Raw genomic sequence first — 130,568 nt, 5'->3', positions numbered from 1 at the left:
TGCATTGGGAGGGGGCACGCTAAACATCATCCTAATGCTCTACAATAGTTACATTTTGAGGAGGCCTAAGAGATTTACGAAGGAATGCATGGCTTGGCATGGAGCCCTTTTCCCTTTTGACTGTACTTGTTGTGGCCACAGAGGGGGCTTGGTTTCTGCACTTGTTCTTTCTTTCATTGATCCAATTTAGATTTATGCCCTTCTTCGTGGACTAGCTCTAGTGGCTCTTGTTCAGGCGGCTACATTTGTTGTTTTGGCCCCCCAAACCCCTAGCAAAGAGAGTTCCTCTAAGATTCAACTAGTTGAGATTAGGGGAGCACATTGCTCCTCCACTCCTAAGCTAGTATTAGGCTTAGGTGTCATGGCACGGAGTCCATGTTGCAACAATGTGCTAGCTTGTAGGCTAAATCTTTGATTCCATCTTCATTAGAGTAATCTTCTCCTCCCTTTTTCCTTAGTCGTTCTTCCTCCTCTTCTAGAGTTTGCTTGCGCTCTTTTTCTAATCTCTTCGATTCCTTCTCCACCCTTTGCAGCTCTCTATTTTCTTTCGAGGTGGATCGAGTTCTTCTTATGGGGATTTTGAGAGTGTGATGTTTCCTTTCTGCTTGACTTGACAATTTTTTAGCCTTATTGCTCACGGATTGTCCCCTCGCTCTCTTGTTGTTGCGATGGTTATTCATTCTCCTTTTTATTAGTAACTCTCTCCATGTTGTCCTAATGTTCCTTATGGACTTTGTCTCCCTCTTGTTTCCAGATTGGTGACAACTCACCCCTAGCATGTTATGCACATCCCTCCTTGGGCGTTTCTCAGTCCTGCTCTCTATTGGCTAAACCCATGGCCTTCTCCCCCATTGCAGGGCTCAACTCCAACTCTACTTGGACATTGAACGCTTTTGTACAGAGACCTATGTCGTCTTGCATTCACTTGGTAACTCGTGAGAGTACATGCAAGTCATATGCTTCTACCATAATGAACAAGTGCATATCAAAGAGACATCACTTATCCGAATCCCATGGTGTTGACTTCGATGCATATCACCTGTGCTTGATTATCATTGCTTGTGTGTGTGCTGTCTTTGTTGTTTTTTTTTTTGTATTATCTATACACAGTCACAAAACACATTGTTTATTTATATACACATTTATAAATCCATGTCACATCGTGAGGATAAAAAACAATCGTAGAACTTAGGATTGTACTGGAGTGTGGCACACACATCTAGTACTCGTGGCAACCTACTCAATAACAATAGATATTTTGCAACATCAAGTAGCATGGTACCTTATTCGAGTCTACTGGCAACATGTAGCTCCTCCTCATTGAGAATTTTATAAATCAAAGAGTTCTCTTGGCTAGCTCCGGCTTATTCCATACCCCGAATGGCAGTTAGAACTCGAAAGGAAGTTGGTGCCATATAGGTTGGGTCTCTCTGAGGCCACCATTTGGCCAATCGCTCATCTAAGACTATCATAATCTAGGCTCCAAGTTTGACCATTGTAGTGCAGTTTTCAAACCGACGTTTTTCAAATTGACTTCGACCCTCTGATTGTTGCTTTAGTTGCTCTACCTCTAAGAAATTTGGTTGGCAAAGCGCTTTATTGAATGTCACACTTAAGCCTAGTTTGTCGGCCTCCTCGTCAGAGATGAGTTGCATGCATTCATGTAGGAGCTTGTCATAGTGCTCATTAAGATATTCTTGCTCTTCCCAGGATAGCAGATATGGCAAGTATTCCTCAAGCTGCTCCCTAGGGAATGTGCCCATGTCTGCAAGGACGTAAACACATGCGAATAATTTGAGTTTAGCCTCCAACTCGGTCAAGCACTCTATGACACTTCTATGTTCTATGAAGGCTTGCTCGGTTGCTATCTCATGCATGGTTCTAGGAGTTTCCCTAGGCTTTAGCATAGCTAGGGACTCAGGCCTAGATGAGCAAGATTGGTCAATGCTAGGAGTGCTTATGTCCTCGGGGTTTTCATGTTTCTCCTAAGGCATTGTTATTATTGTGTCATGGTTCTCCTTGGATGTGACTGATATAGTTTTGTCAATGTGTTGTGACAGTGTCGTATCCACTCTTGATTGGTCAATGCAAGTTGTGTTGTTGGTGGATTGAGTGTTGCAAGAAACCATTGATGGTAATGGTTGCTTTGACTTATTAGAACACACGGATGTGTCTGAGGTTTCACTACTGTTAGAAGAGATGGCAATGGGTTTATTCGTGGGTGGACTCGATGATTTATTCCTCAGCTCTTTAACACCCTTGGTCTCAATCTTCTTGGCGTCTACAGCCACTTGCAACTGCCATTGTTTTCGTTGTTTTCTCCTCTTTTTCTTGGGCAATTGAGGTGTATCCTTTAAAGATTCAGGACCCTGAACTATGTCAGCTATGCTGCTGCTTTCTGCTGATGTGCTTGGTTGGGCCTCAACATTCTCTTTTTCTAGCATGTCCTTATGGGACATAGCTGTAGCCTGTTGAATAGCCTCACTAGATTGTGAGGGTAAAATTGCCTCTCTTTGTGGAGAGTCTAGCTCTTTAGCCACTTCTCTTTTGTATAGCCCCTCATCTGATTGCATTGGCAGTTGCTCCGGGTTAGGGGGCATTTGCTCTAGGCTCTTATCCTTACCCATTAGAACATGCCTCCATTGCTTCTTATCAGTGTGGGTGTTGTGTTTAGACCTATTTTTCTCTTGCTCAGGAGGTTTGGGTGACTCTAGTGTAGAACTAAGAGATAGTTTAGGATTCATGTCATGTAAGCTTGGACAAAACCAACTGAAGAAGTCTGGGTTATATTGATGGGAAGCATAGAGATCTAGGATTGCAAGATCTTGAGTGAGGCAAAAGACATATGTGCTAACATCAAGTACCATGTTCCCTAATCCTAGCCTGCTAGCCACATGTAGATTTTCTTCTAGAAGCAGTTTATCGTACAAGGGATGTTTTTCGACAATGGTAGAAAGGTGGACCTCATGGACCATTGCCAACACTCTTAATGAGATCGGGGCAACATATGTGGGATCATGTATTGATATCCAAAGGGCTTTCCTTTGCTCAGCGAGTGTCATTAGTCGGTGGCCAATTTTGGCTGCCAAACTCTGGTTGGAGTACCATTTCTGCATAAAGTTGCCTTTTACTTTCCCTCATGGCAGCACTTTGGGCCTATAGGATAGCCTATAAGATCACAGTTGGGCAAACACCCTTCAAGCTTACAACGCAACCGAAGCGATTCTACCAGTAGAGCTTTTCATTCCAAGTTTGAGAGTAGCAGTACAAGAGCGATGGGATGGGAACAAAGCATGGACCTAGAGCTGGAACGTATCTCTAAGATATGACTCCTAGCTACTCATGTGCTAATATGAGAGAAGGCAATACACAAAAGTTTGTTTGACAAACATGTCAAACAACATGACTTCGAGCAAGGGGACATAATTATTGCTATACTCAGTAAAGGGCCATAAGCAGAAGATGAAATTCAAAGAATTATGGCCTTTCAGAGTCTGCAATATTAGTTGAATAGGTAATGTAGAGCTCCAAACCTTAGAAGAAGAGAGCATAGGCTTCTTTAATGGCAATCGTCTCAAGAAGGACTACCCTCCAACTCACCCATTGCATGAACCGGCATGCTGCAAGTGCTTATCAATGTGAGAGTAGCCACCATCATGAAAATCAACAATATGGATCAGGAGGCAATAGAACTTGCTTATCTACAAATCACAATCTCACTGCTCAAAAGACGTGCACTTTTGATGTGCTCATTGATGAGGGAGTTGACTTCAACATCCTTACTCACAAGCATCAGACTCTCATTGGTAAGCCCTAGCTGCAGCAACCAATGCTAAGCTCAACCTGTTTGGGGGACAGTCCTACGCTCTACTAGGGAAATGGAAAGTAGCAGTCTCTATCGAGACAAAAATCCTACCCATGATTTTCTATGTGCTACCTAATACCGAACCGTAGATAAGGAATCACTGTTAAGTTATGCTTTCAAGAAGCAACCACATTGCAACGTCGACTATAACTTGCAGTGCATTCACCTTGCCATTGGCACTATGATGATAGTAACGGCTTTTAGGCAAGGGCAGTGTGGATCCACCCCACCGATAGTAGTATCTAACACAATGTCCAAGGAGTTGGATGATGCGCACCCTACTAAGTGTTAAGAAGACTGCTAGGGTTTGCATTGAGGACACACAGAGTGTACTACCACGACAGAAACACAAAGACACAGACACAGACACAGAGGGCAAAACTCAAACCTTAAATGCAAAACTCAAAACTCAAACACAAACAGAAGAAGGGAGAGAGAGAACACAACTCTGAAGTGAATGAATGTTGTAAATAAATGTAAAAGTGTACAGTGTGCTCAAGGGCAGAGCAATGTCAAAGTGTGACGTACACCGATGACGAATCCCAAGTCTGTGACCACCAATTCGAGTGTAGGAGTGCTGAATAGTGAATGGCAGTAGGTTGGTCACCAAAACGCAATAGTTTGGAGGCTGGAAACTGGTAAATGCAGCAGTGTACCACCAATCGAGGGCTGGAAATTATGCACAATCTGCTGTAAACAGTAGGCTAAAACAATTTCTGAGAGTGTTAGGGCCTGCAATGCTGAAAATTCAGGCTCGCTCACCCTGGAGATGATGGACAGTAGGCTAAACAGCAGTTTGAGACAGTCTGGAGTAGTCGCCAGCAACTGAGAGCTGTCGCCTATAGCAATGGACAGGCTGAAGATGATGTGACTACAGTCGATGATGGCTCGACAACAAATGGAGGCGGGCTGCAGTTGGAAACTGAGCGCCAACAGCAGCAAAGGGTGTGTGGACTGGTGTAACCTGCAAACAAGGATGATGGCTGAATGGGGGCAGCCTGTCTATTTATAGATGTAAAAGGGCGCCCCAAAAATTAGGGTTTCCACTAAACTTTCTCAAACTGCTCCCCGTTTTAGGGTTTCCACTGAACTCTCTCAAACTACTCCCTGTTTTAGGGTTTTACTCTAAAAGAGTATTTTTAGTGTGTTTTGGGGCTATTTAAGAGGCTAATCAATAAGTAATGCATATTTTAGCTCAACACCCCCTCTCAGGCCTAAAACTGAGCTGAAAGGTTAGGCCAGCCATGGTGATGTTTATGTACCCCAAGGTGTCCCACCCCAAAGCAACCAAGGCATGGGACAAAGGGTGCACATCGGCTACCCAATGGCCTACCAAGACTACTGAGGCGATGGTTATCTTACCAAGGGAATCCAAGTAGTCACTCCAAAGAGGACACGACATCAGACAAAGGGTGCACGTCGGCTGCCTAGAGGCCTACGAAGTCCTAAAAAGGCGAATGAAACCACATCGAACTTTGTGTGTTGTTTTTTTTTTTGAATAAGTGTGGTAAATTTTATGGGATGCGACCGATTGAGTAATAATGACCCAAAAGACGGGAGTAGGAGGGTACACCCAACACATCACAAAACAGTACAAGCTAATCCATCCACTCAAGGTGTTGATGACGAGGAAAAATAGGTGATGAGGTATCCATGTGATGAAGAAGGATGGTGGTGTGGCAACAACAGCCGCTAGTGGAAACAACTTAGGATCTGCTCAAGTGGTGCTCTGCACAATGAGATGCAAAGTATGCTACATGTTGAAGAATGCTCATGCAGCAGTTGCCACTTGGACAATGTCCCTCATGGGGAAATTGTTTACTTGCCCAAGCGCCCTAGTACAAAGATGCTGAAATCATGCAATGCAAAGGGTAAGGTACAATAGGAGGGAGAAGTCGATGTCGAAGACAAAGTGCTGAAGCCTATAGAATACCAAGAATGGTAGGAACCCCCTCTCAACCTCGATGTAGATGCCGAAGAAGGAAGAGAAGCTTGATATCGATCTTCGTGTGGTGCCGAGAACCATAAGGAATGAAGAGGAGGAGGAAGCATCCTAGTTGAAAGAGCTAGGTAGAAGTCACCGTCATGATAGCATCAAGGGAGATGCTGCACGATCCGCCTCGGGAGGGGAAGCCTCCATGCTGGTAGAAGCGCAAAACTCCAAGGATGATGAAACCATGAAGGAATGGCACGCATCCCAAGTCTCCAGCCCAAGTAGGACTGGGCAAACCTGCATGTTAACCCTACACTGAAAACAAAACCTACAAAGGAGATCAAAGTCTGCAATCACAGAGGTCAGTAGTGAGATGCTCCAAAAACTAAACTAAACTAAACTAAAATGAAAAGCTAACTAAAGGAACAAGTGCAAAGATACAAATGTGTATGTGTGTGGGAGTAAGTGCAGCGGAAGACTTAAAATGCAGAGACAAAAATCCTATACGCCTGCCCGACTCTAAGAGTGCGAAAAATGAATACTAGATTGACCTAGGGTATTCGAAAGGGCCTAGAGACATGCTAGTCTAAGAAGGTGGCCACCATCGTGTATGTCCAGTAGCAGGGCTCTACCAAGGGAATGCCTAACGAGGTGGGGAGGAAGGTGAGATACATGCATGAAGTGTAAGGAAATCAGAACTTGTAGACCGATCAACCAGTCCCTCAGGGGTAGTGAAAGAGATGGGCTGCTGAGGCTGTACTCGAGCCACATGTCTAGTATAGCAACAACGGGTGCCGAAGGGGCAGATGAAGCAGGAGCAGAAGGCGTAGCCCCACTGGACTGTGGAGTTGCAGCGGTTTGTTGAGGCTTTTTAGGGGGAAGACCTTGGGCCTTGGAGCGACACTCCTCGTCCACATGGCCTGCTATCTAGGAGTGTGTGCTAAAATGGTTTTTCTTAGGGAGTTGCTGCCTGAGAGGTCTTGATTCTTTGGTTCCATCTGAGGAAGAGGAGTCACCCTTTGATTGGCTTGCCATCACATCTAGCGAGTTCTTGCCCACTGGTGGTTTTCCATCCCGAAGAAGAGGCAACCAACCCCCTCTGCTCTGAATAAGGCAGTGATGAGGATTTCTTGTGGACTTGATCATCCAGCCTTGCGTAACGCAAGAACTGGTACTCAAACTCATAGAAGGTTGGCAATCGAGGTTGGGAGATGATGTGTTGAATGAAATCGAAGTACGGTAAGTAAACGCCTATAGTTAGCCAGCTTGACTTTCAGATCATCCCCTTCCTTAAGAGAGAACTCTTAAAGCTCAAAGTCGAGATTGATGCACCGAGTACGATCAGAGCCACATAGCGATGGAGAGGGTGACTCCAAACGCTCTGCCGCGACCGGGAAATGTTGCAACTAAGAGTGAAACTCAGAAAGCAATCCCTACATCAACTCAACATTGGCTATAGCATTGCGGACTCTCCATTGACGGATGTAGTCAGGGTGAGCAAGTCGAGGGTTCGGCATAAGCTCTAGACCAATGACGAGGTCCCAAAGACCCTGAGAATCAAGCACTCGTTGCATGAAATTCAACCAAGTAGTGAAATTTGACCCGTTAAAATGTGTCTTATCCGTGAAGGCATTCTTGGTGGCCATTGCAACAGGAGTGGTAGTGCTCGGATATGGATACTGTGAAAAAGTGTAGTGGGGGTAGGATGGGGGAGTGGATTACACTTGGGAATGGGCCCCAAAGTGCCCACCACGCTTGCGGGTAGTGTGCAAGGTGGATCCATAGGTAGGGATGGGTTGACTAGGCATGGACATGGTAGCCACATGAGGAACCCAAGGAGGTGGGATGGGAACACTGGGAGCAGAAGATGGGAATCCCTGCGTAGGTGTAAGAGTGTGAAGACGCACCATAAGCTGAGGATGGAAACCCCTACGTATGAGTGGTCATGCGAGATGTGAAGTTGGGGAGAGTGAGGGGGATGCCCATCACAGTCGACCTAGGAGTTAAAGGGTGGCATTCCCCCTAACGAAATACCATGGTGCAAAGAGGTAGAGAATGGGCTGGAGAAGTAAAAGGTGCTAGGAGCAGAGATGGAAGATCCAACCCCTAGGGTGTGTGAAGCAGATGTGGAGTGTAATCAAAGATTTTGGAAAGATGATGAGAGATTATCAAGGTGTGATATAGAAGAGGGTGGGATGGGAGGGAAGTGACAAATGTGTGTGATATGCTCAACTGAAACAGAAGCTGTAGATGTACCTGAATTCCGTCTACTTTGTGAGCCCCCTCTATTGAAGTTCACATACACAAAGCCATCCGGATCCTGTACCTCAAAAGAAGAAACAGGCGAGGGTTTTGATTCATGCAACACGAAAGAATTGTACAAACGTGACATTGGGTCTGGCTAAGATGATGAAGATGGATTGCCAAATGTTCGGAATGCCATATGTCCTCCATAATCGGAGAGGTGGCCAGCCTCACCAACCGGTCCAGATGTGGTAGAAAAACTAGTAGGAGGGGTGTAAACATCATCGTACTTGTTGCAATAGTACTCCTCAAAGTCCTCCTTTGTCATGTTAGTGAGATCTAGTGAAGGTGGAGTGTCATCCTCCTCACCGAGTCCATAATGTCGTCTCACGGCCTCCAATGATGGAGAAGCCTGATAAGACATCATAGGAACTGGAGAAGAAGGTGTCTGGGACATTGTGATTCGGTTACGAGTCGTACTCTGTGCCTTGCACAAAGACTAGCTCTCAACAATATCCACATGATACTCTTTACAAGAGCACTAGCTTTGATACAATGTTAAGAAGACTACTAGGGTTTGCATTGAGGATACACAGAGTGTACGACCTTGACAGAAACACAAAGACACAGACACAAACATAGAGGGCAAAACTCAAATCCTAAACGCAAAACTCAAAACTCAAACACAAACAGAAGAAGGGAGAGAGAGAACACAACTCTGAAGTGAATGAATATTGTAAATGAATGTAAGAGTGTTGAGTGTGCTCAAGGGCAGAGCAGTGTCGGAGTGTGACATCCACCAAAGATGGATCCCAAGTTTGTGACCACCAATCGGAGTGTAGGAGTGCTGAATAGTGAATGGCAGCAGGCTGATCACCAAAATGTTGCAGTCTGGAGGTTGGAAACCGATAAACACAGTAGTGTACCACCGATCAGGGGCTGGAAACTGTGCACAGTTTGTTGTAAACAGTAGACTGAAATAGTGTTTGAGAGTGTCAAGGCCTGCAATGCTGAAAACGCAGACTCACTGACCCTAGAGATGATGGACAGCAATCTGAACAGTAGTCTAGGACGGTCTGGAGCAGTCGCCAGCAACTGAGAGATGTCGCCTATAGCAATGGACAGGCTGAAGATGATGTGGCTACAGCCGATGATGGCTGGACAGCAGAAGGAGGCGGGCTGCAGGTTGGAAACTGGGTGCCAACAGTAGTAGAGGGTATGTGGGCTAGTGTAACCTGCAAACAAGGATGATGGCTGAATGGGGGCAGCCTGTCTATTTATAGATGTGAAAGGGCGCCCCAAAAATTAGGGTTTCCACTAAACTTTCTCAAACCGCTCCCCGTTTTAGGGTTTCCATTGAACTCTCTTGAACCACTCCCCGTTTTAGGGTTTTACTCTAAAAGAGCATTTTTAGTGTGTTTTGAGGTTGTTTAAGAGGCTAATCAGCAAGTAATGCATATTTTAGCTCAACACTAAGACTGACCAATCACAACCCAAGGGGGATGCAACCAAGACTGCTAAGCAAAAAATAAAATGGGTATGTGAACACCAATCACTACCATCTAAGAGCAACTTGCAGTGACTTATAACTCCTGAATAGCACATCCTAAGAGTAGGAGACACAGTTGGTGCTCTAGAACACCCAACGAACAATCAAGCCGTGATGGGTATCTATGGTCCTATTGCGCACACAAGGCTACTATGAGGGCAACAACTGGATTTGGGTGCCTAGGATCAAGAGTAGCACATGTGCTCCTTAGTCAACTGCTACTAGCCCATCTCCAAAGACTAATGAGCCACCTAAACCTGCTAAACCACTTAAGTTAAAAACCAAACCCATCAAACCTCAACAGGTCTACTAATCAAAACTGCAACCAACTGCCCCTCAACCAACTCAACCTAATGTTGCTAGTGCCCCAACGGCTTCACAACCAGTAAGCAACATAACATCTGCACCCCAAACCATGCCCCTCACACAAGTGTCTAGCCCACTCGCTAAGGATTGGTTGAAGCGGTAGACACCAGTGGCTAAGCTATCAGACCTAGTCCAACCCCCTACATGCCTTAAACCTTCTTATGAGTGGAGATCTATTCTTACATTGGCCTATGATCTAGCTGCAAAAACGGGGGATGACTTGGTCGCATGCATTAGATGCTTGAATCCTACCTTCACAGTGCTCGCTAAAAGCTACGAGTGGTTGGGCCTAGGCCTCCTAGATGAGCCCTTAGTAACTGATATACGCACGATGCCATATACTTGGGAAGTATCCGAGTTCATGTTCATTAAATTTCCCATGGTAGCCAAGGAATTGATCGCCACTCAGATTTGTCACCACAAGCAAGCTTGTAAGCAAAGGCTAATCACCTCCTATAGCAAGAGCAAAGTCTCTACCACCGGCCAAGAGCTAGAAGAACTTAAAAATTTGGTTGTTGATGCATGATACAATGAGGTAGGCACACCCCCAAGTAGTGCACTCTCTTTTCTTTTTTTAGGTGAATCTGATAGCCCGTGTCTAACCATCGACTATCACCCACTCAATATACCCTTGGTCTCCACAACCTCAACCATTTCAACATGCTTCTCTCTCACATCCAATCCCCACAAAGGCCCCATCATCAACTGACATAACCACCCTTCAATTATCACAGTCCTCATCAACAAAGTCTCGCAAGTGCCATGGGATTGGCACTTGACTAGGAGGGTAGTAATGTTAGCCCCAGTGCAAGATAGAGAAAGAGAAAGCGAAGCAAATTCAAGAAAATTCAAAATGCGGAGCAAAGCAAAAAAATGCAGCCCAACAAAAGGATAAGAGGAGAAAATGCCAAAAGAGCAAGAGCAACCTTAAAAGTTGAGACAAAGACAAGGCACATTTTAAAATGTAAAGGTGTCCCCAAATTTTTTTAAAAGAGCACTAAGCTCCCTCCTGTGCAAGTTGTAAAGAGTAGATGGGCATAGGTGAAGGCATAATGTAAATAAGGGGCATGGGAAAAGAGGACCTTGGCAAGATGGCTGGTCATGTAAAATATGGGATGGGCACCCAAAGGGATGAGGGCATGTATAAAATCCAAAAAGTGAATAGAGAAGCTCATTCTTGGTGTGTGGAAAAAGTGGCTCTCTTATTGTTCTTCTTCTTCTTGCTTGCTTGCTTGCTTGCTTGCTTTCTTGCTTGTGCTTGTGCTTGAAAGAGTGAGTGTGTGACGGTGAGGGACCATGGTGGAGAAGCTCTCCATCTTCTCCTCTCTTCTTCTATTCTCTTCTTTTCTCTTGTCTCGCATGCGGCTATGGAGCACGAAGCTTGAAGGTGGAGGATTGAGGTTGCTTGAGCTTGCATCTTGGATCATGGAGCTAATGGTGTGCTTAAAAGAGAAGGGTACTCTATCGGTCATTGAGGTAAGCTCACTATGCTTGTAGGCTTAAGAGCGCATAGTACGACTACGTGAGAGGTAGCCATTAGCATTCAACTTGAAACGCTTGAGCAATAAGCAATCCGTGTGGGTCTTCATGGTCAAGTGAAAGCTCCCATATCCATGATGTCTTTCACATGAGCCAACTATAAAACCATTCGTCGTTGAGATCTCAAAAGACTATGTGGAGGAGTTGGCCCCCATGAATGAAGAGAGTCATCCAACACATTCTTGAAGCAGTCTTATTCAATACATTCTTCAAGCAATCGTTGGGCAAAGAGAAAAGCAGCTTTGCACCCAAGCAATCAAAGAGTACTTGATCAAATGGCAAGGCCTATCTCTAGAGAAAGCTTCTTAGAGACTAGTATCCATTTTGGAGGAACTTTCCCACCTCAAGGATGCTATCTTAGTCTTACAGTTGGCCCTATTTGGACTAGAGATTGCTGTTAGATGGGAAAAAATTTTGCACTAATTTTGATCTTGAACAATTTGCAGCCCAAACCTACTTACATGAGTTGAAACTACACTTTAAGAGCTCCACATTGACATCTCAATCACCCTATTCAGAGCTCACCACCCAAAGTTATGACCATTTTTCTATAGCAGCCTTGTTCTGAACAGCATGCTATCTACTTCATCTAGGGCATTGATTTTCATAAAATGGTGGATCGTCTTGTATGTGGGCCCACTCATATGATGCCCCATACTCCCTATTCCTCTCTAGGCCCTATTTTACATGGTCTTCAACCCCTCCTCTACTCATTTCCCTTGTATTCCTACATAGAGTAGTACTCTATTGCCTCTTTCCCCCCATTCTCCTTTTTCTTTTGGAACAAAAACCTTTTGAGTTGGAATGGCTTGTAACGAGTGGAACATATGAGAACTATAGGAAAAACACCGGTCACACTGATGGTATTTAGGGTGTCAGAGGGTTAGGCCAGTCATTATGCATTAATCAAGAAACTCTCTCTTCACCTTCACAGCTTTCATGGCTTCCTTTCTCTTCTCTCTTTTTGTATTTCTCTCTCTTCTTCTAGTATTTTTCCCTCCTTTTTGCTCTCTTTCTCTCTCTTCTACACTCTTTCCTCTCTCTCTCTTGGGACTTGTTAGGTTCCCTTTATTAGAGAAGGTTGGGGAGAGGTAGAGGGAAGAGAAATCTTGAGAGAATATGAAACACAAGTCTCTAGGAAGTAGAGGGGAGAGAGAGAGAGGATTGAAGAGAGAGAGAGAGAGAGAGAGAGAGAGAGAGAGAGAGAGAGAGAGAGAGAGGATCAAATTCTTGGGGGAAGGAGAGAGAGGTCTTGAGAAAAGAAGAAGAGAGATTAGTAGAGAGAGAGAGAGAGAGAGAGAGAGAGAGAGAGAGAGAGAGAGAGAGAGAGAGAGAGAGAGAGAGAGAGAGAGAGAGAGAGAGAGAGAGAGAGAAGAGGGAGATGGCTAGAGAAGTCTTAAGAAAAAAAGAGGATAGGAGGTTGGGGAAGAATAGAGGGGGAGAGAAGTTGAGACATTAGGGCCAAAATGCTTTAAAAAAGGAACTTGTAAGAAAATGATTAAGTTGCTAATTAGTTGATATTTTGAACAAATGAAACCTCTAATTTTGGTTGCTCATATGTGATTAATGAGAGAATATTTGGTTCATTGAAGAGGTGTTGCCCTCATCTTTTAATTTATGTCAGTGTCACCTTTTCGGCTGTTTTTATCTTGGAACTTGAGAGATTTTGTATTTCAAGATATTTGGACCAAAATCGCATTCATTTGCTCATACGTCTTCCTTTTACACACCATTCTCTTTCGCCGTTCTCTTCTTTATGCTTACTTTCTATCTCACTATAAGATTCATTTATGGTTGATTTACTAAAATATTTAGCAATATCTCTTTAGGTAACACATGCACACGCACATGTAAGTAGAAACTTACCATTTAGCTAGATCCAATTTATACATCTTGGAGAAGTATACACCACCAGTGCATAAGTTTCAATCCGAGATGGAGATTTGGTGGGCTGGCGTGGCTCAAGTACCAATTGAGAATCATCAAACATTGTAATGGTTGTTCACTCATACATGCATTTTAAACATTATAAAGTCTCAAAGTCAAGAAGAAATATTGATATTTTAATGCATAATAAAGTCGAATACGCAAGTTCACAAAGTTTTTATTGTGATGGTCAATAATAAGTGAATGGGCATCTTGTATATTCCCATTCATTAGGTGAATGCTATGTGGCAAGATTAAGTGCTCTTTAATAGCCTTATGTGGTCATAACAAGCATGCACCTAGATCAATGCATAATAGTTTCCAACATGCAACCTCACACATTTGTTCTTTATTCTGTACTCTAATGGTCATTAGGTGATTGGGCATTTTGCATATTCCCAATCATTATTTGAATACTACATGGCAATATGATTGGGTATATACAATCCAATGGTGTCTCAAGGTCATTATCCTTGGGTGACCATCATCCACCTCATTGCTACTTTCTTTTTTGTCTAAAGATATGGCACTATTTGATTAGAATAACCTCGTGGACAATAGCATGTGATGGTTTTCTTTGAGAAACTATATTTGTTGACTTCTTTAATAAACTTGCTCACACTTGACTCACTCCACACATTTTTCTTGCCAATGGTACACTATACCCTTGCATACCCTAGTGCACAAACACCCACAAACTCCTTGCATACCACTATGCATATAACCCCACACCTAGGTACACACATCTCAAGGTGAGAAACCTCACGTTGATTAAAATCCCCCTTTTTTCTCTCACCCTTGACAACTACCCTATTTGCAACGTATAGTCAAGAGATAAAGGAGGGGGGAAGGTGGCACCTTGTTGTGCACTCACCTCACATAAGCACACTTCACTGTGCCCTTGCATTACACTAATGCACTGCACTATAGTACACCCACATGCACCATGCACTATAGTAGTGCACTAGGGCACCTTAGTGCACACACATTGTGCACTAGCTCCACCATAGTTTACTTATTTTAGAGCATTGCACCTAGGGCATCCATTGCATAACACCTAGTCACTCATCCTAGTGCACTACACTATTGCACTAGCAAATTGCACATACACAATGCACACACATTAGTGCATTGTGCCCTAATGCATCCACTCGTACTCCAACTTTACTGCACAATGTGCTAGAATCACCCATTGTACCACACTTGGTGCATCAAAATGTAGTGCACTACATTGCACTGTAAAACCACATGCATTACACTAGTGTACTTGCCTAGCACCACCCTAGTGCACTAGGACACATATGCACTATGTACCCCCTCACACTTAGTGTACACACAGTGCGTTAGTCTTCTACACACGTGCCACACACCTAGTACACTAGAACCAACTCTTGCAATACCCCAACTAGTACACTCACCTTACATCTTTCTTAATACACATTACCCCTAGGAGGTATGCACGTGCATAATACTAGTGTACTACTCTAGTGCACTAGTGCATATGCACTACACATACACTACACCTAGTGCACACGTGCACTAGTGCACAACATCCTAAATCCTCTTAGTGTTCCCACCTTTGCATATGCCATGCACACACATCACAGCAAAGAGGGCACATCATTTCACCCTAGCACACACTACCCACCCCTAGTGCACACAAGTGCCCTAGTACATCCACTAGTATACACGTGTACTCACCTAACATCACCCAAGTGCCACATGCACTAACCCCCTAGACCTAACACTCACTTCATTATACCCTAGTGCATTACACTAGTGTGCTAGCACATTGAACTCATGCACATTATACATGCACAGTGCACATGCATAATGCACTAGCCCCATACATGTGTACTAGTGCACCATCTCGAACCATTTTAGTACACTTATCCTTACATACCCTGCACATAGATCACTACACATAGTCATTTCAATAATAGTGCACACTACTCACCCATTGCACACAAGTGCACTAGTACACATGCACAATGCATGTGAACAATGCACTAGTCTCCTACATAATCATGCACAATCATCCTTACATTGCCTACTCCAATGTGTACTTGTGCACTAACCACCACATATTATCCACATCACCACACCCTAGCACATATGCACTACACTAGCATACTATTGTACTAGTGCACGACCCTAGCACACTATCCTAGTGCACTACAACCCTTACACACATGATCCACTGACCCTCATACACCAACCCTTCACCCAAATATAGGCTCACTAATCTCTCACATCCACTACACCTAGGCTAGTGCCCATATACTAGTCCATATATACACATATGCATGTGCACTAGTGCACCCTTTGTAAAAGAGTGATTCGGGCATCAAAACTCTTGTATGCAAACTTCCTAGCATGGTCTGACACACAATTAGCACACTACACATAGCACATAATACTTGTGTCCATGCATCTAGTACACTATAGACCCCGCACACTCGTGCGCAATCTAGTGCACATGTACTAGCACAACTTTCTAGAATACTCACTAGACGCACAACCCACAACACAAGGGGAAATAAGACAACATATCATCACACACATGCAAATGCACACCCCTGTGCACACAACCAAGGAATACAAACCACAAGCATCAACTAACACAAGGACACACATTAGAACATATAGGGTAAAACGTTGAGTATTGAATAAAAACTCAAAAGATTGAAACATAACAATCAAAAGAATCCAACCAACAACCCACTACTCAAATCATTGAAACCAAAACTTAAAAGGGTATTAAGTATTCTTGCATTTATATTATTCTGCCTCTTCCTTTCTGAGTGCCAATGCCCATCCATTTCTACCTTGGTCCATGGATTTCTTGCATATTTGTTCAATCAATAAGCTTCCCACAAAATCATTAAACTTTAGCTCACCATCTAGAGCTAAATATTGATTCGGTAGTATTAAGCCTCGTGAACTGGGTTCGTGCCTTATCTCCTAGGCACAGTTTGAATGTTTGCACATGTTTAGCATCATTTGTAAGATTGTTTGCTTCACAGACTTGCTCAAATTGTTCAACGAAGGTATAAGGGGTATCGCCAACATTATATTTAACTACTTGGCCACTAGTGGGATTTTTTATTGATTCATTTTCCCATATATATTCCCCCTTCCTATTAAGAGGCTTTGAGCAATGTGAGTGCCTACTTGCAACATGTCTATGTGGTCAAACATGTGTCACTACACAAGATCCAATAATGCATCTTATAAGGATCCTATGACTCCAACATGTGTTGCTACACAAGATCCAATAATGCATCTTATGAGGATCCTATGACTCCAACATCCCACACCATCCTTCAAATCCAATCCATTTTTGCTTGCATGGTTGCAAGCTATTATCTAGTATCATGTTGATGTCAACCAATTGATTAATACTATTTACTCCCCAGCCCTACAACTCTATGAGCTTTTGTTCCATGGCTTTATGTGTCATGCTTAAGATGTCAAAAGTCTTGCATGTTGGAAAGTAGCAATGGTTGCCTAGAGTTCATCCGAGGTTTCTCCCAAATTTTTAGTTCTTTCCATCGTGCTAGGTACGATATTTGTGGTCTCGAGATTGATTGGCTAAATAACCTGATTAATAAGGTCATGGATAGGGGTGTTTTCAATATCGATGGATCTACTAGGACTAGATCTCTACTTTCCTTCTTATGGGAGTTGGGAGCTCATGTCCACTTCGCAAGCGCATGCATCGACATTTGTGATTTTAAGTTCTAGCTTTTCTATGGCTAGTTTAGATGCTAGATTTTTTGAGATTATTGTTTTTGTTCTTGTTGTCTACTGCTCTATTCCATTTCTTAATGTTTCAACTTATGATTTTTAGTTGTCTTTTTCAAGCAAAGATTTCTCGTACTTAATTTCAATTTATGTTCAGGTGCATTCAAGTACACTATGCAAAAATATGATTTATCTTTTTTCCAATCAATATATGTAATCACAACACCACATTAACTTACAACACCTTCTAGACAATTAGTCCCTAGGACCATGGGTGGTCACGTAACAAATCCACGTCCAAGAAAGACATGAATGCTTCCATTGAAGTAAAAGAGATCATATAAAAAATGATGGTTATAAATGGAAGTGAGATCAAAAGGATAAGAATAAGGATGATAAGGATAATAATAGAAAAGAATGCAAAGAAAATGTGAAAACTGAAGAAATAAATGTAATGATTACGCATAATGAAAATGGGGTAAAGAGCTCTTTACTTGTGCTTTCACTATACATATGGTAGTTTCAACATATCGACAATTGATTGGATACTTGACTTTAGCATAATTTTTCATGGGACTCCTCATAAGGAGTGGTTCTATTCGCATGACAACAATAGGCATGGATTGGTCCATCTTAATAATGACTATGTATGTGACATAGTTTGTGCATATAATGTGCAATTCGCTTTTCATAATGGATCTATCTTTACTCTTTTGAACGTATGCCATTTATCCAAGTGTACTAAGATATGATTTGGATGACTTGGGATACTCTACTAGTTTTGGAAATCAGTCACATAAAAAGTCCACAAGAGATCATTTGTTATTGCTAAAAAAGCCAAACGTAGCACTTCATATCCCCTTCATGCATCATGTGTTGAAAATTATATAATTGCAGTTATCAAGTAACAAATGTATATTTGTGGCATCATCGATTGGGACACATGTCTAAAAAATGAATGAAAATGCTATATCATTTGGATTACTTGCTTTCTCTTGATTCTCCTAATCTTTTTGTTTGTGAGCATTTTATATATGGAACTATGTACATTCACCCCTTGAGGAAAACTTAAATATAAAAAGAAGTTAGCAGCTTGACTTAGTGCATAGCTATATATGTGGGCATATGCCTAAAACTCTATAGGGAGGCCATCCTATTTTATTACGTTCTTTGACTATGCAACTCGAAATGTATGGGCATTCACTATAGGTAGAAAATATGAAGCTTTGTCTTAACTTTTGGTACTTGTAGAAATTTTGTCTAGGAAGAAACTTAAGCGTCTCAAAATTCTCTCTCATGAATTCAAAAATTTTTATGAAGCACATGTGATAAAAAGACAACTCGCTGCACCTAGTAATCCTACCCAAGATGGTATTGCACAATGTATGAATAGGAGGATACATGAAAGGATGTTGAATTCGCTATCTATTGCTAGTCTTACTTAAGGATTTTGGGCTAAGACTATGTTTTGATAAACAGATTGTCTAATACTACTTTGGATGGCTGCATTCCTAAAGGGGGATGGTGGGGGCAATAAGTCCCCCTTATGATCACTTAAGAGTATTTGGTCGTACACCCTATATGCATATATCAAAGGAAAGGCATGACACATTGATGTATCTTTTAGGAATATGAACAGAGTGGCGAGATGGGTTATTGGCTTTGGGATCCAAAAGGTAGGAAGATTATCTATAGTAATGATAATAGTGATGCCCTATATATATAGTAGTGAACAGCATACATTAGATCCAAAAGAACTCCAAGACTTTCTCCTTTATCTCTTGCTTCAAGTTTGCACTATCTCCCTTGTTTCTTCTACACCATAGCAAACATCCCACAAAGTTATCTTTGTTGTTTGTTGTTCCTTCAATTGAAGCTTGAAAATAGCACAAAAAGTGTAGCATGTTGCCCCTTATTCCATGACTATATGCTCCACAAAAAGATATCCCAACTGTTGTATAAAGTGGTCCATAACTCCCTGAACTAGAACACGCAAATCTTTAAGGAAGCCCTAAGGTTAGCACTTAACTATGAATCAACAAGTGAAAAGGCCTAATTAAATTCCACATCTTTTTATTGCTTAACCATCAATTTATAGATCCACTTAGATAGCAAAGCATTTTTTCCCTTTGGCATAAAAACCAACTCCAAAGTCTGATCCATTTCAACTTGCATAGCTATCTCTCACTTAGGTTTATTGTCACGAGTCATGGCCTCTTGATAACATGGCTCCCAACAATTTGTTAACATTGCATAGTCAACCCAAGGCTGTAATCTCTCAAGGAAATGAGAGATACTAGTAGATCTACATAGCACAACGAGTTCACTTGGAGTGGGAATTTCAGCACCTACTCTATCTTCCGGAGGCACCAAAGGGCTATCAACCTATTGCTCAATAGATCTCCCTATTGCCTCCTACTATAAAATTGGCAAGTCTTTGCATTGTGCTTGCCTTGGTGGCTAAGACCTTGTACTATTGGATGTTAATATAGCATTTCCGAATGATGACCTTCATGATGAGATCTACATATAGTAGCCAAAGGATTTTGCAGAACATGGTAAAGAAAATTTTATATGCAAGCTTAAAAGGAGTCTTGATGAATTAAAGTGAGCCCCACATGAACAATATAATAACTTTGATGCCTTTAAGTAGTCTCATTGCTTAAAGAAAAGTGAGATAGACCATTGCTTGTACACTAGAAAGGATAAAGATGGCAACTCATTACTATTGATTCTTTATGTGGATGATATATTGATAACTAGGAAAAACAAGTATCAGATTAATGCTCTAAAGAAAAGGTTAATGAAAACCCTCGAAATGAAGGATTTGGGATATTAAAATCGCATTCTTGGTATGTGCATAATCAAGGATAGAACAAAGTGATTGCTCTATTTGCCCCAAAAGGATTATGTCAACAAAGTATTGCTTGTCCCAAATTTCATTTTCATCATGGTTAGGCAGTCTCGTGTATGCTATGATTGCCACTCGCTTTGCTTGTAACTTTTGCAATGGAACTAGTGAGCAAGCACAAGTCAAATCCTAGCAAGAAGCATTGGGAACTAGTTGTAGGCATCTTGAGGTACTTGAGTGGTACAAGAGATATGTGTATATACATTGGGAGGAGTAGTGGTGTACTTGGGTACATAGATGCAAACTATGCAAGGAATGTTAATAACAAAACACCAACCACATGATATGTTTTTAACGTGTATTAGTACAATCTCATGCATGTCTCATCGTGGCATTATTTACCACTAAAGATGAGTATGTTATAGCCACAAAGGCATGCAAAGAAGGCATATGGCTTACTCATATAGCTCTGCATGGACCTTGGTGAAGATGCCATTATTTGACAATGATAGTCAGAATACCATCATGTTGGCAAAGAATCCTAATGTTTCATGCAAAAATCAAGCACATAGAAGTGAGATATCACTCCATTAAGTTTGTGCTTTAGGACAAGCAAGTTGGGCTCGTCAATGTTCATACAGATGATAACCTTATAGACTTCTCACCAAGAGTCTACCCTCTAAAAATTTCTGCACATTGCAATCATGTATTCTCTTATTCTTATGTCTTCCTTAAAGCCACAATGCCTTTAAATGAGAGGTTGTTGGTGTAAAGCCCAATGTAGTCGACTACCCATCCTATTCGTAAACCCCAACTATGCATGTACATACTCATTATATATTCTTTTAGTGATGAGACAATAAGGTATTGCTCGCAATATAGCCATTGGAAGCACCACAAATATAGCCTGTGTGTGTGTGTGTGTGTGTGTTGCTCACAATATCTCCATTTTTCTTACAACTCCATCAAGTTCTAGAAAAGTACAAACTTTCACACTTAGTTTTCTAGTTTGGCAACATCTAAAATACTATATGATTTTTAAATTAAAACTATGGATATCAAAGGTTAGATTAGATTTTAGGGGGGGGGGGGGGGGGGGGGGGGGGGGGGGGGGTGGGATTTGTTTGGCAACTCTCGTAGATCCCACTCCATCTCATCATCTCTAGAGGTCGAGCGACTCTCCTAAATCTAGAGTTGGCACTCTTGGATCTTGAACCAACTCAGATGTACAAGTCTAGTAGCCAAGTCTTCCCTTGGAGGTTGATGACATGGATCCTCCTTCAAGGAATGGCACATAGAGCCACATCCTACTCCCCTCTGTCGATGGCTAGTCAACCACCCTCTTGGACTATGAAAAAGGTGCTTCATGGGGCACCACTAAGTCTACATACCACCTACAAGGAGATGCCCATTGACGAGAACTACCTCTCTTAGTTGCACTAGCTCTTGGTAAGAGAATCTAGCCACTGTTACAGAATTGTAGTATCAATCTCCCTTCTCCTAGACTCCATCCCTGTCGTGTACCTTGAAGCTTGTTGTATAGCCTCTGAATCCACCATCATGTAAGCATCCCTCTAGACCTTGATAGAGCATATAGAACCAACCTCCTAACCAATCCACTAGGTGCGAGAGCATTCTACTAGTTGTAACCTATCACAATTTTAAAATTGTGGATTCCAAATGACAAGTTGTTGGTCAATCTCCTCCTAGCATGCTAGGGCCTTTGCCCTAGGGCCTTACATGGCAACTACCAAACATGTAGCAAGTTATGAAGGAAGGATGATCTAAGTAGTCTGGTAGGTGTTGTAGTCATGAAGATCCACCTCAAGGACCATCTCCACTTCCCACCTAGCCAAGGCCTACAGTCTTGAAAAGCCTTCCTAGAGGGGGCTTTCCACATCTATCCACTAAGAATAATCCATCAAACCACTAGTTTGCCAATAGAACTTGACTACAATATTTTGGATCAATGATCCCTATGCTCTTTCTTTAAGCGATAATAGATGATAGTCTCCAAAGACACCTTAGCATGTGAATCCATGAACCCATTCGATCATGCCACACCACGTGGAATAGCCACACCACACAAGATGAAGAGAAACACCAATAGCAATCGATGTACCATGTTGTCCCTAAAAGAAACCGGTGGACTACGAGGGCACTACCTATCAAGAAGAGTCAGACCATGCTCTAGCAAGTCACCCTCCATCGAATGGAATCTAACACTGGGACAAACTACTGGGTTGTTGTGATGTCAAGTCCCACTTGGAAACCAAGATGCTTGACTATCTTACCCTTAGTCATCTCAAACCCAAGTGGATGCTCCACGAAGAAACCGGTGGACTACGAGGGCACTACCTATCAAGAAGAGTCAGACCATGCTCTAGCAAGTCACCCTCCATCGAATGGAATCTAACACTGGGACAAACTACTGGGTTGTTGTGATGTCAAGTCCCACTTGGAAACCAAGATGCTTGACTATCTTACCCTTAGTCATCTCAAACCCAAGTGGATGCTCCACTTCGTGCTGCACTTTCTTTGTAAGAAAATACTGTCAGTTGATGCTTGTACCTGCTACAATGTAGAACACCTCTAATGCCAATCTCACTCTCCCTCATCACCTCATCTTTCCCGACATGAGAAGACCATGTCATATACATATCTCAAGTCCATGAGAGTTGTCTAAGCCCTCACTGGAGCCTCATCACCTCATCATCCCTGACATAGAGGACCATGTCATATACATATCTCAAGTCCATGAGAGTTGTCTAAGCCCTCAGTGGTAGCTTGAGGCTCTATCGGCCACTCATTCTCAAACAAAGAATAGGACATCGCCGCTACGAAGAGTAACAAGAGGTAAGGGGCTAGGGGCTAGAGCGCAACCCTACCACCAAATTGGCTAGTCAAATCAAAACTCTACCCCTCTCCATTCTCAAATGTTCATTCCACTAGTGGCTGATCTATGCCATGCAAACACAACACTAATCCATTGCTAAGGGAAGCCTAGTCGTGCCATGATGCCCTCCAAGAAGTCCCAAACAACCCTATCATAGGCCACCTTGAAATCCAACGAGAGCACCACCCGCCACTTGTCATGTTTATCCCACTTCATAGCCTCGAAGAAGGTGAACACATTGTCCAAGATGCCCCTTCCTGAATGAAGCATGTCTGTCGTGAATGATATTTGAGACAATAGAACATTGTCAATTTCCAAGCACCTTGAATGGTGGCTTATAGGCTACTGACACCAAGGTGATCGGTTTCCACTCAAGCAACTCCAAGCACTCTCCCCCTCCCTACCACAATCTTCTGGTGATGTCACACACAAGTCGAAGGCTCCAACTAATCAAAGTACATACATATCCCACCACTCCTACCATGCACACCAATAGAGTACTCCCAATAGGTGTAAGCCACTTCCCCACTCTAATGGCTTGGGAGAGGGTGATATGCTATGTTCTTGTAGAAGCAAAATGCCAACATGTCCAAAAATGACTAGTTAGAGCTCCTACTAGAAAATCAACTTCATAGGACTTCTTCCCTAGTGGAGATGGTTCGCATTCCAATATGTCAAGTGTATGCTCATGAGGAAACTCTAGGTTTTGCCAAACGAGCTCTTACTCGACATGGTCGAAGTCGAAGAAGGGGAGCTATGTGAGATGCACCAATGATTGGCAATAGACTTAAAACAACAAGCTCCACTCCCCCATGGTGGTTCAAGGAAGAAGGGCGATGTTCACTCCCTACACCACTACAAGTGCCTCCAAGAGCCAAGCTGTAAGATAGTTCAGCCCATTGTGAGGGGAGAATAGATGTGACCTACCACACCAAGACTTGCATATCATGAAGATTCCCACCTCCAAAGCAATGTGAACTTCCCTTGACCCACCAACTACCCACCTTCAATTGCAACTGTGGGGGCTACTTGGCCTGTTGAGGCCCCAATTGCCTCCTACATCGATGTTGATGTACTCTAGTGAAACCATTATCCTCCACCTAAGCAAGTCGCTTACTGCGTGGCCTTAGCCCCAAAGCACGTGCACTCAAAGGTGTGGTGCCCAAGCCATGGCAACGAAGGCACTGTCTTGGTAGTTCTGTCACACTAACTTGCTATCTAAACTCGTGCCTTCCCACCTCGATTTCCAAGAACTCAGGGATTTCTTGGTGTCTACCACCGCTACCTGTACCTTCGATACCCTTGCGCACGTCATTGCCTCAGCAAATGATAAAGGGAGAACCGTGGCAAAAGGGCACCCAAAGTCCACTAACTGGCGGTGCTCGACCGCCGAGGCGACGAAGAGGAGGGTTACGGAGTATTGGAAAATCTATCAGGAAGCGCAAAACCCACAACTATGAAGCCATTGTACCATAGAACCAACTACATGACTCCATGAAAATGGAGTGTTCTCAATTAACACCTGAAGATGAGTTGCACCGTGAAGATGCCTTTCCCCAGCGGCACCGCCTCCACTTTTTGGGAGTTGCGAATGTGCAAGGTCGAGCAAATCCAATCACGAAGTTGTGCTTTGGAAGAAAAGTGCCTATCAAAAGATCGCGCTATCCTCCAGTTTCTTCTCAGTGGCACTTTCTGGCAAAAAGAACGAAAAGGGCAAGCCACAACAAAATTTAACATACCATTCACTGGATCTTCTAGTGAATAATACATGTAGATTGGTAGTTCCTGCATGGAAAAAAATCAATAAACACTTTGAGGTTCTTGTACACTGGTCTGCTCAGGTTGTTGAAGGCTAACTTTTTATGCACCCAAAGCCTTGGACCGTTTCGTATTTTGACTGTTAACCGTGTCCAAAACCTGAAACAGTAAAACACAACTTGATAAGCCACCTAAAGGGCTTGATTTTTCTGCAGACAAGACCAGATTTTGTATAAACTGCTTTTATCCTGGTTTCAAACCTCCAAGAATCAAGACGATTAGCATTCTAACAAAACTTCACGGCTTGCAGTTGACATCTTAGACAAGCGGGCCAAAAAAAAAAGGAGTAAAATACAAGGTTGCTTTGTCAAGAGATTAAAAACTGTAAGTTGCAGTTGGGAAATTGCATTGTATGCAGATCCCAAGCAACCAAAATTGAAAACACTCTAATTTATAGTATGAGCTCAATAGATGATACTTTCGCCTTCAGAAATGAGTTACTCATTTCGCCATTCCCATGGCATAAGGCATAAGGCAAATTGGTTTTCCAATTAGAGAGCAAATCAAGTTGTGCCAACTGGGTTCAGGCTACCCTGCTGTGCAAGTCCATGGCCATAGATGGCATAAACAGAGGTGAAGAAAAATACAAATTCAGTTCCAGGCAGATGCAACACCACTTTGATTGTATTCTTCCATTCCTAGCTTTGGTTGCTTGATACATTTTAGTCATCATATGCCCCGATGGAGAACAAATCAGCCAAAAATTGCATTCATAGCAGATGCTTGAGGATAAATAAGCAATAGTCAGCTGTATACCAGCAATCTTACATATAGCATCATTCTTGTTTGTGCATTTATCGTACATCTTTTTTGCCTTCACATACACACTGGCTTTGCAGCACTTCTTAAAGCTTGGGTCTGTTGTTTGCCTCGACATATGCATACACGCTCCAGAGGTTTCTGCTTGTGAATGGATGAATGACGTTTTTTGATCAAGCCATACAAGACAAAATGAAACATGCCACCACCTGATAGTACATTATATACAGTGGATAACCCAGACTGAGCCTTTTTCTAGGTCATCCTTAACCCCAAAAAAGTATATAACAAGATTCCACAGAAGCAACCAAACTTCTGAAGACGAGATAATAACCATCGTCTTCTTTGGCTGCAAAGAAGCACTGCCTGGCATCTCAATGTGTGTCAGCACTCTGCACTTATAAATAGGGCAAGCCTGTGTTCCCATTTTACATCATATAGTAGCCTTGCAATAATGTGCCTCTAACAGACAGATAGCCTTCTACCTGCCATAACATTAGCGGCTAGCCAATATATTCGTACAGTTCAACCCTGACCAACCAAAAGCAGATTCTTGTGATGACCTTGGAATACAATGCAATCCCATATAACATTTTTCAGATTTTCTCATGTGGGAACTCTCATCCAGCAATGGTCATAATGCCATTGATGGCATCTTAATTTGGAGTAGAAGGGCACTCAACAGCAAGACACTGAGTTGGAATCAGTGCAATCATTTGGGTCTTCAGAAGGCTGGCATAATGCTGAATCTCGGCATATATGGGGTAATTCTGAGAACTGCAAGGTTGCAAACTTGCCAAAACTGAATCAAAAGCCATTGCTATTTCAGCAGGAGGAAACTGTGTTTGTGTAAAAGCCTGTAAAACCATGAGAAATGAAATTAAGATTATCGATTGCTACAGGCAACCCTCATAATATGAAGCCTTTGAAGTCAGTACATAAAGCCTTTTTGTAATATAACAATATCAAATAGGTACAGGCTATGCAAGAACACATGTGGAGGTTTTGCTGCAGTAAGACACTACCATTAAAAACTAGGGTAACTTTACCTGCACCATGAGCAATGTCGCAACACAGGTAGACATAAGTTCAGTTGGGAATATCATGTCCTTTCCATTGTTACATGCTGCGCTTGTAACATTCTCTCTTGAGACATGATCTGCATTTGCAGAATCTCCAAAAGCTTGGGTGACTGGGCAAAGTGCTCCTCCTACTGACCCATCTACCCTGGCTTCATCTGCTTGAGGGACTGCTATGTTCATTTTAGGTAACATACTCAAAGCATTTCCAATTTTCAACAGGGCATCTTCTCCCTCTTTTAGGCAGAAGATCGCTTCCACAGCAGTGCTAACCATCAGTTTGGCCTGCTGTTTGGCATGCAAAGCCACCTCCCTGACAAGTGGAAATTGCTCCAATGCATATGAATTGCTATCCGGCCCATTTGAATTCATGTAGCCAGGCTGAGCTGATGGCCGATGCCAAGATCGTACTGCTTGATACTTGTTGCGTTGTTGTAACTGCATAAGTGCTCCACACACCTGAAAAGGCTAGTTAATACTCCCAATTTACTTTCTCCTATTGTGAAATAGGTCAATTAAATGTTTGTAAATACCTGCTCATTTATATCTTTCAGCTGCAGAAGCAATGTGGCATAATGCTTTTGAAACATATCTGACCTGCGCACAGATTCACCATCCTTCTTACTAGAATCAACATCATCATTCATATTGCGTATTTCCAGAAGAACAGCCTCCTGCAAGCAACTTGACTGTTACAAGACATTCAAGGAAGTGTTCTGCCTTTAAAGACTGCTCCGATGCTTCCTCTATATACCAAAAAGTGTCTTAAAACAGAATAGAAAACTTGCTTCAGAAAACAACTGCACACATCAAGAAATCCAATCAAACAAAATATAAACAAAACCAGCTAAGGACAGCTTCAATGCTCGACAGATAAATTTTATCTAGAACAAGAGAACCTTTTTTTTGAGAGAGAAGAAAGAAGAATCTATTAATAAATAACCCTCACCACAATCTACCCCAAGGCAAAATACAAAGTATAAAACAGCCCTGTAAGCGACATCCATACCAAAAAAATACAAGGGAAGTCTATTGCAAGGCCTGAATGAATAACTAGTCAGAGGTGTATAGTGCCAAAATATATGGGGCTGACAATTGAAGAAAGTGCCAGAGTCCCAGGTCCTGAGAAAAGCCCCTCTCCTCCTCATAAAACAAGAGAACCTACGCTAGCTGAGGATCAGGATGATGGCTCACAATGCTTGATCAGACAAAGTTTATCTAGAGCAAGAGACAGCTACAGTGCTTGATTAGATAAAGTGTGTCTAGAACAATGGAACCTAGGCGAGCTGAGGATCAGAGTACTGGAACACAATAACAGGAGATTGTAAATGGATCCAGACCCGATTACTTCCACAATGGATGGAGATATTGGGAACATCAGAGGTTGCCTCTACACAGTGAGACCTATGGTATTGGATAACGAATGATCCTTTCCCCAACAAACCTTGTGATGTCTTTTTCTTTGGATATACCACTTCGTTGGGGAGGAGGATCCAAATGAGTAGAATCAGAGTGGTGCCAGCTACTACCCAAGGCATTGGAATAGACAGGCCATTTGCACCCTCCCTAGCTCACTTTTGGAGGAGATTGGACAGCATCTTCAAACCCAGGTAGCAGGAACTTCTCACTCTGCCTTTGGTTACTAGCACAGAGGAGCCTAGCACCTGGGACATGGCACACTAAGACATTCCCAATAGCTTCTGCCACATACAGAGAGCCAAAACAGACATAGAGGCACTACTTATGGGATTGCCCCAAGGCTCAAAGATGTAGAGGGGAGCCCTCAGGATGGTCTATGATAGTGACTTGAAGACCAGTAGCTTCACTCACGGACACAGGCCCTATATGTGGATATGAAGAACTTCAAGGGAAAAGCTCCTTCCTTATCTCTGGAGAGCACCTAAGCATGATTCCTATTCCAGACTTTTAGCAAATCGAGTGGACTGAGGAACACTGCCTCATGAAAGTTGATTTCTAGTGTCATTATTGGTTCATTTGGACAATAAGATGTAGTGATGCCTGCAATTACATCCTCACAATTTGGACAGAGATCATCCAAATGCTGCATAGGAGATGGGATTCTAGAGAGATGGCAAGGTGGCTCTGAGCACATGAGATGCTTTTCTTCTTAGCCGGGATTCTGGCACCTTCCTCCATTTAGAGTCGCATATGGTTCAGGATTACAAACAAACTGATTGGCTGTTCATTCAGCCCTTGTATTATAAACTTTTATATTGTTTCTTGATGTGTCATTAAAACCACGAACATGCCTTAATTTTATACATTTACCTCAGGAAGGTTTTCTAAAGTTCTAATTAATAGATTTCTCTTTTCATGATGTGAAAAAATATAAACTGCAAAAGTAATATTGGGGCAACCATTATTTACCTTCTTATCCAGAGCTCGAGTCAGATCTGCTAGGACCCTAACATCTGCTTCCCTAGCTTGTACATGAGCCATTGTGCTTTGCTGGTTCTGCATAGCTGCTTGTGCTGCAGCAACAGCTTCATTTGCTGCTGCCTTGACTTGAATAACAGAATCAACGGTATCAGCTGCCTGCCAAAAGATGATAAAAGACTTGAGAGTAATCATGAAGAACAGATGCTATGATAATTGTAGGAACTCTGTTCAAAAGCTCACCTGTGCTTGCTTACAAAGTGCATTCAAAAAATAATTTGAGGAAGAGCCTAAACCAGATAAAGCTGAAACACTTTCAGTCCTTTCAATTGAAGAAGCCCTTGCTGCATTGCTAGCGTTTGCTGTAACCAAGGTTTTAACACCGTCCTTGGAATCATCATTCGTTTGACCAATACCCTCTTGAAGGTTTTTCCGCAATGACATATCTGACAAATTCTCCAGGGTATTCGCAGGCATGCAGTCAATATCCTATTCCCAAGCCACAACCAGAAGGCTTAAAAGAATAAGACCAATACCCACAATATTTTTCATGTTCATTACACGAAACTCAAAATATTTAAAGATATGAACCTCCCATGCAAGACTCAATTTTTACTAATAGAGACCTTTCTCTAAAGAAATAATACCTCTAAGTTACATGATACCACTCTACATACTTCCCTGTGCTTGAAGCTTCTGTTAGTGAATCATTTATTCACCTTACTGCACAGTTGTGAGCACACCCACATGTGTGCATGCACGCGCACATGTGCATGTGCACGCGCGCCCATGCGTGTGTGTGAGACAGAACCCTTCCCCTTTCACAATGGCAATACTACAAATCTCTTCCAAGGCTACTATAATAGTTTGAAAACCCACTGTGACTTACTTGATATGTTGAGCTCTTTCATTCAAACCAGCAATTTCATCGAAAGAGCTCAACATCCCAGTAATTTCATCTCTTTCAATCTTCAGGTAGCACAAAAAGGTTATATTACTACTTGATTCATTAGGATGGTACACTGTCTTCATATTTCAGATGTAATGAGCAAAGGAAAAACATGAGTTACAACATAAGCTAAAGCTAGGACAATTATAAAGAACCTAAAAATCCCCAACATGCTGCAGCTTCCACTTATAAATGGACAAAGAATTTAAAACTTACAGCAACCAATTCCACACCCATTTCGGGCCTGTCAAATTGAACCCTGCATTTGTTCCAATCAACTGTAAGTATACTCCCATCATATATTTCTTTTGTCCTAGGATGCCGTGCAATCACGCGCTGGCCCACTGTAAGTGGTCTAGGAAGATCAGTAGGCAGACCATCACGATGCCCGGTTCGAACCTCTTGATAATGCTTGCGAACTGAATCCCTGTATCTTTCAAGCTTCTCTCTTTCTTCTTGTAGAAACCTCTTTGACAATCGACGAGGTTTTCCAAGAGATCTACACGATAAAAAAGTATCTTATTTTCTTCCTTTCTGGGTTCACAAAAACAAGTAAACAGATTGAAAATTCGAGCAGGGTAGTACCCACGAATAACACCCCATTCAGCTCGTGTAAGCCTTGGCACATGCCCTAAACCAGCATGGTTCAGATATTCAACAAATTCATTCCTTGAAAACCATGGAACATCAATGGCACTGTAAAACCATTCATATACACACCATCGCCGAACCTTCTCTGAAGAGAGGCAATGAACAAGCCTAACCTGTTCAACAAAAAAGAAAGAGTCAATGAAAAATATTCCAAAATACCTTACATTAAGTGGATTCTTAGGCTACAAATTGTGAAGAGCTAAACAAGTACACCAAACCTGTTCTGTTCAAAACAAAACTGCTTCCAGGTATGGCTGCGTGTGCATGTATGTGCATGCACGCATGTGTGTGTACAAAAGCCAAATCAGCCTATGAGACAAAAATAGATACATTTGGAATCAAGGGAACTATCATATTTCCCATGAGATAAAGAAGCCATAATCAAAGAGAAAACATCCAGCTAGGAAAGAAGAAATACGTAGAGGACTAAAAATAATAGGGATCTGATACAATGTGGGACTGATATGACATGCTCTAGGGAAAAAACGGAACATCAATCTTCTCAACAGAAGGGGAAGCACAACAACAACAGCAAGGACGAGAGGACCAAGCAAGACAAAGCCAAGGAGTCTACTTGTCACATTTGTGGCAAGACAAGTGATTAGAAGGACTGCCATGACGAGGACAAGCGGGACACCAAGAAGGACAAATCTACGAAGGATTAAGGTGCAGTGGCTGCTCCTTCATCAATTGCCTTTCTCTATTTGGAGGTGATTGAGGATTCGCAACCAACAACTACTGATGTAGCAATGGTAGCTTCACATTCTTGTGAGTGGATGGTGGACAATGGTGCTTCCTGCCACGCGACTTCTACAGATGTTGCCCATATGCATCCGATGCATGGGGAAATTCCCATTGGTGACAGCTCTTGGATCCCTCTCAAAGGTGGCATGCAACTAATTCCATGTGGGCATGGTGGTGCTCACACATCAGAAGTTCTCTATGTGCCAAGTCTAGATTACCACCTTCTTTCCATGAGCAAGATTCGTGCCCTTGGCCTTGTGGTCAAGTTCGATAAGGACTTTGGAGTCCTTGGTTGATGCAGATTCAAGACATGTTCTTTAAGCAAGTCATGAGGAGAATGGAGACTACAAGGTGCAGACTTCTTCAGCCTTTACTTCTCCTTCTCTTTCTTCCCTGACACAGATCAAGCTTTCGCATGCTCGATCCAACCACCTCAATTACGAGAACCTTTGGAAGGCGGCTCATGGATAACTTGTACGTGGATTGCCAAAGATTGGGGTGAGCCACCCACAATGCGTCTTACATTTGTGGCAAGCAAAATAGAGATGCGATTCTCAACAAAGCTTCATATAGGGCAAAGGAGGCCTTGAAGCTTGTTTCAATAGACTTACATGGACCAATAAGGACGGAGTCCCTTAAGGGGAATTTATACTTTATGCTCATTGTTGATGATTTAGCAAGATGACGTTGGCATATTTCTTGGATCTGAAGCATAGAGACAGGGAACGCCCGTTCCAGCAAATAGGAACGGATTAACGCGTTCCGAGGGGTTCGGGCCAAGGAAACGCAAGCGAAACGTTCCAGCCCATTTCCTGGCCCGTTCCCTCCCGTTCCAGTCTGTTCCCTGGCCGTTCCAGGTCCATTCCCTGTCTGGAACGGCCGTTCCAGCTCAAGAGCTTTTTAATTTTTTTAATTTTTAACTTTTAAGTTTCTTTTTGTTGTCGTTGCCCGCGCTGTCTCGAACTGCCCGCGTGTCGCCCGTTTCGCGCCCTCTGACTGTCGCCCATTTCGCCTGCGCCCGTCTGTCCGTCGCCCGCGATGTCGCTCATTTCACCTACGTCGCCCGTTTCGCCTACGTCGCTGCACTCCCGCCCAGTCTACCTGCCGACTGTCCCCGCCCACTCTGCCTGCTCCGCCTGCCCTGCCGACTGTCCCCGCCCACTTCGCCTGCTCCACCTGCCCTTCCGACTGTCCCGCCGACTATCTCGCTTGCCCCGCCTGCCCCCACTGCCTAGGCCCTACTCCCACCTGCTCTTGGGACTCGTCTACCTCTCCTGCCTGCCTGGCCCGCCTCTCTTGCCTGGCGTGACTTCTCCCCGGGATCAGGTGAAGTCTCAAGGTCCGAGGATCATTATCTCGATTCTCAAATTTGTCATTGTCCCAAATTTGGGAGCTGAAAATGCGCTAAATTTTGGGGCATTTTCAGCAAGGAATTGCAGGCTGGAATGCCCCAAAATTGGGGCATTTTGAGTCTGTCATTGCCCCAAGTTTGGGAGCTGAAAATACTCCAAATTTTGGGGCATTTTCAGCAAGGGAATGTTCAATGCAAGCTAGAATGCCCCAAATTTGTGGCATTTTCAGTAAAAGGAATGCAGGCTGAAATAGCACCAAAGTTCTGGCATTTTTAGCATTGCTAAAAATTTAACACACACATGTTGAAATTTTGGCTGCAAATTTCTGCAATTTTATTGAGCTTTACTGATTATTTGTCACTTTTATATAGATGGCAGCATTGACATCTATGGGATCTTCATCATCCTCAGCAGGTACTTCGTCAACAACTGGACGAAGTCGAAGCACTACTTGGTCATGGTGGGATGAGGTAGATGCAGGGGTGCCATTGAGAGGTGGAGGGGCTTGCCCTTAGAAATGCAAACTTTGCCCTTATGCTCGCACTAGTGGGGCTGATAAAGTGAGAGCCCATCTTCTACATGAGGAGGGGAAAGAGGTGTGTTTTTGCACCAATGTATCAATTGAGAAAAGGCAGGAGCTACTTGACTGCATAGCCACATCTATGGGGAATTCACATGCCAAGAGGACGCCAAATATAGCAGCGGATCCAACAACATGGACTCCAAGACCAGCAGGGCATGGTGCTTCATGCAGAAGACCACCAGGATTAGTGGCTACGCAGCCTTCTCATGGGCCATCAATGGCAACAGGTCGTGGTGCTAAACAGAGTTCATTGCACACTTCATGGGAACCAAAGAAAAAAGAGGAAACAGATGCAGTAGTGGCACGCTTTTTTTACCATGACCATATTGCATTCAAATCAGCCAAGTCACCTTATTTTTTAAATATGGTGACAAAGATTGCAGAGTATGGACCCACATATAAGCCCCCTTCATCAAAAACTATCAGGACTACATTGCTTCAAAAGGAGAAAGTAGCCATAGAGATTGCAACACCAAATATTCGCAATCAATGGGCAAGAAATGGAGTGACATTGATAGCAGATGGATGAAGTGACACACGCCATAGGTCCATACATGGTGTTAATGCATATTCTCGTGGAGATGTATACTTCATTGGTAGTCATGATGCTTCAGAGACTGGAAAGAGTGCAGATGTATTGGCATCCGAGTGGTGCGAGGCAGTGCAGGCTGTTGGGGCAAAAAATGTAGTGCAGTTCGTGGCAGATGGTGAACCTACAAACAGGGCAGCAGGAAACATTTTAATGGCAATGTATCCACATATCACCTTTAGTCCATGCATGGCGCATTGCTTGAATAACTTGTTGAATGATATTGGGGACTTGCCATGGATTGCATCTCTTGTTGCGAAAGGCAACAAGATTATCACATTTATATGTAATCATCAGTACTTGAATGCTGAGTTTCGCAAGAGAAGTGACAAAGAACTTCTTAAATACTCGGATACACGATTTGCATATAACTTTCTTATGCTTGGTCGATTGCACTATTGCAAAGGTGCAATTAGGGAGCTATTTGCTAGTGATGAGTATGAAAATTGGACTGGGGCTGCCACTGCTACTGCTGTGTTATGTAATGCATATGTTTCTGATAGAGATTTTTGGGATGAGGTTAATCGCACCAACCAAATGGTTGATCCTATTATGCACATGTTGAGGCTTGCAGATGGCATGGATCCATGCATTGGGAAGATCTATGAAGGTATGGATCGCATGATTGAGAGGTTGGAGAGTTTGGAACCAAATGCAGATAGGTATGAGCAAATCAAGGAGTTATGCATCAGCAGATGGAATGAGTATGACTCTCCTATGCATGCTGCAGCATATGTGCTTGATCCTGAGTTTCAAGGAAAAATGCAAGAAAGAGACCTTGAGGTGGTCAAGGCTTGGAACACATTGCTTGCAAGGCTTTATCCTAGCCGTGGAATGCAACGCAAAATTAAAAATCAGCTCTCTGTATATCGACAAACATTAGGAATGTTTGGTACAGAGGATGCACTAGAGAACAGGACAAATATTGGGGCTGCTTTATGGTGGGAGAACTACGGGGCAGAAGCTCCAGAGTTGCAGAGTTTGGCTATTCGTATTCTTAGCCAAACAATTAGCTCTTCTTGTTTAGAGCAACTATGGAGCTCCTTCAATCACATTCACTCAAAGAAGAGAAATCGTCTTGGTACAATGAAGACGAATGACCTAGTTTATGTGAGCTCCAATCTTCGCTTGCTAGCTCGTACATCAGTTGCAAAGGTTGATTCTTTTATATGTTGGGAAAAAGATGATGATGATGATGATGATGGTGATGATGATGGGCAGGATGTTGTTCAGCAAGATGAGCATTCAGGCACAGTGGAGCCATCTTCCATGAATCAAAGCACTTAGTAGCTAGCCTTTTGGAACTTTAGAGTATTGACTTGGAAATTGGAGCTCTTGTAACTTGGATCTTTACTATTTAGGCTTTAAAGTTTACTGTTTAGTGCATATTTTGTGTTTTTGCAATGCACACTTGTTGCCAGTTGGACTTATGCAACATTGTTGATTACAGTGTTGAATTATGAATGCGACAATCCATTGCTGGTTACAATGTTTTGAATCTTTATTATTGTTGAAAGTTGAAACTTGATTATTATGTCTCTAGAGTCTAATTTCATGAATTATAATTCATGGTTGATAATAGATATGATCTGTCTCTCTAGATTCTAAGACTAGTGTTGACTCTCTCTCTCTCTCTCTCTCTCTCTCTCTCTCTCTCTCTCTCTCTCTCTCTCTCTCTCTCTCTCTCTCTCTCTCTCTCTCTCTCTCTCTCTCTCTCTCTCTCTCTCTCTCTCTCTCTCTCTCTCTCTCTCTCTCTCTCTCTCTCTCTCTCTCTCTCTCTCTCTCTCTCTCTCTCTCTCTCTCTCTCTCTCTCTCTCTCTCTCTCTCTCTCTCTCTCTCTCTCTCTCTCTCTCTCTCTCTCTCTCTCTCTCTCTCTCTCTCTCTCTCTCTCTCTCTCTCTCTCTCTCTCTCTCTCTCTCTAGAGGATATATATATATACACCGTTCCCTCCGTTCCCGTTCCCTCGCTTTGGGCGTTCCCCTCGTTCCCGTTCCTGTTCCCGTTCCCCGTTCCTGGTAACTATAATCTGAATCCTGAAGCATTCTCACACTTTAAGGGTTGGTTGACCTTTGAACAGAACCGGTCTAGTAGCCAACTCAAGACCATGTGATCCGACAAAGGAGGGGAGTTTGTCTCCAACAAAGTAGCCAAGTTTTGTGCAAATCTTGGCATTTACAAGGTGTTTGCCAATACAAACACATCTCAGGAGAATGGATTACTGGAGTGGAACAATCGCATTGTGATTGAGATGGCACAAACTATGATGAAGCATCCGCAAACACCCCAATGTCTATGGGTTGAGGCAATGGCCACCACTATCCACATCCTTAATTGATCATCTGCATTGATCATGGTTGGTATGACACCTTTGAGGCTTTGCTTTCATCCACGGACACGGGCTACATGCCCATGGATACCTGATGCTAAATCAAAAATAAAGGCATTCCAAGTACGCCATATATGCCACATGGCTGTCCATCTAAGGAAATGGAAAAGGCAAGAACAATTTGAATGCAAAGAAGACATACAGAACATATTTTCCATAATCCACAAACGAGCTGATATGCAATGTTGAGTCATCGAGGACAACACTCGGGAAATAAAACTCCAGATTTGTCACGCAACAGGGCAAGAGACAAAGAGGTGAAGCAATGTCTCATCACATGTAGTGCAGAAAATACAACAACCTGCAAAGATCTTGCGGGCACAGAGCACATCTCCCGTTGGAAGACCCCCGATGAGCAACCTCCACATGAACACTTTACCTTGATACGAAACCTTAGACTTCCAAAGCTAGATAAATCTTTCCCATCACTTCTTTTTGCTATCCCAAATATGTCATAATTTATTAACTTTCCCAGTGGCCCATCTCTTGGCTTCCACCATCTAATGATATATCTAATTAGCTGACATCACGAAGCACAAACATCGAGTCACGCGATGGATACAATGGTTATAACGCAAGCAAAGGAGAGAACCTCTGAAGACTATCCTGTATGGACAACCAAATGTCACTATATCCACGAGGCACCCTAAAGTACTGACGAATACACCTGAAAGAATAAAGACAGGGCTGCCCAGGAATAACACTGTCAAAGACTGTCTTCAACCACAACCAAGCCATCCAATTAAACTTGTCTCATTGCAAATCTTTTTGTGGCCAATCCAACAACCTTGAGGAAACCAATATTTCTCCTTGCAGAGAATTTTTATCCTTACAAATATTAGAAGGGTGCCAAACTGCAAAAGTAGCATCTCCTGCAAGGATGCAATCAAATGAGAAAGAAGAAAAAACTGGGAAACCTTAATAGGCCTCGTGGAATTAAGCACATGCCACCATGAAGCATGAATAACCGTGCTACCATGAGAGATGACTGTCTTTTCAATGAAGAATTTAGTAATATCTAACCAAGGATAACTCTGAATACATAGACTCTGCTGCAAAAGGGATAGCCTCAAAGCGGCCATATGCAAATTAACATCCAACAAAGCTGCACCCCCCATCCTTTTCAAAGTAGTCACATGTTGCTACGAAATCCTTACCTGACCCAAACGATTGCCTTTCTTTTTCCACAATATGAATCTAATAGGCTGAACCAAATCCAAAAGGGACTTCTTAGTCCAAGCAAGCAACGGCAAAAAGAACAAAATCATACTAATCATAATGCATTGAGCCACTTTTAGTCTAACATGTAGAGGCCAGCTCTGAGATTTCCAGTACATGAGTCTGTCATGTATCCCAGAGGCCATCCAATCTAGCAAGGCACGAGGAGCTACCTCCACACCAATAGGATATCCCAAGAATCTAGTTATATTGCCCCTTGGGATCACAATTCCATTCCAGCCCAAGGCCTGCAAATCATTCTACGTACACGAGAGAAGGGTAGATTTCTAAGTATTAATATGAGGATCTGATGCCAAAGCAAAAAGATTCCACACCACCATTGCCCGATTAACATTAGTGCGATCAGCCTTGAGGAATATAAAAGAATCATCCACCAAAGATTGACCCACAAGCTGATCACCGCAAAGAAGAGATAAGCCAACTATCTCACCTTTAGTTGCGGACTTATCCAATAATGAGAGCATCGGGTGAGTTACCAAAGCAAACAGCAAAGGGCTAAGAGGACAGCGTTGCCGAAGAGACTGAGATAAGGCAATTTCCTCTGTAATCCCTTCATTAAGAGCAATACAAGCCACAACACCCTGACTAATGGTATCAACTAGAGAAATCATACGCGGACCGAAACCCGTTGTAGACATTAATTGCCACAAAAATGACCAGCTAACATGATCAAATGCCTTCTCAATATCCAACTAAAGCATAACAACCTGCTAGCTAGAAGCTTTGGCATAATCAATGTAGGGAAAGGTTAGGCACGAAGATTGAGGCAAAGAGTCGTTACGCGCAGTAAGAGAGACAGAGAGAGTGCGAGAGAGCAGAGTAGAGAGTGAACACGTTTTTCGGTACAATGACTAGTGTACCACTTTAGGTTTTTAGATAGATATATGTATGAAAGTACAATGTGCTAAGGGTGTGTTCACACCCGTGCACATATAAAAGGCACAATGGCCCTTTATTCCCAACAATCTATTCCCAATTGAGCATTCAAAATGTTGTGCATTATATTCCAACCTTTAATGAAACCGTATTGACGTGGATGAACAAGGTGCGGAAATACTTTCTGCAATCTCTTGGCAATAATTTTGGAAAAGAGTTTATATAACAACCCCATAACAGAAATGGATCTCCATTGTTTCAAAGAGGTTGGAGAGGGAATCTTGGGCAACAACCTAATGACAGTAATCTTCCAATCTAAAGATATCATACTAGAATTCCACACTCTCTAACACAGGCGAATTAATGGGTCCTTAAGGAGTTCCACATGGGCTGAAAACAGCTCATTAAGAAGTCCATCCCAATCACAACTTTTCCTTTGAGGCAAGTAGGACAGCACTTCTTCCACTTCATCTTCTGAAATATCAGCCTCCATTAAGTTCACCCATTCTGGTTTGACCTAATTACTAACCATGTCACAAATATATGTTCGAGTAGAGAGAAAAGCATCAGAAAGAATCTATTGCGGACCCAAAAAGGACCTATAAAAGTCAACAATCATCTGAATGATGGAAGCAGGATCAATCACCATATCATCTTGCCCATCCTTTAAGCGCAGAATATTTTCCCAGGCATATTTCTGATGCAAACAAGTAAAAATTTGATGAGTTTGATAGTTATTATCATGTAAGGCTTCGGCTTTGGCCAACAGTTTGTATTTTGCATATTCCTCTTCTTGTAGAGATTGAACCTTGCAGTTCAATCATTCAATGCATGTGAGCAAGTCATCATTGGGATCCCCAGTCTGACACAGAGACAAGGAATGAGCCAATAAAGATTGGGCATGCTGCAATTCAGCTCGAAAAGAGGACACATGTTGAATCCCATATTGTCGGGATAACGCTCACGCATTATCACTAAAAACCGCCCATGCTTCCATCCCTCTAGATAGGACCCTCCAACTAAAAGAAGCTATCAGTTGCTGAACACCTTCCAAAAATTGGTTTTGCTGCAAAAAAGATTGATTAAACCGAAGAGGTAAACGAGCAAGGAGAGCCTTAAATGCATGAACAGGTTTGTGGCTCATTTCCAAGACCAAAGGGTAATGATCTAACAAAACATGTTGCCTTTCCACCCACATATCAATGGCTGCAAGAAGAAAAGAATCACTCTGGAAAATGTAGATCCTATCCAATCTAGCCCAGGTATTCGGATGCTAAAAAGAACAATAAGTATATCCGTGGATACATCCAAGACCACATGTCCTATTTCAAAGATATCGCTACAAGAGCATCCCAAGCCTGTCGCTCAAGACCATCAATAATGGAATGCGGAGAAGCGGCCTAATCCCCAAAAACACACATTAAAATCATCCATAACAAAGCCTTGATGAGCCACCGCAAGGCAGTGCAGGTCATCCCAAAGCTAACGGCGTTCCCTTGCAATAAAAGGAGCATACACACGTACAAACCACAAAACCTCTCCCTCATAAATGATTTCCAAAATCACAAATCAGCCACAAGGGTCTTGAGAAACCAATGATGGTTGCAAGGAGCATTTGACAACCAACATAACTCCCGATCTATGTAAAGCTCGACCACTTTAAAAAACCGCATAATCCTTGTATGCATAAGAAGATCCAACCAATGTGTGTTGTTTATGCTCCACAACACAGAAAACATCCCAATTTCCAGCTAACACAACTTTCCACAACCGATACTGCTTGCTGCTTGAAGAAATATCTTTCACATTCCACAAAGCAATTTTCATGATCAATCACAAATGAGAAAAACTATTAGACCACCGCTTTCCCTTTTCCTTTTACATCAATAGCCTTGGCAGTCTCGAATCTCTCCATTTCACTTCGGATAACATCTACAAGATCTACGCTCTGTAAACCTGCAATCTAGGCACGGGAAGGAAACTGCAATTACTAGCAACAAAAAACATCCTGACGAGGCACAAGCCTCCCATGCGCATCGAAGCGCAAAGCAGAATCAAGAGTCCTTTTATCTTCCACTGCCGGAGCACGCGAAGATTGAGGTTTCATATAAAATCCCCTACCTCTGCATTGAAAGATCTGAGTGATTGGGAGCAGCAGAGGATGGGTCTAGCGAGAATCCTATCTAGTATTACGACGAAACACAATGACCCAAGAATCCTCCTGAGCAGACAAATTCTGCCCACCCACAAACGAAGCATGCTCCCCACCAACATGGGAAACATCCTTCTTGCCTTCATCACGACCATGTTGGGAGAGCTGCTCTAGATCAACTACTGGCTTCTAAATCGTCTGTTGAGGGAGGTGGTCTTGCATTTCCATGTCTAGATCCATAGGGCATTGCACTACCTCCATATTTTTGTCACATTCTGAAATAAAATGGCCCAACTGGCCACATCTGCAACAATGTCATGCACAAGTATCCCGTTTCAACTCATACACCAACATTTGTAACCCTAGAACCTCAAAACAAATTTTTGTTGAGCGAGGTTTCCTTGTATCCCAAAGCATGGATGCCCTATTTCGACTACGGGAAGCTAGCCGAGGTTCCACCAAAACCTCCCCAAGGGTTCTCAAAACTAGAGGGAGGAGTCTCCAGAGATGTGCAGGGAAATCAACCACCTCTACCCAAATTGGCATACCTATCTCAGCACCTCCTGAAACTCAGCCATGGGCCTCCAAGGGACCACATGAACTAGCTGCAAATCCATAAACAAAGGAATGTGTTGCGTAATAAGGGCCCGTACTTCCACGGAACAAAAAAGAACCTCAAAGAACCCCTTCGGGCCATCCTAAATCTCTTCAACCAAGGCTGGCACCCTAAAGCATCATCTAAGCATTGTCCAAAACTGACAAGCATGGACTGCAGCCAAGCATGAATTCTAGTGATCAAAGGAGTCCTTCCAGTAAAATAAAAGATGGCTGCCCTCTCATGGAAAGCAGCAATCTGCTGTAAGACCAGGTTGGTTCCCATGACTGCAACTACTTGATCCCCAACCCTCATTACAATGGACATAATCCGACATAAGATGATTGACAGTGTCCAACATGAACTGAAGAGACCCATCAAGTTGTGAGCACGAAACATGAACCTCTAGTTGAGGCAAATTCGGGCCTACGACCAGTTCTTCAACCAACATCCTACGACGTTTGCCCATCTCATCACCGTCTAGCAAGGGCCGGAGTTCTTCAGCCAACGAAACACCATCTCAATCTGCCAAGTCTTTGTCATTCCCTTGCCCAATCTACTGTTCGCGAGAAAGGCCATATCGATACTATTAGATTCTTGCAGATTTGCCATAGCAGAACCAAATGCTGATCACAAATGTCTTTCTGAACCCTGACTGAGAAGTCAGAACTGAGCTGGGACTGCCTCTGTCAGGCACTACGTGGAAACTATCTACGTAGATGCAGAAACAGTGGATAGCCTATTGATGTCTTTCAATCGGGCGCTGCAGAGAGGTAGAAGGAACTGGCGTGAGGTGGAAAGGCACGTCGACAATTAATACTGCAGTCGCAGGGGGAAGACAAGGTGTGCAGGAAGGTCAAGCATGACTTGCCCTAAACTAAAAACGAAAATGAAAAAACGAAAGCAACACACGAACCTTCTCCATGATAGAGACGGACAATCAAAGACTGCCACCTCTTGCTTCTGCTCGTCCAAAGCTTGCCTTCGCCCTGCTGCACGCAACTGGAACAGGCCAGGGTTCGATACGTCGATGCAGAAGGCTCTGTGTGTGTGTGTGTGTGTGTGTGTGTGTGTGTTATTCTTGAGCAGGGACTCTATAGAGGCTTGGAGGCTTTTCAGAAAGCATTGCCCAACCACACCTATTATGTCCACCGCTTTATGGGAAGAGTATGCAGCTAGTCTTTATACTGTGGAGGGTCAGCCACCTCTTCCTTCTAACCCACTTGAGTCTTGTCCAAAGAACACCACTTTCTTTACAGAAAGTAAGGTCCGAGAGGCCATTGACAGACTTAGCAGAGAAAAGGCACAAGATCATGATGGACTAGTAGCCGAGCACTTGATCCATACTAGAGATTTCCTAGCTTACATGTTTAACAGAGCCATGTGTGAAGGCCTACCAGAAAGCTGGAGCACAAACACTATTGTGTCTATCCTCAAGTCAAGGGACCCTACTCTACCCAATAACTATCGAACTATCATGTTTGGGCATACATTGGCTAAGTTATATACTTCCATTCTTGAGCATGAGTTAAGCAGGTGGGCAGAGATGTGGGGTCTTAGAGCAAAGGGACATGCTGGCTTTAGGAGAGGCTTCTCCACAATGGATCACATCCTCACACTCAGAGCTATCATTGAGGAGGGAAGGGCCCATGGCCGACGGACCTACTACTACTTTGTGGACTTCCCCAAAGCCTTTGACACGGTACCGAGAGACAAGTTGATACATAGATTGCATGCCATGGGAGTACCGAAAGAGCTTAGCGAGGTATTTTGGCATTGTATGAGAGAGTTGTGGGCAGAGTCCGGACACCTGAGGACCTTTCAACACCTATTTACTCCACCATTAGGGTGAAGCAAGGATGCCTCCTCTCTCTGACATTATTTGGCTTGTACATTGATGGGATTGTTGATTACATTTTACATCAAGGAGATAGAGCTCCACTAGCTGGCACTTGGATGCCTCTCCTATTGTATGCAGATGACATTGTATTGATAGCTGACTCTCCAGAGGGTCTACAGAGACACTTGGATGCATTAAACTCCTATACTTTGGACAGTGGGCTTTCAGTGAACCTTGATAAAACCAAGGTGATGGTATTTAATACTACACCATAGTGTGTCAGGCGATTAGCACCTAGATTCACATATGGATCTGAGGAGCTGGAGTATGTGGATTCTTATACATACCTGGGAGTCTTATTCACAGGGCCCACCTTTTCTATGCGAGGGGCAACTGACTCACGAATATACAGCACTAGGTGGTTTGGAGAGGATGTTCTCACAGGTGCAATTCCAAGAACCCCGCACCAAGCTATGGCTCTTCAATACACTGGTCACATCCACACTACCTTATGGAGTACAGATATGGGGGCCCAGTCTTGACCCCCGTAGCAGATCAGGGTGCACTTATGACAGATGAAGGTCGATGGAGAAACCCCTAGTGTCCATGATATCCAAGATTATCAGATGTAAGGCCTCGGTGCCACATGAGATCATTAGAGCTGAGCTAGCAGCTACACCGATTGTGGTAGAGGCCCTCACCTGATCAGTCACATACATACATAGCCTATGGAACTTACCCAGACACAAGTGTGCACAATTGACCCTTGAGTCCTCCAAGCAGCTTGCGAGAGAGGGTAATACTCCATGTTGGTATGCACAAATGTCGACCTAGTTTGAGCTACATGGCTTTAGCATGGACAAGTTACCCCCCTTCCAATACTACCTTGATGCACCATCTCTTGATCTGAGCAGGTTATAGATTCACAAGATCATCAGAATGGATCTTACCGAGTTGGATATCAAGCGCACATGGTTGATGCCAGGGCAGGAGCTAGGGACAAAGATGGCTTTCTACCATGAGCCTTTCCTTCATACTATAGATGATGGATTTATTGCTCGCCCAAGATACATGGACACCCACCTTTCCCATGGGATCAGATGTACTATTAGCCAATTGCGTATCTCTTCACATCAGCTAGAGATTAAGACTGGCACATATAGATCCATCCCATCAAAGGAGCGCATATGCCAGATATGCCAATTAAAGCCAGAGACGGAGGAGTATTATATCTTCTGCTACCCACCGTATTATGAGGTCCGTGGTTGTTTCTATTTTCTCTTTAGAGACGGATTGGGACTACTATCTAGAATCATGAATTTTACCGATCAACGATGCCTTGCCCTCTTTCTTCTTGAGATAAGACAGCTTCATGGCATGCGCCTCAGGAGTACAGCTGCTCTAAGACACCAAGACCCTCCACAGAGACGGCTCACAAACTTCTTTGCAAAGGAGACTCAAAAGACTTCAATACAATTACAGTCACAGTCTACACGAGAGCCTCTCTCATAGCCACAGTCCACACACAAACAAGAAGTATTGATTAATCGAGCCGTTCAACATTCCCCATCCAGACGTCCTAGGCCTTGACACAGACATCGACAACACCTTCATAGGCAAATACAGGGGATTATTGCTCGGGCCAGAGCTAGGGCCTCCGTATCCACATGAGATTGTACCATTTGGAGCTCATTGTTACTAGATAGAGCTCTATGTTTTACACATAGCCATAGTTAGTTTCCTTTCTTATTTTGCTTTGTGCTACATATTTTGCCCAGACAATTGTACCATCATACACATAATTGTAACTCATGGTCTCATAGGCCATTTTGGCCTTTTGTAGACGTTAATATATCATATCATTTCATCATCTCTCTCTCTCTCTCCCTCCCTCCCTCTCTCTGGTCACACCTACATTACTATATGGAGCAGAGATATGGAGCTGCAACTTGTACCACAAGTGTCTTAGCCCACTCACTAATCAGATTGGAGTAGAGAGGGATTATTATGATGGTTGGATTAGCATGGAAAGGCCATTGATCATGATCATAGCACGCATGATTAGGAGTAAGCCCTCCACCCCACATCCCATTGTCAGAGCAGAGCTAGGGGCAACACCTATAGTTACGGAGGCACTCTTCAGGGCAGTGACCTTTTGGCACAGACTACGGGAACTTCCACGCCATAGATACTCTAGATTGCCACTAACCTCATCTAGACAACTAGCAGCAAGAGGTGAGAATGACTGTTGGTTTTCACATATGGCAATTGGGATGAACCTACATGGTTTCGATATTGATCGTCTTCCACCTTTGGATTATAGCCTTGATTGCCCTACACTTTCTCTCAGCCGATCAGAGTTGAACCAGGTGATCAAAGCTGATATCTTGAGGATTGAGACAAGGACATGGATCCATCCACCACTCCCTCTAGGATCGAGGATGGAGTTCTACAGGAATTATTTCTTCTGTCTCTCTGATTATGGTTTCACTATTCAGCCAGCATATATGGACACCCATCTCCCCATAGCATACGCGTTGCTATCGGACAGATTTGCACCTCCTCACATAAGCTTCAGATGGAGACAAGCAGATGGACAAATACCCTAGCAGAGGATAGGACTTGTCAGCTTTGTGGTCGAGAGCCTGAGACGAAGGAGCACTGCATATGCAGATGCACAGTATACTATGATATACAAGGACGGTACCACTACCTCTTCCGTGATGGATTTGGACCCCTTCGTCGCGTTATGGAGTACGAGGACCAGAGATGCCTAGGTCTTTTCCTCTTAGAGCTCAAGAGGAGCCGAACTGCACTATTGCGAGACAAGAGGTCAGCTCACCCAGAGGGACACAAACAAAGAGCATTGACAGACTTCTTCTACAAAGCCGACCCTACTTACACTAGCAACCTAGTAGAGACAAAGCCACCCTGCTAGACACCTTACAAGCCACACCATGGAGTCACATTGGATAGAGCCATTTCCCTTCGTCGAGCACGACGACCCCGTCTACTAGAACCACGTTCGAGAAGGCCACACCCCAATCGGATTAAAGCCATTATCACGAGACACCGAGGACTCATCACCACGCATATCAACGAAGCAACTAGAAACCACATCATAGCTGAGATCATGTGCAGAACATGAGATCAGCTACAGCCCATACTCTCCACCACACTTTTATACATGGTTTCATTAGATCTAGTTCTCCTTTCCTTTCCTCTTCTTTTCTATCGATGAAACAACACTACACATGGTTCAACCCTAGTATAGTCCCATCGTATAGTTATTTTCAATATTGTTTCATAGGCCACATATGAAGGAAACTACTAGGGTTTGCACTAAGGACACACAGAGTGTACGACCACGACAGAAACACAAAGAGACAGAAATAGACACGGAGGGCAAAACTCAAACCCTAAACGCAAAACTCAAAACTCAAATAGAAAAACTCAAACACAAACAAAAGAAGGAAAAGAGAGAGCACAACTCTGAAGTAAATGAATGATGTAAATGAATGTAAGAGTATACAGTGTGCTCAAGGGCAGAGCAATGTCGGAGTGTGACATCCACCAAAGACAGATCCCAAGTCTATGACCACTAGTCGGAGTGTAGGAGTACTGAATAGAGAATGGTAGCAGGCTGGTTACCAAAACGCAATAGCCTAGAAGCTAGAAACTGGTAAACGCAATAGTGTACCACCGATTGGAGGCTGAAAATTGTGCATAGTCTGATGGAAACAGCAAGTTGAAACAGTGTCGGAGAGTGTCAGGGCCTGCAATGCTGAAAACGCAGACCGGCTAACCCTGGAGATGATGGACAGCAAGCTAAACAGCAGTCTGGGACACTCTAGAGCAGTCGCCAACACCCCCTCTCAGGCCCAAAACTGAGCTGAAAGGTTAGGCCAGTCATTGTGATGTTTATGTACCCCAAGGCGTCCCACCCCAAAGCAGCCAAGGAATCGGACAAAGGGTGCACGTCGACTGCCCAGTGGCCTGCCAAGACTACAAAGGCGATGGTTATCTTACCAAGGAAATCCAAGTAGTCACCCCAGAAAGGACAAGGCATCGGACAAAGGATGCACGTCGGCTGCACAGTGGCCTACCAAGTCCTACAAAGGTAGGTGGAACTACATGGATTTTATTTTATTTTTGAATAAATGAAGTAAATTTGATGGGATGCGACCGATTGAGTAAAAGTGACCCAGAAGACGGGAATAGCAAAGGTACACCCAACACATCACAAAACAGTACAAGCTAACCCATCCACTTAGAGTGTCGATAACGAGGAAAAATAGGTGATGAGATATCCATATGATAAAGAAGGATGGTGGTGTGGTAGCAACAGCTCTGCCGATGGAAATAGCTTAGGATTCGCACAAGTGGTGCTCTGCACAATGAGATGCAAAGTATACTACATGCTGAAGAATGCTCATGCAGCAGGTGCCACTTGGACAGTGTCCCTCCTGGGAAAAGTGTTCACTTATCAAGCGTCCTAGTATAAGGATGATGTAATCATGCAATGCAGATAAAGTGGATAAAGCACTCCGCTAAAAGAGCAAGGTAAAAGTCACCGCCAGGATAGCATTGAGAGAGATGCTACATGATCCGCCTCGGGAGGGGAAACCGCCATGCTCAAAGAAGAGCAAGCCCTCTTGGGATGATGAAACCATGAAAGGAACGGTGCCACCCCCATGTCTCTAGCCCAGGGAGGACCAAAGCAATCTGCAAGTTAGCCCTACACTAAAAGACAAAACCCTGTAAAAAAACAAAGATTAGTGGTGAGATGCTCCAAAGCAAAACAAAACAGAAAGAAAATCTAACGCAAAATAAATGCAATGAATGTGTATGTGTGTGAGTAAATGCAGTGGAAGACAAAAAAATGGAAAAACTAAGGATGATGAATCCTATGGGCCCAACTCTAAGAGTGCGAAAAATGAATGCTAGACTAACCTAGGGTATCCGAAAGAACCTAGAGGCATGCGAGTCGAAGAAGGTGGCTACCATCGTGTATGTCCAGTAGCAACGCTCTGCCAAGGGAAAGCCTAACGAGGTTGAGAGAAAGGTGAGATTAATGCATGAAGTGCAACGGAATCGGAATCTAGAGACCAAGCCAATCCCTCAAGCGTAGTGAAAGAGATGGGCCGCTGAGGCTGTACTCGAGCCACATGTCCGACAACAGCAACAACGGGTGCTGAAGAAGCAGATGAAGTAGAAGTGCAGGGCGTAGCCCCACTAGACTGTGCAATTGCAACGGTCTGTTGAGGCTTTTTAGGTAGAAGACCTTGGGCCTTGGAGCGACACTCCTCGTCCACATGGCCTGCTCTTTGGCAATGTGTGCAAAACTGGTTTTTCTTAGGGAGTTGCTGCCAAATAGGTCTAGATTCTTTGGTTCCATTTGAGAAAGAGGAGTCGCCCTTTGATTGGCTTGCCCTCGTATCTAGCGAGTTCTTGCCACTAGTGGTTGTCCCTTCCGAAGAAGAAGCAACCAACCCCCTCTGCTCCGAATAAGACTATGATGAGGATTTTTTGTGAACTTAATCATACAGCCTTGCGTAACACAAGAACCGGCACTCAAACTCGTAGAAGGTTGGCAATCTAGGTTGAGAGATAATGTGTTGAATGAAATTGAAATACTTGTCGGTAACTTATTCAAGAAGAATGTAACCTAATCGTCATCTGACTTTGTAGAGCCGGTAGTGGCGAACTCGCAAGTAACCGCCTATATTCAGCCAGCTTGACTTTCAGATCATCCCCTTCCTTAAGAGAGAACTCTTGAAGCTCAAAGTCGAGATTGATGCGCAAGTACGATCACGAGCTGCATAGTGGTCGAGAAGGTGACTCCAACGCTCTGACGCGAGCGGGAAGTGCTACAACTGAGAGTGAAACTCAGGAAGCAATCCTTGCATCAGTTCAGCATTGCTTGTGGCATTACGGGCTCTCCATTGACGGATGTAGTCAAGGTGAGCTAGTCGAGGATTCGACATAGACTCTAGACCAATGACGAGGTCCCAAAGACCCTGAGACTCAAGCACTTGTTGCATGAAATTAGACTAAGTGGCGAAATTTGACCCGTCTTATCCGTGAAGGCATTCTTGGTCGTTGCAACAATAGTGGTAATGCTCGGAGATGGATAGTGTCAAAAAGTGTAATGTGGGTAGGATGGGGGAGTGGAGTACACTTGGGAATGGGCCCCAAAGTGCCCACTAGGCATGCGTGTAGTGTGCAAGGTGGATCCATAGGTAGGGATAGGTTGACTAGGCATGGGCATGGTAGCCACATGAGGAACCCAAGGAGCTGAGACGAGAACATGGTGAGCAGAAGATGGGAATCCTTGCGTAGGTGTAACCCAAGGAGAGTGTGAAGACGCACCATAAGCTGAGGATGGAAACCCCTGCATATACTCGAGTGGTCATGGGAGATGTAAAGCTGGGGATAGTGAGGGGAATGCCCATCACAGTCGTCCCAAGAGTTATGGGTGTACTCATGTGCTGAAAGGTAAGAGGCACTGTTAAAGGGTGGCATTCTCCCTAACGAAGTACCATGGTGCAAAGAGGTAGAGAATGGGGTGGAGAAGGAAAAGATGCTAGGAGCGAAGACGGAAGATCCAACCCCTAGGGTGTGATGCAAATGTGGAGTGTAATCCAAGGTTTTGGAAAGATGATGAGAGGTGTAATATAGAAGAGGGTGGGATGGGAGGAAAGTGAGAAGTATGTGTGATATGCTCAAATGAAACAGAAGCTGTAGATATACCCGAATTCTGTCTGCTTCGTGAGCCCCCTCTATTGAAGTTCGCATACGCAAAGCCATCCGGATCCTGTACCTCAAAAGAAGAAACAGGGGAGGGTTTTGATTCATGCAACACAAAACAATTATACAAACCTGACATTGGGCCTGGCTATGATGATGAAGATGGATCACCAAATGTTCCGAATGCCATATGCCCTCCATGATCGGAGAGGTGGCCAGCCTCACCAACCGGTCCGGATGTGATAGAAAAACTGGTAGGAGGGGTGTAAACATCACCGTGCTTGTTGCGATAGTGCTCCTCAAAGTCCTCCTCTGTCATGTTAGTGAAATCTGGTGAAGATGGAGTGTTGTCCTCCTCACCGAGTCCATAATGCCATCTCACGGCCTCCGATGATGGAGAAACCTGATAAGACATCATAGGAACTGGAGAAGAAGGTATCTGGAACATTGTGATTCGGTTACGAGTCGTACTGTGTACCTTGCACAAAAACTAGCTCTCAACAATATCCGCAGAATACTCTTTATAAGAGCACCGGCTTTGATACCATGTTAAGAAGACTGCTAGGGTTTGCACTGAGCATATATAGAGTGTACGACCACGACAGAAACACAAAGAGACAGACACAGAGACAGAGGGCAAAACTCAAACCCTAAACGCAAAACTCAAAAACTCAAATCCTAAATGCAAAACTCAAAACTCAAACACAAACAGAAGAAGGGAGAGAGAGAGAACACAACTCTGAAGTGAATGAATGCTGTAAATGAATGTAAGAGTGTACAGTGTGCTCAAGGGCAGAGCAATGTCCGAGTGTGACGTCCACCGAAGACGAATCCCAAGTCTATGACCACGAGTCGGCGTGTAGGAGTACTGAATAGTGAATGGCAGCAAGCTGGTCACCAAAACGCAGCAGTCTAGAGGCTGGAAATTGGTAAACGCAGTAGTGTACCACCGATCGGAGGCTAGAAACTGTACACAGTTTGTTGTAAACAACAAGTTGAAACAGTGTCTGAGAGTGTCAGGGCCTGCAATGCTGAAAACACAGGCTGGCTAACCCTGGAGATGATGGACAGCAAGCTAGTCCCCAGTAGCTAAGAGCTATCGCCTACAGCAATGGACATGCTGAAGATAATGTGGTTGCAGTCGATGATGGCTTGACAGTAGATGGAGACGGCTGCAGGCTGGAAACTACGTGCCAACAACAACAAAGGGTGTGTGGACTGGTGTCACAAGGACGTGAAATTTTGAGATGCTTCAATCTTGCTAGTAACATTTGATTAAGTTATTAATCAAATGTGCAAGGTTGTTTAGCACTTGTGATGCACATGGCAGTTATTTCATGGGAACGGGCCAAGGACCCGAGAATGCAGTGGGTGTTAAAGGAAAAAGTTGTGTTAAGCTATGCCAATTGGGTTTTGGTGATCAGTTGATGCCAGGTTGGACCCTAGGACAATTGTTTGGCCATTAGGTGACAGTGATGACACTAGGGACTAGCATTAATTAATTAATTAATGCTAGTCTAAGGGTCAACAGAGATTGGGAACTAGTCCATGTTGCAAATGGCCTAGCCAATTTCATTACAGATAGGCATGTTAATTTTGGGCAGGGTCAAAAGGGCTAAAATTAATTTTCAAAATTAATTAATTCTGAAAATTAATTTTAGCCCTTTTGACCCTAATTAATTCTGAAAATTAATTTTAGCCCTTTTGACCCTGCCCAAAATTAACATGCCCATCTGTAATGAAATTGGCTTAATTCTGAAAAATTAATTTAATGGCTGAAAATGCATTAGGAAAGCTGCCACTTGGCAAAACTTTCTCGTGCAACTAGGGAGAAGGCTGTTGGAGGGTGGTGGAAGCTGATTACAGCCATTCGAGAGCTTGGTGGAGGGAGAGGAGGTGATCAGATTTAGCTCTGAGAGGCAACGACGACTGATCGTGCGCCGCGACAAGACAGGGAGCAGCAGGTTTTCTCTGCCGCCTCAAGAGAGGCAACGGTAGAAGAGGAGGGCTCGCCGACCGGGCTAATGTTTTACCCCCCTTTTGAAGTTGTTGGTGCCATCGAATTTGTCATCAGAGCTACGAATCAAAAGATACATTTCAGCTGATTTTCTCTCTCTCTCTACAACATTCTCTTATCTCCTCCAGTCTATGCTCAAGCATTCTCAATAATTCTCAACCATTGGTAGCAGAGTACAACCAAATTTGGTGGACAACAGAAAGTTTACAACTGTAAACCCTAAATTACAGTAGTAATTAGGGTTTAGGAGCCACCTTGGAACCCGTGCCATCAGTCAAAGGCATTGTACACTGAAATCAGCACTGGAAATTCGTGGAATTGTGAGGATTTCAGATGCCAGTCCATCTATTGTGAATTTGGGGCAGCATTTGACCAGTTGGGGTTCCATTAGAGCAAGTCTTGGGTGAAAATCAAGGGGCAATTTGCCCGAATGCTTTGCTAATTATTGAAACAACAAGGTGCTTTTGAATCAGCCAAGGAGATCGTGAAATCTCGGCTTGTAACTTATCCAATAGCAATTGAAATTAAAGAAATACCGAAAGGGGCGCAAGTTTGGGGCCAACAGGGTGTCCACTGTCCAAGTTTATGAAGGTAAAGTGAGCATTTCAATTTAAGTTCATTTGTTGATTGCTGTAATTAAGTGCTTAATCAAGTTAAACCACCCTATCCAAGAAGGAAGGCTGGTTGCATGGTTCCATTGCTGGGATAATCACTCAATCTCTTGATTTGGTGAGCCCGAGCACCTGATTGCATGTCAAAGCTTTGTGCTAGTGCTGATTTTTGTGCTCAGCTGAGAAATTACAACAACATGCCTTCATACAGTGAGATGGAATGGAGCAATGATGATGCCTCTCAGTATGGACATTCTCATGGGAATGAAGGAAATGCAATGCCTAATCTTGACTCTCATGATGGACAACAAGCTGAAAATGTTGCTGTTGGGCAAGATGCAGGGCCTTCAAGCCGTCATGAGGTAGATGACCAGCAAAGTGAAGAGAAATTTGATGACCAGTTTAAGAATCGGATGAGGACAACAGCAAATCTCTTTGCTGAATTGGTAAGGGATTCTTAGTTCACCCGATTTTTGAATGCTCCGAAGAAGGACAAGGGCAAGAAGAAGAAGTCAACTTCTACACCTTCGGGACAGCAAGGTGTACCGAAGGTAATGCCAAATCCTTCACTTGAAGCTCCTAAAGAGGCCAATGAAGCTAAACAGTTGGTACATATAGGGCAAGGAATGCAAATGCAAGGCCATTATGGAAGTGCCAATCCAATGGATTTTGGACAGTCGGGCGTGCATCCTATGATGGGACAGCCAAGATACTTTGGTGGTAGCACGACTTTTCATGCAATGGTTGGCCAAGGGCGGCATACGTGAATGAATGGCACAAATCCCTATGGTATGCAACAACCAATGCATGGTGTGCAAGGCCCATTGTATTCGGGTATAGCTGGAAATGTGCAAAACCCTATGTATACTAGCATTGGCTTGATGCCTGGGACACAAAGTGGAATGTTTGGCAATACATGAAAGGGAGCGACGGATCGAAGGTTGGACTCGAGAGCTATGGCGGGAGAGTAAGAGCAAAAAAGGGAGAGACTGGAAACTCCAACAGTCACAATGTGTGACCGAGCCTTCCTTTATTCAAACTGTCACTAAAAGAATAAAGAATAAAGTGACAGTGACGAGCGCCCGCCACCTGCACTGTGCAGTGGCGGTAACTATCAGTGTAGCAATACACGGGCGGCTAGGCAGAGGCACCTTTACCCCTAACAACCTCCCACTTAAAGGCGAATCTACCCCAGTGAAGAGTGAAAAGAAAAAGAAAAAAGACAGTACAACATGTATACATGTACAACACGATGAGGACAAACGTCATCTCATCCCACGCCCATCAACCTCCTGAGAAAGGCAAAGCGCTCTGTAGAGAGGCTTTTCGTGAGCAGATCTGCAGGATTCTGGTCAGTCGAGATCTTGACAAGATCAACAGACTTATCCTAAACGACCCCACGTATAAAGTGATACCTCACCTCAATGTGTTTCGTCTTCACATGGAAGACCGGATTCTTGGCTAACTGAATAGCACTCATAGAATCCGAATGCAGTGTAGGGATAGCATCAATACCAAGGTCAGCAACTAAACGACCCAACCAAATGGCCTCCTTGCAAACCTCAGTGGCTGCAACATACTCGGTCTCTGTAGTAGACAGGGCCGTGTATTTCTGCACCCTCGACATTTAAGAAACAGCACCTCCAGCATAGGTGAATACATAGCCGGAAGTGAACTTCCTACTATCTGCATGTCCTGCATAATCAAAGTCGGTGTACCCCACAACTCCTGTATCCTGGCTGCCATAGCATATGCACATATCTACAATGCCCTTTAGGTACCTCATGATACCCTTCACGGCATCCCAATGCGTCTTGCCAAGTATAGCCATATAGCGTGCCACAACACCAACTGCAAAGGCAATATCTGGACGAGTGGCTATCATGGCATACATAAGACTGCCCACTACAGATGCATAGGGAATCTTGGCCATCTTGGCCCTCTACTCATCTATCTACGGACAATCAGCCTGTGATACCTTCACATAAGAAGGCAATAGACAGTCAATAGGCTTTACGTCCTGCATGCGGAAGCGCTCAAGGACTTTATGAATGTACTCCCTCTGTGACAAGTAGAGGAGTCCCTGATGCCTTTCGCATCTAATGCGCATACCAAGTATGTGAGCGGCCTGTCCCAGATCTTTCATCTCAAAGCTCTTCTTGAGCTGAGTCTTAAGAGCATCTAGCTCATCATGACCTTTCCCTGCTATCAGCATATTATCCACATAAAGTATCAAAATCAATAAAGAACCATCACGGGCTTTCTTCATGTAAAGACATGGATCCATAGCACTCCGACTGTAGCCATGTGACTGCATAAAGGCATCAAACTTATGATACCACTCCCTAGATACCTGTTTCAAGCCATAAAGACTTTTCTTCAATTTGCACACTAGATGTTGCCTGCCAGGTTCTGCGAAGCCCTTAGGTTGCTCCATATAAATCTCATCATGCAAGTCCCCATGTAAGAAAGCCATCTTGACATCCATCTGGTATAAATCCAAGTCAAGTTGAGCAACCAAAGCCAAGACTAAGCACAGGGTCTTAACTGTTGGGAATAAAGGGCCATCGTGCCTTTTATATGTGCACGGGTGTGAACGCACCCTTAGCACACTTGTAGTTTCATATATATCTATCTAAAAACCTAAAGTGGTACACACTCCAATTGTACCCAAGAACATCTTGCATCTCTCGCTCTCACTCGCTGCTGTTGCTCACGTGTTTGCTCTTTACCTGACATTTCATCGCCGGACATTGCATCTCCGCAGCGCATCACTCACTTCAAACTGATATCAGAGCTTCGGCTAAGGTGTTCGCGCTTCTCGCAGTCCGTGCAGAGCTTCAGTTAAGGTGTTCGTGCTTCTCGCAGTCTACAGGTCACGTTTTTCAGCCAGGCGACATTTCCCAGGTTGCGCGCAGGTCAGTCAGTCATTTTCTGGTCAGCTCGTCACTGTTTTTGGACAGTGTGCAGTCAGGCGTGCAGTTCCAGGCAGCGTGTAGGTCAGGCGCATGTCAAAAGTGACGTGTTTTGCACAGGCGCTGGTCACGCAGGTCAGTTCGTGACTTTCCAGGTCACGTGCAGCTGGCGGCAAGTCAAAACGCTGGCGGCAGGTCAAAACGCAGCAGTCGTCACGTTACGGGACAGTTTTCGTCAAATTTCTCTTGCAAAATTTTTTAATTTTCAAAGGTTTACTGCAAGCTGCCCCCTTTGCCCACTGACGGGAGTTCGCGCGTGTAAGCACAGTTCTGTGTTTTGGGCAGATTTGAGCCACAAATTTGGGGATTTGTCCGGATTTGACACGAGCAAGACACACAGTGAGATTCTGTCTCAGAAATTGCAGGAATTTGTGACATATTGCCTCCGAAATTTGGGGCTTTTCATGTACATGTTAAAATTGGGCTGAAATTGACCCAATTTCTTGACATTGATGCACATTGGACCCCGTGCAATTTGGGGCTTTTGCTGTTTGAGCAAAATTTGTGCGCAAATTGGTCATTTTATGTACATGCGGGTTTAATTTCATGCAATTTGGACGCCCGACACTTGAAAATTTTGGGGGTTTTGCTGAAATTGCTTCATTTTGGCAAAATTGGTCTACTCTATGCATGTCAGAGACAGTGCAGATGTATGGTTGATGTTTTGAGCACAAAACTTTGGGGCTTTTGACCGTGCGGGTCAAATTTTATGCCCGTGGGTGCATGTACAGCAGAAATTGCAGCTAAATTTTGGGACTTCTCATGTAATGTGATGTATTTGTCCTTGGAACAGCTGTCATCAGTTGTGGAGTGCTGTAGCACAACATTTGGTGCTTCTGAAAATTGATTTGCAGATCTGAAATTTCTGCTTTTAACTGGTACTTATTGCTGGTTGGTACTTGTTTGTACCTTGGTCACTTGTTTGACAGTTTGGGCCTGCATTTGCTGAATTTGTGGTCATATTTTGGACTGAAAATCATGGCTGGCAGCAGCGATAGCAGCCATCTTATGCACATCAAGAAACTTGAGGGTGCACATAATTTTCCAGTGTGGCAAAAGCAATGCTACAATATCCTATTGCAGAAGAAGCAGGCTAAGCCGATCAAGGCCAAAGGGGTAAAGCCCGCAGATGTGGAACAAGATGACCGGGATGAGTTGAACGAGCTTGCACGCTCGACCATTGAGCTATCTGTCTCTGATGCTCTGCTGTTTAACATAGAGGGTTTGGACACTGCCTATGCCATTTGGACTAGACTGGAGGAATTGTATGCTCAGAAGAGTGCAGCTAGTAAGGTGTATTGGCTAAAAAAGCTTATGGATTTGCGGATGAAAGAAGGAACTGCTATGTCAAATCATCTGAGTGAATTCAACTCAATTTTCAGCCAGCTGGTTGCTTTGAAGTTTGTCATTGATGACGAGTTTAAAGCTACCTTTCTGCTTTGCACTCTACCAGAGAGTTGGGATACATTCAGGACTGCCTTGAGTAACTCGAATGCTATGCTTATGTATTCTGACGTGGAAAGCTCTTTGCTTATGGAAGAGATGAATAGGCAAAATAATGCATCAAGTAAGTTGTCTAGTGCCTTGCGTACCAGGGGCAGATCACAGCAGAAGGGAAAATCTGATGGCAAGGGTCGCAGCATGTCTCGCGGCAAGAATGTGGAATGCCACCACTGTGGCAAGAAGGGTCACTTCAAACGTGACTGTTACAAGTGGAAGAAAGAGAAAGGGAAAGGCAAGAAGACAGAGGACAGCAAGGAAGAGAAGAAAGAGAACCAGCCCAAGAAGAGTAGCGTCAAGATCGAAGAGGTGAATGTAGTCACTCAGGACAGTGACAGTGGGAACGATGTACTCTTCGTGTCTTCATGTTTTGATGCCCATGCATTGGTTGCCGATTCGGCTGATGACATGCATACCTGGATTTTAGATTCGGGTGCCTCCTTTCATGTCACCCCTTACAGAGATTGGTTTTCCGATTATACAGGCGGTCGACATGGTGTTGTCCATCTCGGGGACAACTCAGCATGTGATATTGCAGGCATTGGCAGTGTGCAGCTTCAGTTTCAGCATGGTTCTGTCTTTACTCTTCAGAATGTTTGTCATGTACCTGAGCTCAAGAAGAGCTTAATCAATACTGGGCAGCTAGATGATGATGGTTATCATACCACATTTGGCGATGGAAAATGGAAGATCAGTACAGGATCTAGAGTCATTGCCAGGGGTTCAAAGAGTGATACTCTGTATCCTCTTCATGTATCTAGTGTGCGTGACCATGTTGTCGCAGTAACCGAGCAGCCAAGTGTTTCTTTGTGGCATGGCCGGTTAGGACACATGAGTCAAACAGGAATGAAAGTTCTTTCTCGTTTGGGTTACTTGCCTTGCCTCCGTTATGCTGATTTTGAGCATTGTGATCATTGTGTCTATGGTAAGCACGCGCAGACATCTCATAAGAAATCTCTTTCTTTGAAATCTTCACCTCTAGAGTTAGTACATTCAGATGTATGTCAGATGCCAGGATTGTCTTTGGGGAGGAAGAAGTACTTTGTCACCTTTGTCGATGATGCTACACGGAAGGTATGGGTTTACCCCATTCGTAGCAAGGATGAAGTACTTGACAAGTTTAAAAACTTCTTGGCATTGGTTGAAAATCAGACTGATAAGACACTTAAGTGTCTTCGCTCTGACAATGGTGGGGAATATGTGTCCAAGGCCTTTCAGGCATTTTGTGACAGCAAAGGGATAAAAAGGGAGCTCACTGCCCCTCATAATCCACCCCAGAATGGAGTTGCAGAGCGTATGAACAGGACTATACAGGATAAAGTCCGTACTATGCTGTCTCATGCTGCATTACCCCATGGTTTTTGGGCAGAGGCTGTTATGACAGCCGTTCACTTGATCAATCGGTCACCAAACAGGTCTTTGGGGGGGGGGAGTCCCTCAGGAAGCGTGGTCGGGCAAGCCACCTTCTTATGCTCATTTACGAGTGTTTGGCTACGAGGCTTTTGTGCACATTCGTAAGGAAGACCACAGCAAACTTGAGCCAAAGTCTTGTAAATACATATTCCTAGGATATGGTGACGAGGGTGAAATGGGGTATAGATTGTGGGATCCCGTGAAAAGGAAAACAGTGCGCAGCAATGATGTTATCTTCCGGGAAGGTCGCATGCATAAACAGCCCGAAAAGACTGAGGAGGTTCGTAGGGTTGTATTCCGGGAAGAAGTACCTTTTGGACAGCAAAATGTGCCCGCTGTACAGCAGCAAATACCTGCTGTAAATGAACCTGCGAATGCAGAAAATGATGCTGGAAATGATCAGCCAGCCATTGCCCATAATGATGAGCCACTAAATGTGCAGGAACAGCCAGGACAGCAAGCTGTTAATGTTGATTTGCAGGCTGAAATGCCAGGACAGCAAGCTGTAAATGATAATATGCAGGCTGAACAGTCAGCAAACAATGATCATTGGGTTAGGAGATCGTCTAGGGCTACTAGACAGCCCGACAGATTCGTTCCTGGTGCAAATAATGTGGCTGATTATGTCATGATCACTGACTGTGGTGAGCCGTCATGCTTCAAGGAAGCAATGGACAGACAGGACAGCAAGAAATGGTATAAAGCCATGCTGTCAGAGATGGAATCTCTTGAGAAAACGGCACTTGGGACTTGGTGCAGTTGCCTAAAGGGCAGAAAACGCTTCCATGCAAATGGGTTTATAAGATGAAGGTCACTTCTGGTTCCTCGCCAAAGTACAAAGCCAGATTGGTTGCTAAGGGGTACAAGCAGGAACATGGAGTTGATTTTGATGAGATCTTCTCTCCTGTAGTCAAAATGACTACATTGAGAACCATTTTGGGCTTGGTTGCAGCTGAAGATATGGAGCTCATACAGATGGATGTAAAGACTGCATTTTTACATGGTGATCTGCATGAAGACATATATATGCAGTAGCCTGAAGGGTTTGTGGCTAAAGGCAAAGAGAAGATGGTATGTAAGCTCAAACGGAGTTTGTATGGGCTGAAGCAAGCACCAAGAGAATGGTATCATAAGTTTGATACATTTATGCAGTCTCAAGGTTTTCAAAGAAGTCAAGTGGATCACTGCTTGTACACCAAGAAGGCCGTAGATGGCAGCCTAATTATCTTGGTTCTGTATGTTGATGACATGCTGATTGCTGGCAGGGATACTCATGCCTTGGATTCGTTGAAGCAAAGTCTTCATGGCAGCTTTGACATGAAGGATCTTGGTGATGCAAATCACATTCTTGGCATGCGAATACTCAGAGATAGGTCCAAAGGATTACTCTTTCTATCTCAACAGGAGTATGTCTCTAAGGTTTTGCAACGTTTCAATATGGAGGGGGGGAAACCAATTGGTGTTCCATTGCCTCCATATGTGAAACTCAGTGCAGAGGACAGCCCTACATCTGATGATGAGAAGGCTGAAATGGCCAAGATTCCATATGCTTCAGCTGTTGGCAGCTTGATGTATGCTATGGTTGCTACACGTCCTGACATTGCTTTGCAGTGGGAGTGGTTAGCAGATATATGGCAAACCCTGGCAAAAAGCATTGGAAAGCAGTGAAAGGTATTATGAGATACCTCAAAGGCACAAGTGATTTGTGCATCTGCTTTGGAAAGCAAAAGGCATCTGTCGTTGGCTTTACAGATGCAGACTATGCTGGTCATGCGGACTATAGAAAGTCCACTTCTGGGTATGTGTTTACCTTCACAGGAGGAGCAGTCTCTTGGATCTCCAAGCTACAGAAGTGTGTTGCATTGTCTACTACAGAGGCAGAGTATATGGCTGCTACTGAGGCATGCAAGGAGGCTTTATGGCTTTCACGTCTGGTGGGAGATCTTGGCATTACAGAGTTACCCGTTCTTCATTGTGATAGTCAGAGTGCTATCATGCTAGCACGGAATCCCGTCTTTCATGCAAAGACGAAGCACATACAGGTGAAGTATCACTTCATCAGAGATGTACTTGACAGCAAGAGCATTGAGCTTGTCAAAGTGCATACAGATGATAATCCTGCAGATCTTCTCACGAAGGGTCTTCCAGCAGAGCGGTTTGCTCATTGCCGACAGATGATGGGAGTTGGATAGATATATGTATTTCAGCTTTGTACATACTTAGACTTAGCTGATTCTTTTCTCCTCTTAAGGCACGTTGCCTTTAGGTGGGAGGTTGTTGGGAATAAAGGGCCATCGTGCCTTTTATATGTGCACGGGTGTGAACGCACCCTTAGCACACTTGTACTTTCATATATATCTATCTAAAAACCTAAAGTGGTACACACTCCAATTGTACCCAAGAACATCTTGCATCTCTCGCTCTCACTCGCTGCTGTTGCTCACGTGTTTGCTATTTACCTGACATTTCATCGCCGGACATTGCATCTCCGCAGCGCATCACTCACTTCATTAACCACAGGAGAAAACATCTCATCAAAGTCCACACCATGCTCCTACTTAAAACCCTTTGCTACCAATCTAGCCTTGTATGCCGGCTTGGGGTGTCCACGGATACTTTTTAGCTTGTACACCCACTTGCATGGCAAAGTCTTCTTGCCCATAGGCAAGAAAACCAAATCCCAAGTGTCATTCTTATGCAGGGAGTCTATCTCAGACTGCATAGCCTTCTCCCAAGAGGAACTATCACCCCTGCGCATAGCCTCATCATAGGTGAAAGCCTCTCCTGCATTTGTAACCAAGACATAAAACATCGAGGACCGAAATCTATCAGGTGGACGTCTGTCTCTAGTAGACCATGGCAAGCTCTGCTGCCTGCCCAGCTATCTGTACAACACCTTGACCATGAGCATCTCCTGCAGCTGTAGGCTGTCCAATTGGCTATACGGGAGCTCTCTGCTCCTCTCGAATGATGACCCTACGGATCTCAACAACTCTCTCAGGCTGCCTATGCATTTTATCTTCATGGAAGACTACATCATGACTGTGGATGACTTTCCGCACCTGCCCAGAGACTGTAACCCATCTCGCATACATCCCCATAACCAAGGAAAATGCATTTGACACTCTTGGGATCCAGCTTACTTCTCTTGTCCCTGGGCACATGGCAAAATGCCTCACATCCAAAGACACAGAGATGCGCATAAGAGGGAGGTTTTCCAATCCATACCTCCTCTGCAACCTAAAAATCCAAACCACTAAAGGGTGATCTGTTTATGACATGCACAGCTGTACTAACTGCCTCAGCCCAAAAGCTCTGTGGTAGGCCTGCATGGCTAAGCATACTGCGTACACGCTCCTGGATGGTTCTATTCATCCGCTCAGCCAAACCATTCTGAGGGGGAGAGGGAGGGGGAGGGAGAGGGCGGTCAACTGACGCTTAATATCCCTCTCATCACATAACTACTCAAAAGCACGTGAGACATACTCACCCCCATTATCTGTCCTTAAGCATTTTAGCCTATACCCAAACTGATTCTCAACCAATGCAAGCCATCTCTGAAACACAATCAAGACATCAGATTTCAGCTTAATGGAATAAGCCCAAACTTTCCGTGAAAAATCATCTATGAACGTAACAAAATACTTTGGACCACCCATAGACTGACAAAGCATAGACCCACAGATATCCGAATGTACCAATGCCAAGGGCTCCCTCATGCGTGGCCTACCAGATTTCTTGTGCGTAGAGCTAGTCTGCGTGCCATAAAGACAATGCTCGCATGAATCAAAACATGCATAATCAAGGAGCGGTAAGTACTACAAACCAGAAAGCATTTTCATTCCCTTCAAAGACATATGACCCAAACGGGCATGCCAAAGAGATACATATAGGATAGAACCCACAGACAAAACATGATCAAGGGAAAAAGCTGATACAATCAAGGGGTAGAGACTGCCAGCCTTGGCACCTCTCGCAATCACAAGTCTGCCACGAGTGATCTTCCATGCAGAGTCTCCAAAACATACATGATATCCTACGTCATCAAGCTGTCCAGCTGACATGAGACTCCATGTCAAAGTAGGTACATGACATACATCCTGCATAACAAAATTGCTGCCAGAAGGAAACTGCAACCTTACATCATCAATGCCCACAATATCCAGAGAGTTGTCATCACCCAAGCGCACAGAACTCGAAACAGTACATCATGAATGAAACCATTCTCGACAAGGTGTCACATGAAAGGACGCACCTGAGTCCAAGAGCCAACACTGTGCATACATAGAGTGTATCTTTGTCATCTGCGAAGCACTAGAAGAAGCTGCTAGGATATAATCATCATCATCAACATTCTCAGACTGCATAACATTGATCTCTTCAATTTTAACACTGGACTTTGCAGGTACTATGCTGCGATCAGAAGAGTTATCCTGCACTTTGTCTTTCCCCTTATCTTTGCGCCTTTCATTGCGCAATTCATAGCATTGTGGCCTAATATGGCCATTTTTTCCACAATGGTGACAAGTAACATCTGCATTCCTGCCACGGGATTTGCTACGTGACTTCCCACGAGACTTGGACCGAGATTTCTGAGAATCTCGTCCACGGCCACTACCACTGCCATGCTTTCCATATCCATCATTCCTGCCTCTAACTGTCATAGCATGAGACACACAAGAGGCATCCAAATTCTTACGGTTAACCTCTTCCTGCATAAGCAGAAGAGCACTCTCAACATCAGATAATTTCAAGGTAGCAGTAGAGGCATATAATGCAGTGCGGAATACATCCCATGACTCATTAAGAGTACCAAGTAAGAAAAGAGGAGTGACATCCTCTACAAAAGTGATGTCCTGCGAAGTCAAGTTCTTGAGTATAGCATGGAACTGGCTCAAGTAAGCAGACATAGTCACATTCTCCTTCATGGGCAGATCCATAAGCTGCTTCAGCCAATACATCTGACTCACTGGACTTTTTTTGTCATAGAGATTTTTTATCTTTTCCCACAACTACCATGCACTCTGTTATTCCTCAAAGACATTATAGTGAACCTGTTCTGTGAGAGACAATACAATAGTGGACTTGCATAACTCATCAAGCTCAAGCCATTCCTCGTCTGGCATAGTTGTAGGCGGATGCCCGCTTAACCTCAAAGGTCTAATCTACGATTTCTGCACCAACACCTGCCAAATCTGGTTCTTTCAATAAGAGTAATTCGTACCATCAAGCTTAGTGATGTTGAAAATAGCATGATCAATGAACGAACTCGCCATAATGCAAGCTGGAAGACTGTAGACAGTTCAAAACTGCTTGTTGTTTACTGTAGAAAAATGACCAAAAAATCACCAAAATCGAGGAAAAATAGCGAAGAAAGTGGAACCAAAGCTGCTGCCCACCAAGTACTAGTGAAAGTACATCATTTCAGAGTATTTCAGCATGAAAAATCCATGTCAGTCCATACATATATGCTTGCTATAATAAATTTCAGATTTCAGTAAAAGAGAGCTAACAGTGCCAAAATCAGATCCCAAGGCAATCAAATACTGCCAAGACCAAAGATAGTATCATACAAGCATGACGGTCGATAAGCATGAATCCAACACCCAAGTATGTCATACAAACATCTGCCAATGAGTAGGCACACCCTCCAGGCAATGGAACAAAGTGTTCCTGCCACTAACAAAACTTGACACAAGTAGATGTCAGTTCACAAAGATACGGATCCAAACCTAAGACTTAGCTCATAAGTATATAGTGAACCAAGACATATGATGTATCATCCCAAAAGGTAAGAAGTCCCAAAGTCTCAAGTGTCTGTAACTGCTCAATAGCATGTAACGGCTCAATGCATAAAAGTACCACCTGCTCAATGTCTGATAACCATTCAAGAATGCTCCCACTGGCACAAAAGCCGTATGTACGAGCTCAAGAGCTCAAGCCAAGGCAAGACGCAGTGCCAATGACATAAGTCCAAGACAATACATCAATAGTACATCCCAAACATGTAGGCGGTAGAGCATCTGTATGTAGAATCCAGAAGCATGTAAGACATCAAGTACATCCCAAGATACAACTCTAGCAAGCCAATAAATAGCTCAAGTAAGCTCCGAGAATCCAAGGTCAAGCCAAGACCGAGCTCCAGTAGCAATAGGCTCCAAACAATGTAACTAGCATGTAGTAATGGCATAGACTAAGCATGTCAAGACCGGTCAGACACAAGCAACATACATGCCATAAGTACATCCAAGACGGAGCATCCAAATGCTTTACAAAGCGAGCTCAAGCTCAACCAACAATCCCGAATCAAAACCAAGCTCTATGTCGAGTCCCAAGTGTCAATACATCACCATATATGCCCGAAACATAGCACGAAAAGCATAGGCATAAGTATACATGAGTAAAATAACTTCAGCCCAACTTTGTACAGCAGTCATTTATTGTTCAAAACTGAGAATTTCAGCACCAAAATCAGCTCCAAATGATTGCCAAACAATAGGCATACATTCCCCTAACATCCGGGCATCAAACGGGACCAACCGAGCATCAAATGACAATGCCAAACAAGCTATAGCATCAAATGTCAGTGTAACACTGTCATAAACTGCATGTGGACTGTTATGAATGCTATGCCAACACATCAACCATCAAGACCAAGCATCAAAGCATGTTCATATGCCCGAAATGGAGCCTTTCCAAGTGCCAATGGAGGGGGAGAGCTGCTGTTGTGACTATCAATGCTGAAGACACATATGGGAAAACTACGTGATTCCGCCAACTGTAAATGCTGGTCCTGGGGCTGCAAAAAATGGTGGCCAAGCTTTGGAGGGGTCTGGTTAAAGCCAAGGAAGGCCTCAAACAAGCTCCAACAAGTCTTGTTCAAAAGGCAAGTGAGATATGAAGCAAGGGAGCTTCGATGGTGGCTGCCCCAATCTTGTTTACAGACTGTGAGACTTGAGAACTAAAGTAAACCCTGGAGAAAATGATCAAATACCTCTGATATAATGCCCTGAAGGTGTCCAACAATGCCAAGAAGATGCTCGGAAAGCCGAGGAGTAACGGGAGCTCGAAGGAGTCGGATATGGCTGCCGGGAAGGAGACCCAATGCAAGTAGGGAGTCGATGGGATGCTGAGAATGCCACGAACCAAGCTCAAGAGTTGGAAAGCAAAGCTCTGATACCAATTGAAAGGGAGCGACGGATTTAAGGTTGGACTCGAGAGCTATGGCCGGAGAGCAAGAGCAAGAAAGAAAGAGACTAGAAATGAAAACTCCAACACTCACAATGTGTGATCGGGCCTTCCTTTATTCAAATTGTCACTAAAAGAATAAAGAATAAAGTGACGTTGACGGGTGCCCACCACCTGCAATGTGTAGTGGCGGTGACTGTCAGTATAGTAATACACGGGCGGCTAGGCAGAGGTGCCTTTACCCCCAACAATACATCTGCACTCCCGAATGCTTATGGGGCTCAAGGAATTACTATTGGTCATCCAAATGCTTCATTTGCGCTTGGTCATGATGTAAATACAGCAAATGCACCCTTTTTGCAGCAGCCAGTGTATGACAACTTGACTCCCAAAGGGGAAGCAAAAGACTATGATAAGGCTGAAAAAGCAGTGAAGTTTGAGTCCTTTGGTGGTGCATAAGATAGACTAAAGACTTTGACCTTCATTCAGCAGTTTGATACAGCCTATTCAAGGGGAAACTTCACCGAATCCTCTAAGATTCAAAAGGCAGCTACTTTCTTGACGGGGAATGCATTGCAGTGGTGGTCCACACTCTTGATGCAACGTAGAGCACCGTCAACATGGCTACAATTCAAGCAAATGTTTGCATCGAATTGGTTGACTAGTACCTTTGAGGTGGACATCATGACAGCTTGGAACAAGCTTGATGCAAAGGAATGCAAGAATTTAGAGCAATACAATAACAAGTTTTGGGATGCATTGCTGCCCGTCACTTCTTACGCTTCTTATCGTGTCGTACCCCTTCATGAGCAAGTGGAAAAATATGTATGTGGGCTGCCCAAAGGAATCAAGGATTTTTGCTTAAAATCCACCGTGTCTAGCATGTCTCAGCTCATAGAGACTACTGCTACAGCCGATGCTTTGCTACGTGGAAAGGAATCGGGCTTCCAAGAGAGCGGGGAGAAGCAGAATAAAAAGTTGTTTAAGGCTGAGAAAAGAGGCATATCTGAAAACCAGTCTGAAAAGAGACCAAAACAGCAAAGAAAGGGCTCGAAAACATTGGCACAACGTAGGGAATTGATGGTTGCAAATAAATGCTTTATTTGTAAACAGGGGGGTCATATTGCAAAGAACTGTCCCAATAGGCAGTAAGCTGCAAAATCAGAAAATTAAGATCCTAAGAGTAAAAGGCCCAAAACATCAGTGGGATTGGTACCCGATGTTGTTAGTGATCAGCCCAATGATGATGCTATTGAGTTGTGCAGAGCATGGGGCAAAATTAGGGATCAGCATGCATTCATCTTCTTTGACAATAGTGCACGAGCCAACTTCATCTCTACTGACATGGCAACCTATCTAGGCATCAAAGAGAATGAGATGGGAGCCATGGGGAAAGTTGGAATGGCATGTAAGGGTCATGCAGAACCTGTCACACCACTCATTTAAAAGCTTTGGTTGCACATACAAGGATATGTGGACAACGAAGAGTTTTACATTGCTCCACTTGAGGGTTGTGATGTGTTGCTTGGTATGCCATGGTGCCACTGTATGCATGCAGTGATTGATTCATATGCAAAAGAGATCACTATTCAACATAAGGAAAAGACACTCGCACTTGATGTAAAGTTGAAAGGGGAATCTGTCCTTGTTGCATCTGCAACTGCTATTTCTAAAGTAATGAAAAATCATCTTTCAACGTATTTAGTTTTTGCAAAGGATAAGAATGATAGTGAGAATGTTGAGAATATGTCTAAATTAGAGAAGAATTGCATGTCATTTCTGAAAATGTATGCTGATTGCTTCTCTCAGTCACTTCCAAGGCAGCTACCACCTAGATGACCCGAAGATCATGGCATAGACATTATCCCTCGAAGTAGCCCTCCTAATAAACCACCCTATAGAGTCAATGCAGCCCAACAGGAGGAGATTATGAGTCAGGTAAATGAGCTGTTAGAAAAAGGGTTGATTCAAACCTGCTCGTCTCCTTTCTATTCTCCAATGCTTTTGGTACAAAAAAAGGATGGTTCATGGCGTATGTGCATTGACTATCGTGCTTTGAACAAGATCACGATGAAGAACCACTTTCCGATCCCTCGGATTGATGATGTTATGGATAGATTACAGGGGGCAGCAATATTCAGCCGTATAGATTTGAAAAGTGGGTATCATGAGATACGCATTAGACCGGAGGATGTGCCTAAGACAGCTTTTATGACATCTTTTGGGTTATATGAATTTCTTGTCTTGCCTTTTGGACTTACGAATGCTCCTGCCACTTTTAATCGGATGATGGATCGCATCTTTCGGTCACATTGAGCATTTGTGGGTACTTTCTTTTATGACATGATTGTCTATTCAAAGAATGAGACGGAGCATAGAAAGCACTTGGACATTGTTTTCAATGAGCTACGTAAGCATAGACTGGTTATCAATGACAAGAAGAGTGAATTCTTTTTGCATGAAATCCACTTCTTGGGACATATTGTATCAGCTGATGGTATTCGTATGGACCCTACTAAGGTTGAAGCAATACATTCGTCGTCAACTTTGAAGAATGTTCATGAGATCCGCAACTTCTTGGGTTTATGTTCTTACTATAGGAAGTATCTACGCGGGTTTGCTGAAATTGCATCTCCATTGCATGCTTTGCAAAAGAAAGATGTGCAATTTAGATGGACAGCAGTAGAAATTTCAGCGTTTGAAAAGTTGAAAGAAAAGATGACTTCAGATCATGTGCTTGTGTTGCCTGATCTAAAGAAGTCATTTGTGGTTCAGTGTGATACATGTGGTAACAGCATTGGGGCTTTCCTTATACAAGATGGCCGAGTTGTGGCTTATGAGAGCCGAATTCTCCACGGTGCAGAGAGAAATTTACAGGTTTATGAGAAAGAGCTCTTGGCTATAATTCATGCACTGTCTACGTGAAAACATTATTTGTTGCGGGCTGATTTTATAGTACAGACAGACCATTAGACTTTGAGGTACTTTCTGGCGCAAACAAAGTTGTCAAAGAAGCATATGAGATGGGCAAATTTTCTCATATGTTTCATTTTCAGATTGTACACATTCATAGTAAAAAGAATGTTGTGGCTGATGCACACTCACGTAAGCCACAAATTTCAGCCGTCACTATGGTTTATCACACTGAGTTGGATGCCATGAAAGAGCAATATGTTGCTAATTCGGACTTTGCTAATGTTTATGATCAGCTTTGCAATGGTCAAATGCATGAGTATTTTATGCTAAGAGATGGATTTCCGATTATGCATGGACGACTGTGTGTCACAAAGCAATTGAGGCCTAGAGTGATCATTGAAAGTCATGCTCCTCTGTATGCAGGACACAGAGGTATTGATGCCACAATCAAGGCAGTGGAGCATTTCTTTTATTGGCCAGCTTTGAGGCATGATGTAGAGCAGTATGTTAGGGCATGCATCATATGTCAGAAGGTAAAGCATGATAGGCAAAAGATGCCGGGCTTGTTGCAGCCCTTGCATTTTCCAGATAGGCCTTGGAAGAGCATTGCTATGGACTTTATCTTTGAGCTTCCTAGGACACCTACAGGGAATGATGGGATGTGGACTATAATTTGCAGGTTTAGCAAACAAGCCCATTTCATTCTAGTGAGGAAGAAGATAAAGCATGATCATATGGCACGATTATTTATGCAGCACATTTTCAAGTATCATGGTATGCCTGAGTCGATCATCAATGATCGAGACCCTCGGATGACTAGTCTATTCTGAAAGGGATTGTTTGAGAATATAAGTACCACGCTGAAATTCTCATCATCCTTCTATCCCGCAGACAGATGGTCAATCTGAGGAAGCAAATTCCACAGTGTTGGATCTTTTAAGGTGCTATGTTTCAGACCACAAGACAGTGGGAGCAGTATTTGCCATTGGTTGAGTTTGTATATAACAATACGGTGCATAGTTCCAATGGCGAGGCTCCATTTGAGGTGGTTGAGGATGGTAAGAAGGTTCCACCTATTTTACACACTAAGGATAAGATCTTTGACGTTGATCGCTTTGCGAAAAGCTTAGATGCAGCCTATGCAAAGATAAAGTATGCACTTCAGAGATCACAGGACAAGCAAAAGTGGGCAGCTAATTGCCATAGACGTGCTTTGCAGTTTGCAGAGGGCGATTACGTATTGCTGCGTTTCGAAAAGGCAAGGCTAAAAAAGATGAAGGGAAGAGAGAGGTTGTATCCAAAGTTAAGCATGAGATACTATGGATCCTTTCAAGTGTTGGAAAAGATTAGCGATGTTGCATATCAACTGAAATTACCTCCACATTGGCGGATACACAATGCCTTTCATGTCAGTTTGTTGAGACCTTTTCGTGGTGATATGCCAGAAGATGTATCTGCTAAAATTCAACCAGAGATTGAGCAACTAGATGAGATCTTGGTACCCGAGCAAATTTTGGCACATAAGGAAAGGAAGGTCAGAGGTAAAGTTTCCAGAAGATATTTGGTGAAGTTTCAAAACTATTTACCAATGGATGCAAAATGGATGAAAGAGGATGACTTGGTAGACCATCCTTAGTTGTTGCAACTTTATCTCGATGCCTTTCAGTTAAAGCCGACTTTGGATCGGGCTTACTTAGGTTCAGCAAAGCAAGGGTCCGGAGCATTGCCTGATGCTCAAGGGGGAGGTAGCACTTCCACTCCACTGGTTTTGAACAGCTCTCGTATGTAGTGGATCTCAGATGTATTCAGCATGCATCCAAGGTACTGTGCTAATAGTATGTCTGCCATGAGGTCACTACTCGGTGTACTAGTCACTGTGAGTTACATGTATATGAGTATGGTTGTCACCGCAGCTCTGAGACTATACTTATGCATGAGTTTTTGGACCAGTTTGGCATGAGTTTTTGCCTCAGTTTTGAGATCAATTTCTAATTAGTTTCAGCTCAGTTTTTGATCAGTTTGAGAACCGTTTATGATCACTTTGGGATCAGTTTTGCATCAGTTTTTACCGTCAGCTTGTAATCAGTTTGAAGTCACATTTGCAGCCATTTGTGATCAGTTCTCATATCAGTCCATGATCAGTTTATGATCAGGTCATGCTCAGTTTTTAATGGTTTACAGCTGATTCCATGGACAGCAGCATGTAAACAAATGTCATTGACAATTTCAGCGATGGTTTATGCTGAGAATATGCTTTATTGTGTTAAAGGCAAAAGTTGTGTTAAGTTATGTCAACTAGGTTTTGGTGGTCAGTTGGTGTCAAGTTGGACCCTAGGACAATTGTTTGGCCATTAAGTGACAGTGGTGACACTAGGGACTAGCATTAATTAATTAATTAATGCTAGTCTAAGGGTCAACAGAGGTTGGGAACCACTCCAAGTTGCAAATGGCCTAGCCAATTTCATTACAGATGGGCATGTTTAATTTTAGGCAAGGTCAAAAGGGCTGAAAAATATTTTCAGAACTAATTAATTCTGAAAAATTAATTTAATGGCTGAAAATGCATTAGGAAAGCTGCCGCAAAACTTTCCCATGCAACTAGGGAGAAGGCTGTTGGAGAGTAGTGGAAGCTGATTGCAGCCATTCGGGAGCTTGGTGGAGAGAGGAGGTGATCAAATTTGGCTCTGAGAAGCGACGACGACTGATCGTGCGCCGCGACAGGACAAGGGGCAGCAGGTTTTCTCTTCCGCCTCAAGAGAGGCAGCGGTAGAAGAGGAGGGCTCGCCAACCGAGCTAGTGTTTTACCCCCCTTTTGAAGTTGTTGGTGCCATTAGATTTGTCATCAAAGCTACGAATCAAAAGATACATTTCAGCTGATTTTCTCTCTCTCTACAGCATTCTCTCATCTCCTCCAATCTATGCCCAAGCATTCTCAGTAATTCTCAGCCATTGGTAGCAGAGTACAACCAAATTTGGTGGACAACAGAGAGTTTACTGCTGTAAACCTTAAATTACAGCAGTAATTAGGGTTTAGCAGCCACCTTGGGACCCATGCCATCAGTGAAAGGCATTGTACACTGAAATCAGCACCGAAAATTCATGGAATTGTGAGGATTTCAGATGCCAACCAATTTATGATGGGCGAATCATCATCATGGAGACGCACCCATGACGGGGCGTGGTCTATGAGAGACACAATTGAGATTTGCAGTGTGGAACTGTAATGGAACCATGAGAACAGATGTTGGGCTCTTCCACAAAACCTTCATGGGCAAGGACATAGTCATGTATACAGAGACACACCAAAGCCCAAGCACGCATCCACCAACAGTGAGAGGCTACAAATGGGAGTCAACGTGCCGCCCCCTCCCGAGGGGGGACCAGAGGGTCGAGGGGAGTGGCAATACTCTATAGGGAGGAGCTACAGCATATCGTACAAGTCATGAAGAGGGGCAATGAAGCCCGTTTCATGTGGATCAAGATACATACAAACCGCCCACGGGATATATATGTCGCAGTATGCTACTTTGCCCCGACAAATTCCCCATATGCGACACCGGGAGGGCTATCCCTGTACCTACCCCTATATGAGGATATCATGCATTACTCAAACATAAAAGACATCCTACTGACAGGGAACTTCAACGCCCGCACAGTGCAGAGCCAAGTCCCCTTCTTTGAGAGCGAAGACCACATGTACCGAGAGCTAGCACCAAAGGAGTTGGGGATCAGCCGAACATCACAGGACATAGCTGAGTGCACAAAGTATGGAGACTATTTACTAGCACTAGGAGGGGCACACAGACTAGCCATCCTTAACGGCGCAGCCAGATGGCCTAGGTCTTATGCACTCGCATGCTTTCCACATAAGCATGCATCCAAAGGCTTGAGAGGCAACACAATGGACTACCTTTTTGGGCTACCTACCCTGATCTCGAACATACAGGCCTTCAACATCTCACCACGCCCACTGGCGGTAGCTGCATACCACGCATATCTCCAATTTAGCATCACATGTAATTACGAGGGGGACCCCCCTCCCCAGCGAGCAACCCTCAAAGATTCCCCAAATACCACTTCACCAGCACAACAACAAGTGCCTACTCAGATCATCTGTACTAGAGCCTACAAGAGATGGACCCACACATACCCTTGGAGGAGTTCACGACACAACTGGCCAGGACCCTTCACACATCCTCACACCGGGAACGAGGGCAAGCCGGCTTTAGAAGAGGCTACTCTACACTTGGCCACATCCTCACACTCCGAACCATCATTGAAGAGAACAGGGCACAGGGAAAGCAAGTGTACTGTTGCTTTGTGGACTTCCGCAAGGCCTTTGATACAGTTCCCCGAACCAGTCTCATGCAGAGACTACAAGCGCTCGAAGTCCCGGCAAGATGAGATGGGGAGTGCTGGCTCTATACAAGTCTGTCACTAGACGGGTCCTTGGCGATACGCTTTCTACACTCAGTGATGTAGTGGCCTAGATTTTTGCAATAATGGCATTTGCCCTTTTTGGCTTGCGTATCCCTTTGTTTTTTACTTCCCTGTGAGGTGCCTGAAGTCCTAGAGCTCTGCGGAGCATTCTTTACTTGGCTACCTTTGCCCTTCTGTCTAGCCATAAAAGCCTGCTCAAAGGCTATGGCATCCACACCATTATTTCTTCTTGTTTGCTCCTCTTCTAGAAGCAAACTGACTAACTGAAGAAAAGTGATCGGCTATGCGGCAATCCTCATGGTGAGGTTTAAGGCCATATGAAAAGCCAAGTACGAAGGAGGTAATGAGTTCAATGTAGTAGATACCATCCGTGCATCTGAATAGTACTCATCAAAATTCATAAGTTGCTCACACAAGTCCTGAATTTTGTTCAAGTGATCCTTTATAGAATCACCCTCATCCATTTTCAATGTCTCTAACTCTTTCTTTAAGAAGAGATGCGAGTCTCATTCTTACCTACAAACATCTACTCCAAAGTTAGCCAAGCTTCTCGTGAAGAAGCTGTTGAACGAATGTGGGGGATGATGGACCCTGAACTACCAATGCAATCAACGACAAAGCTTGTGCATCCCGTGTATCCCATGCTTTTTGAGCTGCTGATCTTTGGGGAAGTGGCTGAAGTGGAGCAAGCTGAGGTGCCCATTGTTCACGTCCTCCGCGAGGAGAAGTAGCTAGAGCCACAACTCCGGGCCTAACTTCTTTTCCACCGACATAATCCCAAAGATTTTTCGCCACAAGCACATTCTTCATCATGAAGGACCAAAGTGAGTAGTTGTTGCCATCCAATCTGTCCTCCTTGGATACATAGGTAAATACATCTCCTCCCTGATTTACCATGATAATCAATTACCAATTGGAGCAAAAGAGCAATGTCCAAGCTGGACCAAGCTGGAAATCTCAAATTTTCCAAAAATTACAGCAAATAACTTCCTACAATTAGTACACTAAAGTGCACTCTGTCAAAACTGTCTGTAATGCATGCAGTCCAAGGTGCATTCAGTGTTCAGCAACACTCTATGAGCAAAATCCCCAAAATTTCTTGTCCCAAAATTGTCCAAAACAATCTATTACTGACTGAGACTACAATACATGTACCAAGGTCTTCAAAAAACTCAAAAGCCCCAAATTTTCTAATAAATTTGACCAAAAATTTGCATCAACTGTGTCTCAAACACATACTCAAAATTCTGTGCATGTTGGAAGATACAGGTACAGACGACGCTTCGAGGCGAGCTGGCGGGTAGTTGAGTACAGGCAGGCACAAGTACAGGTGCAGGGTTAGAAGGGTGGCAGCCTGCGTGTCAGAGACCTGGCGAGAGCTTGCTCATGCGCAAGCGATACTGGAGGCAGCTAGTGGCGTGGCACAGGGCAAGAAGCTGTAGGGGCGTTGCAGCTGGCAAAGCACAGGGATAGGGCCAAGGGGCAAGCACGGCCACAAGGGCGACACTACCAGGTACAGACAAGCTAATAGGTGGGCTCCCAGGCTAGCGCAAGGGCGCTGCAGGCAGCGCTGTTGCTGGCGCTAGCTGATGCTGCGGCAGACCAGGCAATCTAGGAGGGCAAAGTGGGCAATGGCTTGGCGGATACAGGATGACCTGGCGAATAAGCTCCCTAGTTGACTAGTCTTGGCTCGAAGGCTACAAAACGAGCACCATAGGGTGGCACACTGCAAGTGCTGAAAGCAAGGCTGAACCTAAGTAAAAACTCCCGGAGGCTGAACAAAGCTTAGCTGAATAGAGCCTCAACTCTGATACCAAATGTGAGATGGAGAGAGGATCGAAGCTTAACTCAAAGTGCAGCAGACGATCTGAAAGTGAAGCATGACACCCAATGCAATAGACTCAAAGAGTGTAATCTGAAAGTACAAAGTAGAACCCTTAAACCTTAGGGTTGTAGGGGGTGTTCACGCCTGAACACAATAAGTTCTCGTAAGTGTGTGACATAAGCACATACCAAATAAGACAATAAGTCTAGGGAAAAAACCTCTCGTATACGGAGAGTAAAAAGTGCCCCAGTGTCCTACAGATCACCAACACACCTATGTGAGCGTAGGCGTAAGTGAGGCATAAGTGAGAAAACCCAACAAATTTGATATTTCAAAAGTTTGTTGCAAATTTTTCTTGAATACTGAAATCTAATCAACATGTGTCCCTATGAGCAGAAGACCATCTACATAAAGACAAATGACCAACAAGGATCCCCCCTCTTTGCATACGTAGAGAGTAGACTCTAATGAGCTGTTAATGAACCCTTGGCTCAGTAAAAAGGCATCAATGTTTGCATACCAAGCTCATGGAGCTTGCTTCAAACCATATATAGCCTTTTTCAGCTTGCATACCAAGTGTTTAAATCCCTCAACTGCAAAACCAATGAGTTGTTGTACATACACTTCTTCCTAAAGTTCCCCATGTAAAAATACAATTTCAATATCCAGCTGGTGCACAATCCAACCATAATAGGTAGCCAAAGCAACCATATACCGAATGGTAATCATATGGGATGTAGGAGCAAATATCTTCTCATAATCAATGTCCTTCTTTTGCGTAAAGCATTTTGCCACAAGCCTAGCTGTGTACTTATCCATGGATCCATCTACTCTTCTTTTCAACTTATGGACCCATTTAGTACCAATGACTTTCTTTCCAACAAGCAATGTCACCTAATCCAATGTTTGATTCTTCATGATAGAATCAAATTCAGCTTGCATTGTTTGCATTGTTGCCATCTAATGTACACTCTGTTGTCAATCCTTAAAACAATCAAGCTCCTCATCGTCAAGTGTGTATGCTGCCAAGACAAATTCCATTGTATTAGCATGATCATGCAAACATGCTTGTCTTCTAGTACGACCAACAATAGGAGCATCCAAATGACTATCTTTCAGAGTCTACAAGTACCATCTAGGCATTTACCTAGCTTCTCAATTATGTACATGCTCCTAATGAACCTCAAATTCAACATTTTGCTAAACATTCAAATCAACCATAGACTGAATTTCTGCATTGCTTAATGGAGCAACTGGCTGAACATTTTGTTCATTTATTGAAACTCCAACTATATCACCAAAAGAAATGGGCTGAAGCTCTTCAAACACATCATTTGCAATATGATGTGTGTCAAAACCAGCAAGGGATAATTCTGATTTTTCATCAAAATCACATCCCTACTACTGACAAAGACTTTTTTGGAAGCAAGGTCATACACTATGTATCCTTTGCTCTCACTACTGTACCCTACAAAAATGCATTTGACAACCTTATTGTCCAACTTTTTCCTTACTACTTTGGGAATATAGAAGCAGATGCAACACACCCACAAGTACAAAAGTGGCCAACATAAAGGTTTCCAACTGTTCCAAGCCTCAAAAGCCGTGACATTTTTCAATGCCTTGGTAGGGCACCTATTCAAAACATGACAAGCACACATATATGCTTCCATCCAAAAGCCATGTGGTAGATTCTTAGCTTTCAACATATATCTAGATATCTCCATGAGTGACCGATTCTTCCTTCCTACAACCCCACTCTTTTGTAGAGTAGATACAGTAGTATACTAATGGGCAATGCCTTTTTCCTTCAAAAAATCATTCAACAAAGAAGACGTGTATTCCCACCATCAGTCGGCACGGAGAGCCTTAATCTTGCAACCACATTGATTTTCCACAAGTACAACAAAAGCCAAAAATGCATCATACACCTCTGACTTTTTCACCAATGAGTAGACTCAACAAAAACGAGTAAATTCATCGATGAAGGTGGCAAAATAATAACATCCACCCAATGACTTTGTTTGCATAGGTCCATATACATCCAAATGCACAATCTGTAGCCTAGTCGTTTCCTTAAAACAACATCACGAGGAAAAAACAATCTATGTATTTTTTCCAAAATGCATCCCTCATAAATATGCTCAAAGAATCTCTCCAAGAAAGATAAGCACTCTAGTATTTGAGTACGTTACATGAGTATCAAACTGCCATAGCTAACATGCCCCATGCAAGCATGCCATAACTCTACCTGTAACATGGCAGGAGTAATCGTAGATGCCAAATAGACTAATTGATCAATCGAATAAGCATCTAACTCATAGAGTCCATGACATAATGTGCCAATCAATATTAAAGTCAAGAATTCCTTATCTCTAACTATGCATTTATCATCAAATGTGACCTGTATACTACACTTTGCTAAAGAAAAAAGGACAATAAATTCTTCTTTATCCCTAGCACATATAACACATCCTATAAACGAAGAGTAGAGCCATCAATGGCTTTCAAGACAATCTCCCCAACACCTCTAACAAGGTAAGATGCATTGTTGACACATTGCATACATTTGCCAACAAGAGGCGCAATAACAAACAAAAACAAATCGCTACGAGATGTAATGTGCTTAGAAGCACCAATATCAAAGAACCAAGTGCTAGCATTCTCAATAGAGCTAAATGCTCTATCAACCAAAGAAGAATCATGACTGCAAGTGTAAAAATAGTAGTCACAATCAACAACAAAAGATGCGGACTCTATAGCAGTAGAAGGTGCATCAAAAACGAACATCCCTAACTCCTTCCTCTCCTTGGCAATGCACTTCATATATTATGTGATGTAGTAACCTAGCTTCTTACAATAATGGCACTTGCCCTTCTTGGCTTGCATACCCCCCTATTTCTTGTTGCTCTATAAAGTACATTAACTTCCAAAACTCTGTGAAGCATTTCTAGACTGGCTGCCCTTGCTCTTATGTCTCGCCATAAAAGCCTATTCAGAGGCTACAACATCCACTCCTCTGTTCTTTCTTGTTTACTCTTCTTCTACAAAGACAAACTAACCAACTAAGGAAAGGTAAGTAGCTACAAAGAAATTCTCATGGTGAGATTCAAAGCCGTGTGAAAGGCCAAATAAGAGGGTGGCAAGGAATTCTAAGTAGTAGAGATCACATGTGCATCAGAATAATACCCATCTACATTCCTTGACTACTCATGCAAGTCCTCAATTTTGTTAAGATGATTCTGCATGGCATCACTTTCATCTATCTTCACATTCTCAAGCTCCTTTTTCAAGAAAGAGATGCACATCTCATTTTTTCTAGCAAACATCTGCTCGAGTGTGAGCCATGCTTCTAGTGAAGAAGCAACAGACCATATATGTCGGATTATGGACCGCTGAACTACCAATGCAATCAATGACAATGCTTGAGCATCCCGTGTGTCCCAAGTCTTTTATGCAGTTGATCTATGGGAAACTGGCTGGCCTTTGATCACATCCTCCTTGGGGAAATGTTGCAAGAGCCACAACTGCACAACGGACTTCTTCACCACTAACATAATCACAACTATTTTTTGCAATCAGCACATTGTTCATCATGGACCATAGAGAATAGTTATTGCCTTTCAATCTATCCTCTTTGAATACATATGTGAATACATCACTCTATCCTTGATTGGCCATGATAAATGTCACTGTTTCAAAGAACACAAAAGCAAGAACCAAAGCTAGAACAACATGAAAATCTGCAAATTTCCAGAAATTATAGCATATACCAAGCTGTAATTAGCAAAAATGTGTCACATTTTATCACAATTGTCCAATATACACACTGTACAATGCACAAACAATGCTCAATAGCACAACAAATGCAAAAGCCCCAAATTTTTTCTGTCCAAAATGCACAATTTCAGTCTATTTCAGATTGAATCTTCAATACATGTGTCAATACCCTCTAAACAGCCAAAAGCCCCAAATTTTTGACCCGCTTCCCAAGAAATTTCTGCAATGTGTGTGCCTAAAAGCACGTCCAAGAGTCGAGACGTACTCCTCGAGCAAAAGCCCCAATTTATAGTTCAAATTTCTAAATAAAAATTTAAAAAATGTCCCCTTCTACCTTCAATGTTGGAGGCATAGTGGGGCAGGAGGATGCTAACGTCCTAGAGGGGCAGGAGGCAGCTGGTGGGCCTAGCGAATAGGAGCAGTGGTGCTAACCAGGAGGCAAGCAGCGGGCCTAGAGGAGCAAGCGACAATGCAAGAACAGGTGGTGGTGCAAGAGCAGGTGGCGACGCAGGAGCAAGTGGCAACGTGGCTTTGAGCAACGCTAGCGCTGCTGGTTGCTCTGTTGGTGGCACAAGTAAACCTAGGAGCAACATTGCAACCAGCGAGAGGAGCTAGCATAGTAGCCGGAGCTGCAACTGCTGGTAGCGGGGCTGTGACTAAACTAGGAGCTACATGTGGGCGAGCCTGCACTTGAACGAGCCAAGGACAGAGGCTGACGAGGTTTGAGTGGAAAGATGGACCGTATGAAGCATGAGCTCTAGTACCAAATGTGAGATCTGAGATGGAAGCTCTCAGCTGAGAGTACACAGTAGACAATTAGAGAGAGTGAGAGTGAAAACACAGCTCAACACACTATGCAATTCCCAAGTGTGTAAGTGAAAGTACAAAGTACAACCCTTAGACCTTAGGGTTGTTAAGGTGCATTCAAACCTAAAAGGTTTAAAGCACAATCAGTAACCAAACTGTGTAACATAAACACACAAAATAGAAAATAATGTAGCTGGGGGAAAAAACCTCTCGTAAGAAGAGTAAAAAGTGCCCAGTGTCCTATTACAAATCACTGATACTCCTTTGTGAGCGTAAGCGAGAGTCAAACCCAACATCCACCACCAGTGGAGGAGGAGATTGCATCACCACTGGATTCACCTGTTGAGAATCAAGATGCCACCAATGGATATTCTAGAGACTTCATCGTAGGCAAAGTGACAAGTGGAGTACCGAACTTCTCTGCATTGGGCACGTCATACACTCCCTAATGCAAGGATTAAGAGAGTTCCTAAGGAGTGGCAACCGCAAGATGGCCCATAACAATCTAGAAGAAACTAAACACGCTCCACTAAGCTTGTTTGTACCGACTATTGTTTAATGACTCATGCCATACAAGATAGGGAGCCCACCTCTATGAAGAAGACCTTACAATCACAGCATTGAAAGAAGGCTATGGAGCAAGAGTTTGAGACTATTGAGCAAAATAACACTAGGGATCTTGCGCCACGCCCATTCATAAGAAGGTGATTGGAATCAAGTGTCTTTAAGACCAAGTATCATAGCAATGATAGTGTGGATAAGCACAAAAGGCGCAGCTCTTTGCTTAAGGGTTCATGTAGCAGCTAAGAGTGAATTTCCATGATGATATCTTTGCAACTACAACTGGGAGTCTACCATTATGGTCATTCTTGCTTTAGCCAATTAGAGAAGATTGTCAATTTATCAATTAGATGCGATGTTTACCTTCCTTAATGGTGATTTGAAAAAGGAGATCTGTGTTGAGCAACTTCCTAGCCTTTCTTCACCAAATGGCAAAGTTTACAAGTTGAAGAAAACCCTTTGTAACCTCAAACAAACTCCCCATGCTTGGAAGGAAAAGATAGACTCATTTCTCCAAGAGTACTTGGGATATTGACATTCCTCTGCTAACCCCCAATTGGATGTCTACATATTAGCTAGAGGGTACACGTTCATGCTTTACATGGACGATCTCATTGTGGCAAGTGGACATACCCAAAAAGTCAAGCAGACATAGGAGGCACTACATGAGATGTTTAAGATGATGGATATGCACCTTCTCCACTTCTTTCCAAGTCATGAGATTTGGCAAACTATGAGGGGGATTTTCATCTCCCGATAGCGGTATGTGCAAGAGCTTTTGACTACTTTTGAGATGGAGGAATATAGATTTATTTCTACTCCCATGGATCCGAATAAAAAGGCTACAACCCATGTAGATTCACTAGCATTGGATGCTACTTGCTACAAGCAATTGATTGCATCATTAATATGCCTCCTAAATACTCTGATTGATTTGTGTTTTTCTATAGGTTTGCTTGCAAGGTTCATTAGTAAACCCAAGTTGATTCATTGGCAAGCTACTATGAGGATCTTGTGGTTCCTGAGTGGGATCCCCAATCTAGGTATTTATTATCCACCAAGAACAAGAGATTCAACTTTTGTTCTACAAGGTTGGACAGCAGACTCAACTTGGTGGGCTACAGATATTGACCACAAGAGGTCAACTAGTGGCCTAGAGATGTTGATCATAAGTGATAGCTTTACTTTGGGTGCACGTACTATCTCTTGGGGTAGTAACAAGCAACCCACAGTTGCCCTATCATCTAGGGAAGAAATGCATAGAGTGGCGTACTCTATCGCATGTGAGACAATATGGCTTCGGAGGTTGTTAGGAGAGCTTGGTTGTCCTCAAACATGTCCTACTACACTTCATTGCGGCAATGAGAGTTGCATTGCTTTGGCACAAAACCATGTATTGCATGTTAGGTCAAAGCACATTGAGATACATTATCAATTCATTTGAGAGAAGATCTTGGATGAGACCATTGATGTGGTGTATTGCAAGACGGAGGATAACTTGGCAGTTGGCAAACTTGTTTATGAAGGCTCTTCCTCAAGCCATTTTGCAATAGCACCACTCCAAATCCCCAAGCCCTCTGCCGCATCTAGGATTTGAGAGAGGGTGTTAAGAGATTTGGTAATCCCCCAGATGGGGTACAAGCAGAGTGCAATTACTCTCGGGCAAACATACACATTTCCAAGTCAAATCCGACAGTTTTGCAGTTGTTTCAGCAATCGCCAACAATTGGGCATATTGCGAACAGGTGGATCGGGTCATATAGGCTGAGTAGGCCACACAAATGTCATGATGCAGATTTTTCTGCAGCATTTTTATTATTATTTTATTGTGGCAGCCTGTTTTTGCTTCAATCAGCCAGCTTTTTGCTGGCCAACCTGCATATCTTATTATGTATTTCAGTCTATATATGTCTAGCCTGCCCCGGATCATTCCCACTTTATATTTTGCAAGTGAAGAGAGAGACTCAGCCAACCCACTGTACATATTTGCTTCCTTCACTTCAGCATTCCTTCACTACAAACTTCTGCATTCTATTGTCTCCTTTTTTCTCTCCCTCTTCTCTTTGTGTTCATTTTCTTTCAATCAGGTCATACACTTCCACATTCGCTGCACTCTGACAAACCTCGCATTGAGGTAATGTACTATGGATGACATTTATTGCAGCTTTTTCTTCAACAATAGCTCAACAACCTAGCCTTGGCATACATCAATTCTGTCCATGAAGGATGTTAAATTTCCCCCCTTACTATCATTGGAGCCATTTTGGTTTTCAAGTAATGACCTTTCAAATAGCACTATGTGAAAGAAGATACCCATCACCTCTCTAGTCTTTGTCGCTTCTTGGGCAACCAATGTGCCCTCACTACTTTGGGATGGAACCTTCTAGTTATGAAAAGAGGGTGGAGATGTAAATTACACACCTATTCAAGTAAAACACGCTTTACAGCTGATTGCTATTTTTAAAGAGCCCCAAAACACGCTCAATTAATGAAAAACGCAAATTTGGTGCGTGGTTTGAGAGAGTTTCGGTGGTCTGCAAAAACTCTAAATTTTTTAGGGCACACTTCAACATCTATAAATAGATGGGCCGCCACCATTCAGCCTTATCCCTTTGTGCAGGTTTTTCACTTTACTGTGCAGATTTCAGTCATCAGCCACCTACCATCTTCTGTCCAACCAACACCGACCACAACCCATCACTATCCAACCCTAGGTGGCCTATTTTCAACCGTCGGTCTTTTGTTTGGCAGTCTCCATATATTGCGTCATCATAGCACCTAACAACCTACATTTTCAGCATCTGGTGCTAGACGACAAGCTACCGCCATCTTTGCCACCGAACAACTGTTGCAGTACCTACGTTTTTGTTGTCCAGCAAGCCATCTACATCAGCAAACACCTCTCTTGTAGTCGCCCAATAATTCTCTACCTCGGATGATCAGTTTTCAGCCTTCCTCTAGTGGTAAACTGTTGCGTTTACTAGTTTTCAGCCTCTGACTACTATGTTTCGGTGACCATCCTACTTCCCTTCATTATTTTCCAGAACACTCTCATCTCTGACTCGTGGTTAATGAACTTGGGATCCATCTCCAATGGACATCATTCTCCAACATTGCATTGCTTTGCCCTTGGGAATTCTATGCACTCTCACATTCATTTACAGCATTCATTTACTTCCAAGTTTCTTCTCTCTATGTTTGTCTCTATGTTTGAGTTTTGAGTTTTTGTGTTTTGCATTTTCCATTTAGGATTTCAATTTTTCTTGTCTCTATCTGAGTCTTTGCATTTCAATCTTGGTCGTACATGCTATGTCTCCTCGATGCAATCCCTAGCATACCTTCGCATGTTATCAAAGCCATTGCTCTAAAGGGTATCCTGCAGCGATTATGAAGCCTAGTCTTTGTGCGAGACTCACACGCAATTGGATTCTGACTCATAATGTCTCAAGCACCTTCTTCTAAGGATCCTATGGTGCCTTATCAAGGTTCTCCATCAATGGAGGCTCTGAGAAGGCATTATGGTCTCGAGGAGGTAGACACACCTTCACCTTTATTGTCTTCTTCCCCTCATTTTGATCACCTTACAAATGAAGAGTTGGAGGGATACTTGTGCATCACGTACAATTTAGTTACACTCCTCTAACGAGTGCTACTACTCCATCTGGAGTGATTGGTGAGACTAGCCATCTCTCTATTCTTGGAGGGACAACGACATTTGGCATGTCTAGCGATCCATCTCCTCCATCTCAACAAGGCCTTATGTCAAATTTGTATAACCCTTTTGAGTCGTATGAGCCAAAACCCTCTCCCGTTTCTTCTTTCGTTACGCAAAATCCGAATGATTTTGAGTATATTAACTTTTATTGAAAAGGCTCTTGAAGCAAATTCTCTTATCAGGTATATCTCTACCATCCATTTCATTTGGGTAACTAAACCACACTTCTCGACTCCCTCCCATCCCACCATTATTTTCTGCACATTCTAATCTACTCACATCTTCATTCCAAAATCTTGGATTACATTCCGCTTTCACTCAAAGCACAATAGGGGTTGAATCTTCTATCTCTACTCCTAATACTTTCTCATTTCCCATCCCACCATCTTCCTATCCTCCATTCACTCCACCTCTTGGTGCATCGTTAGAGGAAATGCCACTCTTTAACATTGTACCTTCCACATAACCCCACTTTACCACATCCTTACACTCTAGGACGGCTATGATGGATATCCCCCTCACTACCCCCCATACGACCTTTTAAACACAGGGATATGTATTCTCTACTTATGGACTATCATCACACATCCCTTGGGTCACTCCTATATTAGGATTTCCATCCTATGCTGCACATGTCCCTATACCCCACCTTGGGCCCCTCAGGTAGTTACCATGCTACCCAATCCTCCCTTGCCCACATTTGGATCCGCTATGCACACTTCTCGTCTACATGGTGTGCACTCTAGGATTCCTTCCCAAGCATACTCCACTCCACCATCTTATCCCCCCTATCCACCCTACCCTATTAGACACCTCCATCTCTTAGCACTACCACTCCTATTGCAATGGCCAAGAATGCTTTCACAGATAAAACACGTTTTAATGGGTTGAATTTCACCACTTGGTCGAACTTCATGCAACAAGTGCTTGATGTCAAAGAAAAGCAATGCGAAAGCATATGACCAAGACAAAGAGTGAAGAGAGAGAGAGAGAAACAAACAGTGAAACGCAAAAAATCTACAATGAAGAATGTTGTGTAAGAACGCAAATATGTAAACGGATGCAAAGTGCATGTCTGCATATGTCTCCACCTCGAAGATCTTCGCACTCAATGAACCCTAAGGGCAGTCTCCATGGTCAACAGTCTGGAAACCTAGGAACAAAACTGAGGAAGTGTGTGGAGACTGGGGCTAATAAATAGCCCAAGAAAAATTACATAAATAATGCAGGTCGGCTACATTTAACCGACTCAACAACAACTGTCCAACCTACACTATCTGACTATAACAAAACTGCCCAAACTGCCACGTCACCTGCTCTATCTGCCACCTACTGATGTCGGTTGTCCGGACTGCCTGCCACATGGATTGCCGGGTACAACTACTAAAAACTGCTCAAATCTGAACTTGCCTGTCTAGGAAATTCCAATCTCTAACACCCCCTCTAAGATCTTGGACACCGTAGAAAGCTAAGGGGTCTAGAGTGCTGTCAAAGTAAAGCTTGAGAAAACGCCTTCGTAAACAAGTCCAAAAAAAAGGTCCTCAATGAAATGGTATTGGATCTCAATGGGCATCATCCAAGCATGAAACACAAGGTTCCTAGCCAAGGCAATGCAACTCTCATTGTCACACTAAAAAACAATAGGACCTATCTGTGACGAGTAGCCAAGCTCCTCCAAGAGCCTACGAAGCCACACCGTCTCATATGTGGTAGAAGACACCACCCAATACTCCGTCTTAGTCAAACATAAGGCAACTATGGGTTGCTTCTTGCTACTCCATGAAACAACACTGGCGCCCAAGGGTAAGCAATAACCAATCGTGGAACTCTGATGATCCACATTGCATGCCCAATTTTAGGAACCTCAAAATCCTCTGAACAACCTACCGATGCACCATCTCGAGTTCACTCATGAACCCGGCCAGCACACCTACAACATAACATAAGTCAACACGAGTATTGAGAAGCCAAATCAAGGAGCCAACCAACTACCCTATAAGGGGATAGCATCCGCCAAAGGGGAATCAGAACGAGCTATAGCCTTCCAATTTGGGTCCATAAGAGTCGTAAGAGACTTGCATCCCTCCATCACATATGTAGTCAAGAGCTCTTGTACATACTACGCTCTGCCAATTATGATGTTGTAACGTCTCCTTCACAAAGGTAGGCTCTCGATTCTACATGGCACAAGTCATCAAACAGTAATTAGTGTACACAAGCTCAGTGTGATGTGCATGGTTCCTTCGAGAACATTGCGGACCATCTTGCAACTACCACTCCTTAAGGATCCCCTCAATCCATGCATCATGAAGAGTGCCACAAGCCCAACAAGGAGGAGACCAAAGGTTACCTCATCACTCACCATCAGCTGAAGTTTCTGGCAGATCCACTGACAGTTGGGACTCGAGAGCACAATTGGTGAGTCCAATGGCTGAGAACTAAGCTCCTCATCCGAAGAAGAGTCCTCAAGAGGCAAAAGCTCCAAAGCAACAGTCACTGGCGCCTAGCTATCACCAAGATCTCCAAGAACAAGGTGTTCCTCACCCCCTTCTAAGGCTAGAACTTCCACTAACCCAACATCATGGCTCATGTAGACATCTCGCTCAAGGAGATCATACAATCAGTGACCTTGAGACTGCGAGCTATAGCCCACAAACACCTGTCTTTTGGAAGCTGCTTCAAATTTGTCACTTTGTGTTTTTTGGATGTGAACATAGGCGTCACCCCCAAAGACCCGAAAATAAGAACCATCTAGCTTAGACCCAAAGTACACCTCACAAGGAGTCATACCAATAACAGTAGAAGTAGGGGATCATTTAAGAATGTGAACGAAAATAGCCACAACCTCAACCCATAGACACTGAGGTGTCTGTCGATGCTCCATCATGGTATGGGCCTTCTCGATCACACTACGATTCTTCCATTCCAATATGCCATTCTCCTTAGGGGTGTTTGTGTTGGCAAACTCCCGGTGGATACCACGATCTGCACAAAAACAAGCAAGCTCATTAGAAACAAATTCTCCACCCTTATCCAATCGTAAGATCTTCAGTTTCCAACCCGATAGTTCTCCTCAAAGAGCAACCAATCCATAAAGTGGAAGAAAGGCTTCGACTTCAGCTTCAAGAAATAAGCCCATGTCATCCTATTGTAATCATCCACATTTAGCATGAAATACAAGCTCCCTCAAAGGGATTCCCTCTGCATAGGTCCACAAAGATTGGTAGAAACAAGCTCCAAGACTGCTAAAGACTCCCTCAAAGCCTTGTTGGGAATAGTATCATGAGTTTGCTTCCCACAGATACAAGATACACAAGGCTGTTGGCTCACCACAATATGAGTTTGCTTCCAGAATGGATCCACATCAAACTCGACCAAGAGACAGAGGGCACAAATCTTGTGCACCAAAAGTAGATGGTATCCCAAGGCTGGCACATAAAGCACATCAAATGTATGGGCACCATCTCACCCATCTGGAATAAGATGCATATCACCCCGTCCCTAAATAGGAATAGAAGAACTATCACCAATGAGAATCTGGCCATGCGAAGGCCACAAATGAGCAACACCTGCCGAGGAAGGAGTCATGCACTGTGAGGCACCACTATCAACAATCCACTCCCAAGTGTATGGGGCCGTCAACGCAACATCAGAGGCCTTCAAGGTCAATGCCTCAACCACCTCCAAGTGGAGGAAAATAGTTGATGAGGGAGCAGTCACCACTTCGAAATCCATTGGAGATTTCTCCTTCTTCTCCTTTTCCTCCTCCATGTCAAGGCAATCCTTCTTCCAATGACCTGACTTGCCATAGATGTGACAAGTGGACTCCTTTTCCTTATCCTTCTTTGATTTGTCATCCTTCTTTTGGTCCTTCTTCTTATTGTGAGTGGACTAACCAACCAAGGCCTCAGTTTTAGAAGCATTGGTCCCTTTCAACTGCTCCTCTTAATCCAAGACCATAGGAGCCAACTCCTCCCACCGAAAAGTCTCAAACCACCCTAAAGCAATCACGGCAGAATAAAAGCCACTGCAATGGGGCGATAACTGTGAAAGAAGAGTTATTGCCATCTCTTCAAAAGTGATCACCTTCCTTGCATTTTGGACTTGCATCTAAAGCTACCTCAACTTATTAATATGCTTCCGCATAGAAGATGATTTGTTGACACTCATGGTCCTCATCTGCACTTCCAAAGAAACTCATTTCATGATAGTCATGTGATCATATATCTAATCACATCTCGCAAGCAACTGCCAAATGCTCTATATGATAGATCACAACTATAGTGCATCAGAGATAAAAACGAGCGGATGCGAGCATTGAGTTTGTCCCAATGGCCTGAGCCTTTGCCAACTCCATCTTATCACTTGAAGAGAGTCTGGACTCCTCTTGCGAAAAAGGATGATAATAGCCTTCATAATAAGCTTCGTGAAATCATAGGACTCCAAAATGGCAAGCATCATAACCTGCCACATGCGGTAGTTCTCACCATCGAGCTTTTGACCTGATGGAGGAGTCGATAACACGGGCACCTTTTGGTCCATGATCACCTGAAACTCTGTATCGCCCTCAAAAGACAGCTTCACCTACACTATCTACACACAACACAAAAACAAGTCCCCCTTTTACTATGTGAATGTAGCCTGCTAGGGCTCTTCATCGCTCATCCCCCTCCTTCACCTGCCAGAGGCGATAAAAATGTAAAATCTCCATTTAAAGACCCAAAACGCAATCTTCTTCCTTCTCTGACAGCAAAATCAGCAACAGCTTCAACAAATCTACTCCTTTCTCGCACGCCCACACTCACCTCAACCTTGTTCTGATGTGCAAAACTCTTGCTTGCCCTTGAACACTAAAAATGCAGCCTTGTGTCGCACTGAAATCTCCTCTTCATGTAGGTCCAGTCCTTCAATGTTTTGATACCATGTCAAAGTTCTAGTGGGGCTCTATCTATCCTGGTGGCTACTCGATATGTAGTACGTAGACAGCCTCACAGTCTATATCCTTCATACTCATAAAGGATTGGCTAATTAGTTTGCTAGTGACTCACCTATTGCACTTTATGCATCCATTCCTAGAATATCCATTGCACCTTCTAGCCTCCAGGACCCCTTTCCCACCTCGCCATATACAATGGTGGCCACACATTTAGCCTTTCTCTATTTAGACTTTCATTGCATACTTACATACTCATTGCATTGCACTTAGCTTTGCTTTCTTTTATTTTCCATTTTGTTTTTTCGAGCATCTCACTACTTACCTCTATGCTTGCAAATTTTAATCTCATTTACACGGTTTTTTATTTCAATGTAGGACTAAAATACATGCTTGCATCAATCCTTCTTGAATTGGAGGCATACAAACTTACACCTATCCTTCCTGATCTGGAAACATACAGGCTTGCACGATTTTGTATTTCAATGCAGGTCTAACATACAAGCTTGCACCAATCCTTCCTGAGCTGGAGACAAGAGATGCACGTTGTTCCTTTCATAATTCCATCTACTTGGAGTTTTGCTCTTTTACTAGCATGGAGGCTTTCCCTCCCGCGATGGATCGTGCAACATCTCTTTTGATGCTATCATGGTGGTGTCTTCTATCCTTACTTTTTCCATAGGGACACTTTCATCCCCATGGTTCTCGACACCACATGAAAATCGACATCCTCAAGCTCCTCTTCCTTCTTTGACATCGACATCCGGATTGAGAGGGGGTTTCTACCCTTCTTGGTATTCTACAGATTTCAATACTTGTCTTTGGCATCGGCCTTCCCCCCTGTTATACCTCTCCCTATGCATTGCATGATTTTGTCATCTTTGTACTAGGGCACTTGGGCAAATAAACAATTTTCCCATGTGGAACACTGTCCAAGTGGCACCTATTGCATGAGCATTCTTCAACATGTAGCATACTATGCACCCCATGTGCAAAGCACCATTGGACGGCTCCTAGTTGTTTCCATTGGCGGATTACACCACTATTCTTCTTCTTATGATACTTCATCACCTTTCTCTCATCTTCAACATCCTAGAGTGATTGGATATGCTTGTACTGTTTTATGATGTATTGGATATATCATCCCTAGTCCCCTCTTCTGGGTCACTGTTCCATAATCCACTGCACCCCTAAAATCGACTTTTCACCAAAAAAAAAAAAGCTCAATGTGGTTTCATCCACCTTTATAGAGCTTGATAGGCTACTAGACAACCAACAAGCACCATTCGTCCAATGCCTTGTCCTCTCTGAGATGACTACTTATGGCTCCCTTGGTAAGATAACCATCACCTCTATAGTCTCAATAGGCCACTAGGCAACCGACGTGCACCCTTTGTCTGATGCCCTGGCTGCTTTCGAATGGGATGCCTTGAGGTAAACATTGCAGGCACTCCGTTTTAAGCTCAATTTTGGGCCCAAGTGGAGGTGTTGAGCTAAAATACACTTTACAACTGATTTGCATTTTTAAACAATCCCAAAACATGCTTAATTAATGAAAAACACAAATTTGGGGCATGGTTCAAGAGAGTTTCGATGGTCCGCAAAAACTCTAATTTTTTGGGGCACCCTTCAACATCTATAAATAGACCGACCGCCCACCAATCAGTCTTATTCTTTTGTGCAAGTTTTTTACTCTACCGTGCAGATTTCAGCCATCAACCACCTGCCATCTACTATCCAACCATCACCAACTACTGCAACCAATCACTATCCAGCCCTAGATGGCCTGTTTTCAACCATCGCCCTACTATTTGGAGGTCTCCATTTGCTACGTCATCATTGCACCTAATCAGCTTGCATTTTCAGCATTTGGTGCCAAGAGACGAGCTACTACTATCCCTCCCACAAGGTGATTGCTATAGTACTTGTGTTTTTATTGTCCAACAAGCCGTCTACATTGACAAACACCTCTCTTGTTGTCACCTAACAGTTCTTTGCCTCAAATGATCAGTTTTCAAGCTTCCACTAGTGGTACACTGTTGCGTTTACTAGATTTCAGCCTTAGACTGCTATGTTTTGGTGACCAGCCTACTGCCCTTCATTATTCAGCACTCTCTCATCTCCAACTTGTGGTTAGTGCACTTGGAATCCGTCTCCGGTGGACATCACTCTCCAACATTGCATTGCTTTGCCCTTGGGCATTCTGTACACGCTTACATTCATTTACAGCATTCATTCACTTCAAAGTTTATTCTTTCTACTTTTATCTCTATGTTTGAGTTTTGAGTATTTGTATTTTGCGTTTTCGATTTAGGGTTTGAGTTTTGCTTGTTTCTATCTGAGTTTGTGTGTTTCCATCTTGATCATACATGCTCTCAATGCAAACCCCAGCATATGTTCACAACACCATCTCAAGCATAACTCTTTTTTGGGCCGAAGAGGGAGTGTTGCACCACTAATATTGGTGATTGCACCAAACATAATTATGGTGCATTAACCACTAATATAATCTCCTTAAAACAGCCTCAAACAGCACCTAATGCTAAATTACCAATAGATAAATGTGTTTATCTTTTAGAATAGGACAAATGCACACCCCAAATAGGAGTTTTGCATTTGTGCATCCTCATTCCCTCATTCAGCCAGCCACACCTTCAGCCCTCTCATTGCCCACTGCTGTTTACAGCCCTATCAGAGGATGCCTCAGCTCATGGAGCATTTGTGAGTGATACCCCAGCTATCTACAGCCTGCTGCCCACATCCCAATAACCTGATTCTACCTAGTTTCAAGCTGCGATTGCACCCATCAGCTGCCCTCCTACTGTTTCATGGACTCCTCTCACCATCCAACACCTGCTAAACCAGCATTTTCATTCAAAGCAGGCCACCCAGCTTCCAGAAAGTCTCCCACAGCACCTGCAGTTGACTGCTGGTGTTCTTCACAGAGCTGTTGGTGCTGTATTTGCTGCCTGCACAAACCGCCCTACTGGTCACCTGATCATTGGTGGTCATCTGGGTGCTGACATCAACAAACACCCACTCAGCTGATGCATTTTCAGCCTGATCTGCTGCCCTCACTACTGCCGGATCTCTCAGTCATCATCAAGCACATCAACACTTGCTACTGCATTTTGAGATCTGTTCATGTAAAACACTCCGATACTCACTCTTTCATCCCCCTCTGCCCCGGTCCTAGAAACACAGCAGTTCAAGGTCCACTGATAGTATCATCTTTGTTCTCATACATTCATTATCATTTAGCATTCTACAAATTGTGTTCTACGTGTTGTTGCTTTTTGTGTTGCCATACCATTTCTTTACATTTCCTGCATATAAATTAGGCAAATTCTTTGAGCTATTTGGCAGACTTTTGCCTTGACTATATCAAGATATCGATTCTTCACTTGGGCCAGATTTTGGGCTCCTTGGACAATTTGACTCAAAGAAACCATCCATATTTGGGAATCCTATCATTTCAGCCCTACAATCTTTATATGATAGTTGTCAACTTTGGGGTATGTGCTTTAACAAGTGTTTTTGATTCTTTGGAGTAGACTCCGCTATGAAGAGTACTCTATTTGTACATTTGTTGGTGGTTTTACAAGACCCCCCCCCCGGAAAAAAAAAGTAAAAGTCCACGCACGCACACGCTTGGGTGGGTGGGTGTGTCTCTTTCTTATTAAGATGCATGGCCAGTGTTGTCCTACTGGGTTCTATGCCATCTATGAGGATTGCTCTTGTTACTTGTCATAGATGTGGTGCTTGGGATAACAAATCTCCCAAAATTTCTTGGGGTTGTCCTTGTCAAATGAGATGGCGGATCACCCCTTTCCTTCCAAGGAGGTCACTCATCTCAAGTTAGCTACATTGATGCACAATTAAATGAAAGGTTCTACACAATTGGCTTTGCCATCCAAACCCCAAAACCTAAAGGTGACAAAGGACCTCTGGCCTACCCCTTGTGTAGAAAACTTCCTAGCATACATGTTTACAACTTGGCCTCTAATATCATATTAGAAATGAGAGGGTCGTGGCCAAACCTGACCCCTTCCCAAGACATCACCCATCTATCATTGTCTGCACCACTGGACACTTAACTGGAAGGTCCTCAAATAATTGGATAAACTGCACTATCATCTTTTTCACGTGTGTTTATTAGCTGTATTCACTCAAAGTGTCTATCCATTTTGTGCATTGATAATAATGCAATATTTATCCAAAAGAAAGGTGTGCTAGTGTGAGAGAGAGAATGTGTGTGTGTGTGTGTGCGCGCGCGCAGGCGTACGCACTGTGTGCACATGTGCATGCATAAATGTGTGACACATCATACAATGAAAAACTGTTCCTTGCGATCTTAAGCTCCTGCAAGTTTACGTTAAAAGGACTGATAATGAGATCTGTAATAGAAGATGCATGCAGGAGACAACAATGTTCTGATTTAATTCTTTTCCTGGCTCTTGAAATTGAAGGACGAGTCAAAATGCAAGTTTCCTCAAACATTCTCTCTAGCCAACTGTAGTAGGTTATCCACCCTCAGCATGGCTTTTTTTGCAACACAATTTACAAAATCCACAAAATCAATCATAAAAGAACGCATCAGAGACCTCGTGAAGGAGAGATTTTCACAAGATGCAAAACCAGAATATTTCAATATTAATCAATCCTTTTGAGCTATTTCATAATCATGCCCACACCAAGCCTAAACATTAGGTTAGCTAGAATGAGATTCTGACTCACACCTTGTCACTTAGTTTTCCAAAGGCTGAAGTTGCATGGGAACAAAGCACTACTTCTCCTCTGGCTGTCTCCACAGGAGGTTTCAATATCCGCCTGCCTCTAGAACTAACTGGGGCTGTACGAACATCCTCTGCACGATATTGCTCTACTTCAGACTCATCAGCAAGTCCCTGTTGCACTTCTGTATCTTGATCTAAAATGGACTCATCCATCTGCTTCATAGGCCTTACATTATTCTTTGTGATATTTTGTGCAGTCACAATCCGCTTAAATTTGCCCCGAGTTGCTAGCTCACTTGCATGTGGATTTGATATCTGTATCATGCAAAGCAACTTGCATTAAAAATGATCCTTTGCCAAGGGACAATACAGTTGGGTTCACACATGTTTTTCCTAAAAATAAGATCCTTCTATAAGTAAACGTGCAGGGATGAGGCATAATCTAATTCTCCAAGATGCCAAAATGGCATCCTGGATTACTTAAATCATCTAGGCTACAAATTCACATGGCAAATTGAATGTGCTGTTATCATCTCATGGCTTATATCTACGTGCAAGCTTTGGAAACACACTGTAATGCATGACCATAGATGACCATTAGATATTAGTGTGTAGCATCAAACACATAGAATTTTAGATCCTGATCATCACAACAAATGTTAACATTTGGAGAAACTCTCCAGGAATATAAATTATCATCAAAAAGTGGGTTCTCAGGAAAGACCAACTTATTTATGTACAAGCAGAGGTGTCTAAATCTCAGCTAAATCATCATATTGTAGATTCTTTAATATGTTTTAAGTTCAGGCATTTTGAGGCACCAAGGAATTCATGCTTCTGCGGCAGGACCTAATCTGGGTTTGCATCCACAATGCATCACAGGGATAGTGTACCTTTGCATCTATTTTTTCCTCAACACCAGCAATATGAGACTCAGAAAATCGATCCCTCTGCAAGAAATCATGAGACAGAATATGAGAGCAAATATGTGATGTCTAGAAATCCAAAAATGGCCTGCCAGCAAGAATGAACTTAAGTATACCTTTTCAGCTGATCCTTTTCGCTTCCTCTTTCTAAGTTCTGTAATTGACTTAGCTTTCTGAGCATCTGATTCACGAACATCCGACTCAGCAACACTACCACTATCTAAGCGTGCCAGGTTTAGTTTAGACAAACCAGGTATGGTATTTCTTGTACTTGTGTTTTGAGTCTCTTTACGTGGATCACAAGATTCCTCCACATGTGAATTCAACCCTTCCCTTTCTGTGCCCCCAAAAAAGCACTAGGATACATTATAATTGTGTAGCTCCTTTATATTTAGTTTAAAGGTCCAACTTTAAATAGCCCACCTATAAAAAGTGTGAAAGCAAAAGCAGGTGCATGTTCTCTTTCTGTTAGATACAAAACTGACACTTCAAATAACCTAACCCTTAAATTACCTGAGCCAAGTCTAGGAGAAGGAAGAAGTCCATTTAGAGACAAGTTTGCAAGTGTTGCAAGTGCATCTAACCCACTTCTCTCCTCTAAAAAAGAATCCAGAAAAGAAACAGTTTACCCCTCATATCAAAGCCTTCAGTTAAGTCACATATAATTCATATGAAGGCTCAAAGACCTCAACTTCATATACATACCTCCAGAGAACAGCTGCCTGCTCCTTTTCTTAGTCTTCTGAGATAGAATTCGTTTCTTCTTCTGAGAAAGTTCATTTTTCAAACCATCAACTGCCTTTGCATCTTCCTTTTCGCCCATTCCCTCGTCTGTACAGCTACATTCTTCCTTCAAGTCATCAACTTTGAAAGTGCCAAGTCCTGGCGTTTTCCCCTTTTTCAACTGAGGCTTTTGGCTTCTCTTCAGTCTGTTTTTTGCATCACCAGGAAATAATTTTTTCCTTCCTTCCATAGCTGTGCTAGTACTGGCCTTTGTCACTACCCCTGTCTCTGTGTCTTTACTTTCTTCACTCTCTTCCATACCCCCATCATCCATGTTTGATCCTGAGTGCTTGGTCCCAGATCCACCCGAATCAACTCCTGTACGCTTGTCCTAACACCATGAGCAGACAAAATAGAGTGTCATAGACGTAGAGTGGATAGCTACAGAAAAGAAGGATCCACTTGTCTCTATACCTTGGCATTACGATTCTGAACAGGTGAACTCCTTGGGCGATCTGTCCGACAAGCAGGCGTTCGAGATATTTGAGGGGAAGCAGCTTTTTGTGAAGCTGTGGCTGCCAAAGTCAGAGCCACTTGGACTTCATCACAATCTCCAAATGAGTCTTGTTCCATTTCCTCCCCCTTCTTAACTGATGATGGTTTCACTGGATTCTTTTTATCTTGGAAGTGCATCAGTGGTCCACGAGGTGTTCTTTTCCCAAATGCTCTAGGACGGCTTACTGCACATCCATTTTACAGTACATCAAAAAAGCAAATAGGATTGATGTAAAAGTAGAACAACCATGATGCAAAATGCCAATTACCTTCTGTTCTTGGTTTTTTGGCAGGTGAGGCACCTCCAAAGCCGGGAATTCCTGGCATGACTGCAGACCCTATTAGCCTAGATTTATTACTTTGTTTTATCTCCGTTGATTTAGTTCTCATTCGAGGTATTAATTGATGAGATGGAATAGATCCTGCCACTTCTTCACTGCTCTCTTCATCAAGGCTCCTGCTTTCCTCCTAGTGGGATCCAAGCTCACAAATTAATCAGCCAAGTCACATAACAATTTTTACTATCACTGGCAACATTTATAACTTTAACAACTTTCTATCAAGAAAAAACTTTGGTAAATTGTCTCAGTAAGTGAATGATAGTGTTGATAAAGAAACTACTCTGGCCCCCCACCAAAACCAAAAGCAGGAGAAAAAAAGAAGAGCCACAAACCAATTTAGAAATGGATGTTTCTGAAAATCCTAGAACATTAAATATTAAAGCTTACCAAGATGTTGTAATGATCAGTCATCATTGCAATAAGCCCTGCAGCTGATGCCACTCCCTCAGCAAGTGATAGGTAAGCCTGTAAACAATGCTGGTTTGGTAAGATCGTCATAATACAATCTGCCAAACTTAGATGAGTATTAACTAAAATGGCACAATGTCTTGGCCAAAGTGCGAAAAGCCAGAATCAGATTGAACCAACTTCAGAAACAACCAGAAACACAGTTGGTGCTTGAATTTTGAAAAGAAACCACTGCTAATATGAGTTAAGACCGCAAGATTTGTAACTGCTTAAAGCATAGCTCCATCCTCATGCTAGAAATCTAAAAAGGTATGCATTAGTCCTGCTGCCCCTGAACCCTTGAAGTAAGTCATGTAACCTAACAATGACAACTAGAAAACAAAAACATAAATGAATAATAGGGGAGAAGTTGAGTTTAGTGTGATAGGACATCAGATAAGGGGGCACACTGTAAAGTTTTCCATTGTGCGAGGTCTGTTGTCAATGGCAATATGTCTTGAGATCACAACAGTAAAATGTGCAAAAGATGCAGCAAATAAAACAGAGACTCAAGTAAATTCATAAACTCCTTCCTAGCAGTACAGCCTCACTAAGACAGTGAAGACAGCAAAATTTTGCAGCAGAAAGGATGTCTGAAAGTGAGATAAGAATGTAGTTTCAACAGAAGGGCAGAAGTTCAGTTAGCATCTACATGCTACAATATCTTTTTTGCTGCATGTCCACCTTTACCTTCTATAATAAGATAGAGATACAGAAAAAATGTCATACAGAAAATATGACATTTTTTCTGTATCTCTATCTTATTATAGAAGGTAAAGGTGGACACTCCCCCTGCAAGACAAACATACAGAATCAGTTCCACCTCCAAAGAAGTAAAATAACATTGGTGATACTCATTGTCCTGTTGACAGCCTGAGTGACCACTTAGATATAAAGCAGCTGTTACATGATGCTTTGCCCATCTGAAGACCTCCACATTAAATTGGATTGCTGGTGTTTAATCACCATTCCAGAGGCAAACAGTTATTACATTACCACCTTAAAGGGTGAGTAAAATAAGCTCAATATGATGGTTGGTTAGGAATGTTTTTCGTAATACATGAAAGGTAGGAACCTATTACACAAAATGTTTTCTTCAGAACAACATATTGCCTTCACCAGTTTTGTAGGATGATTGCCATGCTAAGAATGAGAGTGAATAGAACATAGATGAGTGCTGAGAGAATGAGGAGCAATCAGAATAATGATGATTAGAATGTATCTCACTCATCAAGAGCTTTTTCAAACATCTTATACGATTTGGACATCAAAAGCCACTCAAAAGCTCTGGTAAATACCTTGTTCATGTTATACAAAAACTCAACCATCTCTACAGTTCGATTCTGCAACAAACCTGCCACCTGCATTGTGATGTACCCATCATAAATACATCAAAAATAAGCACAAGACCATTTACACTTTTAAAGCCTCAAACAACACAAAAAATGATGCTGTACCTGTCATAAGTACCTAGCCATTAACCACAAAACCATATAATTTTCAAGTCTCTAATCATGCATGGCATTCTCAAATTAGTGTTTTAGTGACACACATTTTTAAAACTAAGGAAAAGGTGGCCTAGTTCATAAATAAGTGAACTATGCTCCTTGCTGCTTGTGACTAATAATGTAACATAAAAGGCATCAAAAGATTCCTTAATAAATGATCAAATCACTTTTGCAAGGTCAAGCATGTCACTACACAAACAAACGGATTTAAACTAAAATCCAAGATCCCCATGTTTATGTCTATTAAGCTCTATAAAGTAGTTCACTCCTTGATGGAAGGGGTCGCATTCATCTTAAGTTTCTAGGAAATGACTATAAATGCATGGTGCAGGACACAAGTCTCAATGGGTTACTGTGCTAAGATAAGCATGACCAAAATGGACCTGGAAACTATCACATTGGGCATGTCTATATCAAGTGTTCCTTACTTTTATCTCCATTCTGTGCATCCTTGCCGCAAGTGTCTCTCTAACATTGCAGTATGCCCTTATTTGATTCAATTCAATCTAATGTCTATCTTCAGCCTCATATGTTTAGAACAGTAATGCCAATAATTCAATTCAATCTAATGTCTATCTTCAGCCTCGTATGTTTAGAACAGTAATGCCAATAGCATTGGGCTTGGTGACAAGTGTCAAGGGATCGTTCAACACATCTCTATATCAAGTGTTCCTTACTTTTATCTCCATTCTGTGCATCCTTGCCGCAAGTGTCTCTCTAGCATTGCAGTATGCCCTTATTTGATTCAATTCAATCTAATGTCTATCTTCAGCCTCATATGTTTAGAACAGTAATGCCAATAGCATTGGGATTGGTGAGGTGTCAAGGGATCGTTCTATGTCCATCCAACCTAAAGTCTAGCTTCATCATCCACTAGGGTGAGATATTCACTATTGACATTCTGCTGCAGATACGTCCAAAGGTCCAGGCCATATTGAAATGGTGGAAAGTCACCCACTTTCAACATGTTGCTAAAACCATTTACAAACTTCTACAAATCAACTAATCGTCTCTCACCTGCATGCTTTGAGACAGTGAGGGCTACCCTTGAAAGGAAACCAAGGCCGATTGATAAAGATGTGGACCCTGTTTGAAGGAAATCACTTATTTCAATGGCGCTGACTGTGAACTCTGCTTGCATGACATTATATGAATGGATATGACCTCAAAACCAACAAGTTACAATATCAAGTGATGAAAACAGAAGAAGGACTGCCTTCTGTAAACATCGAAATAGGTACCTTCTTGTGATGATATTGAAGAAGCTTGGATACTTTTAGGCTGATTGTTTTGGGCATCCAAGTAGCAAATTGAGCTTCTTGTTAGAATGCCATGTTAGTGATGAGGTTCCCATCAACAATCAAAGAGTTGGAAGAAAATTCCAGCTCTTCATAGTGGTATAACATGTTTTTGAGTTCTGGGTCCTTTAACCAAATATATTTTGCATCGCTTTTGATTTTTACCTCGGATATTAATATCTAAGATTTATAACGCCTTTTTCCTGCACAGCTACTTTTGCTAAAAGCAGGCTGCAAATGATGTTGATTCCAAAAAAAAAAAGAACTTTGTACTGCCAGCAGCAGCCATGCTATAGACCTTCAAGATGTATTGACATAGAGACTCTTTTGAGGATTTGGATAGAGATTATCCACTCTCCGCGGGAGATGGGAGAGGGTGCACGGCAGATCTGAGGATAAGGAGGAGGAGAGAAGCTTACCTACAGACTTGGGCCTCATGCACTTTTTCTCATACTGCCTCTCAGATGGTCTGGCAGTGTAGGCCACCAGATTGGTCATTCACACAACCATTGTATTGTGATGTACTTAGATACTCTTCATAAAGATCATTGTGCTTTGTATTTTACCTCAGGGTGATTCTCTTCAAGGGGTTATCTGTAGAATTTTCTTTTTTCTCAAAAACGAAAAGGACTTTGTATCTACATTTTTATTCTAGGCACTTCAATTTGCCTTATGATCTTCCAATTTGAAATAATTCTCAAAGAGCACTTGAGGTAACTTGCAATTATTTTGCAAATATACAAGGGGTCAACCATGCCAATGAATATTGTCTTTGTCCTAAATGGGTCATCAACACAGAATACGCAGTTTTGACAGAAGAATTAGCAGGAGAAAGGAAACGAACAATCACTGACCCCACAACTCCAAACATTTCAATATCAATCTCCTCAATATGGAGTTCTGAAATTGAGCATGCAAACTGTCAAACCACCTGGCTATGAAAAGTATTAGAACATTCAGTTGTCCCAAAGAAAGTCGACATGCCATTGCAACAGATGCTGACAGCATGAAAGACAAAATCACCGTTTGTGCAAACTCCTAAACCAAAAATAAGCTTCATAGAGTTGCTTGTTCAAATGCTTTAAAACCTACCTTCCTCCAATCTCTTCCATGTCGACGATATGCTACATAGAAGTTTTTCAGCTCATCTTCAGACCAAGGAGGACCAAGCAAGTCTGAAAGCTTGCGCTTCTGAACACAACAAATGCAAATGCATTAAAGCATGTAATGGTAAGCAACAGAAATATTGCTAACATTTATCATCATTTAGCATATGACAGCTGAAAAGTAAAACTGAGGATGAACATGTTTAAGTACTAAGTAGTTAATCTGGAAATTTCAGCTTTATTACGATACCAGCTTCCAAGCAGTCAATTTAATCATCTAAACCAATTCGCCCAAACCAACAATCCATCTATACCAATAGCATAACACATAAACCACACTGGCCCCATCTACTAATCTTCCAGCCTTAGCATTGAATGGTCAGGACAATAGCTTCAATAGAGGCACCTGAAGAATATTATGAACCTGCCAACAAGATTAAAGAATCTCAAAATTCCACGTCCCCGTGACAAGTGGAAAGGATGAAAGGTTCTAAAACTTGAGTGCTATGATCTAGATGAGTGAAACAATAGAGAGGAATGGGTAGAAATTGAGAATGTAGGGCACGAAACTCAAGTTCATGTGGAAAAAAGATATACATGTATATGGCTGATTTGTTCTACTTATAGAGACTTCTGAATGTTCATATTGGTATCAATCTAGGTCTCTGCAATGACTTATAGTAGGTTTCTACATAACCCAAAAGCAACATAGAGAGTTTAATTCAACAAGAGTATATGTCATGAGGACATATATTTTTGAAACCTCACTTAACATGTGGATTAATTTTTAATCACACGGTTAAGTAAATGTTACACATGTGAGGTGTAATTCGGGTTAGAGTAAATTTACGAGCCCTATACCCAAAGAAATCACGGGATGTCAAAGGCAAAAGTTGCTATAAGTTATGCCGCACAAGTATTTGGTGGTATCTGGTGCCAGTTGTTGGCTTAGGTCATTCATTTGGCCATAAGTGTCAATTGGTGACATTGACAAAGTGGCGTTTAATAGTACCTAACGCCAATCTGATGGTCAAAGATGACACAGAGACACTTGGGAATGGAAGTTGCCTAGCCAATTTAATCATTGGCCTATCAAATTTATTTTCAGGGCATTGAAATAATTAATAGATTAATTTTCAGTATTTAAAGATTGAAAATTAATATTTAATTATGAAAAATGCTGGAAAAACCATTTGGGAAGGCTACCACTTGCCAAAAATGCCCATACAAGACTGAAAAACGTTTTTAGAGACTGGAGAGAAGCATTTTTAAAAATTCAATCCACAAGAGAAAGGGAGGAAAGACTGTTGGTCTGATTTGCAACCAATGGAGGACTTCTGAGGTTGCCAAGGGTAGGAGAAGACCAATCAACAGCAGGAGACACCATCTATAGGCTGTTGAGACAAGGTAGCAATAGTAAATGACTGATTTTCTTCAGGTCTTTGCATCTACAAGCTGTTGTGGCAAGGCAGCAGCTGCATTTGACAGATTTTCAATCATTCTTCACAACAAAACTCTAAATTTTCTCCTACAGCTTTCCATCTCATCTACCAACCATTTCACAACCTTGCTCCGAAGATCTCAGCATTTGGACCCTTGGAGGCTGAGAAATTTCAGACTTCTCTGCTGTAAACCCTAATTTGCAATAGAAATTAGGGTTTAGCAACAGCCTCGAGAAACGTACTGGAGATTGGAAGCTCCAAGTCTTGGATTCAACAGGGCTGAAGCTGTTTTTAGCCTATTCAAGTGGAGGGACCAGCAAATAATTGAATTTGGGGCATTTTTCATCTCCATCAAAGCAAGTAAAGGCCAATTGATTGCCCAAAAAAAGGGGCAAATCGGATTAAAGACTTGCTGGTGATTCATCACAGCAAGGGGAGTTAGAATACCGAAAGGAATTGGGAGAATCCCATTGTAAATCAATTTCTTCTTCAATAAAGCTAAAGAAATACCGAAAGGGGCACCAATTTTGGAGCCAATCGGGTGTGCATTGTTCAATATCAATAGGTAAATTTGTATTTTCAGATTTGCACTAATTATTTGCTGATGTATTATGTTGTAATCAAGGATTTACCACCCATCCATGGAAGGAAGGCTGGTTGCAATATACAAACTTGCCATTTGGCCTAGCTAAGATGAACACATTGAATTACCAGCCATTGTTGAGCTGAGATGGTTTGCTAATTGTTATTCCCTAGCTAAGAGGTGACCATCCTCCGTAGCCAATTGTCATGATTGAGATGTACCTTTTCAAAAAGCAATGTGAAGAGAAGAACTCAAAAGAGTTGGGCCTCAAGGATTGATACTTTCTCTTGACATATCTTGAAATTCCGTACTGTCACCCTCCCAAGGCATGATAAATAAAGAGAGAAAAAAAAAACCCTTCTCCTTCACATTAATCCACATATATCAAAGCAAACCACCCCAAGTGACAGTGACTAAGATATTACGAGTCAAAGTGTGTCATTCCTACAAGACAAAACATTAACCAAAAACACCAAACACAAACGCAAACGCATTCAATGACTTTTGCACAACCCAACGCTCACAAAATAGCTTAGGATACTCTTTCCAAGAGCATAAACTCTCATATCATGAGAGGATATACACAGAAAACACAAGAGTGTACAAACATGACTAGCACAATGAACTTGGAAAAGAACACAAATAAAGAAGAGGAGAATGAAGATTGAAAGCTGCAATGAATTATGAATGAACGAGGGAGAAATACAATGAAGTGCTCAAGGAGCAAAGATTGTCCAACACTAGCAGTCTCTCTTGTGGATACAGGCAAAAGGAGTGTCAAACAATGTTGTCCTTTGTGAAAAGATTTCTAGTGCATCAATTCACCAATCCCCATCAGGTACCACCTAGTACCTATCACTCATAACTTAATACAACTTTTACCTTTGGTACCAATTGATATTTGGGGGACCTAGGCCCCACACTATGAAATAATTAACTAGCATCTCACGTGTGCAAGTCACATTGCACATTAGATTAACTTTTAATCAAATGCTTAGCAAATCAATAAAATTTCACATCCTTGTGATAATATGAAAGCGGTGAGAGTGAGAATGCACCTTCAAAAAGGGGCTAGAGATGCAAGTTACAACTTCTAGATTGTACAAAACCTTAGACATCTAGATATGTCCTGGTAGCATTGGTCACAATAGTCATGAAGTGACTCAAAGTAAATGTACTAAGGGCACTTCAAGGTTAGGGCAATTGAGTCCTATTAAGAGGATGCAAGATCCTACTATGCCACGTCATTGTGCGATCACCATTCTTGGACTCTTGACCCACAGGCCAACACATCTATACATTGAGACGGTGTGGACTGGTGGGATGGAACGCCAATTCTTAGGGCATGGTCGTAACTCATGACCTAGTTTGCTACTACCTCCAAAGCTCAAGGATGGGCCTGTTTGGCTCTATGGCTAGTAGGAGGTGAGTCTGATGTCCATTTCTCCTATGTTCTTTGTCACAAATATGGTTTGTGTCATGTCTTGTATATAGATGTTTCACGGATGGTGTAGAGCAACATAGCACTAGCATGACAAGTAGCAAATCATTAGAGAGGGGAACACGATGATGATGTGATAGATAAGAGAAGTTGACAATACATGAGGTGGTAGGGAGAGGTTGGAGACCGGTGACATGAAGTGGGACAAGGAATGAAAGTGACACTAACATCCTAAGTCCCTTTTATAGAGCATTTTGAGCTAGTTGTTCCTTTGAATATTCACAAATCTCATATTAATTGATTTGATGCTTTACAAGACTGTCTTAAGACTTTAAAATATGATAAGTGGCAATTTTAGGTGGCTTATGTCAACTTTCTATGTCTCTCACCTCCATTGTCCTAGCAACCTCACTGCAACTACATGTGGTAGCATGTGCAACAATTGTTCATGTATCAACCTTCTTCTTCATTGGTATGAGTTCTCCTGACCTTACTATTGTTCTTCAGTGTTCTTGTCTACCATTTGCACTTGCCATCATGTGATTGCCATAACCAACAACAAAGCTTGCCCCTGTGTTTTCTGCAATGCATACCCTCTCACCAGCCTGAAAGACCACTGCATGAACCTGAAGCCTTCTCTTTGTAATAGAAGCTATGATCTACTATCAGCCAACTATAGGAGCTGCATTTGCCCTACTCCCATCTGTCTACAGCCATCCTATTACCGCACTTGTATCAAAACATTGTCTTCCCTACTATTTTACACCTTCAAATTGCTGTGTTTGTGGTCTGATCACACTAGAAAAAAGAGAAGTGTAGAAAAAATTAAGTGGTTCAAATAGTTTGAGTCAAGTTCAATTTGTGTAACATAAAAGCATTCTAGATACATAATCCCAACATATATATTGAATATGCAAACCATATTTCATCATGGTCTAGACACATATCGACCATATTTCATCATGGTAAAGGGCATATAACATCTCGTATTCTTATACCTCAATAGGTTTGTGTATAGATATTAAACAATGCTTTTATGCATCAAGATGTAACCTTCTAACAGTCTTGTAGAAGAACAGCCCATATACTTTCAAGATGTCTTGTTCTAAAGATTGGGCTGATTTATGGGGCAAGGTCAATGCTAGAGCCTTGAGATTCTTCTTGCTTAATTGTATTGGCAATATGTTGCTTCATCTAAAAGAGTTACCATCACAAGGATGTGAAATATTGAATCAGCCCAAATCAGTCCCAAGAGGATGCAATTGAGGAATTTCTGCTACTAAACCCTAGTCTACATTAGAAATTAGGGTTTACCAATCACCCTAGGAAGAGTGCTCAGAGTTCAAGGCCTAGTACTTGAAACTCAAAGGTAAAATATGAGGATTTCAAAGAATTTCAAGAGGCCAGCCAAGCAACATTAAGTTTGGAGTAGAATTTGTCATCCAAGAACCAAATTGAAGACCAATCACCGAGCTAACCAACGGCCAAATTGGTTGTGTCCTAAATATGGCACACTCTACTATTCACAACAAAACTCCTTCAGTGCCTTTAGCTCGAGGCTGTTAACACTTCAATGTATATCCTCAACCAATGTCGATTGTGGCAATCCCTAGAAAGACTTCGTACGAGGCATTCTCGTGCTTATACGCACACTCCTAATGAGAAGATAGGAAAGCTCACCCCTCCAGCTGATATCTTAATTTTTCTAGGCTATTCTCTCGATCCCACTATTGAGAAACCCTTCACCCACAGTTTGCGTTTTTTGCGTTTCTGCATTTTGTGTTTAGGGTTTGCGGCCCCAAAAAGGGGCGCCATCCTAGACTGATTGTGTCTATTTATAGGCCACTCTCTCATTCATTCCTTACGGTTGATTCATTCAGTCGATCACCTCTTCTCTCCAACCTCTCCACTACTCTCACACCCCTTCAGGAGGACATTGCGGTTCGTGGTTCGTGGCTATCTTTATCATCTTCCTTGTGCTACGACACCCTTGTTCCCTTGTATCACATTCACCCCATGATTCAGATCTTCATCATTCCATTCATCAAAGTTTCATCTCTCTTCTCTTCTCTTCTCCATGTTTCCCAAGTTCACTCCGTGTTCCTCCCCACAAACCCTATTGTCTCGCTAGTACATCATCTTTTGACATGGTATCAGAATTGGATCTACTCAAACAACGGCAAAGATCCTCCACTCCAATGAAGGCAAAGACCGGTGGCACATTCACATCCACTTCTCTTTTTCTTCGACTGCATCAAAAACTCATTTTTGCCGGTTTCAAGTGTTTTCAGCTTGCTGCCCACACCCCTTTCGCAGAGGACATCACAATCTCAGCTGTCCATTGCTGTCATCTACAGTCTGGCGCCTGTTTCCAGCCTTCCACCCCCAGTTTGCAACTGTTTACAGCACAGTGACAGTTACTGATCACTCTCCATTCAGAAAACAATCTCGTTTTTGTAGATTTCAGGTATTTCAGCTTGCTGCCCACACCCCAAACGCGGAGGACATCACGGTCCAAGCTGGCCATTGCTGTCTAGAACAGTCTCGCACCTGTTTCCAGCCTATCACACACTATTCAGAGCTGATTTCAGCATATTGACTATTGCTGCTGTTTTTTTTCCTGCATTTTTAGTCTTTCTCTCTCCTGCAAGCTGCCCTGCTTGCGTTTTTAGTCTTTCACTCACTTGCTACCTACGTTTTTAGTCTTTCTCTCTCTTGCAAGCTATCCTACCTGCGTTTTTAGTCTCTCTCTCCTACAAGCTGTCTTGCTTGCGTTTTTAATCTTTCTCTCTCCTCACCTGCGTTTTTCTACTGGTTGCAACCTCTTACTGCTAGTCGCATCCTCCTCCCACTAGCAGATCACTTCCAGCCCTTCCACTACCCTCCCACCCTTTGAGGCGAACATTGCCATTCGTGCTTCACACTACCCTCACACTCCTTGAGGCGGATATTGCGGTTCGTGGTTCATGGTGGTTGACCTCTTCCTTCTTCAGCAAGGCACACTGGTATCCATGGCTTCTTTACCAACAGATGACCAAACTACTGGGTGCTCCTACTGTGGCATCACCAGACACACCACCGATGCTTGCCAACTTCGACCTTTGCTCCCCACCCCCCGGAGTATATGCGTCTTCCACCAGGCACTCCTTGTGCCACCTCTCCTTTTTGGGCCACAGAGAACGTTTTGCATTGGCTATCAAAGAACTATGCTCAAGGCAATAAGATGCATCCGATGCGCACTAAGTCCTTTCGAGCACATGGAGGATCGATTGGCACTATGACCTCTTAGAGATCGTCGCAATGCCAACGGCAGTCTTCTCCCACTTATTTTCAAGTACAATGGCTTCCACAACCTGCGGATCTATAGTCCACTCCATCAAGAGAGAGTGATTGTTTGATACCGTCTCCTCATCAGTCCGCTTCTGCAAGAGACAGTGGTTGCTTGACTCCTTCCTCTTCTTCCGCTACCCAATCCGCTCCACTAAGAGACAGCAATTGTTGCCCACCTCTTACTCATTCTAAGCCCCACTCTTCCCCACCCTCGACTACTCAAGTTCGAGAGGCTACCTCTGGGAGCTCTTTGGCACCCCAGATACCTTCTTCAACACAACCAGCGGCATTTCCTTCGTCATCAGACATTTCGGAGTTTTCCTTCATCATCAGACATTTCGGAGTCCGTGATCCATGAGTTTTTGGATTCCCTATCTACTTCAAAGGGGGATGTTATTTCTTTGCCCTCAGAGGGGGCATCTACTTCTTCGACTTCAGCGGGGACCCCTCCACCTCCCACCTCAAAGGGGAAACCTACTCCACATGAAGTTCTTCACCCATCCTCTACTTTCTTGGGGTGGTTGTCTTCGACCAATCATCTCTTCTACTAATACCCAAGATCTTCAAGTACCACCTAGATTGGGACCTCGGAGGTTCAGCCGCGACTTGGTGACGAGACCTTCGTATTCCTTCCAGCATGGATGCACGGAGCTAGTGGCTTCTCTCTCGAGGTTGAGTTTTGGGTTCTCCAGTTCATTGTCTACTGTTCTTTACTGCAAGTTCCCTTTTCGATGGAAATCTTGGATCTTAGGGATCCTCTACATCTTCTTCCTCCTCTTCTCTTCTTGCCTTGGTCACTTGGTTAGCACGGAGCCACCTCCCGAGATCAAGTACGAGCATATCCTTATGGTTCTTGGCACCACACAAAGTTCCACATTCCTCCTATGCATTGCATGTTTTCATCATCTTTGTACTAGGGTGCTTGGGCAAGGGAACAATTTTCCTACGAGGGACACTGTTCAAGTGGCACTTGCTGCATGAGCATTCTTCAGCATGTAGCATTGCATCTCCACCTCACTATTCTCTTGTTTCCCTTTTTGGGCCTAAAAGGGGGTGTTGAGAAACCCTTCACCCGCAATTTGCGTTTTTACATTTCTGCATTTTGCATTTAGGGTTTGCAACCCCAAAAAGGAGCACCATCCTAGACTAACTGTGCCTATTTATAGGCCACTCTCTCATTCATTCCTTACGGTCGATTCATTCAATCCGTCACCTCCTCTCCAACCTCTCCACTACTCTCACACCCCTTTAGGAGGACATTGTGGTTCGTGGTTCGTAGATGTCTTCATCATCTTCCTTGTGCTATGGCACCCTTGTTCCCTTGTATCACATTCACTCCATGATTCAGACCATCATCATTCCATTCATCAGAGTTTCTTCTCTCTTCTCTTCTCTTCTCCATGTTTGCCGAGTTCACTCCGTGTTCCTCCTCGCAAACCCTACTGTCTCGCTGGTACGTTATCTTTTGACACCCACTATCCATCTGCACAAGGATACCTTGGGTCAGCCTTTTGATGCTTATATCTGTCATTCTATTGTAGGGAAATTACTCTCATTAATTCATAGGGCAAATCTCACACTCTCAACAATTAGTTTGCTTAGTCAATATTTTGATTCACCTAGAATGTCTCATTAGACTGCTTGGGTTCGTGTGTTAAGATATTTAAGGTGCCCCTATAATTTTAAACTAACTTATAGTCATGGTTTATGCTTACAAGGGTACACTGATTCTGACTAGGCGAGAGATCCTAACACCTGGCGTTCTCGTGGCAGCTACCTCTACACCTTGGGCACAGCACCTATCTCTAGGGCCAGCCATAAGCAGGAGACGGTGGCAACTTCCATAGCCAAGGTAGAGTATCGAGCTCTTTTTTATGGAACTATGGAGGCCATCTATTTAAGACACTAGTTGCATTACAATTTCCTTGTGAGTTGCCTACAATTGCCTATTGCAACAACCAAAGTACCATTGCCCTTGCAAGCAATCCTATCATCTCCCCTCAGACACAGCACATGGCAGTTCATTACCATTTCACTAGAGAGCAAGTTGAGCTAGAAACCATTCGCCTAGAGTTTATGCTAACAAGCAACAACTTTGCTAATATTTTGACCAAGGCGGTAATTAACCGACTAGTTTTATGATATCTTCTACCACAGATCAGCTTGGGTACATCCTCCTCTACTTCAAATTGATAGGGAGAGGGTACCCTCTTACTTCTACTTCCACTTTGAGAGGGGGCAATTTCCTTCTCTTGATCAATGATAGTGATAATGTTTACAGTTTAGCTTTCGACATGTCAAACATTTTATTATTCTTTTTAATTGTACTTAATAACATATTGTAACTTCATCCGCACTGTCAGGATGACATGATTATAAAAGAGCGCTTGGGCAAGTAGCATGAATATTTGCATTTCCTTTTGCATTACCCCATGCATCAAGTCAATACGACACAAATTGATTCAAAACTATCAATTAATACTAAATCACTTGAACAAGTCACATAAAAACACTCAAAATAACCAAAATAACCAAAAAAAAAAAAATCAAAAAGTCCATTGCAGATTCCATTCACCTTTGCAAGACTTGGTAGGTCCCTAGGCAGCCAACAAGCACCCTTGGTCCGATGTTATGGCCTCTCTAAGGTGAACACTTGGGCTCCCTTGGTAAGATAACCATCACCTCTGTAGTCTTGATAGGCCACTAGGCAACTGTCATGCACCCTTTGCTCGATGCCATGGCTACTTTCTTGGGATAAACGAAAATATATCTCAAGGGCTTATTTCTCATGGCTCACTTTTGGGCCTAAGAGAGGATGTTGAGCTAAAAATGCATTAGCATATTTAAGCAATCCCAAAACATGCTTCATTAATTTAAAAAACCTCTTATTTTTAAGAGAAACGCAATCCTAGAGAGCTACCGTGTCCCACATGCAAAACCCTAATTTGGGTGCCCCAAACTTTCTATAAATAGATACACATCCCATCATTATTCATTCACTTTATTATTTATTGTGTTCACTGTCTCTTAGTTACGCTAACCCTAACCCAAATTGTGTTTTGAGTTTATCAGTTTGTGCTTTGCCATACGGTTGGTTTCATGCTTTTTGTTTTAGAGCATTTCTTCGCATGCACAATCTATCGATGATCCAATTGTGGGATCCTCAACTGGATGAGAAATAGAGTGGGTAACAAACTCCCAAAGATCGAAGGTATCAAGAATACACTCCACTTTACACGACCAAAGCAAGTAGTTGAAACCATCAAGCCGATCTTCTTTGGGCAAAGAAGAGAGTATTGGCATGTGTATCGAGGGTGCAATGAATGGCATACAAAGGCCAACTAAACGCACCTTCTATGGAACATGGAGAGAACGAGGAGAAGAGGAATCCCGTACAAATAAGCTAGCAGACCTTCATTTGTCGTGTGAACTAGCACGAAAATCTCTCTATCTCTCAAAAGAAAGAATAGAGACCTCATCCTTTGAATCAACAAAGAACTAGTGATAAGATATCTTCAAACCTGCAATCTCCCAAAAAGCTGCGAGGGACAAAGAAACAACTATTGCCTATCACCAGGAAGCTGTCACCTACACAAAATATTTTCACCCCCACAACAAAAGCCATTGCCAAGGCCAAGAAAGCTGTCGCCTACAAAAATATGTTGACGCTTGCACCAAGAAATGGACACCTACAAAAAATGTAAAATTTGCATTTTGGGCAAAACACAAAAGTTGATGCCGCCTAATGCAAAAAAGCTACCGCCTAGTCCCTTGAGACTATCACTTGGCTACTTAGGGGTGAAAATGAGTAGTGAACCACCTATTCGGGCTATAAATGCAATAAACGCAAGCTCAAATTTTGCAATTTGTAAATCTGGACTGCTCCTTCATGATAAAAACCTACTCTTTTGCAATAAATCTCCAAACTATGTCCTCACTTAGGCGATAATACCATGTGAGAGTGCACAACAGAAGAGAAGCACAAACATAGAGAGAAGCACAGAGAGAGAGAGAGAGAGGAAGCAAAAGATAAGGGAACAATACTGCACTGACTAAAGAAGAATGTTGACACAATGATGATGGACTGATCAATCCCTACACACAGCCCACATCGTAAGTGAGGGCACTAGATCAAGCTAATGATGACAGCAACACTAGAGACAAAGGAAGATAACAAAGTCGAAGTGTGTATGTTGAGCTAAAAATGTATTAGCTTTCCTTAAACAGCCCCAAAACATGCTTAATTAATGAAGAAACCTTGTTTATTCAAAAGAAACGCGACCCTAAAGAGTTTCTGTGTCCCATAAGCACAAATCCACTTGGGAGGGCCCAAACTTCCTATAAATACGTATGTTGCCCTCCATTCAGCCCTTAATCTCGTATTTGCAAATTTCAAGTGTTTCAACTTGCTGCCTACACCCCGTTCGCGGATGATATCTCAGCTGCAAAAGCTATCCATTGCTATCTCCATCAGTTGGCGCTTGATTTCCAACCCTCTTCACGCAATTTGAAGCTGATTCCAACCAGGTGACTATTGTTCTTGTGCAAACCTGCTACCGTACAGCATGCCACGTCATCACAATCCTGCAATCTACGTTTTTAGTCTCTCACCTACTGCCTGCGTTTTTAGTCTTTCTCTCTCCTCACTATTGTCTGCATCAGATCCAGCTTCTCACTGTTGCGTTTACTGGTGTTCGATATCCAGGGGCTGCCTTGTTGCTATTCGGAATCCGTTCAGAGTACGACACACTCTCCAACTCATTACCCCTGCCCTGATCCTTGAGATACAAGAGTTCGAGGTACAGTATTCATTCACTGCATAGTGTGTTTGCTGCATGAGCATCGTATATTCAATAGTCATATCACTTCATTCATTCACTGTGTTCACGGTCTCTGAGTTACCCCAACCCTAACTCTGTTCTTTTATCAGTCTGTGCTTTGTCATACAGCTTCTGTTTATGTTTCTGTGTCAGAGTATTTCTTTACATGGTATTAAAGTCTGGTACTCTCTGAGAAACCTAGGCCTTTGATCTGAAAGCTCTACACAAGAAGCAAGAACAGCAGTAGGTTCAAATGACTTTGAACACAACACCGATTCAGTCTCCAAAACCAACTATGCCGAGAACCAAGCGAGAGTGGGCCAATCAGCTTCCTCCATAAGATTCCGACATGGTGGAAGACACTTCTGATTACATAGAAGAAAAGCTAAGCAAGCTGATCTCTAAAGAATATAAACTGATCATAGCTTTTAGACGAAAGAACATTGAGGAGCTCAATCGAAGGATTGCCCTTCAAGAAAAGCTTCTAAATGAAGGTATGCATGAATTTCTCTCTTGAGATGTTGCGCGTGAATCTAATAATGTTGCAGGGCCGTCAAGACCTCCATCACGGATGGGCCCCCCTCTTGGACAACAAGACCCAAAGTATGTTCCTTTCTTTCATCCTCTTCCGTCCACTCCGGTGCAAGGTACTTTAAATTTGTCTTTCATTCTTTCTTCTTTTACCTCTTCTTCTTTGCAATATTCTGATAGAGATCATGTGGAAAAAAGAGTTCAATCTGTTGACTATATAAAAGGTCCTCTTGAGGACCAATTCTTGTATGTTAATATATGTCGTGGGGATTATAAGGAAAAGCCAGGTACCTCTTCTTCTAACCTTCCTCCTTTTTAGTCTACTTCACAAAATCAGAATGAATTTGGTGTTCCTTTTTCTTCATTGCATGGTGCATCATCATCTTCACATTTTCATTTCCAATCATTAAATGAAAAAAATGAATAAAATGCATCTGCACCTCACACACCACATTTTCAAAACCCACCCATCCCACCACATTATTCCCCTGCTTCTCCACTTCCATTCGCACCATTTACATTTCCATTTTAGACACCTCATGTCGCACCACACATCACACCGAGAGGTTATGGAAATGCGATCCTAGAGAGTTTGTGTCCCATAAGCACAAACCCACTTGGGAGGGTCCAAACTTTCTATAAATACGCATGCTACCCTCCATTCAGCCCTTAATCTCATTTTTGCAAATTTCAAGTGTTTCAGCTTGCTACCCACACCCTGTTCGCGAAGGACATCTCAACCGAAGCTGTCCATTGCTGTCTCCATCAATTGGCGCTTAATTTCCAACCCTCTTCACACAATTTGGAGCTGATTCCAACCAGGTAACTCTTGTTCTTGTGCAAGCCTACTGTCGTACACCCTGCCATGTCATCACAATCCTACAGTTTGCGTTTTTAGTCTTTCTCTCTCTTGCAAGCTATCTTGCTTGCGTTTTTAGTATTTCTCTCTCCTGCAATCTGCATTTTGTCTTTCTCTCTCCTACACACTGTCCTACCTGTGTGTTTAGTCCTCTCCTACAATCTGCGTCTTTAGTCTTTCTCTCTCCTGCAAGCTATCATACCTGTGTTTTTAGTCTTTCTCTCACCTGTTACCTGCGTTTTTAGTCTTTCTCTCTCCTCACTATTGTCTGCATTAGATCCAACTTCTCACTGCTGCGTTTGCTAGTGTTCGACATCCAGAGGCTGTCTTGCTGCGATTCATGATCCGTTCAAAGTACGACACACTCTCCAGCTCATTACCCCTGTCCTGATCCTTGAGATACAAGAGTTTGAGGTACAGTATTCATTCACTGCATGGTGTGTTTGCTGCATGAGCATCGTATATTCAGTAGTCATATCACTTCATTCATTCACTGTATTCATTGTCTCTGAGTTACCCTAACCCTAACTGTGTTCTTTTATTAGTCCGTGCTTTGTCGTACAGTTTCTGTTTATGTTTCTATGTCAAAGTATTTATTTACAACGCATCTGTCGGAGAGAGAAAATTGAATGAGATAATCTACCAAGTGTGGGATAAGCAAACTACAAATAGCCATAAGTGCTCTAAACTAGCCAACCTATAGCAATAAATGCCATAAATACTCGCATACCAGCATTTAATGTTGGTCGTGGTATAATAAATGCCTAGAAAATGCCAAATGACCACCAAAGAATCCGACTAGCAAGGACGATGTCCGACAAGAATGGAAAGCTTGGAAAATGCCAAAACTGTCCATGGAAAACACACTAGAACCTGACAAACAAAAGAAATGCACCCAGAAAGCCACTCTAAAATGAGTACCCTTCCCTATCAAAACAAAACACATGACAAACTTGTCAGAGCTCCAAAAGTCCTTGTCTGACTCAAACTAAGGCTCATAGGCAAGAGATGACAAGGCATGACAAACATGACTGCTAACATTCACAGCCTTTCTCCACATCTCAATCAAATTCAGTCTCGAGAGGGTGCAATTGAAGAATTTCTACTACTAAACCCTAATTTAGAGCAAAATTTAGGGTTTACCAGTCACCCTAGGAAGAGTACTTAGAGTTTAGGCCCTACTACTTGAAATTCAGCAACTGAAATATGGGGTTTCAAAGAATTTCAAGAGGCCAACCAAGCAACATTAAGTTTGGAGTAAAATTTGTTATTCAAGTAATAGATTAAAGGCCAATCCCCAAGCAAACCAAGGGGCAAATTAGTTTGAAGGCTTGTTGATTGCTATGGACAACAAGATGTATTGAAGATTGAAGGAAATCAATGTACTTGAACCTTTAGCAATACAAGTGAAAGGAATACCACAAGAGGCACCCATTTTGGCACCAATAGGTTGTTAATTGTCCAAAATTAAGTAGTAAAGTGTGCATTCCAATTTGCATGCTTTGATTGCTTGTTATTATTAATTAATCAGGTTATTACCACCCTCTTCAAAGAGGAAGGCCGGTTTCAATTACCTATTGTAGCACAAATGTGGACCAAGCTTAAGAATATCTATAAGGTTCATAATTTCTCTCATCAACTCACATTGGGGATGCAACTTGGACACACGTCACCCTCTGAGTCTCCTACCTTGAGGGATCACATCGACAAGATGGAACAAATTCATTTTAAGTTGACTTACAACTATTGGATTCTAGCCTCTAAGGACTTGGTAGTCACAATCATTATCCATCTTCCTTCCCCACATATGACACCTTCTATACTACTTTGCTTACCTCAAACACATTATGAAACTGACATGTGAGGAGTTTGTTCCTTGAGTGCTTGAGCAAGAGGCTTAGCCATAGAGACCTCCGCTGGATTGAAGACAACCATTAAGGCCCTCACTACACATTCCAATCAAGAAGGAAGCAAAAAGGAAAAGATAAGAAAGCAAGCGCTTGTAAAGGTATAAAAGAGAAGAAAGGATCTTTCCATGAGGTGTCCTCATTGCAAAAGGAGCAACCATACAAAGGATCAATGTTGGTAGAAGCACTCTCACTTGTGTCCTAAAAGGATACAAAGGCATCCAATACAACTACACCTTTATGGCACCAACCACAAAGTCCACATTTGTTACTTTGTGATGCAAAGGAGCAGATGGCACTGGTATCTTCAAAACTAAAGCCTTGGTTGGCAGATACTGGAGCTACTAGCCATATAACTCCACACAAAATGGTTATGGGATATCAAAGACAAAAGGGAATCAATCACTATTGTTAACAACTATACAATGTTAGTCCATGGTGTGGGTAACATTTCTCTAATATCAAACCAACAACTTAACAAGTCCAGGTTTTTTATGCATAGAAACATGGGACAAGAAACACAAATGAGAAACACAAACAAGGAATGAGGATGGGAACAACCAAACCCACCAAGGAATGGAAACAAGGGGCTGGGAGCAACATCTTGAAAAATATATAAAATGTGATATACTTATTAATTGATCTTTAAATATGGTGTACAAGGAAGAGTATTTTAGACTTTAAAAAGCTGTAAAACCTCAACATGTTTGCACACATGCACGCATGTGTGTGGTGTATATGTCAACATATCTATCTAAGCTAGAGAAAGTGTGCAAGTGAAGACCACCCAATTGTCCCTTGGATGTCCCCTTTTCCGACCTTGATAAAAGGAGACGCTCCTCTTAACCACTCTGTAGGCATCCCCCCAGTCACAGATCGTCCCCTAGCAATCATCTTTTTCATCCCTAAAAAGGAGGCACGTCCCTTAGTTGTCCCCTTGTTAAGGATAACAAGGGACATCCCTCCAATTTGGAACACAACCCCAAACTGGTTCAGTTTCAAAATAATTTTTCAGAATCCTAAAAGCCCTTCCCCTCTGTCCTCTATCACTATACCTTTATTTTCTACATTTGGGGTTTAATCCTCTTTCTATATATATTGTTGCTCATCTAAGCACTAGAATCATTTTCACCAACAAAGATTTTGCAGCTCACAATGGGGCCATCAATGAGTTACTCAACTTGATGTATAGTCTACCTTCCTTAATGGTGAGTTGAAAGAGGAGATCTATGTTGAGCAACCTCCTAGTTTCCCCTTATCCAATGGACACGTGTATGCATTTACGGCTTCAAACAAGATCCACGTACTTGGAACAAAAAGATAGACTCGTTCCTCCAACAAAAGCTAGGGTATCAACATTCCTCTTCTGATCCCCAATTGTATGTCCACACCTCAACTGGAGGACACTCATTGTTTGTACTTTATGTGGATGATCTCATCTTCACACGTGACCATGCCCAAAAGGTCAAGCAAACAAAGAATGCACTACATGAAGTGTTCTAGATGACAAATACGGGCCTTCTTCATTTCTTTTTAGGTCATAAGATTTGGCAAACTCCTACGCGGATCTTCATCTCCCAACAATAGTATATCCAAGAGCTTTTGACTACCTTCGAGATGGAGGAATGTAAGGCTATTTCTACTTCTATGGATCAAAACTAGAAGGCTATGGCCCATGCAAATTCACCAACGACAAATGCCAACCACTACAAGTAATTGATTGCATCGTTGATATGGCTCCTTAACATTCAATTTGATTTGTGCTTTCCTGTAGGTTTGCTTGCAAGATTCATAAGTGAACCCACATTAGTCCATTGGAAGGCTACTATGAGGATTTTGCAGTTTCCAAGGGGGACCCCTGATCTTGGTATTCATTATCCAACAAGTTTTGGCGATATGGCTTTGGTTCTTATAGGCTGGACGAAATCAAATTGGGGCAGAGATGTTGACCAACGGAGGTGCCAACAACAAGATATTGCTTTACTTTGGGTGCAAGTATTATCTCGTGGAGTCACAAAAAGCAACCCACAATTGCTCTTTCTTCTACGAAGGCCGAGTATAAAGCGGCATCTTCTACCACGTGAGATAGTGTGGCTTGGAAGGTTACTAGGAGAGCTTGGCTGTCCACAAACAAGTCCTACAACACTTCATTGCAACAATGACTGTTGCATTGCTTTGTCACGAGACCTTGTGTTTCATGCTAGGTTGAAGCATATTGAGATACAGTATCATTTCATTTGGGAGATTTAGTCATCCCCTAGACCAACATTCTCAAGCTACATTTGGTACAACTAGTTCTCCCAGGCACAATTACGCATTTCTCGTCAATTTTTAAGCATTTTCCAGCAATCACTAGTTGTGGGCACCTTTCAAGAGGCAAAGGCAATGCCACATTGTAGTATGGCAGCAGCTGATCATCACTTTTTAGCATTTATTGTAGCCAATCAGTTGCTTGACCAGTTTGCTGGTCACCCTAATTATTCTATTGGCAATTTTCATGCTATTTGTTGCCACTAGGCAGCCAACTTGTCATTTAGGTGGTGATAGAGAGATCAGCTCAAGGAGATACTTCAACAATCCGACTCAAGGAGATACTTCAACAACCCATTTGTATATCTGCCTTCTTCATTTCAGCATTCATTGACTGAAAATTTCCACATTCATTTGTCTCTTTTCTCTCTCTCTCTTCTCATGTTTATTGTCTTTCAGTCTTGTCCATACGCTTCTGCATTAGCTGCACTCTGACAAGTCTTGCCATTGGCTGCGCATCAAAGGTCGTCTCTTTACCCAATAGATGTAAAGTCATCCTTCCTAAATGGTAATCTACTAGATGCGATTTAGGTGGAGCACCCACGGTTTCCATGTCCCACAATCAAAGGATCAAGTTTATCACTAGTAGAGAGCCCTCTATCATGCTCTATGGACTAAAGCAAGCACCTTGTGCTTGGTATCAGCAGATTAACCACTTCTTTCTTCATCTTGGCTTCCAATGATCAACTTATGATCCAAACCTCTACTTCAATTGTTAGATGAGTTCGTGACCTTTGTCATTCTTAATGTGCATGACATAATCGTGTAAGAAGTCACACTAAGCACATTGCTCACACTAGAGAGATGTTGAGCAAGGAGTTTGAGATGACGAACCTAGGCCTTCTTCACTTTCTCCTAGAGCATGTATTTTAGAAGCCCACGAGCATTTTCATCTCACCGCAAAGACATGTAACTCGATTGTTGATAGCCTTTCTTATGACTGCTTGCAAGGCAATTGCATGTCTCACACACCCAAGCTCCAAATTTTCCCAGCACACCTCAAAGGCACTGATGGATGTCACCAAGTATATGTACTTGGCTGGGTCTTTGATTTGACTGATTCATATCCGACCAGATATTCTACTTCAATCACAATCTTGAGTTTGCTCGTGGAGAAACCTCTTCAAACTCATGGGCAAGCTACTTTGCAGGTTCAGTGGAGCACCCCCACACACGAGCTTTTTATATGGAGAGGGGAGGGGATCTTAGTGACAGATTGGATGGATTCAGATTCAAAGCTTCCTCTCACAATCATTGAACTGTCATTGTAAATGGGGATAGTTTAGTAAGTGCTTGGCTTTTTGGCCCAGGAATATAAACCCAAAGTAAGTGGTATGCACTGGCTCATTTTTATGATGACTGTTTTGTTCTAAATCTGTCAAAGGGAGATACAACTGAGTTTGTCTCACAGTTGGGACACACGTTCGACTTTAAAACCTTGCTTTTTTCTCCGGCAGGAGAATGACAATCACAGTACCCTTAATAAGAATTACAGCAAGCATTCTTTCTGAAGGATCTTCTCATTAAACTTACCAGGCTTCCTGAAAGCACAACATTCTGACAATATGACCTCTATTGGGAACTCAAATGCAATAAGCTACGTGTCAGGTCAAATTGGCATCCCACAAACCCCAGGTATCTCAAGCATTCGACATTGCTTAGATCTTAGGATTCATAAGACAGCTCCAACGTCCCCAGAAAAAATTATTGGTCTGTGCAATGAACGTGTGGTGCCACGATTAACAACAAGCATTCAGCCCATTTAATCAACACAATTGACACACCCGTGACTCCAACCTCCAACTCACCTTCTGTTTGCCTTTCTCCCCTGTGTCTTCATCACGATCTACCAAACCTTCTCTGCCTTTGGCGAGCCTACGCACACCAGTTCTTGGCCTTCTGGCTGACATTCCTCCTCTTTCCTTCAGCTTTACGTTCTCAGCGGCACACGTAACAGAAGAGACTCAGTCGATCTGGATAGAGAAACGAAATCAGAATCGCGGCATGTTTCCTCAAAGCTACAGAGCTGGATGACGACAAGTACAGAGGAGGATGGGATTACATTTAAATGTTTAGAGAATACTGCCGGTGCGCCAATGCCACCGACTGAGAAAGCAGGGATTGGCACCGCCGCAATGCGAGGGGAGAAGGGAAAGAAAAAACGCAGGAAAGAGGAAGGAAACAGGTGCTAAAATGACAGGAGAGAAGGAAGACGCCCCCGGGAGTAGGGAGGGAGGAGGCAAGTAATTAGGGTTAGAGGAAACAAGGAAGGGCCATCAGAGAAGGCCAAGCATGCCTCCTGTGGGTATGTACAGAGGCGATGCACGGACACAGAGAGAGACAGAGAGAGAGGGAGAAGGGGGGGGGGGGGATTGATGATGATGGAGGAAGAAAAACAAGCGAACCAAAATTCATATTCAAAGTTGTGCGTACGATGGAACTCAAATGCTTCTTAGCTCGATTTCAAAAAATCTGCTTTCCTTTTTCTTTTCTTTTTTCGTTTTTTTCCCTGGGATTTTTTTTTTCGATGAAGACGTGAAATATTTAAAAAAAAGTATGTACAATTGGGGATCCTACCCCTATCTATGAGCCACATGACTTACAAGCCTTACAAGGCTACCCCTTTGCCAAAAACTTATACAACAAAATTTGATGGAGCTATTCTAATTGGATGAAGTGAGGTGAGCTCGTTTGTTCATTTGTCTAAGGCTTAGCTGGATATCCATTATCAGTATCTAATATGACCTGGGTGACATGAAGGTTACTAGTCATTTGCCCCATTGTGTTATCCATTGTAGAGGGGTTCCCAGTGGTCCGTGAAATTGTTGACGGTGAACCCCAATCAAGCGAGGTAGAGAGGACATCGATAGGAATCTTGATGGTGTAGTCCCTAGTCGCTACTATATTTATAATGCTCTGGGACAATTCAACAATCTCTCTCTTGATTTTAGCTTCTGTTTCCTCTTTCAAGCATGTGGTACCTGAACGTTTGATGGAGGTCTGCACGTCATGCGTTGCTAGTTTTCGGGCATTTCTTTAAAGCTGCCAACAAAGATCCACTTTAAATTGAGGGAGCCAATCAACATTTTTACCATTAAATACTATTTTCATTGCATACAAGCCATATGGACCAAAGAAACATTCCACGTATCAAGGTCCACAACGAGGGGGAGAGGCCGTTTGTTTCACCGAGGAGGATTTCTTTCCATGTCAGTTTATATGGATGGCCGGGGGAGATGAACTCTTGTAACCAGTTGACATAACACTTGTTACCTAGGCATAAAATAAAGAGGTGCACGATGGTTTCTTTATCCCTCTTACACCGTGAACAAAGGCCATTGCCTATCCCGATACGTTATGCTCTAGCTTAGGTCTAGACCTCCTTATGGAGTATGAGCCATAGCAGATGAGAGATCTTCAGGGGGAGATAGGGGATCCATATTTGTTGAAAACGGTATTCCCATTGACAGTTATTCTAGTTAAGAAGCCATCTCTGATTGAGGGCAGCGATCTGTTTGTTGTTGTCCCTGGGTAAGTTGGGCAAAGGGAGCAAAGAGGACTTGGTATTCGACCTGATATCTGTCATCTTAACCTGCACGTTACACTAAATAAGCATCGGGTTAAAATCTTGCCAGATTCTTTTCCGGTCTTAAATGAACCTTGAGTCTTCGTTGTTCAGCTTGTACTGCCTTTTGAGCTCTTCTAGATCCCTCCATGTCCTATTGTCCTTATCCCAAAGGTCCAACCAGATTTTGATTCCTTTCCTATTAAGTTTGGAGGCTATCCTATACTGATGAGGTTCAATTGGGGGAACGATGAGGCTTAACCACTGATGGAGTCTCTTCCACTCCATATCCTTAACTTCTGGGCCTCATCGATGGTCACCAACCTTTTATATTGTTGCCATGCTTCCCAGATATGTTTGACCAGTGGGGATGCAATGTAGGGTTTAAACTTGTTTGGGGAGAATACTATGGTGTGGATTGATAGGTCTTTAAAACGGGAGTGTTGATCGACATTGAAACCTTGGACTTGACTGACCAAAAGGATTGGCCAGTCCTCCTCCTGGTTAAGCATGCATCTGATAACCCATTTCGCAACTAATTTCTCGAATAGAGAGAAGAGGTTTGTAAGCCCCAATCCTCCTTTATCTTTTGAGAGGGTGCATGTGTTCCAAGCAACTTTGGGACATTTATGTTTATAAGGTTCTCCACCCCAAATAAGGTTCCTAATAAGGATTCAAGTTGTTTGAGGGACCCTTTGGGGGGGCGCCAGCATGCCAAGAAGTAGACACAGGTAGGAACTAGGATATGCTTGAGAATGATGCTGCATGAAGCAATTCCTTATGGGAAGCCTTTCCATCGTTCTAGCTTAGAATGGATTTTGTTCATTACCCATTGCCATCTTTGTTTTAGTGTCACTCCAAAGCCCATAGGGATACCTAATAGCCAAAAAAACTTCTCTTTCCAGGATTATTTGGCAACCAGCATCTAGGATCCATTGAGGAGGGGACTGGATAAGAGTCCTGACTCCCATTTTGGTATGATTGATTTTGGAGCCTGAAGCTAAACAGAATATGTCCAAGCAGTTCCAAAAGGTGAGGATGGACTCTACATCATTATTGAGTGTGACATTAGTGTCATCTACAAAATAGGTTAAGTATCATTTCTTTTTTATTGGGTAGTTTGATGGCCCTGATTTTACCCTAAAGTCTAAAGTGCTCTAAGAGCCGGCCTAATCCATCTGTAGCTATGGCAAAGAGGAGAGGTGCTAGAGGGCATCCTTGCCGAATGGACCTTCACAAACGGAATGACTTTGTTAATACGCCATTGACTGAGATGGCTATGGTAGCATTCCCAAGCAAGATAGAGACAAAATTGGCATACTTCCTGCCTAAGCCCATGTCTACTAAGGATTGTAGTGTATAATCCCACTCTAGCCTATCATAGGCCTTATCAAAATCTATCTTGAGAAACATGAAGTCTTGATGTTGTTTCTCTGCATATTCCATTCCTTCCCACAAGATGATGATAGCATCCAATATGTAGCGGCCCTTAATAAAGCCTTTTTGCTCCTTCTGTATCCAAGCTTGTAGGTGGTGTACCAGTCTCCTTGCCAAGGCCTTGGCAAAGACCTTGTATGCGGAGTTGAGACAAGTTATGGGCCACTAGTTGCTCAGTTGCTCCTTAGCTCCCTTCTTATGAATTAGTTTAACCACCCCTTTGGTTAATTGTGATATGGAGTGCCCCATAACGTACTGCTTCAATCCATACCTCCATAAGGGGCATGACCAAGAGGTTTTTGAATTCTCGAAAGAATTCATTAGAAGCGGGGATTTCCCCTTAGCTAAAGACTCAATCGAGTCTGCTATCTCAACCACTGAGAGGTCTATGTCCAAAATTGGAATTAATTTGGTTGGGACAACCCTCTTTCTGTACCGAGAAATCATGGCTTTGGCGGCTGTCTGCTCTAATGTAGGTTTGTTTGTTTTCCCAAAAAGGTCGAAAAAATGGTTAAAAGTGATCGTTAGGTTTTTTGCTTGGTTTGAGGCAAGGGCGCCCTTGGGTTTTTCAAGTAGGGGAAGCCTTCAAGATATTGAAAATTATTTTAGTCGGTCTATCCATGTGGTCTGACCACCAATCTCTAAAGACAAGGTGTAATCTCTTAGAATCTAAGGCCTCTTCATAAGGGCTAGCCTTCTAGAGAGAAGCAAATCCTGAAGGTGGGGTTCCCCATTAGTTATTCTATCTTCTATGTAACAGATTTCCTGATACAATTTTGCCCGTCGCTCTTGCCTTACCCTTGTTTGTGTTTGTTTCGCCCTGCTAAAAAGTATTTGTCTTTCTTTGATGGCAGTTGCCTAGTGGGCTGCCTATCGTTGGGAAATGATTGGACCATATGGTTTTGATTCCCTTACGAACATGATGGTATTTAAAGATTTTTGGGTCCACGTGGAACCAGCCTGCTCTACTTGAGGCAGATGATGATAGTGAGAAGGATGAGATCACTGGTTTATGATCTGACATTGCTATGGTATGTGAAGTGGTTTGGGCATAGTCAACAAAGGATGTGAGGACAACTGTAGATATATAACACCTATCTATACGAGCTTTCCTCATATATGGTGGCCTTTGGTTGTTAGACCAAGTAAAGCCCCCCTATTTGGCCAATATCTACCATACCATGAAACCCCACTATTCCATTCTATTCTAGCAACTCAACACCCCCTATTATGTTACATTTACTTTCAAAGTGATCTTGAATATGTTCCACCATGTTGAAATCCCCTACAAGTATCATGGGGAAGGGAATGGATTTTAGGGATTTTCAGGTGGTGATCCTATATTTGGGAGAGGAGGGGACATAGATTGGCGTGACCGCCCAATCTTCTTGTCCTTGGAAGACTACTGATACCCAAGCATGGGTTGTGTCCTTGAGTACTACTTTAATGAGATGGGGTAATTTTCCTGAAATCCCTATGATTGTGCCACCACCTCCACCTGGATGGTTTGAAAATATTCAGTGAAATTGGCGTGAAAGAATCTCTAGATTTTTAACAAGATGGGGACTGGCCACCTTCACTTCTTGTAGCCAAACTACATCTAGTTTGATATTGTCCTGAAAGAGCAAAGTCTTGATGATTCAAGCCCGATTGGGGTCTATAAGCCCTTTACAGTTGAAGTTAATTATCTTGAGCTTGTCTATCATTAATTCTTGTTATTTTTAGAGTTGGAGCCTTTAGCCTTGGGACCCTTACATGTTGGCAGGGGGTTGGCATTTCTTGCATTCATGGTAGATAGTCTTCTTTTATTGAGTCCACCGTTTCCAGAGTTCAGATTGGATTTGGGGGGGGGGGGGGGCGGGTGGGATGTGCAAACTGGTGATGACCCCTATCTATAGGTTGAGGGTAGGTGGGGAGGGACTCCTCCTCTGCCGCACTGACTTCTCATTATTTGAACCCCCCTCAACCAATGTTTCCTTCATTTTAGTTGCATCTAAGTCATTAATTTCTTTTTCAAATTCGTCTACCTACATTAGTGTTTCCTGAAAAAATTGTGTTCCATCAACAAAGTCGTCCTCATGGTCTGATTCTATCTCGATGGTTTTCCCTGGCCCATTAGCGTCATGGACTATATCATCACAAATTTCAAGCAAGGTCGTGAATCTATTCAAAGAGTTAAACTTAGTGTTATTAAATTTTTTCCCTATTTGAGCCTTTTGATTCTTATTCGTATTAACAAATTTCATGTTCTCTGCACTCTCTGGAATCCTTCCTCATCTCCATGTGTTGGGGGGAGGGGGTCCTTCACCTCCTCTTTCTTATGTTCTTTGACCCATTCACGTTAGTCCCTAATAAAGTGTCCATGTTTCATGCATTTGAAGCAAGAATTAGGAAGGTTTTATAAATGACTGGTTGCGTACGAATGGGTTGACCATTCGAATTCCTGATTATTATCTTGTCCTTAAGCTTCTTACTGATATCCACTTCCACTAAAATTTGGGGATGCCACCTCGAATTGATATCAAAGGAAGGTCTCTGCCCTAATACTTTACCTAATGGGACTGCTATCGAGCCTAACAGGGAGTGGAAGGGGTCAGGTAAATTCGAGAGCTCAATCCAGACATGCACTTTTGTAGGCTTGGGGCCATTTGGATCAAAATCTATAGACCATTTGAATAAGGTTAGCGGAGCATTACGTAGCATCCATTGTCCATGAGACAGAACGGAGACCGCCATGTCTCTGGTCTTGAATAGAAAAATGAAATAGTTATAAATTTTCACCCTTAAACTAAAATTTTCCATTAAAAACTCATTTTAATTATTTTTAAATCATTTATCTTAGTATTAATTATTATATTTTTAATTTTCAAAATTTTAGAGCTTGTGTGGATTGTGATTCAGATTACATTCAATATAACTCCATAAGAACACTATTTGAACCATAAAAATCCATGCAATTATCATTTTTCTACTAAATCTCGCATTGTAAGTTTTATGGCTTTGATTTCCATTACTCGAATTGCTGGAAATTATTGATTATTTAATAATTTTGGGCATATTCAACCATTTTCAATCATTTTTCATAACAAGAACGAAAGATTCATCATAAAATTCAATAAAAGATTGCTTACTCTATAAACTGCATACACATTCTATCGTGTTTTGAAAACAAGAAGCCACTGACTCCTCGTTTGTGCTTGCTTGTCCCACTCCTCACATCTTATCATGAATTGGTACCTATTCTCTCTCATCCTCTTAGCCCATATGAGCCACATTTATAGCGAGAGATAAAGAGGAGAGAGAAATACTAAAATTCTATCTTTTCATTCAAAGTGTTGAATTTCTTGTTGTTTTTTGCAATGGGGAGCAAAGAATTCAGGTATTCCATGGCCAGAAGCATGAAGCCTAATTAGCAAAAAAACTAAATTTTTAATGGATTGACGGGTTGTCAAAAAAATTCTCCCCATCTCGTGATGTTTCTTGATTAGTTATGCTTCTGTTAAGCATAATTAGTATATAATCTTTTAAAAAATTGATTCACCCTCATATGTTTACACTATCTTGCAAGTAGTTTTGGATCAAATGGAGGGACAAATGACTTCAAATTTACGATCCAACTCGAGGGGTGACTTTCAGGCATCAAAATCTATTATCTAGGCCTCCATCACTTGCTTTTTGGCTTCCAAATCAAGTAGTTGCTTCATTATGCCAAACTTGCGGCTATTATAGGGGGTCAAACAAACTCTAATCGTTGACAAACGGATACTTGTATTAGATTCCTAGCATCGAAATGTATCTAGAAAAACTCCAGCTCCTTAATCCATGATTGTTTCATTTCTTACCAAAATTACCTCTTTTATGGATCTCGATCCACTTTTGTGCTTTAAATTCAGCTTTAAAATCAGCTCTGATTTGGTGACCATGGGATAGGGCGACTCAGTTCGTTAAATCCATAAACTGATTTGCACAAACATAAACCATAAAGATCATCAAATACACAATAGAGCACAAACACATCCCTCACTACCCCTTGAGAAAATCAAGGCATGAAGTCCATAAGCGATAAGCCAATCATAGTTTGATAGAGATTTGGAGCTAGTTGCTAATCCATTGCTCCAACACAGACTCGGTTAAGAAGAACTATAAAAAAGATCATCCTCAGTGGTGTTTGACCTGCCTACCTAACCTAGGACAATTAGACTAGGAACTCCTACTAGGTGAGGACTCCTATAGTCTGATCTACTGAAAATCATAAATTTTTTATTTTACCATTTTCTTTATTCTTTAGTACTTCATACTCAGGCATGTAAAAAGGAGGAAGCTGAGCATATTGTGACCCAAAGAGAATAGTGTATCGGCCTCAGGTCCTATCTTAGTACCCAAAATCATTTTTCTTCTTCTCACTTTTATTTTTGCTCTAACCATCTTTATTTATTTTTCAGCTAAATGCCACCCCTAGGAAGATAAGGCATTGGCCCCAAGTTACACTCGTCCCTAAGAACTTACTAGGCATTCGCAAGGCAAACATCAGCTCTTTGAAAATTTCTTTCCTTTATTTCTATTTGTCCAGGGATTAGAACCCCTTTTTATACACCTTCACATCTTATATATTTCAAATATATTCATTCATTTTTTTTAATCTTTTAGTTGGTATGGTTTCCTAGCTGCCTCACAACTAACATGGATTCCTAGAAATAGATGCCTAGCAGGCTAGAAGGACAATGTCAATAGGACTATCCTCTAAAACAACTCTTAGAGTGCCCAACAATGTCTTTACAGTAGGAGGCAAACAATTGCTCAAATCTCCCTAAACACACCTAACCTAACCCTTGGAATTCATACCTTGAATGCCAGTCCCTTATGAAAAAAATTCTCCACATACATATACACATACATCATAAAGAGGAAGAACTTGTAAATGAGGGATATCACTTGGACTTGGCCACAAGAAGCTTCTTCATAGCAAGCGGCTCCCTTTAGGTGCTCCATTGAATCTATTTAGTGTAGCATTAAAACAAAATTTATTAACTATACCTATACCAAACAAACAAATGGTCCTCTTTACCTAATGAAATAAACCATTTCACTGTAAAATAAATGGCCCTCTTGACCCAACGAGATAAACCATTCTCTATAAGAACAAAGGGACTGCTTTGCCTAACGAAATGTAACCATAAAGCATACCCTTTAGTAATCTACTGCTAAAAGTAAACCCTTGGTTCCAACATAAACCCTATTGAAGCACAAAACTAGACCAAGGGGGGGGGGGGGGTTGCTCACTCCTCTCTACACTAAATGTGTCATATTATTAGCTAATCCCTCTACATAAATGGCAAGGGGTCTTTGGCGAATATGTTGTTGAATGATCCGATGTGTCCATGACAGAATAGAAAGATGGTCAGTCACTACTTGGCTCATAACCCATACTAACCATCGATAACCAAACAAGACATGTCAGTACATAGTCCCCCCCACAGTAGCCATAGACTAACATTAGGAGGCATTTGTAAAAGCTTCTCAAGACCACAATTAAGAAAGACATATTCAACAAAGACATAATTAGCTAGGGAGTCTACAAAGTGATTCCACTATTGGGGAGTCAACTGGTAAGTCATTGCCTTAAAGATCTCAAGGGTGTCTAAGGTTGCATGATGGTATATCCTTAGAATGGGATCCATCATACTATATGTCCCATTCAATTGGTTGATTGCTAACTATGAGTCGCCTTTCACCACCAATATTATATGTAAAATCAATGCCTAAATACACTCCCATTTTTAAAACCACTCGATGACAAAGGGTATTTTATAACAACCTCTGCACTCACATGCTTAGCAGGTCCTTGAGAAGTTCCCTCAAAATATAATGTATAAACCAAATCTTCATTGATGCAACCTGCCATAGCAATCAACCTATTCATACATATGATAGTCAAAATCTAACCTAGAGAGAGAGTGTGACATGTACAATCCCTCCTTCCTCAATAAACTTGATAGGGATGCTAGTAAGAATTGATGGCAATGATGACAATAGACTTGAATTTTTGAGACTTCAGGCTCAACTCATGTACACCAACATGACAGCTAGTGTCTACCTATCTCTAGCATGTGAGTTGTAGTCAATAAGTCCAGTACACTTAACTCTGGTAGAGTTAGTCTGTGTGAGTAGTCATTAGGTCACTTAGACCTAGTTCTTTCTAGTCATTCTGTAATGTCTCCATTACTTAGTTTATTTAATAAACAATGTGCGTATACATTCCAAAGAAAATTTATTTATGTTGCACATTTTTAAAAAAATTAGCTCTAATTATGAATCTAGATCTACTTATAAGGATAATTGTTATTATTAATGAGGCATTATATGCTAGTTTATGAAAGAAAGACTTGGGAAACCCTCCCAAGACTAGCTTATTAAAACTATGTTTGCAGTATAGAATAACAAAAAGAACTAGCTTAGTGGATAGTCACTTGGCAATTAAGTGCACTTGGGTGACAACACTATCGAGATGGGTGACCTCCTGGGAAGATTTTCCTACAAGCTAATGGGAGCTTCTCACGCGCAGCCAACGGCGCCAACGAAGCTAAGTATGTCAAGGCCAAGATGCCAAGGTCTATGCCTTGGTCGCCACCTTGGTCCTACGCCTTGGAGTGACGCTCATCCTACGACGCGACACGCACCGCACTACAAAAATAGAGCTCCCTCCTTGACGTCATCAATGACATCATAAAAAACGTTGAAAAAGTAAGTATCCTCTCTTTAATCCCCCTCGTTACTATATTAACAAGGGTAGAGCATCACGTCAAACACACACACACACAACAATCAATGCAAAAGTCTCTCTGCTATTGACGCGATGAAGCTCTGTTGTGATCAGCCTCTCCCTCTCTCTCTCTCCACACCTACGCAAAAGCGCTGCTCAAATCCATCAGCTTCTTCCACGGCTCCCAAGGTATGTCAAGGTGCTGAGTGAGGTCATGCTCAGAGAGCTTCCCTACACGAGAAAGTGGCCACTACTAAGGGAACTCAACATGATACTGAAGCACAAGTAGAAGTTAACCCTGAATCCATTCAACCCAAAGGACCGGTTATTCCATAACAAACCGAGGTTGCGGCCATAACTCGTAATACAATGGATGGCCAAATAGAGATAATCATGTTAGTACATAAGAAAAGGATTATGATTAGTTATAACTTACTTAAACTTGCAAAAGTATGTTAGTATTATCAATTGCTTTTAGGAAAGAACACTGGAATTGATGAAGGGAATAAATTCTGTGCATTGCATACATTGACAAGTGTGTTAAATTGATTTATGGTTATGATTGCTTTTGGATTTGTGAATGATGATTTATGGCTCTTATGATTCCGAGCTTGCACAGTCCGATGAGTTGTGGATTGTGTGTATGATGGTCCCTAAACACTTTGTGGAGTGTGGAAAAAATCACTTGAGGGTGGGGATCCTACGCTCTTGAGGGAGGTAGGTGTTTTTGGAAAAAGTCACCTACAAGTGGGGTTCCTATGCTCCTAAGGGAGATCGGTGTTTTTGATATTTGATCACTTGAGTACTTGAGAGGGCAAAGGGCAAAGTGATAAGTGCCCCTGTTATGTTGGACGGCTCTGGAGGCTCAGGGAAGTTTAGAGGTGCTCTGAGCCAGTAAATTCCCTATTGACCGCGAATGAAGTGCGATAACATACATCCCAATCCTGAGGGATTGGAAGGTCCTATCCTAGGGTGGGACAACGCAGTGCACGGTGCGCCCTCACCCATACATTCATTAATTTTTATCTTCACGCTGCAAAGACGGAGTTCCCCTCCCTGATGTCGTCAAAAACACTAAAAGAAAGCATTCTGTCTTTGTCGTCGATTATGTCATTTATTAAAAAAACACTAAAAAGCAAGTGTCCTCTCTTTACCCCCCAATTACTATATAAATAAGAGTAGAGTGTCACCTCAGGACACACACTGACAGACACACAAACTGACACATACAACCCATGCAGAAGTCTCTTTGCTATTGACGTGACGAAGCTCTGCTCCAATCAGCTTCTCTCTCTCTCTCTCTCTCTCTCTCTCTCTCTCTCTCTCTCTCTCTCTCTCTCTCTCTCTCTCTCTCTCACTCTCTCTCTCTCTCACTCACACACACTCTCTCTCCACCCTTAATCCATTGAGCTTCTTCCATGGCTCCCAAGAGACATCGAGATGCTGAGCGAGATCACGCTTAGAGAACTCCCCAACGTGAAGAAGTAGTTGCTGCTAAAGCGCAAGCAGAAGTTAACCTCGAACTATTCAACCCAAAGGACCGGTTATTCCACAACAAACCAAGGTTGCGGCTATAAATTGTAATCA

The 130,568-nt window shown here is 42.7% G+C and overlaps 1 protein-coding gene across 4 annotated transcripts; it reads right to left on the bottom strand.

Annotated features, from left to right (window-relative positions):
• Nucleotides 1-25,204: 25,204 nt before the first annotated feature.
• Nucleotides 25,205-119,581, bottom strand: LOC148017457 (protein ALWAYS EARLY 3-like). Of its 4 annotated transcripts, XM_087663557.1 has the most exons (20): nucleotides 119,282-119,581; nucleotides 119,028-119,192; nucleotides 99,983-100,081; nucleotides 97,383-97,445; nucleotides 96,025-96,102; nucleotides 95,566-95,764; nucleotides 95,216-95,481; nucleotides 94,724-95,132; nucleotides 94,532-94,615; nucleotides 94,290-94,355; nucleotides 94,135-94,199; nucleotides 93,986-94,042; nucleotides 93,096-93,407; nucleotides 30,504-30,682; nucleotides 30,135-30,417; nucleotides 29,213-29,458; nucleotides 28,961-29,128; nucleotides 27,106-27,246; nucleotides 26,543-27,031; nucleotides 25,205-26,350 (listed from the first exon to the last, which is right to left on the bottom strand). In XM_087663557.1, exons 2-20 carry the CDS (start codon nucleotides 119,127-119,129, stop codon nucleotides 26,150-26,152), a joined length of 3,507 nt encoding a protein of 1,168 aa, XP_087519683.1. In that variant the 5' UTR covers nucleotides 119,130-119,192; nucleotides 119,282-119,581; the 3' UTR covers nucleotides 25,205-26,149. The 4 variants fall into 4 exon arrangements, with proteins under 4 accessions (XP_087519683.1, XP_087519680.1, XP_087519681.1 ...); XM_087663554.1 differs by having other exon boundaries at nucleotides 94,135-94,355; XM_087663555.1 differs by having other exon boundaries at nucleotides 26,543-27,010; nucleotides 94,135-94,355.
• Between the last annotated feature and the right edge of the window lie 10,987 nt (nucleotides 119,582-130,568).

This window comes from Lygodium microphyllum, chromosome 22 (assembly GCF_053477565.2).
Source record: "Lygodium microphyllum isolate KBCC chromosome 22, Lygodium_microphyllum_v1.1.10, whole genome shotgun sequence".
NCBI lineage: Eukaryota > Viridiplantae > Streptophyta > Polypodiopsida > Schizaeales > Lygodiaceae > Lygodium > Lygodium microphyllum.
Note: the sequence above shows the minus strand (reverse complement) of the source record. Positions and strands in the feature narration are given on the sequence as shown.

Excerpts from the sequence above, each read along its gene's own strand:
- LOC148017457 (XM_087663554.1), bottom strand. The coding sequence starts at position 119,129 with ATGTCAGCCAGAAGGCCAAGAACTGGTGTGCGTAGGCTCGCCAAAGGC. Across the intron at positions 94,356-94,531 it reads TTCTCCTAGACTTGGCTCAG|AAAGGGAAGGGTTGAATTCA; the intron begins GTAATTTAAGGG and ends TTGGGGGCACAG. Across the intron at positions 29,459-30,134 it reads TGGGTGTGGAATTGGTTGCT|GATATTGACTGCATGCCTGC; the intron begins GTAAGTTTTAAA and ends GCTTGGGAATAG.